The sequence below is a fragment of the Gallinula chloropus genome (genome assembly GCF_964237585.1).
Source record: "Gallinula chloropus genome assembly, chromosome: 7".
Taxonomy (NCBI): Eukaryota; Metazoa; Chordata; class Aves; order Gruiformes; family Rallidae; genus Gallinula; species Gallinula chloropus.
The window spans coordinates 18,905,639-19,049,817 of record NC_140092.1 but is presented as its reverse complement, the minus strand read 5'-3'; the positions used below and the strand labels follow the sequence as shown (position 1 = coordinate 19,049,817).

Below are 144,179 nucleotides of genomic sequence, written 5' to 3'. Positions count from 1 at the left end.
ATACCTCTTGGTGCATCGTTCACATGGCCATATGCTCCAAGATATAACTTCTGCTGCGTTGCTACCGAGGCTGCCTTCTTCAACCACGGCCCCTAGCCAGCACACCATGAAACATCACCACCGTATGGGGGGTGCAACTAACCCCCTGACGAGGAAGGTATGGCTGTACCACAGAGAGAAACATCCATGCCTATGGGAAGTGGGGAATCAATTCCCTGGTGAGCTCACCAGCATCCTGCCTGTGTTCAGGTAATGCCACATAAGAGGAGTCTGGGCTCAGACACAGTCAGAGGACCTGCATTTACAATACAGTATAAAAGCAGAACATGATTTATTTCCCTAATACGAAGATTTTCCCACTAAGGCAGCCCCAAATTAGATGACCTCACATATAACTGTTTGTCTTTGCCTGTCAGGTTCCCCAAACTCGCCTCTATTTGCAAAATTGCTACTCCTGGAAACAGATTAATCACTTGAGCACCAAATCTTTGGAAAGCCACATGCAGCCATTTAAAAGACAAGCTGCTCTAATTTTTTATTGGTAGTTAAAAGTGAATCTGGAGAGATGAACACTACAACCATCCATTACCTGCAGTTGTCAAGGTAACTGCTGCTTTAGGATTAATGCCCAAAAGATAGTTTGTCTTTCATTACAAACACTATAAACATTACATGTGTTAGTCAGCTGGCTACCCGCCAGTCCTTTCTTTCTTGGTGCTCTTCCCAGGATAGTTACTCTATTAGCTTTTCAAAAGCAATATAGTACTAGCCCCAAATCTGGGGGGTGTGTGTGTGTGTGTTATTTTTTTTTAATTGCATGTTTATGCATTATTTATTTATTTGTTTGTTTGTCCTTCAGCAGGCATATAACCATTGCAAATTCACCTCTCAATTTCCTCACCTAGAACAGTTCCTTCCTCTGAGAAACATAACACCTCTCTAATTTAGCTCTGTGAAAATACATTGCTTCTTTCTATCTTAAGGAATTTCAATGAACTTCTTTGTTCCCAAAACATCTGGGGTGTTTTGTTGCTGGGTTTTTTGTTGTTGGGTGGTTTTTTTACACTGTATACCCCTAAAAGACATCATCAGATTTTTTATGAAGCAGGATAGATTTGCCCCAAGAAAGAATTTCTGGCACTAAGAAATCAGACTTGCTCTTTGGATTTTCCAAGCACCATACAGGGCACAGCTCAGAAGCCTGAACAGAGATTTAAAGGAAATTGCCTTGGAAACAATGAACTCATTTCTGTATAAATATTAAAAGGACACCTCTGCTTCACAGACTTTGGTGTGTGTAATAGAAAATCATCCATCATGCATATTGGCAGTTGGTGTGAACTCTGCTGACAAAAAGAGCAGTCTCTAGGGAGTTAAGTGCGTTTGGCATCTGAAAATACACCACTTTTCTTCTCTTTATTTTACTCCTCTCCTGCAAGAATCTTCTAGTAGTCTTGAACAGCACTGTCATTTTGTACCTGAAAACCTGTCAGTGCTCATCAGTTATGCAATCCAGCATCCTCGTGACCTTGCTTCTTGTTAGGCTGCCTCAAAAGAACTCATGAGACTTGACCTATATTGTCCAATATCCATCCCAAACTAAGGGAACCCCACCATTTTTTCTAAAAGTACAGGCAGGTGAAATACAGTCACAAAAAAAGGTGCTAAAAGAGTACTTCTGACACGAAAATTCTGATCATGGGAACTATCAAACTTGGCACAGACAGCATTTTTTCCTCTTCCAGGAAAGTATCATGCAGTAATTGCTGTTTTCAACACCCAGCTGAGAAAAGTACAAGTTCAGAACATTCTGCATTTAGTTTCCTTGTCATTCCAGACTTAGACCATCCTGTGTCAGCTGAAACACTGCATTCACCTGGCAGTTACTGGCTCTCTGTTTCAATGTCAAAAATCCTACAACTAATACGAGTTCTCTAGCGCAAGACCTTCCATTGAATGCTTGGAAATATCTCATGGAACCCCCTTAAATAATCCCAGCAAAAGCTGAGCTGTCACTCCTGTCCTTAATATATGAAACAGTGCTCTGAAAGCTGCTTCTGTTTTCCTTCTCTTTGTGAATAAAACCAAAAGTTGAACCTGTGTGAATACTATTTTTTTTTAATCTAATTGCTCAGATACAATAGGTTGGACAGAGCTCATTTCACTTTTCTGCTACCATCACACTGACACAAATTTATGTAAAGAAGACAACAATTACAACATCCCTACTATGCATAAAATTAATTAATTCCTTTTATCATTAATCATATTAATTTGATGTTTAAAACATCAACTGGAAAGGGTGATGCTTATCTCTTGGGATATAACCTCCTTGTTTGTAAGCAATGCTGTGTAAATCTCAGTGACATACTGACAACTTTCTGAAAATCATTCCCGATTCTAATGAATTAAATCTGAGGACATGACACCAATACATCGAATGGGTAGAGCTATTTCTGAAGGTGAAGCAATTAGTGATACCCTCTTACTTTTCTTTAAATTTGATGTTAAAGTACAAATTTTGAAGAAGCTGATAAGATCAGAAAGGTCATTACATTAATTTCTGACTGCAGTAGAAAGGATGGGGAATGTTTCAGGTGTTCTAAAGGTCAATCTGCTTAAGTTAACCTCCATAGCCTAGTTTACCATTCCATTGTAACTCTTCTACCTTGAGTAGACCAAACAGCATAAACTTATTCATGCAATGGAATCTTTTGTTTATTCTGAGAGTTAACACTTCAAGTTATTTACTCTCAGAGTTAATATTGTTCCAACAGGAACGCAACCCCTGAATATAAAAGCAGTGCAACATCCCAGCTAGCCTGCTGTGCTGAGGTATGTGCAGGCTTACAATGCTGGGCTCTGATCTGAGCAAGAGACAACTCATTTACTACCTTACAAACCATGAGAAGAGGATCTTCCATTTTCAAGACAGCCTTCATTGTTAAACAGATATTTATTCAGATGCTGCAGTTATGACTCCTGCCTGAAAATCCAGTCATTCCTTTTATGTTGGCTTATCGTAAAGACAAAATTCTTCCTCATTTCCTGCATTAGAAATAACATCCCTCTGCTCATAGCTGTTTTATCTGGAGCACTGGGGGGAAAAAAAGAAGCCAATTTCTTATCACCAAATTTACATGGCTTCTAAATATGCTTCTAGGTGGTGCATTTAACTAAACAAGAAAAGGAAGTATGGTATCATTCTTCACAGGACATTCCTCATTGAGCTAGTACAAATAAATCAAGCACTGAGATAAGCTATATTGCACAAGAAAGTGCCCTTTTAAACCTGGGAAACAGGTGCTGAGCCATAAATTTGGTCATCATTATATCAGCTTGCTGCCACCGAACATGTCTGTCCAAGTCTGGGAGCTTCTTCTTTTGAATAAGTACAGTAACTTCACAAGCTATGACTGGTACAGTAACTTGACAAGCTACAACTGTCACAGACAAGCAGTTATACTGACAAGGGGCACAGTCACGTATTATCGAAAGTTAAATAGAGAGTAGAGGGGAGGAAATGAGAGCAGCACAATCGCGTGATGTCACATCAGTAGCTGATCTCTCATAAATCTAGGCCTACCTGTAGTACCACATAATTACATTGTATTCTGAGACTGATGACATTTTCTCCTTACAAAAGAGAATAGTCAAAGGTTGAGGGAAAAAAAAAAGGGAAAGCTTTAAAAAAGAAACAGAATACTAGTGACCAAAGAAGAGAGCTCAAAGTGAGTCCTCACAAGAAGACACGATGCCTGGACAATTGTGCTTCAAGGGGGATCTCAAAGCAAAGTCATGAATAAAACTTGGAAAGGAAGTTGGAGAAAATATCTTCTAAGGATTAAAGACAGCGTACCAAGAGATAAAAAACCCAAGATCACTCAAAAAGGAGATGGAATAAGCCCACCAACTATGAGGAAATCCAGCCCTTTGTGATTACCCTGATTAGAGTGGGGATTATGTCTACACCACAGAGCATACCCTCCTCTGAGCCTCAGATTCTGTTCAGCCTGGTAACAGATCCCCAGTTCTAAGACCCCACACAAAGCATTGTAACCTCACTGTTTCTGTGCTACAGGGACATCCCACAGTCTTTTGCCCCACAGCTCAAGTGACTTACCCGCTGAGTTCAGTCAGCAATACGAGAACTGTCAGCAATGACAAGAAGGTTGTTGGAGGATTCACGGATTTTTAGGTAAGGTGAGCATATTTTAGCCTGAGTTAACAAACTGCATTGTGTAGCCCAGCTGCAGTCTTTTAAACACTACCAGGAGTATTTTAATGTAGACATGACCTTAAAAAATGGGCACGGTCACAGAATCAACAGCTCGTGACAGTGAGGATGCAGAATGACAATATGCATATACAGCAATATTTGATTAACTGCTATTTACAGACAATCTTTTTAGCATTATTGCTTATTTATTATCATTAGCTTTTCATGAATATAGATTCGCTTCCTTTTCCTGATCTTTATGCATGCTGTGCTGCCCGTCTCAAATTGAATTTTCCATCACAGTGCCTATGATCTCGGAAATTTCCTGTAACTAAAGAACAAAGAAACAGAGCACACAGGGTGAGATATTAACAGTGCTGCATTGAGCTGCTCATTTCAATAGAAGGACAACGTTTGGCCTTTATCTGAAAGACAGTTCTTAAAACACTAGATATCCCTGTAAAGAGCAGAGGGTGGATGACGACTTTGACTCTACCTGCTGTCTAGCCTCCCCAGGTTGATTGACCCCATCATTGGCTGCAAGCTGAATGCTGGATCATGCTAACCTTACAGAATCTGTGAAAGTCAGTCTTGGTAAGCAATGTGAAAACTGCACAAATGTAGTATTTCATTCCACTCTGCTCTGGACATATAATACTAAAGTATGTGATGTAAAAACACATGGTAAAAACACCCAAGCAATTCCATTGTTCGGTTTCCTGCTATGTGCATCACCTTGGCCATTCTGAGCTTACCATTCTTCCTAGAAAAACTGTGATTAAATTTTGATATATTCAGATTGATTTTTCTATAAAGCCACATTAAATCCCCAAACTGGAAGAGGGGGTAGTAAGAAAAAATAATTATACTTGGTCACCGTTAAGGAAACCGAAGTTTACTGACTGTTATTTATAATAAGAACCAGGCAGACTACTACCATTCTCAACCCCATCAGAAATGTTGCCACTGTGACAGCGAGAGAATGCTGAAATGCCCGAGAAAGCAATATTGTGATTCCATACATCAAGAATCATTTCATTCTGAAATGTGAATCCCCTACAGGATTATATGTTTGGAATTTGCAGGTCACTGGTGATGGAAAGGATGAATAGAAGTGACATCAGACACCCACACACTTCTACCAAGTTACTGCCCAACATATTATCAGAAGAATCCAGACTGTAAAGTAGTAATTTGCTGTTATTAAAACCACAGCCCAGAAAAGCAAAGTAAATTTTATAAGCTTAAAAATAGCTTGCTAGTGCTGGTTTTAACTTCATAGTAATAATGGCCTTTCATGTGATACATGAACATTAACTGACATTAATGACATTTTTAAATGTCCTTGCTGAGACTCCTAACAGTGTTGTAGGCTATTGTTCCCTAATAGATTAGATTACCATAGAAGCCAAAGGGCCCAATTAAGATCAAGAGCCCTTTTGTGCTAGGCACAGAATGAACACATCCTGCTATGAAGAACGTGTAAGCTAAAAAATGAAAGATGCTTGATGAGCGTTGACAAAAGAAAGGTATAGTCCAATGTTTACAAATTAGGACCAGTACACTGAAAGATTGCTAAATATTCACATCTGCTCCTCCAGCTGCCATCATTCATTAAAATAGAAACATTTGGAAACCAAATTTGTTTTTTGTCCTAGGTAATATTGGTTCATTTGTTTTTCTCCAGTTTAATCAGAAAAGAGAAACAGTTTCATCTCGTTTTTGCTCTGACACAATGTTACTCTGTCTAAAGCATGCCAGCAGAAACAGTTTCACATTTAAATCAAAACATGGAGAGCACACCATGAAGATATTTACATACCTACATAAAAGGGCAGTGACACCAAAGTGACTGCTTTGTGACACTGGGGAAAAGTAAAATGTGCTTTAAGTGTTTTGCTGAATCAGGATTTCACACTGATAAATCAACAAATGAATCCACAAATCCCAGCTAATCCCATAGGCCCTTTCTAACCATCGCTGCAAACTTAAGGTGACCCCACACTGCCCAAATACTGGAAAAATTGTTTGTGGACTGAGGCAATAAATCAGATCACTGAACTAATCTAGGTTTGAAGCAGGTTTTCTTTGCTATTTGTAGAATTATTTTTCACTTTGGTCAGCCCAGGTTTTTTATGTAAAGTGTTATGATGAATTACATTCCTCAACTGATCTCCGAATCTGTATTATACACAGTATATAATTGCAGTGCCTAAATACTTCCTCAGCAGCAACTTTTGGTGCCTGCCAGATTAAGAATTTACTTCCATAATAGATTTCCAGTTTCTATATTATTTAAACATCACTTTCCATTTTCTAGGCACTTAAAAATGGTTGACGAGCAAGCATGTTTTCTGAGAAGGGTAGCACCATTTCTAAACCAACTTTATGATAGTTCTGAACCAGAGTAAACCAGACACTTGTGTTTTTCCTTGATTAGCAAACTCAGCAGCTGGCCCTGCAGGGCTCTGGAGGTTGACCTGGTCACTGGACTGTCCCACCTATTATGGCTGGTTCAAGCTCCAGCCTCATGCAGGCCACCCGTTTTCAATGCCATGGTACAGCGGTTCAGATGCCAAGTCTCCAGCACTCACAGAATCACAAGGTTGGAAGAGACCTTTAAGATCATCGAGTCCAACCATTCCTGTCCTATGGTAAATCATATCTCTAAGTACCTCATCTACCTGTCTTTTAAACACTCACTGGTCGGGGGGCATTATCATCTACCAGCTGAGGAATAACCACTACAGGGCCATTCATATCTGAAGGTACAAGGCCACCACATAGTCCCGAGTGATGGGCTGGCAATAGTTCTGCTGCTGCAGCAGGCTCATTTTCACATGTTCCTCCTGTCCCAGAAATGGGCCAGTTTGACGCCACTCAGTTGAATCCATGGCACAAACAGCTCTGTGTCGGTAAATATGCTGTCAGGATGATCACAGCAGAGCTGTGTGATGTACTACACTACCAGAGTACACCCTGTCTGGGGTCTCAAACATCAGAGCCTGCAGGCCAAATCACGTGCCTAAATATATGAAGATCATCAAAAAGACACATTTCCAATCTGGCTTTCCCTGGAAGGGGACTTCAGTTACTGCAATCACAAAGATTGATGCTCCCGTTATTTTCCATGGCCTCATTAACCACAGCAAGTAGAGTACAGGGTCTCTTTGTCCAAGTGCTTCCAAAGCTGTCTTCCCAGGGCTACAGTGGGCTTGCCTGCACCCCAACACTGGAGCACAGACTCAGAAGCTACAATCTAGCCCTAAAGCCCTGAGAGCTACCTAGGACTGCTTGTCTGTCACCTCCAAACTGTGGAACAGCAGTAAATTAAAAGTACCCTTCACCATTCCCTGACATAAAGGCCAACTGGCCCCAAATGCCCCTCTATTGTTCACATGCTCCCAAACTGTAGAAAATGGGAAAAGGGGCTGGGGGGGGAGAGGCAGTTTGGAAAGAGAAAGTGAGGAGAGAAGTCAATATGCTGGGAGTTATGGCTGCTTTTCAGAGGGTTCTTGACAGTTTGAATAAAGGGTCTGGCAGGACCTCATTGAGTTCAACAAAGACAAATGGAAAGTTCCTCACCTGGAGAGGAGTATCTCATGCAGTAATACAGCCTGGGGGCCAGCTGGCAAGGAATCAGCTTTGCAGAAAAAGACCTGGGGATCCTGGAGGACAAGATGCTGAATAGAAATGAGCAATGTGCCCTTGCAGTGAATGCTAATAACATAACTGTGCTGTAGCAGTGCAGCCAGCAAGCTAAGGGAAGTAATTATTCTCTGCTATCCGTCACTTGTGAGACTGCACCTGAAGTAATGCACAAAATTTGGGATTCCTGGTACAGCAAAGGCATTGACAGCCTAGAGTGAACCCAGCAACGGGTCCAGCAAAAACAGTTCAGAAGATAGAGTACATCACACACAAGCAGAGACAAAGAGACAAGTGTTTGTTCAGCCTCAAGAAGAGACAGCTACGAGGAGATCTCACTGCAGTCCTGAACTATGTAACAGAGGTTTTAGAGAAGACAGACAGGCTTTTCTCAGAGATGCATAGCAAAAGAGCAAAAGGCAGGAGGCACAAGTTGCAATAAGGGAAGTTCTGGCTAAATATACAGGAAAAATAATTCATGATGAGGGCAATGAAACACTTTCAATTCCTTTATTTTCCAGTCCCACTTTGGGGGAGAGAGGGGGAATGACGTGTAAGTGAGGGGCTGTGGGGGTGCTTGGCTGCTAGTCAGAGTGAACTCTGTAATATCCATTTATCCCACAAATAGCAGGTTCCAGGCTACTGGGTTTCTGGCAAGATCTCTGCACCCTGGTGAACCCAAGCTTGTTGCATACTCAGAATGTCAGCAAAATACAAGATGAAAACAACAAGGGGGTCTTGGGTACATATGAGGGAACGGAGAGTACCAAGCTGAGTCAGGCTTCCTTGAGCCAAGAAAGTTCTCAGTAAAATGCTGCTAATTATCACAGCAAAGTACATGAAACTGAGAAGTCAAGATGGGCTTTGATGTAATTTTACTACCCTGCACAAAAATATTTGGCATTGTGGCAAGACAAGGACTAACCAAATGGCTGGGCACAAGTGTGAGACCTCAGTATATCTACAAAACCATGGAGGAATTGCTGAACTAAAATAGATCAATTAAAGAAACTTGCAGAATTACATTAATGACATACAGGAAAGTAGTGCAGTAATGGTGCAGTTAAGACAGCTGTGGAATGAGGGCGAAAGGACAGCTTCAGGGAAATGGCACTGCAGGGAAACAGCTGCAGGATGAGGACACAGTGACCACAGGACATAATGAAGAGTTGCCTTTGGATTGAACTGACTCAACAGGAATAATGTGTATCTTTCTGAGAATGTATAGAAGTACATACTGACAAGTACAGAAGGTCAGCAGTCATGGCATCTTGAAGGGATAAAAAGACACCTCGAAGACTACCAAGGTGGGATCAGCAGAAGAGAATCAGTGATAAAGATCCCAGCATCGAAGAATGATTACAGTGATGAATAGCCCAGACCCTCTCAACATTCCTGGTGGGACATTCCTGGGATTCCTGTGCCAAGAGTGGATCTTAGTGGGTTGGAACAACTCAAGGATTTGCTATATAACTGTAGCACTACGCTGATGATGACTTAATGATTAATACTGCTAATGTTTCTTACAGCTGTCCACTGAACTTTTCATAGCTATTTCATGTTATAGTTATTTCACAGTTATCTCATTTGTTCTCCCTTAAGTATCACATAGTTAAATATTTCTAAGATATGGCTGCATCTGCTACTGCCATGCATCAGTTTTCATATGTACACATTGCAGTCTCCATAAGCTGTTAAAAAGCATCGCACATATATAGCACATAGTCACAGTTTCTTTTCTTGCTGGATATCACAGCTGCATGCTCCTGTTCTTCCCCAGAAACAAAGCAGCATCCAGCAGGCAACAGAATATGGACACTAGTGCATGTAATGATGTTTTCAGTTATGCTGTGTGGACCACTGAGATAGGTGCTACAAGACTTGGCATTCTAGGTGGAGGCATTTGTAAATACAGATCATTGGTATTGCAGGTACACGAACCTTGGAGAGAACATTAAGGACTAAATACATTGGAAGGAATACCGGGTGGGAGCTCTCATGGAAAAACTAGAGATGTTCGTGTGACTAATACATCTGGACAGCTGGGGAACCTTGCCTTAAAAGCACTGACAAGGCTACACACCTACAGAACCGGGTAGCTGCACACCTCATGTACCAGAAATTAATTCCATTCCAGTAAGTTTCTATCACAGCAAATAGTCATGAGAAGCATTTTGCTAAAAAGGAGTTGTGTTGTCATGCTGCTACTATTTCATGAAGGCCAGTCTACTACTTTTTTTTTTTCATGGATTTGCTTGTCCAGCATTCCTATTTTAGTGTCATTTAATTCCCATTTATTATCCTGCCAGTTATCTCAGACAGCTGCTCTTCCCCACACTCTGTGCAACACATGCCAACGCTGATAAAAAGGCAACACGTGTGTGGAAGGAGCAGCGATGGAAGACTTCCGACATCTGAGGCTGCTAATGAGCCTGACAAACAGCACAGTTTATGTAGGCAGCTCAGTGAAACAGACTTTTCTGAAAACATTTGGGTTGGATCCAACCCTGTCTAAGAGCAGCAAGAAGTTACCATCACCCGACGGCTCTTCTGAAATCCAGGTATGGCAAGGCACTGAGCTCAGGTGAGGTATTTCCAAAGTGCAGGGATGAGGCAGGACTCGTGCCAGATGCTGCCACGCTAGTCTGACTTGCCCCTTTCTCAGCAACTTAGAGATAAACTAAGAAAAGCATCAGGAATGTGTTCTACCAACTAAGTTGACTGACATGAGACATCCAAGACATTCCCCAAGAGCTCACAGCGCAAGGCCCTCCTTGCCTTACTATTTCATACAGCCTTACTATTTAATAACTATGGAATAGCTGCTCGTTTCTGTAACTTCCTAAAGAATGTTACATTGGTCTCAGGAAGATGGCAAGATGATACATGAAGTTAATCAGCAATTTCTGTTTGGAAAAATTATCCCATATTATCAAAAGTTAATTGTGTAGTTACAAAGAAATTCTGCCTCAGAAACTAGAAGAATTATTCAGTTTCATTTTGGGATAAATTTTAAAAATTTCTAGGTTTGTCTCACTTCACCATGGCAAAATTTTGCAAAGTTGCCACATCTGCCATAATACAGAGAATCTAAACTCTACCCAGAGCCACAAATAAACATAAAACCAACTTTGCTGAATTATTGTGTGTGTGTGTGTGTGTGTGTGTGTGTGTATGTGTTTTGTTGTTTGTCATTTTGGGTTCTTTTTAAGAAACAGCAGTCTCTGTGAGACAGCAATTCCAGAAATTGGGAATTGAGGGTGAGATTAAGTAAGCAGCAGATTCTTCTCATCATTTTCATTTGAGTAACTCAAATAGCTGATAAATCTTAATTTAGAGATTACTTTCAAAGACACAACTATGATAGAAAATTGATGGGTGACACCACAGTATCCAGTCAATAACCTGGATTCAAGTAGTACAAATTAAGTTCCCTTTCTACCACGGGTTTTCTTGCATGACTGTCTGCAAGCTGTGTTTCTCAGTATCTAATGTATAGCAAACAACACGAGCACTGGGATCAGGAAAATATATTTTGTTACTGTAAGAAATTGAGGAAAAAGCCATGCAGGAGCTGATGGCTCTATGACAGAACCACAGATTCACAAGGTTGGAAAAGACCTTTGAATATCATCAAGTCCAACCATTCCCATCATGAGCTAATCCATATCCTTAAGTACCTCATCTACCCTATTTTTGAACATATCCAGGGAAGGTGACTCAACCCCCTCCCTGGGCAGCCTGTTCCAGGCCCTGACAACTCTTTCAGTAAAAATTTTTTTTCTAATGTTCAATCTAAACCTGCCCTGGCACAGCTTCATGACATACACCTATAACTAATATCTTTAAAAAGCTCCTTTTGCAGATGAAATGTATGCTTTCACTAAAACTCATGTTATAAAAGAAATACACTAATTATCTACATACAGATAGTAATAAACTATGCACTCATACAAGCTTGAATGACTGACGTCAGATAAAAAATAAGTTTGTGACATTTAAACAAACTATAGAATGATAAGACATAAGTTCCCAATGAAAAGATAGGATTAGTCTCTTCCTGCTTACTTACAGAGCTGCTTCCCTGCCCAAATTAATTCTTGTGAACTAACACGAACAGACCTGTACAGCTTGTTGAACAATTAAACATGATGAAGTCAGCCCTGTTTCCTCCTCCTGTTGATCCAGTCCCTTGTTTATGGACTCCCCGAGCTCTGAAAAGGTGTGGATTGATTGCAGCAGTGTGTGTCTAAGGGAAAAAACACCCGCTCGGGTCTCAAAACCTGGGTGTATTTGGGGTCTGCTGCAAAGCGCCTTCTCTTTTCTTCAATTCCTGTTCCTGATACCAGAAAGAGATTGCAAAAATAGATGCAAATTTACATGAATCCTATTCAAGACAATGATATAAAAGTATGAAAGGGGGCTTCTGCCACTGAATGGCAACCAAATATAAATGATCCACTGAAAAGATGGTCTCTGGGTAAGTAGTTCTGAGCCTTTTTTAAGCCCGAGGAAACTGATCTATCGTGCAGCTTGTTAGAACACCAACGAATACTGATACGGGCATTTCTGTTCATTTAAACAGCATAAATGAATAAACATGTGAAGGGAATGAGCTGAGCTGAAGAAAATAATGCATTATTCATGCAGCTAACAACACTTACTCACGCCTAGCATATACTGAAGCCTAGAGTGCAAATCTAGGACACTGAGAAGATTTTCAGTCATGCTGAGTTATATTTAAAGGCAATCTATGCCAGAAATTCAGAGTTCATCTCATGTTTTCACATCAGCGCAGAAGTACTTCACGCTGCAAACCTTCCTTTTGCAGGCCACCCTTTGAGAAGCATAAATCATGAAGGTAGTGGGTTTTGCGAATGAATCGTAAAGGGATGCTAGGTGGGTTTAATTGGAGATGCAGTGGACACGAGCTGAAGTGAAATGCATAGTGCTGGTGACTAGCTTAATTCCATCTAATGTGCTCCCCAAGAAAAATATTCAAATCAAACCCAACTGAAAAATGGGCAAGCGTTCCAAGCGAGAAAAAGGTTGTATTTGCAATTCTATTTTCTTTAATGAGACACTGGCATAACACCATTTCTGATATGCTCTGCTAACTCAAAACTGTGGCAAGAAGACAATGATTTCCAGAACACGATAGCTGGGTTTCTGTAATCCACGTTGGTTCTAATCTCTCAGCAATTCTTATTTTCAAAATATGTAAATCACGCTGAACTCCTACATGGTGCCACTGAAACAGCTAATTCGCATTTGCAAAGTGGAGAAATCTTCTTTTCTGTTTCACATAATAAGGGCTCTGTAACAACACCTTTCCTAAAGACAGCTAAAGACTTCATCTCCAAACTTCACTTCATCTTAACTACCCATGGAACACATGGCTGGAAAAAATGAAAGAGAAGAGCCACTGTCTTGAAAGAAGATCTTCATTCAGGGAGAATCTTCATCTATAAATGGAGGAAAGCAACTTCACCTCTCCAATCTACTTCTTTCAGGCCCTGTTAAATTTTCTTACCTAGATTTTAAGACCATTTGGAGGTGAAGGTGAGCTATTACAGCACCTCCGACAGTACAGCTCTTGTTCCTTGCTGACAGTACAGCTCTTGAGTCTGCTGGCACCACCACAAAATACTTCTTATCAAATGCAAGCAGTTCAGCCATTTCCTCTCCTCTTTCAAGCTTATGAAACAACAGGGCCGTGTAAGCAAGAGATTCAAAAGAGCAATTCTTTTTCTTACTCTGTTACAGTTTGCAACCAACCTCACAGGCTTTTTGCCTTCCACTGTGCATTGCAGGACACGTGTGCGCTTAGCAGGCTGGAGCAGAGACACCCAGGAGACACCCAGCTACCTCAGACACAGCACAAGGTGCTTTTGCCTAACTGTACCCGGACTGTATGCCGTAAGATATATTATCACTACTCCTGTAAGAAGAGGGAGAATATGTATCTATGGTGCATTTTTTTCCACTGAACAAGCCAATTAAGCTTTATTTAATTGCCTCTAGGAAATGATTTTGACTACGGAAAATCCGCAGGCAGATCCAAAAGGACTATTATCAGACTGGAAATTTATATTTTATATTCAGATTTTCCATTGCATAGAGAGGAAAGCAGTTGTAGCTGAGAAGTTATTTAATACTACACTGTCCTCCTGAAGACTTAACAAGAACTCTGAAAGAGCATGAATGAGGCTGTGGGTCCTGAGGCTGAAAAGGATTCACACCTTTCTGCAGAGGACTTTGCACACAGAGCTGGTTACAGTTTGTCTCCCAAAAAAAACATGTTAGGTGAAAGGTCTGAGTCAGAAAATGCATTACAGCTCCAAACAGTGAGGTAGGCAATAGCCAGATTTAAACACCTTAAAGTGGTTTAGAGCCACTCACAGGTTGAGTGATTTGAACAGACAGCTCCAAATTTCTCTATGCCTACACAACTGAGATCCATTTCTGAGCCTATTTCAGATCTGAAAAGATGTGGTGAAAATATCACTCCACATTTTACTTTCTAAACAAGTCCTGCAACAAATTTAGTCTAGCCAAAAAACGTCTGTTTGCAACAGCTAGTACAATACCAGCTGATGCAAGGTTTTAAGGCTTTACAGCTTCCTCACCTCCAAAGAAAAGCACACACCATGGTAATATGATTACAAAACTTCCAGCAGCTCGCACAGCATTCAGACAAGCACATTATTGGCAGCAGCTGCTCAAACAAGCACTCACCTCACTGCGCTCACCATACCCCGGCAATTGAAGGAGTGAGAAATTATGTCAATGAAATCAGCTTTTTCTGAGCCCTTGCACAGCATGCTTCCGTATCAACCCAACTACTCGCTGAGCAATTAAAGTTGCCAGCTTGACAAACTATTTAAAGGTTACTTAAATCTATCAAGGTTATTTGATCACCGGGAAGAAAATATTTTACTAGGCTGGATATTACTAAGTTAGCACTTAAATCACTAACCTGCCACATTACTTACTAGGCATTTCACTGTGAAGATTACAGCTATAGAACACTAAGATAAGGCTTTTATGATAATTAGTCTGACACAATTTAATTATGCATATAAGTCTACTGTAGATACAGTCCAATAAACCAGAAGAGAACAAAGTCTAACAAAGCAGAGGCTTAGCAGCTTCTCTCAGGGAGTTCTCCCTAAGGCTGTTTCTCTTTCTTTTGCTGGATTGGGCATCTTTTTCATCTTCCTGCCGTGGAAAAGATTTGTACTTGTCAGTCTGCTGTCCTAGCATGTAAAGGATTACAACCTAAAGCATGATTATATACATAACTTACAGAATAAAAATGACACAGAATCACAGAACGTTAGGGGTCAGAAGGGACCTCTGAAGATCATCTAGTCCAACCCCCCCTGCAAGCGCAGGATCATCTAGATTAGGTCACACAAGTATATGTCTGGGTGGATTAAGAATGTCTCCAGAGAAGGAGACTCCACAGCCTCTCTGGGCAGCCTGTCCCAGTGCTCCATCACCCTCACAGTGAAAAAGTTTTTCCTAATGTTCACATGGAACTTCCTATGCTCCACTTTGCATCCGTTGCCCTTTGTCCTATTGCTGCCCATCACTGAGAAGAGCCTGTCTCCATCCTCCTGACTCTCACACTTTACATATTTATAGACATTGATGAGGTCACCTCTCAGTCTCCTCCAAGCTAAAGAGACCCAGGTCCCTCGACCTGTCCTCACAAGATGTTTCACTTCCTTAATCACCTTGGTGATGCTGCATTGGACTCCTTCAAGCAGTTCCCTGTCCTCCTTGAACAGAGGGGCCCAGAACTGGCCACATTATCCCAGATGCGGTTGCAATGTGTTCAAATGGATTGGAACTTCCAGTAATATTATCAAAACTCTTCTGATAGAGGACCACCAACAAGAAAAAAAGGTGGCAGTAAAAATGCATCACATCACCTGAAAGCCCACGGGTTAAGCTGGGAAGAAAACAGTTTGATTACCACAGCTTTTTCAAACAAAGGGCTATACGAAAATACTCGTTATGAATACAGATGTTATTACATGTCACTAAATTCTAGACACAGCACATTCATTTGCCGTTTATTATATCAGCTAAATCTAATTTACAGCAATTGACTTTTAGTCTGGGCTTCATGCATTCCCGCACAAGAGGGAGAATGAAAAACCCACCATTTGTGCTTTTGCTGGTATAGGTTTGCACCACAGACATACAGTAGAAAAACAAGCATCTGAAAACTCTCATCTTCTACTTTCACACCTTCCTTTTTTGTAATCACAATATAATATAGTTATATAATTTCTTAATCCTTATTTCTCACTCTATGCATGTAAGTATACTCACATATTCCACTATTATTTGAAATCCTGATCTCAGTCTTATTGCAGCTTCCTTGCTAAACTGATTTTAGATCAGAACAAAAGCTGCTTATGAGTTATTTCTCACGTCAGGGATGGAATTTTAAAATACCCTTATCCTCCCAGATCTTCATATAGTGCCAATACAGTTCTAAGTCAACCCAACTGCTCATTAATATCATCTGAAGCTCTGGCCCTTACATTAGTTGTGAAAATTCAGTAGATCTAAACTTACACCTCTTCAATGCTCACAGCCCCCACATATCCTAGTTGCCATGATTTTACTGGGAAAACACAACATGGTTTCATAAAGAACATTCATATGTGCTATTCCTCAAGCCAGTCATCCCTGTGGAGATGCAGGAATAATGGCCACCACACAATTATGGCAGAAACATAAAAGCAGATTTAGTGACAGTTTCAGTGGCCAGCAGACCACAAAGCTAGATCTGATGGAAACCTCAAGCCAGTGCTGAAGGTATTTTTGATGTCATGATGAACCTTCAACCTACAAGGGGATGAAAAATTCAAATGTAAAGAAAAAATAAGTAAGATTTAAAATCTCTCCCTCTTTTTCTAAGTCTTCAAGATAAGCAATTGGATTAGTTCAATCAAGATAATGATAATTTCATCAGTTCTGAGTCTTGACCATTTTTCCTTGTAATTACCACAAGAACACTTTTTGAAACAGTAATATTGTAAAAAAAATTGAAAATTAAACAAGCCTAGAAAACAGTTCAGTAGAACCATCCTCTTTCAGAAAAAAGCCTTTCGTTCTTATGCATGAATATTACCTGATGATACGGCATTTGCCATGGAATTCTATTTGACAGGAATTTTCTGTAACACAGCTTTGCCATTGTGGATAAAAACTGAGAATGATAGCAACAGAAACAGAAAAATTGTCAAAGATGCCTTGTAAGAGAGTATGGGGATCATTTTCTTTTTAATCACCAGGTGGTGACACCCTCTATGTGTATTTTTTTTAATGCAGGCACATGTGAATCACCTAAACATTTAGCTTTAAGATCCTCTGTTTACCTAGAAAAAGAACTATCTGCCAGTATTACATGCTGGTTAGTTATGCTGAGTACATCCAACATTATCAACATTCTTCTGCTTCAGCAAATTACTTTATTAAATTTCCCTGGCAAGAGTTTACTCTCCATGAAAAATGGATGTACTTGATGCACTTCCAAATCGTTAACTGATGCAGTCTTTATGTTTATGTTTCTCTGAAAGATTTCAAAGGACAAAGATACAGTGTGGATTTTGAGATCGAAAACTAGCAGAATTCCTCACTAAGCTGTCTTTGCTGAATAAAACACATTACCACAGATTACTTCAGAGCCTGAAATGAACACATTACTGGTTTGTCAGGTGAAGACACAGGACTGGTCTTTGTGGCATGGAGAAGTGGAAAAGTGTGATTCCTCTGTTGGCAATATATGACAGCTAACAAATCCTACGCTTGCTGACTTTTTCTTACAAAATACTGTGCAAGTACTCCCAAGTTCCATTTCCATCAGCTGTATTTCACTCAGAGACTCTTTGGAGGCTGTCATTGCTCCTTCAGTGTAATAGCAGTAACAGCATCAGCAGAGGTGTGCTGATGGACTAACACAAAAGCGCCCACAAGACATGCCTGTACTCCACTGGACTGAGGTGTTGTTATCTTCTCATGTTATAGGCAAAGATAAGTCATAACTTGAAAAGGTAGTCGGAAGTTTTGAGTTTTACATTTCATGTAATCAGAATCTGAAAGCACATGAACACAAATCTCCTAACCCATTCTGACATCAGCTATAAAAAGGAAACAGTGCAGTAACAGCTTTAACAATCTTTGTCAATGTAATTATCTAAGCTGCAGCTGAAAGGTCAAACCTTGAAGATCGTGTGCAGGCTAATCAGGTACATCAGTCAGAACAGAAGGTTTTAGCAGAACAATTTTCAGTTCTCCATGTATTCTCTTCCACGTCACGCAGACATCCAGCATAACTACAGCCTAGTAGATCTGAATTCCGACTTCCCTAGGAACTTCAGCTTTAGCACAGTTTGTTCTGTACAGATGACTGTAGGTAGGAAGGTAGTGAAGGAAGAAACGTTTGTTATATCTGTTATTTAGATAACCAGTAATCCACAAAGACAGATTTACATATGCATACAGATGATTGACTTAATATATTGACTACAAAGATGTACAAACTGCATCACACATACAGCCACTACTTTCAGGAATTCAAAGTGACAGCTTGCTTTTCTAAATTCTTTGATTAAAAAAAAAATCTACTGATTAGTCTGAGATCTAATCAGTTGCAAAGTTCTCCTAAAAATAGAGCTGATAGCACTTCAAATTTCTACTTCAAGGGAAACAGGCGTTTCAAAATCAGATCTCATTCCAATTCACAACAAATCTCAGAACTCTTGATCTTTCCTAAGAAATACAATTAAAACACTGAGTTAAAACTGACTTTTTTCATGTTTGTTTATTTTACTCTATTACAGGTACATACTACATATGTTACTGGATGTTGTCAATGTATAATACGATTTATATTATATAAAACCGCCATATTACAGAATGACATCCCAAATAGACAATTATTCTACTTTTATATTATTTTTGCATTATTTTCATTTAAAAGCAAAAGTTTCTTGTTTGGTTTCTAAATTAGTTTCTAAATTCTAAAGCAAATTGTTTAGTGTCTAAATCAGGGTGACCTAAAATTTAAGGAACTGTGGCTTGATATGAGTTTAGGGACTCCTAGAAATCAAGTTTATCATAAGCTCATCAGTAGTTGGCAGAACTTGCTGCCCAGCATCACTGCATCAAAATTATACAGGCCTGAGACAAATTCATCCTTCTGGCCAGACAGTTAACAGGCCAGCAGTTTGGTAACCTTGCTGTAAATCAGACTGGCTTTTATTCATGCTGCAATGAGGCAGTGTGGTACTTTGATGTAAAATTTATTGTTTTATTTTGGGTGTCTAATATCATTATGAAGAAAACAAGCTTTTGATCTTTCTGAATATTCCCTAGACACATTTTTCTTTGAATATCCTAGTCTTCATTAAATTATCTGTTAGCTTGTCAGATGTTCTTTATTAATCAGTCCTTGCACCCACAGACAGAGACTGAAGACATTTCTCACAGCTGAAATATGTGCATAACGGATAATCAGAAGCGTACATGGACTATTTGCATCACCAAATGACACAAGCTCTCAGCTCTTCCCAGATCTTGGTCCCTTGATTACTCGTACTGCATGCATCTGACTCCAGCTTCAGATCTCATTTGGAGCAAACTGACTAGCTCCTCAAAGACAAAGCTTGGGTGCAGTCTAGAGGTATTTTTTTCCAAGGACTTTAACCTAAATGTAGTACAGGGAAGATAACACCAGGGCTGGATTTTCCTCCCTACACAGTCCCACATCACTATTTCAGTAGACTCACCCTCGGTAGATGGTGCTCTCAAATGTCTCTACTAATCTTGCATATGATGCTCCATGCATGCAGTACATAACCCTGCTAGCATCTTATACAAGTGTCACTCTGGCATCCCTGACACAACCCTTACACAACTGCAGGCATCTGCAGCAGAAAAAGCACAAGCTAAAAATGTATGTCCCCAGAGGGGATGTAGCCAGTGAGATCCAGGGTGAATATTCTCCTGGAAGTATACAGTCCTGCCTAATGGAAACAGCCATTAACATAACAACACATTTCACTGATTTTGGCTTGGAGAACACGAGGTTGCTTCCAGAGATATTCACCTTTCCTCATGTGTCATCATGTTATCCACTGAAACCCTGAATTTTCCTCCTCTAATATGAATGAGTTTGATTTTGCAGGCACAGTTGGAAAGAAGAGATGCTTTGTTCTGTCACATCAAAGCGTCTGAACAGTAGCTACTGGAAGACTGTAGTCTCTACTGGAAAATAGGGCATTTTCTGCAAAAGGCAGTGGTAATTCTAACAGAGTGGGTATTTTACAGAAGAGTTATGTTACAGTAGGTTGTGTTGAATGTCATTAAAATGGGGCGGAGGGTGCGTCTGGCTATTGCATAAACGAAGGGAGGCAAAATAAAGAACAAAACTCTAGAAGTATAAAGGAAAGGGAACATCAAAACGCAGTTATAAAAGCATTCAGGCTGTGATCCCAGGCTGTGTTCCTACCTTGTTTCTGCTGCCCCCAGCTGTTCATTCCTATCCACATCTTTGTTCTAAGTCGTACTCTGTGTGGGTTTCAAACCAAAAGTTGAGAGGGAATTGTACAGAAAGGCAACAGCCCTTGAAATGGCTTTCCCAACACACAATGATCCTGCAAACTGTGATATCAGGATTAGCATAAGAAAATGGGTTTTTTAACATAGGTGTTGACTGGAATTCTAGAAATCCTAAAAAATTAGTTTATCTTCTTGTAAGTAAGTAGCTCTGTTTTGGTTTGCAGGGATTTTTTTTCCTCTCTTAAGAATTATGATTTTATCTTTTTCCAGACAAAGACAACCTGTAAAGACCTGAATTTTGCTTCATAGTAAGTTAATAGCTAATACTGTTTGATGCATCAACTTTTTATTTTCTTGCTTTTGCAAATCTGCACTTAGTTGCTTCACAGTAGAGTGAGCTTTATGAATTAGAGCCCATATCTAAAGGCACTTTATCTATAAGAAATGATCCTCAACATTTCATTAGTGCAAAGCAGTTCTGCATCATTTTTAATGGATAGTTTTGCTGATTAGAATTTTCAATATGTTCTGTAAAATAATTTAACACAGAGCATTATCAGTAAAGCTATACATAAAACCCAAATATAAAAATGTATTTTACAGTTAATTTCAAAGACAGTAAGAGAACTATCTCTGTTTTTTCTAGGTATTTCCATATTATATATATGCTCCTGAACTAATTCATGTACCAGTAAGCATCAGTGTTCCTGAAACAAGAGCTTTTGTATTTCAGTGGAAGATCAACACAATCTACAACAAGCAAATATTTTTGCTTTATCACTTACTATTTCCCATTGGAAATATTTGATTAGTTTAGTTGATTGGCTTAAACTCACCGTGTCCTGATCCAACATGTACTTCCAAATAGCCTTCAAGATGGAGAGCTACCTAGTGCCAAATGAGCTTGGGGACAACACAAGTAGTCGGTAAACAAATTAAGGTAATTACTGATGAAATATCATATCTAATGGGAAATACATTTGCAGAAAGGCAGAACGCCCTCGGAAGGCTGTAGTAGCAGTTCTAATCCAGCAGAGAAAACTTGATTTTGTTCTGCCCATTCCCATGAATTTTAACCAATGTTAAAAAGTTGCTGTTGATGTTTCTAGCTTTCATGATTCTGAAATAAAATGTTTGGGATGTGGTACATCCCCTGAATATGCATAAAAAGAAGAGCCACCCACAGTAATTTTTAAAACCTAAAAATGGCCTGCAGCACTGAATTGCTCGCAGTCATTGAAGCTCCAAAATCCTGGCTGGATTCCAAAGCAACTCAAGTGCCAAAAGACCAAGTGGAATTACTTTTAGATTATTATTAAACTCACAAAGCATTTACAGAATTTCCATTTTTTGATCAAGAGCAACTCTGCCTTCCCTGCTAATAAAAGTACAGATCCAATGCAGCACATGGCATTACTGTCTGAAAAATCTCATTTAATAAAATATTCACTTATTTAAAAAAAAAAATACCCAACAAACAAAAAACCCCCCACAAAATCCCATAGCAGGTTAGATATGTTTTGATTCACTACAAAAAAGCTGAAGAATGGCAAAGTGTGAAGCAAAACATTGTTCTCTGTGACCATCAAAGCAGCCTGAAAATTTGGAAACTTCCAAATTAAAGTCACTTACAGATATTGTAGCTGTAACCAGATCAGGAGTTAAACCATTCCTGTTACAGCAATTTTACTGTTCTACAGAACAAGAGAGAGCACAAACCAAACATTTAAAGGAGCTTTAAGAAAAACAGTAGAAAGCAATAAAAATTGGCAATTACTGCTGTGCAGTATTCTGGTGGTTTATGCTGAACACCAGATGTAGCTACAAGTGCAGGTTATTTTAGGCAGCAATGTATTTGTCTGTGATAGCATGGAGAAGAGTCAGTATTTTCATGCTATCTTAATGACTTGCATGTTTTCATAGCTTAAAAAAGGGTACAAATAAATCAGAAAGTCGGATAAATGAAAAAAATAAAAAAGCAAAGAAAAAATAAAGTCATTTTAGACAAAGAACTGTGGATAAACTACGCTTGCAATTTACAATGTACTTAGACTACATCGTAATGCTACCAATAAAACTGAAATGTATGCTAGCTGAAAGATAATCAATGAGATACCTCATAAATCAACTGAAGTTTTACCAGAAAGGCACTTCTGTTTTACAGGATCCAGTAATCATACTTGGATTGACCCCTAAATTAATTTTAATTTTCTCAGTAATTCTTCCTTGGATTCCCAGAGGCAATTTTCCAAGCCTACAATAAGCACACTCTCCAATGAAAAAGCTAATCTGGATAGGGACAGAGATTTCTAGAACCCCGTTCAGAATACTGGTGTAATGCCCTGAGACTTTAATGCAAACTGAGGCCAACATTTCAGATATCCATCTGTCAAAATGTGGAAAGCAGGAAGGAAGGACTCCAAACAAGTTATAAATTGTTATGTGGACTAGTGCTGCTACTATTTCCGAGAAAATTTATGAGGTTGGATACAGGATTAAATTAGACACGAGGGCAGGGCAGAGAAGAGGAAGAATATTGTACTACCCCATGCAACTGTTCTTGCTCTACTCTAGTTCTCCATGTCTTCTGCTAAGTTTATTTTCACTCACTAAAGCAGAGAAGCATGATTATGAAACACCAGCAGACAACTTCAAATTCTATTTGCTGCATGCGTGCACTGAAAAACATTACTCCTCACAAAGCTGCAAACAGTAGTCCCTGTCAGTGTGATTGAAAAAACATAGCAAAAGAGCAAACAGATGCATTTCAGAGTGAGGGAACTGCTTATTCCCTGATGTCAACAGATTGAGCTTTATAGGTACAGCATTGTATTTGATATATCCAAAGAAATTAGATATAAGGAAAAAATACTTCCCGCTGAGGGCAGTGAGGCCCTGGCACAGGGTGCCCAGAGAAGCTGTAGCTGCCCCCTCCCTGGCAGTGTTCAAGGCTGAGTTGGATGGGGCTTTGGCAGCCTGGGCTAGTGGAGGGTGTTCCTGCCCATGGCAGCGGGTTGGAACTAGATGGGGTTTGAGGTCCCTTCCAACCCAAACCATTCTATCATTCCATGAAATGTGAAGTTTGTTAAAATGTCAGGAATCACACGTATCTGAAATTTCAGTTTCAAGTTAATTTCACCTCTTCTTAAGCAATAATTTAACAAATGGAAACCCATAGTGCCCTACTTTCAGCATAAAGAAGTGTGAGCTTCAACACTTTTGTCTGGCATCTTAATCAATCAATATAAATTCACATACTTTCTTACTAATTCTGCTTAGAATACAAATTACTTAATTTTCAAAATAGCCAGACATTTTCCATCTTGTTCAGTTCTGTCAGCAGAACAACTCTAGTACACCGCCAAGCAATCAAAAAAAACCCACCTAAGAGTTCATGAAATGAACTTCAAAAGCTTATACACTTAGGGAAGAAAACAAAGCACAGAGAAAATATTATATAGAAATGACACTCCATGTTTTCATTTATCAGGAATGGAACTTGCTTATGCTAAAAAAAAAAAGACATTTAGGAAAGCAGCAAATCTATTTTAGGTCCACTGGGACTGAAAGAAGGAAAAATCCATAACATTTTGTATTTCAGAAATTTCTTTATTATTTTATGAGCCAACAGAAAATACATTATTCTGTAGTGAGAAATTCAGAGAAAATATACATAAACTCTATATGTTTTCATGGTCTTTTAATTTGGGGCTGAAGAAAACCCCTAGTTTTATGAAAAATTAATTATCAACAGCTCAACAACTCTCATCTGGAAGTGTCACAGGAGTATAAATAAATATTTGTGTCCTGAAATAAAAAATGACAATTCAGTTATCTGGAAAAAGCATAATCTGAAGTCTTGTTTCAGCTGTACTTTATGCTAACCCCAGTCAATGTTACTTGGGTCAAAACTGCAGGAGCACTTTGTTATTCATTGCCCCAGTAAGCATTTAATGCTGACACTACATGTATATATTTGTCATAAAGCTGATTTTATAGTGGTCTCTAACACAGAGTTTCAACCAGTGAAAGTTTGGATGACATCTCAGATGACAAAGGGAAATGGTCAACCCATTCTCAGTTGTCTTTGGGGACAGGACAAGGGGCAATGGCTGCAAGTTGGAGCACAGGAAGTTCCGCACCAACATGCAGAAGAACTTTTTCACAGTGAGGGTGACAGAGCCCTGGGACAGGCTGCCCAGGGGGTGTGGAATCTCCTTCTCTGGAGATATTCAAGACCCATCTGGATACCTATCTGTGCAACCTGTCCTAGGGAACCTGCTTTGGCAGGGGGGTTGGACTCGATCTCTGGAGGTCCCTTCCAACCCCTACAATTCTGTGAATCTCATTATTCCTGACAAAAAACACTAGTGTATGAGCACTGCCATGTGCTTAGAAAGGCCGTCTCCTGTCTGCAGACACAGAAATGATCCAAATATCTACCCCATGAGGCCAAAAAGACGGGGACACCACCACTGAGTGTCCCATGTGGCCAGCAGCTTCTGACAGTGAGAAAATTCCTGTAAAGAGCTGTAAGGCTCCTTTGTCAAAATTTGGCCTACAACTAAACTGTAATGCTGATATTGGTCAAAACCCCCCAGCTTTCATGTGTAGAGAATATATAGAAACATATAAGTAACAGAAGTGCCCATTTGTCTCTTATTACCAATTATCACATAATTAACCCTTCAGCTTGCTGCTGAAGTATCATTATCTCCCTTCTGCTCAAGTCTAATATTTCTTTGACCCCTCACTTAAAACAGACCTGTGAAATTATCCTAAATTTAACATCAGAAGAGTAGCATCATGTATGTAGGATAAAATCCCTGTCATAAAATGGATTTACAAATCCAATGGTTGCAAAACCTTAGCAGATAGAGCAATCAAGGTAACTGCTATTGTAGCTGAATCAACAGTTGGGATGGTATTTGCCTGCAAGGAGGTGACCGTGCTATCTGGAGCAGACACTAGTCCAACCATTTGCAAAGCTTCAGTCTCTGACAGAAACCAAACAAGCAAAGACCAGGCACTGAAAGCAGTAAGAGAAAACTAAAACAAAAAACCAAGATCACAGAGTGGCAAAGCTGTCAGAAATAAAGACAGTATCCCATAACTTTTAAAAGTCACTTTTGTGAGTCTAGATGTACTAATTTACCTTTTATGCTGGCATATACTATTAATAAGAAACAAACACCACACCCCTGTCTTGCCTCAGTTGCCATCAGTGCCTTTTTCCCATGGATGTGTAATGGAACAGAATAATCTGCTACCAAGAAGGAAAAGCTCAAGTGAAAGAATGATTGAAGAGTTAATCCACTGATCCTATTTATAGCAAATAATTTCCTTGGTGTCTGATAATTCAGACTATGAACAGACTTAGAAAAAGAGAAACAAAGAAGCTGCAAAGCCTCTTCCCTCCCTCCCTCTCCCAATATATCGGAGCAATAACATCAAACTGCTCTTTTGTCCGAGGGAGATGATGTCCCTGCTCTTGTAAGCCTGTTCGAGATTCAGAAGCCTGGCAGGGCCAGAAGGACACTGCAGCCATCCCCGGGCCTCAGCTGATTTGCAGCTTCCCTCAGCACCACACCGTGGGAGAAATGCAATACTGCATCTTTCCACGGGCAAACAAACGCACGTGATTCTTTCTTTCGCTCCTTTACGTCTCTCCTCATGTTTTGCCTGCGAGTGGCTTCTTCCACTGCTTTTTAACACGAATACATTCATTCAAAATATATTGATTCAAAACCCCTTCCTTACAAACCTCTGCCTTCCAACCACAGCATGTGTTACCTGCACCACGTGATTTGCAAGATCCACCATCCGCAGAAAAATACCCAAACATACGGGGGGCACCTTGATTGTCCTTTTCCCCTCCATCATCACATGACATGCGCTCCCATGGATGATGTGGTGAGGACCAGGACGCTGCCAAGCCCTCCTGTACCCCTTCCTACACCCTCTCTACGAGTCAAGAGCAGCACATGCTGTAAAAACTGTGTAAGAAGTCCTTCTCATGTCAGGATCATGCAGCGTGGGTATAAAAAATTTGATCTCATCACTGCCTACAATTACCTGCAAGGAGGTTGTAGAGAGGTGGGCAATGGTCTCTTCAGTCAGGTGACAGGTGATAGGACAAGGGGAAATGGCACAAAGCTGCACCCAAGCAGGATCAGATTAGATGTTTGGAAAAAATTTTTCACTGAAAGAGTTGTCGGGGCTGGAACAGGCTGTCCAGGGAGGGGGTTGAGTCACCATCTCTGGATGTGTTTAAAAAAAGGTTGGACTCTATGCTTAAAGGTCTTTTCCAACCTTGTAATTCTGTGATCTTTTATATTGAGATGTAACGGGTTACCACACCCAGAAGCTATCTATTTATTTTGGAGAGTCATCTCCCACCCCAGTTCAATCTTGAACTCTCCTACTCAAATGCTGAGAAAATGTTGAACTCTCACGGTCTATGACACACTGAAATGACACCAAAAAGATCCTTTCAGTGTGCTACTTTCATTAAATGAAAAATTCAATAATTTGCCTGCTACCCTTCACCTCTGCTTTAGTTAGCTTCCAGAAATGAAGATAAAGGAGAGTAACTTCAATCTTACAATGAGCTCCTTAAGCAAAAAAGGATTCGCTCACAGAGATATCTGTGCTGGATTCTATTGCCATTTTACTCTTTACTAGATCAAAGCCTCACAGAAAATTGAGTCACTCTGCCAGTAATTAGATTTTGAATCTTTACTTGTGTGGAAATACTCCTTCCTAGTTTCCAGAAAAATCTACTATTCATCTTCATACCTGTCTCCTCCCATAACAGGTCATCTAACAACAGTGTGTCCTGGATGCTCAGGGGAGAGGGTGTGACTGTGAAATTTGAAACCAAGAAATGTGAGAAATTTGAAACATTTCATGCAGTAAAGAAGAAGATGGCTTAAGGTTGCTAATCAAAACCTTGCTGCTAATAATTACTATATCTAATACTTCATAATTGCACAGTCTGCATCTTAGCTCAGAAAACCTTTTTATAAAAAGCAATACCTTAAAATGGTTTCAATAACAAGCAGTAAAGACCCACAAAGCTCCCATACCTGCTGAAGTTAAATAGATGTGTGTCTTTGTATTAAATTGTAGACATCCTAATAAAACATTCTAAAGAACAATTAAGGACTAAAACATTTCTAAGTGACAATGTGCTGCAACGAGACCAGTGCCCAACCAAATGTTACTCTACAAATAATGTGAGATGCTGGCAGAATGCTTGATACCAGTGTACCTTGATGTTGCAATACTTTCACTGGAGAGGTTCAAAACATATTGACCTTCAGAACATGCTTTCAAACTCATCTGTTTGTTCTTGAGTTTAGTGGTATTGAGGCATCTGGATAAATGGGAAGGGAGAAGAAGATCTCAGTAATAGCTGAAATAACCCTCTCGGGTCTGATTGGTATTTTTGCTACCCTCTAAACAGTTATTAACTGTTGGAGAGGGATCAGAGGAGTCCACGAAGATGATTAGAGAGCTGGAGCACCTCCCCTACGAAGAGAGGCTGAAGGAGCCGGGCTTGTTCAGCCTAGAGAAGAGAAGGCTGCAGGGTGACTTCATTGCAGCCTTCCAGTGCCTGAAGGGAGCATACAAATAGGAGGGGAGTCAACTTTTTAAAAGGGTAGACAATGGCAGGACAAGGGGGAATGGATTGAAGCTAAAGGAAGTAAGGTTGACATTGGATATTAGGGGCATGTTTTTTACAGGGAGAGTGGTGAGGTGCTGCAACAGGCTGCCCAGAGAGGTGGTGGATGCCCCGTCCCTGGAGGTGTTCAAGGCCACGTTGGATGGGGTCCTGGGCAACCTTGTGTAGATCCAGGCCTGGAGGTTGGTGTCTCTGCCTGTGGCAGGGGGGTTGGAACTCTGTGATCCTTGGGATCCCTTCCAACCCAGACCATTCTATGATTCTACGATTAACTGACAGTCGTCTTATGCAGAGAGGTGGTATTTTGTATTTATACACAACTAAAATGGACAGATTCTGGTAAAAGCCTTTTTTCAAATGAAACATCACTAACCCGGTGATGAGCGGTGCCCAGTGACAGGACAAGAGGCAGTGGGCACAAACTTGAATATAGGAAGTTCCACCTATAACTTGAGGAGGAACTCCTTTACTGTGAAGGTGACAGCACATTGGGACAGGCTGCCCAGAGAGGCTGTGGGGTCTCGCTCTCTGGAGATACTCAAATCCTGCCTGGATACTGTCCTGTGCATCCTGCTTGAGGTGATCCTGTCTGTCAGGGGGGTTGGACTAGATGATCTCCAGAGGTCCCTTCCAACGCGTACTGCTCTGTAAGTCTGTAACCCAGATATACAACACACTCAGAAACACAGTCACTGTAACAACAAAAGGAACAAAACAATTACAAAGCTAAAGAGAAGCGATCAATCCAAGTGCTTGCTAGAGCAGTACTAGCGCGGCAGCTGTCAGCCAGGCCCTGAGGTGCCAAGCAGCCCCAGACGCATTCCCCGCACGGCTCCAGGCAATACAATACCCCCTGCGCGTCAGCCATCGCCCTCCCTCACACTAATCAAAAGCCCAAGCCGGACCTTCCCCCTTGCCCCACCGCGGGCCTAGCCGCCGAGACCCTGCGGGGCCGGTGCGGGAGGAGCGGCGGGCAGCCGCGGCCCAGCGCCAGGGGGTGGCAGCACCTCCCCGGCCACCGGCACGACCAGCGCTACTCCCGTTCCTTCCGTCACGCTCATAAGGAACGCGTATTAAGGTTCATTACAAGCCTCCCTCCTTCCCGCTGATCCTTGTGTTTTGAGGTGCCGGTTGGAAGGCGTGACAGGCGGGAGGGCGCAGGCGGATCCACTGAACGCTGTCGGGATTTTTCTCCTCGCCTTGACAAAGCCAACAGGCACAACCGTGACGCATCGATGCGTCCGGCACCGCTACCGAAGTCACGTTTTCAATTAGAAGGCAACATCTCCCGAGGGAAAGGCCGCCGCGGCTCTGCAGAATGTCAGTGCATGGCACGGAACCTCTCACGTCTGTGTTCGCTCTGCAAACACAGCGCACAAGTCAGGCCTTCCCCTCGAGAAACGGAGGTGGAGCTGCTGACAGGGCTGGCTCCAGGGAAGCTGGAGCAACATACAGGATTCTTAGGCGGTCCAGTAGATTCACTAGTCATTATTTTTAAATGTCAGTGTATTAGTTAAATACACGGTGTATCTCACTGCAGCACAGATAGGCAAAAAGCACAAAATCCAGCATTCTGTTGCAAATGCCAGGATGCACCTCTATACGTATATATATACACACACACTTTACATTTAGAATGATTTTGAAACAGAGAGGGGCTGTATGTCACTTGTACACATCTATGAATCTGTAATCCTTTAATCACTTTCAAGCTAAACCACCTTAGGAGGAACTTTTGCACTGCAAATCTGCCTTGGCCCTTCTAGAAAATATCTGGATTAATCTAAAACTAATTTACTTTCAATGTGTGATGAAAGCTATTTTCTTATACAGAAACTATAACATCACTGCATCAGGCTGAAAGTTGAGCGATTATATAGAAAAGTGGACTTGTAAGTTCGTATCTGCATGTACACTGAAGACTCAGCAAGACTCCTACTGACAAGTTCAGCAAAACAAAAAAGCGCCCAGAGGCCAAGCTCCCTCACTCGCATGTGGCACGTTTATGGACTCACTGAATCACAGAATGTGTAAGGTTGGAAGGGACCTTTAGAGGTCATCTAGTCCAATTCCCCTGCAGTAAGCAGGGACATCTTCACTAGATCAGGTTGCTCAGAGAGACCCATCAAGCCTGACTTCTAAAATCTCCAGGAATGGGGTCTCCACCGCATCTCTGGGCAACCTGTTCCAGTGATCTACCACCCTCATATTGAAGAACCTTTTCCTAATATCCAACCTAAATCTCCCCTTTTCTAGTTTAAAACCGTTATCCCCTGTCTTACTGCTACATGCTCTTGTGAACAGTTCATCCCCAGCTTTCTTATAGGCACACTTCAGGTACTGAAAGGCCGTGAATACCGAAGGTCCCCCGGGGCCTTATACTCTCCAAGCTGAACAAGCCCGTCTCATCCCAAGTCTCTGAGCCATAGGAGAGATGCTCCAGCCCTTTGATAATTTTTGCAGCCCTCCTCTGGACATGCTCCAACAGGTCCATGTCCTTCTCATGTTGAGGGGTCCAAAGCTGGACACAGTACTCCAGATTAGGTCTCACCAGAGCAGAGGGGTAGAATCACCTGTCTCGATCTGTTGGCCACAGTTCTTTTGATGCAGGCCAAGACGTGGATGGCCTCCTGGCCTTCAGATGCACATTGGTAGTTCATGTCCAGCTCATTCATCCCCCTGTGTCTTAGCTATTGAACCTCAAACCCTGTGTTGACTCCTTCCCCTAATTCTTAGCCAAGCTTCCCCAGTCAAAATAGGCTACAGCAGCTCCAGACAGCAGATCTTAATCAAAGTCCTCAAAACAGAAACGGGGCTCACCCACAAGTACAAAAGCCACCATCCTTTCCAGGCTTACCCTGACCACAGGGCTAACAAACAGGCATAACAATTAGATGCAGGGTTTTGGCTTTAAATACAGCAAGCTTCCTAAATTCCAGTTGCAAAACACAGTGGGACTACTGGGAAGGACATGAAGACTTGACTAGATACAGCAGAGTTAGCCGACCAGGCAGGAATACGAGAGCACATGTAGGTGAATGCAGGAGACACAACATGAATGAGTAGAATAGAAAAGCTGAGCCCAGTATGCTTCTGGGTCTCAGCATTTGAAGGAAGAGACTGAGAAGAGAGAGCTAGCTGCTTTGGCTATCCTTTGGACACAACATCTCCTGGGAGATGTTCAGAGCCAAGATATACTCCTCCACCTAACTGCTGTGTGCATCCCAAAGTAGGTAGGTTTGGTTCCACAGGATGCCACACTGGGATTGCACACTTTCACCCCACAGATCCCAACATCAGAGGCTGCAAAGAGGGGACAGACCTGTGGCATAAGGAAAGCTACTGTTTACAACTGCAGGCTTTCCTGTGTAAGACCTGTATGCCCCACTTTTTTCTCAGCTACCAGTTCTGTAGGGATGTTAAATTAGCTTCTGCTTCATCTGCAGGCCTCCCTTTGCCACCTTTATCTTTAGTCCAAACTCTTGAGACAATAATGACCTCCTGTCCACTTCTTGATGCTCACTGATGACTGGCTTAGCCTCCAACACCATGAACAGTCTGAACAGAAGTTCAGCTGCTACAAAAAGATTTGTTCTCTTCAGTTTCCCGTAGGATTTTCATGGTGTCTTCAGCTGAGGATGACTCACCACAAACATAGTAATCAAATGTTTACTGCTTGTAGAGGTGGTCAACCCTTCTTCCTGCAGTAAAGTTGTCTCCCTCAGCCCTGGCAGCAATGCTAGTTGGCTGGCAGACATTCCTGAGGAGGAGACATTCCACCAGAGCATCAGCTGTGAATCAAAAACCTTCAGTGGTCCTACTTTTCCCTGTGCCTTGGGTAAGCTCAAGCAAAAGCTCTGAGCCAGCAAGGGCTGACTGCACAGGGAATGCTCAGAGGTAGCAGTTACAAGACCCTCTCCAGTTGAGGCATTGGGCTTTCTCTCCCACAGAAGGAGGATGTCTTCAAGCGACTGACATGGACCTTGGCCTGATCCTTAGCACAATGCTACGAAGTCACAACGAGCTGGAGCACAGAGGCCACCAGGGAACAGACACTGGTTACAGAAGAGCTGTCAGCCACTACAGTGAGACTTTTGTTAGCTCAGAGATAAATTAAATAAAGAAAACGGTCACAGAGAAGGTAACGGAAGAAGTGTTTTTTTAGAGAGCAAGAGCAAAACTGTAATGAAGTGCCAAAGGATTTCCAGCAGACAGAACTGTGGGTTCTTTCTCCTCCACAGTGATTCATTCACCCTCAAACCTGGCACTGCTGGACGCTGGCAACCAGGTTCTGCTGGTGGATAACTCATCCACAGCTTCCAGAGCACCTATGCCTGTGGCAGAGGGCATGGAAGGAGGGAAACCCAGGTCATACAGAACATACATTTAAACATCTTTAAAAGAGAGAGGAGACTGGAATCATGATAAATACTGACAACAATCACTGATACAGCTTTTAATTCTGAGAAGAAATAAAGAGCTTAATGTTTCATCAGCCTCACTAGACTAATTCAATAAGATTTAGGTTTGAAGATGGACGTTTCTGTTGCATGCAGTGGGAAGTGTGTACACATTGTTATAAGCATCATTAAAATAACTTGGAATTTCTAAATATTTCATTGCTAATTGCTATGAAAAATGTAATTACTTCAATGTTTATTCTGGCACTGATGTAATTCTTTGTTTTCATTCAACCACACACATAACAAGGAGCCATCCTCTGTGTTTACACCAATTTCACCAAATCTTCTGCGGACTATTTCTCCAAATCACAAACTTGTTTAGCATGCACTGTTAATCATTTTCTCACTCCCCACCATATTCATTCCATAGTAAGGAAACAGGCAAATGTTCCAGATATCACACATTAACAGTTCTGACTTGTGAACAGAGCATCAGTAATGGAAAAAAACCCTGAGACTCATTTTCCTGCTACACCCTGAAAATAAATTGTTCCATCTTCTCCATATTTGTCACTATATTTATAATGTACTGGTGACTCTACAAATTATCTGTTAACTAAGTTAAACCATAAATATGTGTTAAACTGAAAATCAATTCAACTATTTACATGAGAAAAGTAATCCACTCTATTTGATCCTTCACTTGATTTCCAGACCAAATCTGCACAGGGCCCCACATGTCTACAAACATCTAATTGAACAGACAGTAAACTAATTAAACACTAACAACTGAAAGAGAAGCAGGAAAAGAACCAGAAATTCCTAACTGATAGTAACAAATTCCTCTTAAATGTAGGCACGATTAAAAGGATTTGGCTGGAAGTTGATCACTTCTTTTACCCTCAAGCTTTTGACACAGAAAGAAATGAAAATGCACGTGCAGTGGAACGGACACTGCTGGTCCAAATACCCTGCCCTTGAGCAACCATTTTTTACTATTCTTTCACAACCACAACTGGTTGAGAGATGTGACAATCTGTGCAAAGTACATCACTGGAATTCAAACTCATTTTAATCAAAAGGACTAAAAGTGACTCCAGCCTGGGTGAACCGCAGCCTTGTTAGTGAACAAAGCAGACTATTGGTAAAAGGTAGTTTTGAGTACTAAGTTCTAATTCTTGCTGCTCTGGCTTCTAAGGGTAAAAACATTACTAAAAAATTGTTAATCCACAAATCCCTGTGCATGCTGGCACTGGCAGATGCATTATCTTCTCAAGAAGGAATTATCAACGATGTAGGGAAAAAGGACACAGCTGTGTAATTGAATGATATTTAAGGATACACGGAAAATCATCACTTTGGCCCTTCCTATCTCACTCACCACAAATCTGATGATGGCTATCCCTGGCAAAATCTGGGACTAGATTTTGAACCCTCCATGAGACTGGGTCACTACCCATTTCGTGTACTCATCCTGTGGTTTTGAGCCAAATTTTCTAGGAGGAATGGGAGGATGTGGAGGAAGTGCAAGAGCAAAAGTAAGCCCCCTTTTTATCATGGGACAATTTCAAGGACTGAGTATCAAGCAAAGTGTTCATGGGTTTCTATCCCAAGTCTGATGGCAGCTTATTACAGTGATTCATTCAATCAATAGCTACTGGCAAACCTTAATTCAAAGAAAACATTTTTAACTGGTTAAGTAAGCATTTTGATTGTAAAATATGTACTTTTTAAGAGGGAGAACATCTTTTCATAAGATCTAACATAACTTTAAATTTCTACTGCTTTCTATCTGTGGTGTGTAGGACTTTGCTTGAAGTTCTTCACTGGGATTGAACAAAGAATCTCAAGCAAATCTCTGTCACAAACAGATATATATATATATATATAAAATAAGTATTCTTATTCCCACTCTTAGTGTTTCTGTCTTCTCTTTTTCAAGTCTCTAAAAGATTGCATGGATGAGAATCCTTTTCTTCAGGGCACAGACACTAAACAAAGGAGAGCTCAGCTTTTTGATTTTGACTTCCACCCAAACAAATGTCTGTAAATGACAATGGTATGATAATGTAGGATCAAAAATCAGAAAGCTTGTCAGCCTAGCCTGTACCACGTGACAGCAGCACAGAAGTCTGCATCATAAACTTGCAAGCTTATTTTGATTTTCTGCTAGCAATGATTTAAATGGAAACTTTAAATATAATTTATTTTAACAATTTTTCTTGTTAAATACTACCCCATGCATTCTTGAAAGCGTATCTGCCAAACTATGATAAATAGAGATTAGCTATGGCAGTATGAGAGGATGTGAAACCTTCCAAAAAGATTTGGCAGTCCAAAAAAGTTTCTGTCAGTTTTGAAGGATCTTCACAATGCTTGGCAGAAGACATGCTTGTAAAATCCATCTGACCTCTTCCTTATGACAAGCATTACAAAAGATGAAATGTGTTTTAGGATCAATCCTGTTTGCAATATATTGTGCAGTAGTATCAGATTAAGCACTGCAGGGCCATAAAGCAAGCCTCATGATTCACTTTTGCACTGTAAGAGAGTATTTAACCTCACCATACTGTTGGCTATAAATGACTGCATAATGGTGGATCATTTCTAGGAAGCTTTTCAGTTGCAAATACATAAAGCTCTGAATTCTGCAGACAGCTTTGTCCTGACAATTTGCAGAAAACTGAACCTATCAAGAAGCCCCTTCCACATCTACCAGCAAATCTGAACTCCTCATCATCCAAGTGTCTGTCTCTTAAGCACTCTGCCACAGTGACAAACTTTGTCACATCCAGAAAGTGACCTGAACCTTTGGCAGGCTTATGAACTGTGCTTGGAATCACTGCTGGAAACTGCTATACAGGGATGAGATTTGGACACTGCCCAGAAAAGCCCATCCAACACTGGAAACGTTCTACTGGAGACACATTTATATCCCTCTCTGAGAACATACTCCTTCCCACAGGATTGGCTGCTGGGTTGGCTTAGAAAGAGCACAGTGGAGGGAGGTCCCCCTCCTGCTAGCAACCTGGCTCACCTTCCACTGCACTACAGCTAGCCCTTACTGCTCTCTGACACTTTTGATAATTAAGCTGACAAACTCATCACAAAGTTATGTGGGATGCAAAGTTTCTGTAAAGACCTAAATCCAGCTATGTGGTTTGGGTTTATAGTTAGGTGGACAATATGTAAAAGGTCCAAGTTGCTCTTACATAGCAAAACAAAATACAAAAATAGGATGTGTGGTTTCTTGAGTGAAGTGAAATCCAATAGGCAACTTTTCTGAGACCTGAGCTGCAAATAAATATGGGTGAAGTAAGGTATTTGTACAAAACCAGTGATTTCGCATTTTGTACTTTGGAACATGTTTCCATCTCCACAGATGCATGCTCTTCTGAGGCTGTAACACTCTGCAGAAAAATTACAGTAACAGTCCATGATGAATCCAAACTGCTTTTTCCAAGCAATCTTCAAACCCTTTCCATTCCCAGAAAGCCCACTTTGGCCAGCCATTTCAAGGACAGAGGTTTGGGGTGGTTGGTTGTTTTTTTTTGAAGCCTGACAATTTCTGACCTCTTTGGCAGCCCCAGTGCCCTTCCCTGTGCTTGCAGACACCAGCCTTGTCACTCCCATCTGAGGAATACCTCCACCCTGAGTCACGGGACAGGGGAACAGCCTCAGCAATACAGCACAGTCAGAGGAGTGCTGTTAAGGTCAGCACCATTTCCAGTCACCATCTCATTCTGTGGGAAAGAAGGTAGCTACAGCTGCATTTTGAGAAAGAATGGAAGCTCTTATAGACTGGTTTGTTCCATGCCAGTACCAGGAGGAGACCCTACAAGCCGCCATTCTTTTCTGTCTCAGAGACTCAGCATGCTTGGGGAGAAGCAATACCTCCAGCTGCTTTGATACATGTTTCTGGGGCTATAGGGGACCAAACAGGTTTAGAGGAACAGGCAAACAATAAGACATTTAATTCTTACCACGTAACAGTCAGAATCAGCCTGAGAATGCCCAGGAGATGCAGTTCTGTCAGAGTTATACTGGCTATCTTGGGAAGCAGTTACGTAAATTGCCTATGAGGAAAAGACAATGAAGTCCAGTGAACAGAGGAGGTTCACTGGCACAGGGCAAAGCTTTTGCAGAATGCAAATGTACCCGGTCACGCTGCAACAGGAAACTACATCTTTTCCTTGATCAGGTCATGTTTTCATAATTCAATCTATTTTCTGGGCTACTCTCTTGAAGTTTAATATGAGCCAAGTGAAGCCATGCCCCTGATACCCTACATAAATCTTTTCAATTGCACTTTGGTGCAATCTTCTGCATTTTAAGTATTATTATTAAAGAAGAAAGACCATCAAAAGTCTTCAGGGAAATTATTTTCTCTTCTGCATGTGGCAAGGAGCTGCTTAAACTCTGGTAGGAGATTAAGGCTTCAGTTAATATTTATTCTCAAACTGGTTCTTAAACTAAAACTATATTATTTGCTAGGCTCATACGTAAAATAGATTTCTGAACATGTAATAGTTATGGGAATAGCAAGCTAAAAGATGTACATTTAGATGCAAAATATCTATAAAACATCTTAGAATCTCAAGGCATTATGCTGTTTTAAGAAACTTTTAGAATAAATGAAGTGGAACATGAAGTAGACGTTACCAACAGCTTTCAAATCCCAGTTTTCCTCAGTATTGAAGGGTTAACACTTTAGAGCAAGAATTTCCAAAGTTGTATTCATGGCAGGCCTCTTGGCAAGTCAGGTAAAGGGCTGCATAACAAAATTTGAAGCAGAGTATGACCACAGACCTGGTTAACTCTAGAAAAGGCACTGCTGCATTTCTTGTAGTCATAAAGATTAGTAAGAGATACTGGAGAAGAAGCTGAGGCCTGGAATGTGTATGTCCAATCTCAGGATGACATTTCTCGTCAGACATGGTGCTTCTGCCTCCACCATTCACAGCTCCTGCCTTGTGAGGAACCAGACAACTAGCAAAGGCCCAGCACTGTCCTGGCTCCATCCTGACAATGACCACAGTTAAAGGCATTTCAAGAGTCCCTACTCTGTAGGGCCACTAAAAGTATCATCTTGATATTATTATTTTTTTCAGTTAAAAAACCTTACAAGGTCATCTACTATGCTATAAAAGAGGCTACACAGCATAATTTCTGAATGACTCTGAACAGAACGTTGTGATGGTATCTCCAAATATGCTTTCATAGAATCATAGAATGGTCTGGGTTGGAAGGGACCCCAAGGATCACAGAGCTCCAACTCCCGTGCCACAGGCAGGGACACCAACCTCCAGGCCTGGATCTACACAAGGTTGCCCAGGATCCCATCCAACGTGGCCTTGAACACCTCCAGGGACGGGGCATCCACCACCTCTATGGGCAGCCTGTTGCAGCACCTCACCACTCTTCCTGTAAAAAACTTTCCCCTAATATCCAATTCAAACCTTCCTTCCTTTAGCTTCAATCCATTCCCCCTTGTCCTGCCATAGTGTACCCTTTTAAAAAGCTGATTTCCCTCCTATTTGTATGCTCCCTTCAGGCACTGGAAGGCTGCAATGAGGTCCCCCCACAGTCTCTTCAGACAATAGCATTTCTCTTTTACCAGATTTATAATCTAAGTTCTCTAAAGTGTACATCCTCCTCTTGACAACCGATAACAAGTAACAGCTAAAGCCTATTTGCATCCTTTAAACACATTATAAAGAAACAATGTAGAACTTTTTCACCACAAAGCTGGTCTGTGTGACAGCAACTGTGTATTGCAAAAAAAAAAAAAAACCAAACATTTTTATCCCTTAGGTGATACAGACTTCCCACCAATATTAAGATTTACCCATTGTCTCAAGTAACCAAAAATAACCGAAGGGATAACAAATGGTGCTATTACTGTAACAGCTGTCCATAAAGCTTGAGTTTGGATCTTTATCTTTTTACCCCTCCCGCTTTATTCTCTGATTCTATTAGCTAGTCAACTTTTGCACTTGTTGGTGTGTGGAAAAGATTATATACATAAACCAATTAGAGGATTGGAAGTGCTTTCCTCCTATTAGCTTGAAAACTAGTTTACTCGTGGTGAATGAGCTAATTGAGTACTAGCAAGGTGGCAAGCTTTTTATATACCACCAGAGACAACTAGAACAGCCAGGCAGAGAATCTAATCTATTACATAAGCATTACACAAGGACATTAACTGGCTCTTTCCTGCAACAATGCCAAATCTAATTCAGATACGCTCTGCGTTTCATTGTATCACCTCCTGTGTGAGCAGTTCAAGTCGTAAGTGACACAGGTTATGTGTTCAGTGTTTATGCAATAAAAGCATATTTCTGAGCAGGCTGTCAAGGTACTAAAAGCTGCTATTGTAGTTCGACTACACTTTGCCTGAGGTCAAGGAAAAGACTATGAATGCTGGACTTCCTCCATTAAGTCTTTTATCAGTGTCAGCATTTACTCAAACATTTCAAAAGCAATAAATGCTGTTCTAGAAATTGATGAATCTCCAAAGATTGAGATCAAGTTTAGATTGGAGCTTACCGTCAGAGATCAGCTGATGTATCAAGCCCACACTTAGCTCCTGCCTGAAGTGAATCTTCCTGTGATACGTCACTACTATATTAATGAGTAGCTCGTGTACGAATGTTCCCCCCTTAACCTCTGCTAAATCCTGCTTATCCCTGCAGCATGTCCCTGATGACAAGGTTGAGCAACTGGACAAATTATGCATCTGTTTTTCCATTTAAATGGAAAGGTTTTCAAATAAATAATGAAACTTTAAGGCAAACCGCACTTGCTGGGCACATTTTTCTGATATATGGGATAAAACTGTAACTAATGATGTCAAAGGCAGGGCTCCCTTGACAAAAAATAATATCAGTGGCCATGGCAGACTCAAACGCAGATTAAAAGGAGAAAGGAGAGGATGCAGCTGCCAAACATGGGTGCAATGTCAATGAAACAGACACATTTTCCACCTTCTGCATGTTGGACTTGCAAAGTCCTGGTTCCTTCAGAGTTCTACTGAATCAGTTATGTGTTGACACTTTAAGAGAGACAGAAAATCCAGTCTGAGAGCAGCAATGGCAATTGGGCTCTACATTCACCTTTTGTCTTTGTCACGTGTCTTCAATGTAAGTTGTTTACCAATCAGGCTTCCAAATCAAAAATAAATACATTAATTTTGAACAGTGCACTGTCCAGGGTGATCATTAAGAGAGCATTAATGAAGGAAAAATGCTCTTATGTTAATTCTAACTCTAGTAAATTGAGTCTCTAATCTTTATTTGGTGTAAGAAATCGGATCTGATGAAGATCCAAGATCCACGATGCCTTCTATCTCTTGAACTTAAAACAGGGATAGAAGCACAAGCCTAAAATCACAGAAAGCTTAAAGAAGCAGCACTGTGGCGAGTCAAGGATGCAACAAGCAGTGAGAGTAGGCATGTTGTTGAAGCCAGACTCAGCAGTAAGCATCAGTCTGATTCCTTAAAGAGCACCACCACTTTGGCCAAAGGCAGTGACAACAGAAATGGCCCCATGTTAGCTAACCTTTCCTTTCAGTGACGATCATGCTGGATAAGCAGATCCTAGGGATTACATCTGCTTTAGATCAACAGCAAGAGACAAAGGAATACCCTGGTGTAACTAATGGGGTGTGCATGAGAGGACATAATCTATTCCAGAAGGCTTACAGCTGCTTACACAGAACTATTCAATAAAAAATTAAGTTTCATGCCACACTGCAGTGTGATTTTTGAGAAGGCACAATCTCACTCACACAGCAAAATAAAGGTGAATCAGCAAATAATTTCAGAACAGCCCTGTACTCTCTAATCCTGCACTGTGACTATGGGAAGACAAAAAAAGCATTAACAGAAACAAGACAGCACATGGGGCTGAGAGATACACAATTATTAGAAAAAGCCAAATTATCTAGTACACTAGAGATAATTAGTAACATGGTTCTCCAAAGAAATCCCATCTTCTGAGGATGCCCAGGCACAAGAGAAAAAATACTGCAGAATGTCTAGAAACAGTATCTCCCTAAACCTGTGTGAACAGAGATAGATCCAGAAAGGAGACAGTAACATGTAATGAAGAAGCAGGAGGAGAAAAAAAAGAACAACAAAATAATCCCCAAGTATTACACACAGTGACAGCTAATGGTTTGGCCCAGCAAATGACACGCTGTACCAGAAATGCCTTTAAAAAAAGGGTACATCACAGTTTGCTTATATAAGCGTCCCACAGAAGCTGCTTTTCAGGAACAAGTCTCAAAACATCCACTGCATTTTCCTTCAGCCATGAGGGGTGATCAGCAAGAACTATGTCTTCTGGGAAAATATGAACTAGATGCCGGAAAAAAATTGATTGTAGAACTGAGAGTTCAGAATCTTTCCACAGGCAAATAAAAGCACCAATGCTTCCAAGACAAAGCAGATAATGAAACTGCTGACTGTATCCATTAACTTGGAAATTACAAATCTGGATGTTCTACACATAGAAGATAACATTCCATCCCAAGAGATCCATATATACTGTGCTTTACCTGGATGTTGAGCAATCAAAATGCTAAGCAGAATTACAAGGAAAGAATCAGTGGAGATAACCCTTTAATCAGGAGAAGATTTCCAAAATTAGGTCTAAAGACAACAGGCAAAGAATTTAAAGCAACATCTTTTGTCCTGTCATTACAAAACTGATTCTTTCCTTTCTTCTGCTGCTAGAATGAAAACAGAAACTACCACATGAACCAGACATGCTCAGTTTCTTAAGAGGTAAATTAAATCAGTGATATGTAAACATGATAGTAGTCACAACAGCGAACTCTAAGATTCATGACACTACTGAATCAAAGCTAGCTGGCTTTCAGAAACATCAAGCAATGCCTGCATATTATGCCAGTTTTGAGCTTATAAAACAACCCCAAAAAAACCCTACAGTGCAATTTCAGCCAACTCCTCACACTAGAAACACATTTTCCAGTTGGAGAATGTTTGTTAGCATATGTGTTAACAACAGTCTTCAAGCATTGAGCACAAATGGAAAAAGGAGTTAAACCAGACTTGCACGTTTCAGGCATTTTCTGGTGCACAGTGAATTTCAAACAGGGACTGACCTTAAACTACCACTCTTCCATATTCAAAATCCTAGGTGACTCATACCACAAGATAAACCATTTTCATAACAGATGAGCTTTCAGCTCTTGGTTGTTTATTTGTCTCAAAAGAAACCCATCATGGCTGATAAACTCTCCACTTCCACAACTGCAGTCACTTTGCAAGAGGTGGAATAGAAAAGAGCTGTTCACAGAAGACATGATAAATGCATTACGCCTGTGTTATTTTTGTAAAAAAAAGAAAGAAGCTTTAAAAAAAATTAAAAGCAAAAGCAGATGGAATACTGAGCTAAATCATTAAACTATAGCAAAAAAGGCAAGACAAAGATAACAATCAGAATAGGATAAAGAAGTTTCAGAACCAGTTCTGTAAATATATGGTCCAGTTCCCTGACCAAATTCTAGACTACAAGAAGGGACCTAAAAACTAAAAACCAGTAAGAAGCAATTCAGAGGTTTGATATTTTTCCCCTTACAAGAGTCAGGGTAGTTAACTTTTACGAGCATTCTCTCAGACAGGCCATGGTAAGAAGTAAGAATTTATTTTCTATCTGGTTAGCAAGCTAATTTTCCTAATTAATATTTCTTAATTGCTGCAGTAATCAGACTATTCAACATTTGATGATGAGGCACTGATAATGAAATCTTTTTTTTCTAGACTTCAATAGCAAGAGCAAAAAACTTTCAAAAGTCTTCTTGAGATTTTCTCTTACAAGACCTCTGATTTTCCATATGCCACATCCAGTCACACTCCTCAGAGTAGATAAATACAATACACACTTCTCAGTAGATAAATACAAGCCATGATTATTTATAAAGCTTCATATTGCCTGTTTGCCTTTCCACCTGAATTCTTGTCTGATTTCCCCACATCAAAAAAGAAGGAATACTGCCATTTCCAGGAAGTCCAAACCCAACAATGTCTGGGTAGCAGGAATGACTTTATCCTCCTTGGTTAGTAAGGAAATGAAAATTAGCTATCAGAATGCACACTGCTTTGAGGCATCCTCAGACAGATTTCAAATGTCTCTCTGTCATGATTAGCTTGGTAGGCAACATCTCACCTGCCCACACAAAACCACCAGTATGTCTTCCAGATCCACTCCTGGTAAGGCGATATCCAACCGACGGGAACTTGTCTCATGCCTTCCTGTTGGTCTGTCCAGGATCCTGAAAAGACCAAAGAGAAATAAATAATTTTGAAGTAGGAAGTTTTACACAATCTGCCCAAACCTTTGTAAGGCCACTGGCTTTGTGCCAGGGTTTCATTAGGCTTTCACCAAAAAAAAAACCAAAGCTCATTAACTGGGAATGTTTTTGGTTTTTTTTAAATCAAGTAAGTTATGATGTAGCACTGTTCTAACATGACAAGACTCCATGAAAACAGAAAAACAGACAGCCTTGCATTCTTTGCAAAGACAATGCGTTGTCTACACACCCCAAACCAACTCTCACCAGTCCTTCCCAGCCTCACTATCTGCAGTGCTCCACAGGATTTCTACTCACTTCTCTTCTATGTCTCCTCCCATTCACTGGCTACAACAAAAATCTTCACTTTAATCTCTGTGAGATGATTCAGAGACATTCTGGAAAAATCCAGGATCTAGAGGTTTCAGAATTTAGGTGTCTCTAAAATAAAATGAATGGAACAGTTTTCCTATCAAATCTATTATCTGAGCTCTGCTAGCAGCAATTTATATCCGTGGGAGGGTGATGGAGAAAATCATCCTGGAAAACATTTTGAAACACGTGAAGGGAAAGAAGGTGATTGGGAGAGTCATCAAGGGGAAATCATACTTTACCGATCTGATAACCTTCTATGACAGGTGACTAGCCTGTTGGATTACAGGAGAGCAGCTGATGCTTCCTACATCAACTTTAGTGAGGCTGGCCCTATAACATCCTCATAAACAAGCAGGCTAATTAAAGGCTAATTACACCGTGAGATAGATTGAAAAGTGACTGAATGGCCAGGCTTGAAGGGTGGTGATCAGCATCATAAAGTCCAATTAGAGTCAAGTCACAAGTGAAGCAACCCAGGGATTATTGCTGAGGCTAATAGTGTTTAACAGCTTCATTAATAACCTGGATGTGACAGGGTGCACCTCAGCCAGTTCACAGATGATGCAAAACTGTGAGGAGTGGCTGAAACACCACATGGTTGTGCTACCATCCACTGGGGCCTTGACAAACTGGAGAATGGGTCAAGAAGAGCCTCATGAAGTTTAATAAGAGGAAATGCAAAGTCCTGAGGAGGGCTTTGAAGAGGAATAAACTCAGGCAACATATAGTCTGGGGTTCAACTTGCTAGAAAGCAGCTCTGCAGAGAAAACCCTTTGGCTTCTGAAAAGCTGACCATGAACCAACAATGCACCTTCTCCAAGAAAATAAGGCCAACACTATCCTGGGCTGTATTATGAAAAGGATTACCCACAAGTCAAAGGTCTACTCAGCCCTGGTGGGGCCCCAGGTGAGGGCTGGGATCACTGTGTGATCAGATCTGGACTCCCCTGTACATGAGAGACATGGACTTAATAGACTTAGTTCAGCGCAAAGATGATTAAGGGACTGGAGCATCTCTCATCTGAAGAGAGGCTGAGAGAGCTGGGACTCTTCAGCCTGGATTGGGTTCAGGGAGAATCTCACTGTCCTGGTTCTGGCCAGGCAATGGGTATAATGGGTCAGGTGGGTGTATAGTGCAGTGACAGAGCATCGTCCATGCTCACTGCAGGGTGGGGGGTTGGACTAGATGACCTTTAAAGTCTTTTGCAACACAAACTATTCTATGATCCTATAAATAAATGAAGGAAGGGAACAAGGATGAGGGACAGACTTTCCAGTAGTGTTCACCAACAGATCAAGAAGCAGTGGGCACAAATTAAAACACATGAAAGTTCATCTGAGCACAAGATTACACTTTTTTTACTGTGAGGGTGGCCAAACACTGGCACAGATTGTCCAGAGAAGAGATGGAATCTCCATTTGTAGAGATGTTGGAAATCTCATGGCCATGGGCCCAGGTCACTAGTTCTAGTGACATTGCTTGAACATGGAAATTGGTCTATATGATCTCAAGAGCTCCCTTCCAAAAGAACTGATTCTGTAATTCTCCTGATACCCAGTAAGACTAGTAACACTTCTTTTTGACAGTGCAAGTCAATGCAGTCCCTAGCATGAGGGGATCAGTTGCCAGAATAGAGACTTTTCAATTTGCATATTTGACATAGAGATGTGAATGAATAAGCAAAGTTGATGAGCCAAGGATAACCTAAAAGCAGGCTTTGTTCTTCAGATGTATTCAGATCAACCCCAGGGCTATTGTCCCTGCTTATATGAAAAGGGGATCGGTAAGGACATGCTTTGGAGAGCTCTATTACTGCTCTTGTAAAGGATGGTTATGTAAGTTGTATACTGTACTACTGCATTTTTAATAGGGAACAGACTGTCACCACCATCTTTTTAGGCAGCAGACTACAATCCCCAGGCAAGACAAAATCTACTGTTTCCACCAAGTTTCTGCAGGCACCATGGAGCAAGCTGACTTAGAAACTGCTGCCTAGTGCCTAAAGGAAGATAATTCTTACAGCTTGCTTCACAGATCTGGTAGGAAGATAGCTGAAATCTGGGAGGAGCCAGAAGCTGCTGATTTGCTGATTGGAGTTCTCCTGTCTCTGCTTTATGCTTATGCCTTGTCAGCAAGGCAGCAGGGTTTAAAATCATACCCGACTTCTTTTCCAAGTCTTTGAGAACTATGACTTTGATACTGTGGATTTTGGCAAGACTGAAAAAAACAAATGTTTGATAGTTGAACTCCAAAATGTTATCTCTGCATAATCTAAAGTATGAATTTATAAAAGGCCAGCTGTTTTGTGTTATGCAACTCTTACCCTGTATTCAACAGAATGTAAGGAATTTTGCACCCAGCAAGTAGATAAAAACTAAGACTTACCCATACATACAGGCTTTAGGGCAGAACCCATACCATAGATAAGGCCATACCCTAGATTATCACTTATAATTTAAGTAAACAAATAATTACTGCCAGAATATTGCAATACCTGTCTGATCATTCACCATCTGCTTTTTTATCAACAATGGTGAAAAAAATTTTAATTAGCCAACAACTGTCATTACTTGGGGATGTTTAGGATGAAGTTAATTTCAACCAGCCAAAAGGGATTTCATAATTAATATATTAAGAGATGTGAAGGAATCCTGACACTTTGAAAATTCTGACATGATATCTATGGGACAGGGTAAGAGATTGTATGTACAAGTGATGAGGTGCTCTCTCCCTACACAAAAATGGAGCTGAAAAGCTGAAGATTATGTAAGTGGATTAGGAAAGATGTAGATTCATCTCCCATCTGCTTTGTTTGCAGATTTTACAGTGCCTTGATGTTACAGCAATAAATCAGGACGACTGTGTTTAGCCTACTTACCTTCTCTTGCAAGGACAAATCTTTGTTAACCATCTCTACGCAGGATATAACAGAGGACAACTGCAGCACAGTATCAACATAAGGGTTGGATGATTTAATGCAAACTGTGTAGTCTGGCAGGAACTTCCAGTATCTGGAGATGCATTTTTCACTTTCAGCGTGGCAGAGAACATACTGCCCTGTTCCCAAACACTCGTTTAACTTTTTTATGGAATGCCAATATCAGAACAAGCTGTCAACCACAATTTTAAAACCACACCATTTACAAAGTGATGTAACATGAATTCCACTTTGACTTAAGATTCATAATATACAAGAAGTTTTCCTGTATCTTCTGCTTTTAAGGCAACAAAATATTCTCTATGTACACGGCAGAAAAGACTGTATGGAATTTAACATACACTGAGTGCTCTGTAACATGCTACTTATTAAGAAATAGGCTGTAGTGGCAAAAGCCATGTTATAAAACAGTGACAGCAAGAAGATTACAAGAAACATGGAGAGTGAGACAGGTTTTCTTTGTAATTCCTTCATTTTAAAAGGTGCAAAGATATCAACAAAGCAATACTTATTGCAGTATCTCTAACTCCCCCATGGTTTTTACTCCTGAGTCCATTTATGTTTTATTGCCCACCCAATCAAAAGGTGATGAAAAAAACCCTAAAACATGAGGAGATCAACCGCTCCTAAGCCCACATTACTTAAGGGAAGGAGCACAGGACTAGGTGCTAGGGAAGGGACATAGTGGCACAAGCCAGACAATGGCAGCTCAATGGGCTTTAATGTTGTCTATTTGGAAAAATATGCAATGATTTTGAGTTCTGGTGATTTATTTACCCTTAACTTTGTTTAAAACTAATTTGTTTAGCATCATATTTCAGAAACTCTGTTCAGCATAAAATTTCACAATCATAAAACCTCTGGCCTTCCACACATAGGTAAAAACACCATCATTGAGCAATCTTTCACCTTATATAACTGCCACTACACTAGGTGCTATATATGTAATGTGCAAAGGAATGTTTATGAGGCAAATAGAAACACTTCAGCAGAGCTAGACACCAGGGAGAAGATGAGACATCTAAGTAATGCTTTGAAGAAAACACAAATTCACCTACCCATTACTGCATCACCAACTAAAAGGCATGTCTACCGTGCACAGAAGTGAGAGAAGCTGGGGGCATTACAGCCTACACAGCCACTGTAGCTTATTTGTACTTCTTTCAAGAAAGTTAAATTATAATGCCCAAGGATGTCTCTATACATACTGCAGGGTATTTTTGGCAGGGGCAATTAAACTTCATGAGCATCTTTGCTGCCATAGCTGAAGCACTTCAGATCACAAACTGGTTTATTTCAAGGTAATTTAGGTACTACATACTACATTGCCTTCTGGTGTAAGTTACAAAGCAGATAGTAACAACTGCTATACACGCTCAGCCTATGCCCAGCACTTTGTGCAAATGTGAGCAGTTAGTTACTACAGATACAGAAAGCAAACCATTTCCACAGGTGAAAGCGCTCCTGTCACAGCCCACAGCAGGTACAACAGGGCATGATTAAAATTGTGAACATCACACTGAGCATTGGTGCAGGCTGATCCAGCAGAACAATATCCTCACAGCAGAACCACTGCATTCCATTCCTTCAGAGCATCTGATGGGTGTTAGGGTTGCGTGAACACTAATAACTTATCACAACTAAACACATGCTCCACATTCCTTCCTCCTCTTCTGCTAGTGACTGGTTCAAACTAAGGCCATGCACTGGAACCGAATGTTACGTGATGACATAGCACTACCTCAGATTATTTCTTCCCAAAAGGTGTCTACGTCCTTACCCACTACACAACGAGGTGCTAGAACACTGCCCTGCCAGTTATGGTTCTGTACAGTCCCGGCTTCTTTTGCAATGTGATTTTACATCATGTCCACTCTGTGTCAGCTGAGGAATGATCACACAGACCTTAAAAGCTGCAAAGCTAATTTTATAGCTTTTTTTACCTCTTGTGGTCTTGCACCTAATTTTCCTACAAAGCTCTTCTAGAGAGAGAGCCCTACACAGTTGTTCTAGCGAGGGAAGCACGCCTTTTAGAAACCAAGCCAAGGAACCTTTCTTTAGAAAGACTCCAAAGCAATTCACAGTGTATGCAAACTGTGCTCAGTGCTTCCTATGCCAGGGCAAGACAGCTATATTTAAATAATGTGGCAATGGCTTAACTTTGCAAGTATCAGTACAGACCAACCTTGACTGGAAAGCAAAGACATTCTACATTTGTAATACTTAACTCTCTAGGTATGGCTTTTGTCAGCAGGCCCAGGTTCAAAGATTTTAACTTTAAAAAAAAAAAAAAGTGGAAAATTTCACTACTGAGAAGTCAGCAGATTAAACATTTCAGCGCAGCAGGAAAATGAAAGCTATTATTACTCTACTAATTATTAAGTTCCAAGCGGTCCCAGTATTTCACTGCAAAAGACAGGAATAATGAATTCTCTCAAGCTGAATTATAAAATAAATGGGAGTTTGTTGAGTATACTGTAATTTAGAAAAATTTTTTCTACACTACACAGTGACTCCTGATTTGTCATTCATCTTTCCCTCTTTAGAGTTTTATAAAGCCTCTTCAGAAATAGTTTTGTGACTGTGTTTGTTCTGTCTGTTGAAGAAATTGCAGTCATTGGCAGATGGGTTTGTTGAGGTAACACTGACAAGATGACATCTGACATTAGACAGTAACACACTGTCAAAGAAATGGGGGTTGCAGATATAGTAAGTATGGAAAGGGCGGACAAATAATTAATAATGACTTTAGATAATAAAATTCTAAGTGACCCAGACCATTTAATCATCAATTAAATTAATGGTATTTATTCTCTTAACAGAGGAGTCACTATCAATAAAATTAGCCAATTATTTTTGATAAACCAGGCACATCATCAATGAACTACAGAAATAATGTTCAAATGGTTTTAACATTTGTATTTAAAAGTTTTTCTGGATAAAATATATCAGTGCTATACCACTGAAATAATCTGTAAACAGTTGTTAAAATTTTAATATAAATTCATGCCAATGCTATGCCTGCCACAGCATTCTAAGTATCCTCTGCAATAAGAAAAGATTTCATGGTTTAATTGAATACTGTAGGATGCTCTGAGGGGAGAAAAATTATTTTCAACAAATAGAAAACAGCTGCAAAGATACTTATTTACAGAGGCATGTGATAAACAGACTCATGCAAGTTAATAAAGAATTACCATTCTTTTCTGATGAATTAACAAAGCTAGTATGTATCATAACTTAATTGATCTGACTTTCAAGATTTCTCATTTATAGATTTGTTCTGCTTTGGTTTCCTTTGTGTATCAACCTTCTCAGTGCTGTAAACACAATTCAGTATTCTGGTCTGAAAGTCTCAGCTGTGTTTTTAATTTCCAGCACAAATAAACTAAGCTTTGTCAACAGGTAAACTCTCTTCTGCGTACTGCTTCTTAATGAAAGGCTACAAAGGTTATCAAGAAGGTAATCTAGGCAGTCACAGGACTGAAGATCAACAAATCATTTTATTGGGTTTTTTTTTAAACTGTTTTTATTTGTTATGTAAGTATGATGACTGAGATCCAGTTCTACTCTGAAAGCTACTCTGAGTCAACAAGGCTGTAGACATTTTGGAGAAGTTACAGCAAACTGAAGATAGGAATTCCTATTGCTGCCTTCATGCCTCACAAACAGTTTCTGTTCGGAAAAACCTTTGACTTGCAAAAACAGAATAACTAATGAAAGATGCTTTGTCCTTTGACTTTTTTGGACAGCAAATGTGCTGTCAGAAGACAACTGGCTAAGCAACAACTAGCAGGGTTATACATGTTTGGAGAGATGACATTTAGAATTGTCAGCTGGAAAAATGACCAAAGAATTCAATAAAAATAAGGTAGATAATTCTTAGTCTGAAAACAAAGTGTTTCTTACGTGTTTGAACTTCTGCTAAAGGACAGTTTCTCAAAGAAAGAGATCGCAGCTCTCGTCCTGGGACATTAAAAGCTCAAACCCAGAACTCAAACTGATCACAGAGAGCAGCCTTGCACAGCAGAGAAGACTGTAGGACCCGAAGAAAACCCTTCTGTGACTGTACAGCACCCAGTGACTCATTGTGAGCTCCTGCTCATCTCCCAGGTCTAACAAAGAGTCAGAACCAATGGCTACAGAATCACTAGTTCTTTTAGACACATTCCTCCTTCAGACATATTTTAATCACACCATAGCCTTGGTGCATGCAAATTGCTTGACAGGAAAGTCCGGTAAGGTTTGTGGAACAAGTATTACCTTCTACAAGAGCACTTGATGTAGTTGGGGAAAAAAAAAAAAAGACAAGTTTAGGGTACACAGTTATTTGTTCACGTTGGAAAAGATAAATAAAGGTTTGAACAAATTGATCCCAGGTTATCCGAGTGATAGGTGATAGGACAAGGGGGAACGGACTCAAGCTGCGCCAGGGCAGGTTCAGATTAGACATTAGGAAAAAACTTCACCAAAAGGGTTATCAGGCACTGGAACAGGCTGCATAGGGAGGGGGTTGAGTCACCAACCCTGGATGTATTTAAAAGACGGGTAGATGAAGTACTTAGGGACATGGTTTAGTAAAGGACAGATACGGTTGGACTTGATGATATCAAAGGTCTTTTCCAACCTTGTGATTCTGTGATCTTACTGATTTTTAAAAAATTGGACAATGTGAAAGAAAAAACACAATTCCTCTGTGACAAGGCAGAGCCAATGAGGTAATTAATAGGGCAAAGAACACCACAGAGAAAGTAGTGCTACTGCTATTAGGCATTCTTGTGAAAGACAGAGAAGTTATGCTGAAATTATTCAAGATCTTGAAAAATTAAACACATTTAAAAAGTCATCATGGAGTTTGAATGTCATGAGACAAAAAATGATTACTGCTTCCAAGAAAATATCATGAGAAATAATCTTGGTAAATCCGTTCCAGATGAAAGAGTGATATATTAACACTGAAGAACTGCACAATAACTGTGCCCTGACACCATTCAGTAAATCATTTAACAGAGTTTGGCAGATAGTATCAGGAAATGTTTAGAAAACTCTCACCCCTCTCAAGACACAAATCACTGTATCACGAGTCTCAGATAAGAAACACGTATTTGTGTTAGCTTTGTTATAAAGGTGAAATATTCCAAACTGGATTAAATATCAAGTTGTCCAAAATTTTCGTGCATTTTAAGTATATATCTTGTGATCTTCTTGTTTTCTTACTTATTCTTCCCTGAGTTAAACAGTCAGTCCTGTACCAAACTAAAGGAGGTGGCATGTAAATCCACAGTGCGGCAGGAAGTGACATAAATATTCATGAAGTAATCTCTGATCCTTTACTCAATCAGTGTCAGGGAGTGATATTTCTACTAAAATAGCATTTCAGAAAGCAGCAGTCTTCAGATAGGACTGATATTCTTGTTCTAGCAACTTTTGTAAGCTAAATGAGTTTTTGGAGAGATACCTATTCCAATGGAAATAGGTGAATCCCAAGTAAAGGTGTGGTTTTTGCCTCTCAAATCTTCGCACTGTAATATCAACCAGTCATTGAGCTTTACATCTTGTCCTAACAAGTCATGTTGCTGGCATACAACATATTACACCCAAAAGTGGGGGCAAAAAACCTTCAGTGCTTCATAAATTACTAAACATACCTTGAGATGAAAGGAACACACAGAATGCAAGATAAACACACATCTTAAAGGAAAAGTAGCTTTTCTAAAAAGTTTGCAGTATGTACTGTTACATGCATAACCAGAATCCTAGCTGTGCCTTCAAAGACTGAGGCTGTACCAAGACAACACCAGAAAGTCCTTTTGCACCACTGCTGAAAGTAAATATAAAACTATGGCTTTGCACAGAGGCTTTGGGAAATCTGTGAGCAGTATTTATTATATGGGAAGACAGACTGCACAAAGCAACACCACTCAATGGGCCAAAAATGTAAGATCTTGAAAGCTGCTACACCTGAGCTAGTGCATGGGTTTTGAGAATATGGATCTAAGTTTGCTAATATGAAAACCTTTTTTCAGGGATAGTTTAGCCATGATAACTACTTTAATATGGAAAAATGTTTTCTAAAGATTAGGTATTGACTAAAAAGGGTTCTTGCTACAATACATATACATATTGCTTAAACAGACTGCAAACCCATGTTATTTTCCTTAGGTTAGATGTACAGTAAGGTTCCTGCAAAGCACTAGAGAATACCTCAACATCTTCATTCTTTTTATTCTTTTCCAAATCTTCACTGAAATGCTCCTGCATACCACCCTCCTATTTGGCATCAACCTTTTCTTTGTTATACACTTTCAGCTTGTACATCTCTCTGTAATTGAGTCAACTGGTTGCTAATATGTACTTACTGACTAATTTGGCAGTGATGGATGCAGTTGTATGCTACAAGCTCCTGGAAAGCTGTGGGGTTTTGATGACCCAATCATTCATCACAGGCCTACACTTCTTTTGGCATTAGTTTTCTAACCAGAACTCGTTGGATTGGTTTCCAACTGGCAAAGTGAATTCATACTGCAAAGATCACCCTGAAATTTGTGCTTGGTAGTTTACATGTAGTATGTGCTGCAGTAGACAATATTTGTGTGGTAAAACAGTTTATTCATTTGGCACAAAAAGATATGATAATGCCATTCATCAGAAAAACATACAGATGGCAGTTGGATTGTCTCTGTAAGGGTTCATATTCTGTATTCTCTCTCAAGTACAGTTGTCTTGTTGGGTTTTCATGATGATTCATTCATCTGATGTTGCCTGGTAGGCAATTACAGTGCTGAGAGCCTACAGGGGAGAGAGAATACAGCCTGGCAGGCATTTTGGGACTTCTCTGATGCCCAAATTTGCACTTTCAGCAAAAGCTAAGACATTTCCAAATACATTCTTGCCTATTCTGACTTCCTGTCCCAAGATGTCTGTGACATCTTTCAGTCTGTTGTCATCTGGAAACATTTTGTGCTTCTCTTTGAACATCAGTTCAAAAATCTCTTTTGAAAGAAGGATCATTCAAAAAGGCAGTTCTTGAGTTCACTGTATCTACTCTTGCTTTGTACATGTTCAGTATGTGACCAGGAAAAATCTATAAGACTGACAAATTCTACTTAATTAGTATACACCAGGTTTAGCCAGTCATCTTCAGCATTTCAAGCAATGTTCTACCAGTGTAGGATCTTGTTTTGTTAATTCTAAAAACCCTAAAGTTTTGCATGAGTCAAAGAGAATTTTTCAATGGTACTATGTCTCTCACCAAGTTTAAGGTTATTTCAAGCCTGAAGTGGAAAAGTAAAGTGATATAAACTGCACAAAAACTGAGTGTCAGATGAAAAAGAATGGATGTGCAAGAAAAAAATAACATTATGGAACACAATTTGAATGGTGGGGGGGAAGAACCTTTTAAAGATTATTACACATTTTAAAAGTTTACCAAGCAACAAAAATTACTTCTCTACAATGGGTTCAATTTAGAAGCAGTTTATCACCACCAGCACTACTAAATTGGATTAAAAAAATTTTAAAACCCCAAAAAGCACATTTTTCTTCCAGTTAGTTCCAACTACAGTTTTTTCCTCCATGCAACAAGAACAGTAACAAGGTTATTTTAATACACTGCCATACAACAAATACATAATATACCTCCCAACCACCCTCACACATGCACTACATTGTTTAAAGATCAGAGATGCACAAACACAATACATTTGCTGCAGTTAAGACAGAAATTAAGCCACAGTGTACCCCATACAGCACAGGAGATCTACAAGACAGACAGGAATAAAATTCAGTTCTTGCAAGTTTCTGTTTTAGCCACATCATTCCCTTTAGGAATTACCAGTAGTAAAAACATTTCTTTTGATACCGACTTTTTCTTAGGAAAAAAAAAACCCAAGCTCTAATATAAGAACAAACACTATGCTCGGACTTTTTTGAAGTCCTTTCAGAATTATGCTGGCCTAAGTGTGAACTAAAGTTACTATATAAGTTTTAGAAATACTTGGCTAGACACCAAATACTGCACTTACATAAAGCCATATAATCACCTGACACTTGCAGCTGCCTCACTGATTTTCCAAGAATTTTAATCCTCTTTTCCTAAAACTATCCCTTTAGTGAGAAAATGTTTATTCTATTACTTACACACTTGCTTTGGAGACAGGAGAATGGTATTTTCCACTTTCACACATCAGAAACCAGGAGATTTCTTTGTACAGCACAGTGCTAAGTGTGGTTTGTCATGTGGAAGGGCCATTCCTCACCTGTGCAGTCCCAGGCTGTTTCTACACATCCAAAAGCCTTTCTACAGAGCCATGAAGCTTCCCAGCTCTTCCTTCCTGCCAAACAGACAGATCATCATGTCAGCAAGTAATGCACGTAGCTGGTGCACAGCAATTTCAAGACTGTGCAAAGAGCAGAGCAGAGATAGCTGCTTGATGGCTGGAAGGCAGAAGGAACTTGAACTTCCCATTACTGTACGTTTTATTTTTCTAGAATGTCTAAACATATAACTAATGTTATGAACTTTGCTTTAGTTCACATATTATGTCAGATTTAAATGTAACGGGTTAAATCCCACATGAAGTCAATGGAGTTTTACCTACAGACCAAAGAAACCAAAATCTATCTCATTATTACCCAAAAGATTTCTTGCTAGTGACTATATAACTGGAGCTACTCATTACCAACGGGTGTGCTGTCTGTTTTGTTGCATGTGTAATTTACACTTAAATCCTTTGTAATAATTAAAGGTTGCTAAAGTGAGAACAGACTGTATTAAGACATCTCTGAACCACAAATTGTGGGAAGCCAGAACAATACTCCAGGGAATTGCTGTTTCCCTTTAAAAAGGACTACAGCATGCTTTGCTTACAACTACAGAGTAGCAGAATGGTCCATACTGGACGGGCCCGCTGGAGGTCTTTGGTCCACTCTCTGCCCAAAGGAGGGTGAACTACAGCAGGTTGTTCACACCACACCTAGTCAGGTTTTTAGTGTTTTCAAGGACAGAGATTCCATAAGCTCTCAGCACAACCAGTTCTGGGGTCTGACCACCCTCACAGTGAAAAATCTCTCCCTTATTTTGAAGTATTTCAGTTCACACCCATTGCCTCCTGTCCTGTTACTTCTTTGCAGTGGTACCAGCTTGTAATTTTATGTATATTGGGGGAATATTTGGAAACCTCCACTGTTGCAAAACCACCAGCATAGCTCTACTTCAGCTGTACAAAAGATCACTCAAAACATCAATCACTGTCAATCACTAGCATGTCAAAGCAAATTTAAATTCTCACCATACTCCTACGTAAGCACTTCCTACTATTACTCCTGCAAGCAGTTTTTCCTCTAAAAAACCACATCTATCTTATAACAATTCTGAACTGTTTGAGGTTCATGAAACCAGAAAGGACTTTTCATACAAAAGGGGCGGAGGGTGGGTGAAGAAATGAGCTGTGCCTGGAGAGTCAGAGTGAATCCTTGGAAAACAAGTTTTACTTCTGCAGCAGCATGATCCATAAAGTGGGAGGAAAAAGGAGGAGAGCATGGAATTAATGGCTGTGAAGATCCACTGACGACTCTGCAGCAACTCCTGTTCTGTGCTTTCCAACACTTTCCACCCTTTACATCAGCAAAGCAGCAAAAGGAAGGGGCTACAGGCTGCAGAGTGCTGCAGCTCTGGCACAGATGGACAGACAGCGACTGCTCCCAGCAGCCTACTACCTTTGGCATCTGCTTCCTTTGCCTACACCCAAAGAGAATCTTAAGTGGAAATTTCTCTAGTGAAAAACCAACTAGTAGCTTGTGGCCACACCAGGCACTGAACACACACTGTACAGAGACTCCTATTGCTACCTCATCCCACCCCACTCTGACACATCACAACTGGAAACCACCAAAGGACAAATGTCAGTCCCAGTACAACCCTAGGAATACTTCTCTATATGAACACATATGATTCCAACACTCTGGCCTGATGTGCTCACAACCTCTAACATGAATAAAGCTTTGGTGTGCCAGAAACTCAGCTGTCTGCTCCGGGGATTGTACAGATCAAGTATGGAAAACGCCCTGTGATGTTCATGAAATTCAAACTCTTGATGACCAACCAAAAGGAATTAAAGTTGCAGTTCTTAATTAAAATTCAAACAGGTATGTATAATGGAATGAAAACAATGAAATGAATCTGTTATTCCCTGTTAATAAAAAACAGTTTATTATTTTAATTGTTTTAAATAACTACAGTGTTCCACTGAAAACTGAGTCTCCTCAATACAAAAATGCAACTCCTAAAACCTCAGCACTGAACTTATAGTAAGTAATTATTTGAAAGATGGGCTACAATTGCTATTTTTGCCTTTATCTTCACTTTTTGGAAAGTGCACTTCTACATCCAAACATGTACTGCTTCTGGGATGCATTATATATGACAGGAAGTAATTAGAAAATTGCTTAAAATCTTAGACCATCAGTCTCATGCAAATGGAGCTGACTGCAGTTTCTTGCTTGAAAGATTTTTTGACAAATAACACAGTTGTTAACTGCCAATTTTCTAGTGGGAATACTAAACATAATTTCAAACTACAATTATTTTGTTTTCTCTATCTCATCTGAAGCACTGCTTCCAACTGGTTCATTAAAAACTGAATGCATCTCCAACTCAGCACATTTACCAAGTTAAGCAAGAATTCAGACTTTCACTCCTTGTAAGGGCCAAGGCTGCAGGAAAATAACAGCTGCCTGGAAATCTGTGAATTTTCTTCTGCATCATGAGAAGTACATTCCAGTCAAAGAATCTAGCTCGTACAGCAGAACAGACACATCAAGACCCTCTAAGTCTCCCATGTGGTACTGACCTAAAATGGAAAATGCTGAGTTGAATTTACATGAAATAAAGCATGTAAAGTCAGTTGTTTAAATAAATAAATTCAATTTTAAGGATGCATGTTTGTGTTTGAATCTTGAGTGAGCAAAAATTAAATAATTAACTTTTGTTCTACCTAGAATCAAAGAAAAAAATTAGACATGCCTCTAGAAGAAAGGAAAACACTTCCTAATTTCATTCTAACCACTATGTAACACCTCCCCTAAATAACAATGCAATTTGATAAGTACCATGAATTTGCTTCACAATTTTTGTCTCTTCAGAGACTTTTTTCAATGGGCCTGCTCCTCTCAACAAACAGTGGAACTACAAGATAGTGTCTCCCATGTGGTACCAGTGATTCCAACGCCAGCACCTTCTTCCCTTTACCCAAAAGTGCAGCAAGGAGTTCTGGTGCGAACATCCTTTCTGTTTGACAGCAGAAATGATGACTCGAGCTCTTTACTTGTAAGAAAAGCCTGTAATAGCTCAAATAACCAAAAGGGGGTAAGACATCCAAGATAGGACCTGCTGATCACAGGGAAGACAAATTACCTAAATTTTTGGAATGCAGAAAAGCACACTGGACCACTTTTACAGACAGAAGCACAATCAGGGAAACAAATAGCAATTTTCTGCATTTGTTTGTGGATTATGGGGGTTTTTTTAGGGAGGATAAAGGTTGGGGTTTTGGGTTTTTTTACAATTTATAGTACTTACAACTCTGTTCATTTAAAACTCTACTTAATTTTTGTTTCAGAAAACACTAAGCCTTGCAGAAGCTAGTGCAAACTGCTTTTAAAAAAGGTTGCAAATATTTTGTTCACAGGTATATACATATATTTTAACACATGTATTTTACTTTTAATAGGATATTGACACAAGAATTGTAGGAACAATTTATGTAGTGGAAAGAACAGTGGAATTTAAGGTAGAGCCCCATATTCTGAAAACCAAAATTTAAAAAAACCCAACCTGACCACAATGTCTAAGACACTGACATTATGCAAGTGCTTATTTAAAAACAACAATCCATCATTCAATAGCATTATTATTTCTCATATAAACCACCTTAAAAATGATGATTTAATAGCAAGATTTCTTAAAGAAGTCACTGCAGGGAGAAACTTGTTCTTTGCAGCAAGAATTGATAAAAGCATTATGGCTTTCTATCGAGATCTACCAAAAGGTAGCCATTGTCTCAAAAATGAAGCAGTACCAAGACTGAAGACTTGTTTCAGGTTCACTGGTTCATGACATCAGTCATATTCTGTCTGGGGCAGGAAATGAAAGACCCATGGTCCTCAGTTATCATTGTGCCCCCAAAATGCTGTGGACGCATGGAAATCTGAGCTATAGTACAATGCAAACACAACCTGGATTTTGCTTTAGGTGACAACAGAAAGTAGCCACATCCAGGACTTTCCAGCTTTATGCCATCTGGAAATAGGTAATTTCAGTGAGAAGAGGGTCAGCTCAGCCCCACTACTGTAAATAAACAAAGAGATTTGCAGTATGTCTTTGGAAAACACACATGAACTACCTTCTCTCTTGGTTCTACCTCCTTCCCAACAATTAATTACTCTTCCTAAAATTCCCTTTCAAACACCCCATTTTCTCTTACATTGTAAGCCTTTCCCAATGAAAAAGCCAGCTGGCTATCTGGATAAAAATAAACTACAGGCTGTCACCTTCTTTGCTCCAGTTTCACCACTCTGAAGTGCCAACTCTGATACACTGTAATCTATCAGCACAGAGCTTACTGGGAAACCTTTCATTCCGATGCACTGTTTAACTTAACCGTAACAGTTTACTTAGCTACTCTGCCTGAGAGATGAATCAGCTCTACAATCATTATAACCTGCTTTTAGGCCTGGACTCAATTACTGGCCTGACTATTAATTTTGTTGATGCTGTTGCAGAACTCAAGGATTCTGAGAGCCTGTTAGCCCCCAGGTGTTAGTACATCAGTCATACACTCACCATTTTTATCAAGGTACTCCAGTTACCAGAAAGAACCACCTCATAGAGCAATTAAAAAACATTTACATAAAGAAAAACACATCAAGACATCTATTTCTACAATTAGTAATAAATATTTACATCTAGTCTACATAGGTAACGTTTGGCTTAGATTTATGGCCAGAAATTGGGGTGTTAAAGCAGTACCAGCATGAGGATGAAGCATTATGGAAGTGAAGAAGCTAGACACAGCAAGCCAAACATCAAATCTCCACAGCTGAGAGCCCCAGGACACACACCAAGTAGTCTGCAGGAATAAGGCTCTGCAGTGTGTCACAATGACAACAGCTTGTAAGGTGTTTGGCTCTTCTGTGCAGGACAGGCATGCACTGGGTGTGGGGTGGGACTCTCACATCATCCACCAACACCCCTCCAGCAAAATGCAAGCGTGAAAAAGACCCAGCCTGACCACAAATCCCTGAAAAACAGCAGGATAAACTGGTCACTTAAAGCATCAGCATTTTTTGATTAGAGACAGAAATATAGATAGAATATATGATTTTAAAAATACTCCCATATGCATGGGCTTATCACAGTCTTTCAGCTCTTGTGACACCCTTCCTGGACAAGCGGGAGTTGAGGGATACAAATAATTTTAAAAGATCCTTAAATTGTAATGCTTATACAGCATGACAAGGGAAGAATGCACAGGCAAACAGAATCCTTCTGGGATGGACTACTTACCACAGAGCCACCTGTGAGAAAGTGGGATCAGTCTAGACTCATATGACTGAAGTGTTGTATCACTGTGTGGGCAAATTGTGTTCATGTGGTAGGGAAAAAAAGGTTTCTTTCTGTTTTTTACAGGAATGGAAATGAAATTAAATGAAGTGTTCTGCCTCTACATAGATCGTTTGTGGACAACAGTCAAAGGCTAGGTGCTCACTAATCTTGTATAAATATGGTGAATGAGGAAGGTAGGAGAAAGACTGAAACAGTAAGTGTTCTTTATACAGTCATGCTGAAATGAAGAATTTGAGAGTGCTCACTTCTCTCCTGCATGACCTTGTGCTCTGCTAAAACAAGCAATGGTCTCTAAATTCAATCCTCTCATCTGCTGTCCTTGGCAGAAGTGATATACAGATGTGTATTTCCTGCCCTGTGCTTGTAGGAAAGGTTGGGACATCCCAGCCTCTTGTACTCAGTGTGTTGTGTGATGCTGCTAATAACATCCAAAAAGCAAACAGGACATATGTAATAGTCAATAGGTACAAGTCAAAGTAGAAAGGAGATATTGAACAGTCAGAATAAACTGTCACATCCATCTTGTTGCTAACAGGTAAAGTATTGCCAATTAGGCCATTTGTTTAAATAAATGTTTTCTGCCACATTGATAAAGTTTAAAGCAATCACTTTTTTCCCAACTTAGATTTTCTTCATGTACCATTACATTTAGTAAAGGGTACTATTCATAGTCTTTGAAGAAAATTAACATATATTCTGTTCTCCTTGACAGGAAATAGTTGCCCGATGCTCCAAAATCTCAGAAGGAAGGATGCTCATTAGAGAAGAAAAACGCAGATATATATGCAAACTCTGTGGAACTCTGTGAATGAGAAACACCTAAGACAAGGAGCAGTTGCCTCTAAGACCCTAAAGTTAATCTTAGGAGAATATGTAAATGTGAATTTTATAACTGTAACAGCTCCTTTTAAATATTTAAAGAGTGGTAACATTAATAACTATCTGGAAACTCAGTACGAGCAGCAGTGACGTACACTGCCCAGTTGTAGGCAAACATACTTGACTATCATGGTCAATAGTATTACACTCACCTCTACCTGAAGACCAGTCCAGTAGTAACAAATATTTTTTTCCTCACCACTGTAAGTAGACCACAAGGCCTTTTCTGATTGCTGTGCCTCTTAAAACGTATTTTAATTGACTGAAAATCTGAATTCCACATTTATTTACTACCCAGAAAATAGGGGGTTTTCCCCCCAAGAGGCTAGATGTCAGAAAACAAGCTTTTTCCTTCCTTTTTCCCTTGACTTAAGATTTGGGTTTATAAATACAGGCATGCTCATAATGCAAAGATGATGTAATGACTATAATTCTTCCCCCTTTTTAACTGAAGAAAAACAAACAGCAATCATTATTGAAAATTAAGAGGGAACTCTATTAGGCAAAATATATGCAACCTAAATATGTATCTCAATATAACTTATCTCAGAGTACAATCTTAAGTAGATACACAATATCCAACTTGATAGCAAGGGATATATTAGGGAACATACATCAGGGCACATATTAGTGAATACACAGATACCAAAGTGAATAGTTGCTTAAGTAGTAAATTATCAGACAGAATGCATATCCCAATCATTATCTTTCGCTATACATTCTGTTAAAAATATCCAGCTTGTAGTTTTTCTTTAAAGTGAACCAACACCCAGAAAAAATATTTTAGTATATGCAACACAACCATCATCTAGCAACTTCCAGCTGAAGGAAAACATCCAGATAAACTGAATATACATTGACTTATTTGCTTTTTGCTGAGTAATTTTTACTAAAATAAATCCTTAATATGTTTTTCATATCTCTTTAGCTATTATTCTGCTTTTTATTCATTATCCAGTTACAGTCCTGCACTAAAAGCTTTAGCTTCAAAAACAACAGATTATTCAGAGCTCTGTTTAAATATAGTATTTCACACTCTAAGTGTATTACTATTTGAATTAAAACATGTTATTCAGAGTAAAAATTCCACTGAGTGTTTAGCTATTTTATAAATCTGTTGATTATATGCAACTCTCCTACCAGGCAACAATGGCAGAAGGAAGAAGTCCAATCAGTCCAAGAGTTCTCTTCCTAAAGAAAAAACAAATATGATTCATGTGACATCTGGAGCTAAATTACTTTTTTTTTTTTAATTGAAGAAATCTCAGTAATGCTTTTAAGTTTGTGTCCTGCACATGCAGAAACATTCAGCTAATTTTTGGAATGCACAACCATATATCATCACACAGGGGAAAATTAAAAAATATACAATGAACTGGGAAACAGGGAAATGTTTCCTGCTCTACTTTCTGGTGTTTCCAGGATAGTCAATGGAATCCCACAATTTCAAAGTATAATTGTCAGATTTACTGAGCCCCATTCATTAAAGGCATATTAATGCCCAAGCATATTCATATACGTACAAACATGTTAATATTGGGACAACTGTGTTGCATTTTAGAGGGGGATACATTCAGTCCTGGTACAAGCAAAGGAATGAGTTAACTTGGTCCTTAAAAGTTACATGACTGCAATCTCTTTTTAAGTTTTCTGTTTTTCCTTTCCTGACAAAGAACCCAGAATCACACACCACACAGTATGATGAGGTTTATTGCTGTCCTGAGGCATCGCAGCAGCCTAACGCTAGTCTGCAAGAAACACAGCACTGTTATCACAACCCCTTTAGAAACATAACCCAGGCCAAGACACAGTCAGGTCAGTGTGCTCACAATTCACTGCCTAGAGGCCTCTCTTAACTGTAGATCCAATTACCATTCTGTTGAAAAAAATGGAGCAGAGCTTGCTGTATTCTGTTACATCACAACCAGGATAACAGAAGGAGGTGAGAAAACAAATGCTTCCCATATAGCAACCTATTGTTGCTGTGTATCCCTGTTAAACAAGAAAGATACAAGCCAATACACAGCAGAAAAGTGATTCCAGCCAGCAAGAGACAGGGTTACTGAAAAGAAAGACAATTCTGCTCCATTCCTGTTAAAAGCTGTGCCACTGAAGCAGAGAATTCTGCAGGAATAGAAATGATGGGTGAAATTTATCCCAAGGAAAAGAGTGTTTAGCAGGGAGTGACCCATCCTCATCTCTAATTCATGCTCCCAAGACAATCTGAGCTCATGCAGTCAGTCACTCATTTAGGATTACTTGGATGAGATGGGTTTGAACAATTTCAGAATCAAACTGCACCTTCCAACTCCAGTCTCAGTAATCTAACAGGTTACTAAATAAAAGGGTATTCAATCTCCTCATCCTTCGTGTTTAAAGCAAGCAGCTACACCAAACTAAGCAGCTAGCAATACGAATGCATGGTTGGTGTGGCCTGAGAGCAGACAAAATTGAACCCCTTGGGCAAAGCTGATTGTAAATGGCTAAATGGGAAACAGACACTAAATTGCTCTACCTGCTGCACACCAAATGGGCACAGAAGTAAAATCCAAGACACTCTAGAGATGTAAATTAAAATCAAAGAAGAGCCTTCTGATTTCAGGCATCTCCTGAGTTAGGAAGCAGCTGTGTGAGATCTCTCAGGTCGCATTTTTGGACTTATGCACCTGAATTCTCCCTAAATCCTGCTTTAGGTACTTAAGTCCTTTATTGGATCTAGCCAATAAACTCTCTCTGTCTTTACCTGGTTAAGTATTTTAGATCCTATTATGCTTTGCCTCCCTTTTTATTTTTAATGAGATCCTTATCTTTCTGACATGTAGTTAACTGTTTATCCTACATGTAGTTAAGGGGTTTTTTTATAATCACTAGTGCCTACATAATTATTACGTATAAGTAAACAACTTACTAAGGGTCTTATTTCAGGGGTGCTGAGAACTCCCAGCTCCAATTATCTCAAAGACAATTAAGATCCCTTGGAAAACTCATCCTGTACAGAAATACCAGCACCTCACAGACTAACCCTATTCAACATACTTCGAGAACAAGCTGCAAATGCAGCTTTGTGGACTCTGATACTTGAGAGTCCTGCCCAATGCTGCTACACAAAGAAAGGTTAGCATTTGTTTCACTGCAGTGATGCTGAGCATTTTTCCATTTCAAAGTCTGCCTGCTGGAACTACCTCTCTAAAGTCCTGAAAGTCTACTAAGCAACAGAGAACAAACTTCAACAGAAAAAAACCCAAGTTGGTTCTGAGGATTCATTATTTCTTAGCCAGGGCTGAACAGACTTCAAAAGTTACGCCATTCAAGAATTATTTAATATGTCTGAGACTTCCTTTCTTACATTTATTTTTTCTAGAATAAAAGGTATTAGTAGTTTCCCAGCAGAACAATTAGTTCCCAGGAACATGATTTTTTTTTTTTTAAAGAGTATGACTTCTATTTTCCTAATCTAATCTTTCTCAAATACATTTTATTTTGCCTTTGTTACACATCTTGGAAAAAAAAAAATTACAGCTGCTGGACAGCTAGCTACCTTTAAAGAAATAGAAGGAAAACAGCCAGAAAGTCATTACCAGGTTTCTCTTAGAACAGAACTACTTTCTTCAGGTTAAGTACCTTTTCTTGGGATATATGCCAAGAGTGACTGTAAAAACGGGGCTTGGCTCCACACTTCCAGTACACAGGTATTTTTTAGGTACACTGCCTGCCACTGCCTGTTTCCTTAGCCTGGCTTAGTTTTGCTTCATTTTGTTTTGACTGCAGTCAATTTCTCAAGATTTAAATCAGAGTAGTCTCTAATTTATCTAAAACAAGGTCAAAAACTATTTAAAACACTTAATCATCTCATGTTTAATCAGGCTGCACATGCTATTTGTACAATGAATTGCTTATGGAAACATCCAATCAGTGAATTTAAAAGCAGGAGAAAGGAATGCACTCCTACCTCACTGTAGTGAAGGCGTAGCAACCTGCAAGTGCCTTTCTGAACAAGAACCACCAAGACTTACATAAGCAGTTGTAAAATACCACTCTGTGGTACAAAGGGGAAGGACAATTCCTGAAATCTTTCTTAGAATGACCCCATGTGAACTCTGCAACAGCTTTTCTTTTTTTTTTTTAAAGTATAGTTTATCTGGCTCTACCACAGGGGAAAAAAACCCCAACCAAACCCCACCAGACTTCTGCGTGCCTGCTATTTTTAATGGAGTGGTGGTAGAGCTGTGCATGTTATCTAATCTGGTAAGAAGTTGCATGACTTGTCTTCCCTCCCCCTTACATAACTGCCACATCCTGATGACAACACAGTGGAAGATTTCATTGAAAACTTAAGATTATTTCTTGTTTAGTTAAATATGCCAAAAGTGAAAGAATGCACCAAACCCCAAACTTGAAAAATCAACTGCAGCTCAAAATGTGTCAGAATGAAGACACTGGGTCTGGACTAAGGTCCAGCTGAGCCCAGTATCCTGTTTCCCAGTGATCAAAAAGAACATCTAGAGAATAAGGATGAGGTGAACACACAGTCAGATTTCTCCCCTAAAAATCTTCCAGACTCCAGAGATCTGTCTCTCAAGGATTTCCTGACACAAACAAGATTATTTTTATGCAATGGATTATATCCTACAAACTTCTACACACTCTTACTGAACCCAGTCACAGCATGCCAGGCTCCAAAATTACTTTATATCCAGGGGTAGTATCCCTCTATTTTTGCAGCACACTGCTGATATGCATTTAGGAACAAATCTGCAGCCTGTATCTTTAACGAATTTCAACGACTTCCTGCAACACAGAACACACTTCAGCAAAAACCAATCTTTTGTCTATCTGAACCTAGATGACTTTTTTTTTTCCCTTCATGCATGGAAGCCCCAAGTTTCCAAGGGAGACCTAAGACAATAGGGGCAACTGCAGAGAACAGCATGTATCTCAAACATTAAGAGACAGTGAGGGGTTACAGCAACAGCAGGTACTGTCAGCAGAGAGAGCCAACTCCAAATAAAAATACTAAATAAAGCTATATTTCTATAACTGGAAGAAGTGGTGTAAAATAGCAGGCTCCCTATCCCAGCTACGTACCCATCCTACCCCAACTCCCATCTTTTACTGTTTTTATTTTCCAGTGAAGGACAATGGGAAAAGCCTCAAGTCTTCTGTTCCAAGATGTCACAAGTATTTTGTTCTGGCATAGTTGGAATCAGGAAAAAATGCTGATTGCAGCTGACAATACTGCTCAAATCATCTGTATGAACGCTAACATACAATTTTTTCTAAGAGCCATTAGAAATGGCAATGGGTTTTCATTTCTACCTTACTATCTGACTCCAGCTTTTTAAGGAAGTCCCAAAAATTGAACTTTGTCCTGCTTTATTTTTGTCCACAATTTCCATAGGTAATCTTATTTGAAATGCAAAATAAACTACTCTTCTCCTTAATAATGGCACCCACTCTCAGTTTTGCTAGCCTAAAATCTATGCTTATCCCCCTGACACTTTGTGAAGGGTCAGCTCACACTTGATTAATCTAAAAGAGACTCCACAACCCATTCAAACCATTCATAATTCAAAGCACTTTAGCTCATCTCAGCACCACTCAAGTTCACACTACAAGCATCTTTACTTCAATCCTTCCTTAGACTGTCACTTCCTAATTTTTCATGAATAAGAAACTATTTTACCTACCTCTTCATACCTAAAATACAGCCACGTTCTCTCTCATGTTTCAATACCATAACATCTTTTCTCTTTGACTTTGGGAACTTGAAAGACAGAGCAAAGGCAAAGGTTGTGTTTTAAAGCGGGTGAAGTCAGACAAAACATCTGGATATAAACCCAAGTGTTTCTAATTATTTCTAATCACGACATCTTTACCTGCAGCCTTCTTAATAGCCTTCTGCATCATCCTCTAACCTGCCACACACGAAATACAGCTGAAGACAAACACAGCTTGGTTCCTTTCACACGGCCATAAATTAATTCTCCTGCACTGTTCAGTCTTGCCTGGAAGGTTTTAGAGGGACTGTTACATTTATCTGAGACTTCTGGATTTCTCACAGCCCTCTAAGTTTTAAAAAAATAAAGCACCATAGCAACTGTAAATACATTGCGCTTATGCAACAGATTTTAAGCTTTCATTAGAGGCTGGCGTACAGCTGGAAACCCTAAATATTTCCCCATAAAACCGCCCTGCGACCACTACTTCGCACAGGTGAAGTAGAACGAGGTATTTCCCCCAAAGCTCCCGACTTGCTGTTGCACATTCGCCTAAGACAAAGCTGAGGGCAGCCCCGGGCTGCTCCGGCTCAGCGCCCAGCGGGACCGCGCGGTGACAGCCCCCGGGGCGGGCTGCACCAGCGGCTGGAAGCGCTCGGGAAACGAGGGAGAAACACATACATCCCGAGCACAAAGAGCTTTTTCTTAACCTTGTGGCTTTTATCGTGTCCTGAGGTAAAAACAAACTAGCGGAGAAGGAAACCGGGCGAGCTGAAGGGAGCGGAGACGCCTGCGGCCGCCGGGAGGGCACCCGCCGGGCGAAGCCTTCGGGACGCCCTCGAAGCGGTCGGAAACCGTCCAGAGACCCCTCTGCCCGCCCTCCGCGCCGGGCCGCTTCCCCCACCTCCCACCCAGCCCCAAGGGCGCTGCCAACGCCCGACCCCGGCGGCCGCTCCCAGGAGCTGCTCCGGAGCCCTCGGGCTCGCCCCTCTTGCCGGCCGAGCCGCGCCTCTCCCCCCGGCCCCGCTAAGGCGCTCCCTCAGCCCTGGGGCGGGAAGGGCTGTGCCCAGACCCCCGCTCCGGGGAGGCGACGCGGGGCTGCGAGGGGCGGCAGCGATGCAGCGCCGCCCGACCGTGCCTGCCCGGGCCCGCCCCCTCCCCTGCCCTCCTCTCCCCCCGCGTGACTCACGCCCTGGCCGCCCGGCGCCAGCCCCGCCCTCCCGTTACGGGGCGCGCATGGCGCGGCGTTTTGTAACCTCCTTCCTGGCTTACGCCCTCCTCCCGCCCCACCTCTCCGTGGCGTCGCCCACCGCCAATGGCTGGGCCGCCCGGCGGTCAGCTGACGTAGAGCTTTATGTAAACCGGCGGGGTGAGGGCGCGCAGCGGAGCGGTTTGAAAGGGGGGCGGCGCTGGGCGCGCGGCTCTGCCACCGCCGCCGCCTCCTCCTCGCAGGGCGGGCGACCGCCCGCGGCCTCGGGTCGCGCGCGCAGGAGCGCGCACGTGACCCGCCCGCCCGGGTGCCTTGCTTCCTCCTCCGCCCCGCGCCGCCAGTGCCTCAGCGCCGCGCGCCGAGCCGAGCCCGGCGGCAGCAGCGGGAGCGCCACACCCCCCCCCCCACCTTGCCGGAGCCGGGCAGCCGATGGCGTTCTCTCCCGTCACCGCGGGCTCGGAGGTGTCGCCGGAGCCGGGCAGTAGCGGGAGCCCGGGCGAAGAGGCGGATGGAGAGCGGGAGCCGCTACCGCGGCTGGGCGAGAGGCTGGTGCCCGGGAGCCGCCTGAAGGAGGTGGCGGGCGCGTCCTTGGCGTCGCTGTGCCTCGGCCCCCTCGCCGGACCCCAGCGGCTCGGGACCCTGGTGGACTGCCTGGTGCTGAACTACCGCCTGCGGCAGGGGCTGGGCCGGGGCCGGGGCCGCGGGGCCGCGGCGGAGAGCGGGGGCGCGGCCGCCGGGCCGCTGCGCTGCTGTGGCTGCGGCAGGTTCCTGAGCGAGCCGGTCACCGTCCCGTGCGGGCACACCTACTGCCGCCGCTGTCTCCGGAGGGAGCTACGGGCCCGCTGCCGCCGCTGTCGGGACTGGCTGCTGCCGGCGGGGGGCACCGGCACGGCCGCTGCCCCGCTGCGGACCAGCGTCGTCCTCAACCAGCTGGCGGAGAAGTGGTTCCCGGGAGAGTGCGAGAGGGCGAGGACGGGGAGCCGGCTGGAAGAGCTGCTGGCCCAGGGTCGCTTCCGAGAGGCTCTGGGCGCCGCCAGCCAGGCTCTGAGAGCAGGTAAGGCTGGAGGAGAGCAGTTGGGCTTTTCCCCCGCCCGGTCCCGCCGGCCCGAGCCGCAGACTCCCCGCCCCGGTCCCGCCGGGACCTGCCGAGCTGGTAGCAAAGCGCGGCGGGCTCGGGGAGCACAGCGGGGTAAGGTGGGAGCGCGTTTCCTTCCCGGCCTTTAGCACCTCTTCACTGCTGAGGCCGGCAGCGGCCGGTATGGCCCGATAAAGAGCATCCAAAGTTTTCTCGAGTTTGCGGAGAGGATTCAAGGAACCTCCCGGCCGTCTGGTGGAGCGAGGGGACGGCTTGCGGGACGCGCAGCTGTGCAGACCTCAGCTGAGCATCGAGCCTGGTAGTGGGGTGCGACTTGAGAGGCGTGGAGGAGCGTCCAACGTGGGCTGCTCCTTGTCTTCCCCCCACATGGCGCTTGTTTACAGAAGAGTTTGCGGTCTTTTGTTTTGTTTTGTGCTTAGTTATCGCAGTGCACTGACAAGAGAAGCTCGGCTGCTGTATTTAACCTTGTTTCCCGAGACAGACCTATTTTCACAGTCTTAAGTGTCACCAAGACAATTCCCAGCAGGCCGGGCCCAGTTGCATAAGCAGACAGGCATGGAGGGGGACAGGTTGTGTAATGGCAGTGACATCATAGGTGGGTGTGGTTGAAGTTTTATAATATACTGTTGAGAGAGGGTGCAAAGAGGGGAGGTAGAGGCACAGTTTTAGACTATCCTATGTTGGTCACGCACAGCATGTCTGGTACCATGAACGCTTGAGATACAGTCAGTGTTTCGGAGTTCAGTCTTTGTAGAGGGAGTCAAATTTGTGTGGTTGATATACCTAGTTGGATCCAGTGACAGATTCCTTTGCTGCTTTTATTCGACTGTGGATATTAACACCTGGTGACCACAGGGCTCTGTTTTTGTTTTGTACCCTTTTATTAACGTTTAGAAATTTAGGAATTAGTGTTTTTACAGATTAAGTGTATTACGTTTGCACAGTTGTCTGCAGCGGAGTAGAAAAAAAAAAAACAAACCCAAAGAGCTTGCATAAGTCTAATCCTTCCAATCTGTTCGGGGGAGATACGTTAGATCTACTTCCAGAATAAACTGTTTTCCATGTGGGTGGGATTAGAGCTCAGATACATTTTGTATACCTTTTGGCAACTTAATTTAAAGAGGTTTACTTGTGGTCTTTAGTAATTCTATGTTATTTGCCCAGGTGTTTCCAAAATGTGGGATATGGGATAGATGAGACCTGAGAAAGTGGCTGATCTATTTTAAATCTTGCAACTGTAAGAAGCAGACTTCTTGTCCGTATGTGTTCTGAGTGATGGCATTGGGTCATGTGAGTGACAGAAAATGGAATCAAAACTCAGTGGCCTTCAGGGTACAAACTGATGGATCTGTTATTGATCACAGATGTTTACAGGGGTTCTGTTTCATGTTTTGCAATTGTTTTGAAAGAAAGAGTTAATTCTATAGATTCTAGTTATTTTTTAATGAGTTTAGCAATACCATGTACCTATCAATGGAAGGAAATATTTATTCCTTTTATTGTGAAGCTACATCTTAAATTTTGGCTTTAAAATTTGAGAGTAGTTATCAGATGTGGTGCTTATCCACGATTTCATTATTAAAACTTAGTGCATGTGCTAGAATTAAGTGATAGATGTTAAGTTTGAGATCCTTTGTACAATTGTTCCCTGTGTCTCCAGTCCTGAGAGCTATTAATATTCCAAGTATGTTCCAAGCACTCTGGTGAAGGTACTAAAGAACTTCATGAATCAGAATGCAGACATATATTAAATGTCAATTTAGACCTGTGGGCTCACAACTAAGAATTGAGGGTGATTTCAGGCTAATAGAGAACTAATTAGGAGCTTCTGGTACGCTTCCTATCTTCCTCCAGAACATGAGTTCTTGAAAACACTTAGAAGTGGAAAAAATAGCATGAGAAATGTATTCATGTTTAAAATCATTCATGTTTCAGTGTTTCCTGACTTGCTAGTTCATATCTGCTTAGGGGTTTTTTAATGCAGATAGAGATGTAAGAAATTATAAACCTAAATCTTGCATCTTAATAAAGGTATTGACACAACCTTTAGTCAAATGGCATCTTTTCGTTACTTTCTTATGTAGCTTGAAATATCTGAAAGACAAATATTTTCCATGGTGCTAGAGTTATTTTTGAAAAACATGGGGAATGTTAACGTTCATATGGTTAATGCATTTCTTGTGGGGGATTGAAATGAAATAGTTTAGTTAAAGGAAGACTGTTGGATTGAAATCCACACGCATCTTGTCTTTAATCAAGTATCGTGAAACACCCAGCTAATAGACTCGAGTTTGGTCTGTGTCACAGGCTGTCCCTGCTGGAGTGGGCCTCAGGGGGTCTGCTGACCAATTGATCTCCCATTCAAAGCAGAATAAACACTGAGTTCAGAGCAGTTTGCTTAAGGTTTTGTCCAGCTGGATCATGAAAACCTACAAGGAGAAAGATTCCACAACCTCTCTGGACAATCTGTTCAAAGGTTAATTATCCTCTTAGTGCCAAATTTTCATATTATTTCAAGTCAGAGCTGCTCCTGTTCCAGTTTATAACCATCGCCTCTTGTTTTTCCCCCATGCACGCCAGTGAAGCGCCTTCTGTATAGTCTCTTGGGTCCTCAAAGGCTGTTATATTCTATGAAGACCTTTGGGAACTGTTTTCCACTAAACAAGCCCAATTCTCTTGGTCTCTTCTCATGGGTTGTGTGTTCCAACCCCTGATCACTGGTGTGACCTTATAGTACTGTATTAATAAATACTGTGTCCTGAAGTTTTTCTGCATAGTGGTTGTAATTTGCATGTCTTCTATTTTGAAGAATTTGGGATAATTTTAAGAACCATTCACTAAGTATGCATGATCAGACCAGAGACAATCCATTTATTGGTACACTTATGCTGACAGTAGCCAGGAACAGATGCTTTGGAAGTAGTATAAAAACCCCCGGACTCACATGAGTGGGGTTTGTGTGCACACCTTTGTATATCTTCCTGTTAACGTAATAACTGGTGTACACGGCTCTGTGCTGAGGTGTCTCATATTTAAATTATTTGACTTTGGGTATGCAGTGAGTGATTGCTGCATGTGCAATATACAGGGTTACTGAAACTCAAAATTCAAGCATAAGTCGTGTCTCTGCTCTGTTTAGTCTTTGGTCTAAGGATTTGAAATAAGATTGGCATCTTCCCTTTAGGTGGCAAACATTAAAATATATGCAGAAACATCACAGAGCAATGTTTTCACCATTCCAAAGACTGGAAATTAAATTATTGTTGCAAAATTTGGCATATAAATTTAGATCTATTGGTCTTGCAAATGTTTAGACCAAATTTGTTTTCTGTGTTGGTTGTTCATTGGCAGTGGTTGTGTGTGTGTTCAGCAGCAGAGTTGGAGTCCAAATTCCTTGGTTTAGCCTTTGTGTTTTGTACCAGTTCAGTTGGACCCATGCTTTCCTCTTTGAAAAAGAAATGGAAAAAAAGTCCTCCTGCTGTACACTTAAACACACATTTTTATCTTCAAACTACCCCGCACCCTGCCTCTAGAAAGGAAGGCTTGGGAATTCTTCAGGTCATCTTCTATGCCTGAAAGCCTGGAAAAGATGAGCTCTTCCAATCATGTGTAAATAGGTAGCTTATCAGAGAAAAAAGGAGAAAAAAGGCCTGCGCTTATTGCTGCCTCTGAAGAAAGGAGCTTGGTTTAATACTGACTCTGCTGGATGCCGAAGAGTCAAATACATCAGAATAAATGGTCTGAAGAGTTTGATCTGAGCTCTAACGGCCACCAAGCCACAGGAAAGCAGGCTTTAGAATTCTTCTGCTTGTAGAATTACCTGTTTAAGTTAGACAATTTCCCAGACTTGTGTTAATACAAACATTTTACTATGTCTGAAATGAAATAAATCCAAACAAACAAGGGATGGGAACATTTGTATTTGAAGGGAAACAGTTTCAGCCTGAAGTCTTCTGGTAGTTCTGATTTTTTCTTAACCCTTTCTTTTTCATTAAGGTCTTTTTACATGTAACGTGTATCCAAATATAAAGCAGTGTGTTGGAATTACATGGGGGCGTTGACCATACTGACTTTTAAATGCAAAACAAGCCAGCATTAGAAATTATGAAAATTTAAACCAGACATTTCAAATTGAATAAGATGAAATATAAAACTGAAATTATTCCCCCCACCCACCCTGGAGAAAATCTTGTTGAAACAAACTTGAAGAATTATTTAATTATAGTACTATTTACAGTACAACAGTGTTTGATTTCCTTCATTCAATGGAAAACAGAGGTGTATTTATAAAAAAAATCAAGAACAAAACAGTGTGGTGGCACTTTTTCCAAGCAGCATCTGCAGTTGGTTGTGTTATGGAAAGCACGGTTTTAGTGGTGTGGAGGTGGGTGTGCTTCCCATTTAGTGGTTGCTTTGCCAAAAGTGCAAAATGCTTTTTGCTGGACATGAGAACTCGTCTTTACTGAGCACATACCAGTGCCTTTGCATTGCAGAACTTCCATTAGCACACCTCCTTACAGCAGGGTGGCCAGCTGGTGGTAAAGGCTTTCTGTATTGCCTATCTTTCCAGACCACATAGTAGTGAAGCCTGCTTCTGGTACTAACCAGATGGGAGCCATTGTGTAGGTGGGATCTGTATGCCCTATGAGGAAAGGCTGAGTGAGCTGAGACTGTTCAGCCTAGAGAAAAGAAGACTAAGGGGGGGGACCTTATTAATGTTTATAAATATCTTAAGCATGGGATGCAGGGGGAATCAGCCAGCCCCTTTTCAGTGGCCTGTGGAGACAGGACAAGGGGCAATGGCCTCAAGTTGGAGCACAGGAAGTTCCGCACCAACATGTGGAAGAACTTTTTCACAGTGAGGGTGAGGGAGCCCTGGGACAGGCTGCCCAGGGGGGTGTGGAGTCTCCTTATCTGGAGACATTCAAGCCCATCTGGATGCCGACCTGTGTGACCTCTTTTAGGGACCCTGCTTTGGCAGGGGGGTTGGATCCGATGATCTCTGGAGGCCCCTTCCAACCCCTACAATTTTGTGTTTCTGTGATTCTGTGTATCTCCAGCCATAGCTGGAAGGGGTCAGACACTATAGGAACAAATGACAGTTGAAAAGCAGACTTCATAATACTTACACTTTTTGATACAAGTGTGGTGAATTCCCTGATTTCTGTTGGTTTGAACAGGTATGCTCGAAGTCTGAAGTCTACTTGGACCTCAATTTCTTCCTGCCACAGCAGTACTGAATAATACTTTATTCTGTCAGCCTCAGTGTTATATCTTTTAAATATTTTTTTCTTGTTGCTGCAGAATATGTTAAAGGGTAGCTTGAAAGCCACAAGCTTGGAATTACTGATGCTTTCATGACCCAGACACGAGGGGGTGGGGGAGAATTTACTCTGCTAATTTTGAAAGTATGGTGGGAAAAAGTGTAGTTATGATCTATCACTATGAAAACATATGTAATTTTACAAGTAAAAATTTCTGAATTATAAAAAATGTTATTTAATTTTTGTCTTCAGATTCCAGTGACTTGATGCTGAGAATGTACAGAGCTGAGTCATACATTGGCCTCCAAGAACATAAAACAGCCATAGAAGATCTAAATTTTGTTATGTCTAAAATGCCAAATTGGCCAGAGGTAAGTTGATACCAACTCTTATTTTTTCAAAATCTGTGTTTATCAATAAAATCAATGAATTAGAAATTATACTTGTGTCAATTTAAGTACCTAGGTCACCTACCTTAAATGTTATAAGGCATGCAGAATGCTAAAAGGTATCTAATGCTAAAAGATAGTTACTTACATGAGACAGGCTTCTTATGAGTGTAGCAGGTTGGAGTTAATTGATGAATCTACTTGGAATTGTTAATTTAGCCTTCATCAAAAACTTTTGCTTCATTTCACAGCAAGAGATGCTGTCTTTGATGAAGGGTTAAGTGCAGTAGAACTGATGACTTAGGAAGTATTATGAAGTACTTTGTGCTGTCTGTAGTTATTTGTTATTGATTGTTTCTTTATAAGAACACTTTTATGTCCTCACTTAGGAAAGTTATTAAATATTTACAAACTTCAGCTTAATGTCATTTGGGTGGATGGGTGGCTGAAAATGTACAGCCAGCTTTAATCGCTTGAAAGCAGAACTTCTGAGGCCCGTGCTTTTGGTGGGTTGATGCAGTAGAGTTTTAAAATTTCTTGTGCTATGTACAAGTTGGTCCTTATAAAGCTGTGCACTTCCCTGAAGTGTTTATACTTTGATTGCAGTTCCCAAAATCAGAGCATTTTAAGCATTGTCTGTTTCTTGAGAATATCACAAGATGAATGAGTGCTGTTGCCAGTCATGACTAGAATTCTTTGCTCTATGTTAAATCAACATTTCTCTCAGTTTTTTGAGGTTTATTGGTAGACAGTTTTCTATATAAATTATTTAATTTACAACACAGTTTTCTTTTTTCCAAATACTACCCAACAGTCAAAAAATATTTAGCAGAAGCAATAGTTTTGCAATAGTATTGGCTAAATAATGTAGAGCACGTGTTTGGGGCCTTTTTTTAGTGTCTCCAGTACTTGGAGTTGGGATAATTTATGGTGATGTAACCTATAACAGCTGGGGTTTGGGGCTTGTTTTGTTTATTTGTTAATTTTTATTAAGATAAGGACACTTTGCTGTTTAGTTTGGAAAGCTTCTCTTTGAAAAGCCTGAAGAAACTCAGTGGGAAGTGAGCTTTGCAAACAGTGCAGGCAGATGGGGAATCGCTGGCCTTCAGAGCTGTAAGATACTGCATATTCCAGCACTGCCTAAACTCTGAGCACAGCAAGATCCTGCCACACAAGGGGAGATAACTGCTGCTGTCTTGGTCTCTTCTGTGTTCAGCAGTTCCATGGCTACTACAAATTCAGAGAGCATCTTACTTTTCTCTGTATTGGTAGTACTGCCTACTTTTTTCTCTATGTTTGGAAAGAAACCTCACTTAGCTGAGCTTGATTTGATGGATTCCTCTCACAGTTCTTATCTCTGTAGGAAAATAAACTGCCTGTAAGAACGAGATTAGCATACATTCCTTCTTCAAGATACATTGTAATGAAATTGCCAAAATCTATCAAAGATGAGGTATGCCCTCATCTGACAGCCTTTAACAGACTCTACTGTTACTGGCAGTCATTGCATAGAAACTGCACTCTTTTATCTTTTTTTTTTTTTTTTTAATTCAACTTTCTGTTCTGTTATCCATAATCTCATATACAACTTGCTGTATCTAACTTTTGTTAGATAACTTGTATTTATGTTACTGCAGCCTCTTAAAATTGAGGTAAGTCAGATAAGGAACTTGTTAGTTCTGTATCACATGGTTATAGGTAGGTCCAACAAAATTCAGTAGTCTTTTTCCCCCTTTTTTTATAGTAGGCAAATACTTTATCTTTTTAGCTACTGTTTAGTGTTCAAAAATAAAATACAGTTGCAGGAAGCAGAACAAGAGCACATTGGTTTGTGTTAAGAATAAAGACTCAAATGTATATGGGGGATGCATGGTTGTGTAGATTGTTTTCTTCAGTGTTACCCTTCTCCTGCAGGCTGGAACTATAAAGCTTTTAATGAAACAGGAGGCAAGAAGGGTTTCCTGTAAGCTGTTGTATGAGGTTATGCAATAATTTACATTGCATGTTGCCCTTCTTCCCCTCCAAAGGCTCACAGAAAGGGGAATTTAAAGCCTTTTGTGAATTCAGCAGTGGTCACATTTTTAACCCTCCATGTAAGCCAGAACAGTTTATCTGGAAGGAGACTAATGGCAGCCTATCCCATGACTTGTCAAATGCTGTAGGGAATTTATGTTAGACAAGGCATATAGATATCTACACTGTGCTCAGCTGAAGTTTCATGAAGAGTTACATTCTTTTTTGTCACTGTGAGTTCCAATTCCAACTCTTGTAATGTCTCTATGCGGAATACTGCAGTTCTACATCCACTCTAGAAATGCCTTCATGGTATCTGTTTTTCAGGTCTACTTCCAGAAAGGAAAAGTGCTGCAAGACTCTGGCTTTGTAGGAGATGCCTTACAACTGTTTCTACAGTGCTTAGCCCTTGATGAAGACTTCCTTCCAGCCAAGCTAGAAGTAGAAAGGGTAAGTTTCTTTATGAAACTGGATGACTATCTCTCTGACTTAGTTCTTTTATAAAGCTTCCATTATGATAGACCTTCATTAAATACATAGCAGGTTCAGTTAGTTCCTTCCAAGATACATCATACTATGTTGAAGAGGTAATCCTAATATACAGGTTTTAAGTACATGTTCCATAGTACATATGTTTTTGAGGTTAATGAAAATCTGGACAGCTGGAAAACAGGCAACAAGTTAAATATTCTAAGCTGAACTCTTTCATGCCCAGAGCACAACATTTTTATTCCTTTGGTAATAAACATTTATATTGAAAAGCTGCATGAGGATGATTTGGTAATGTCTAATTGTTCAAAGAGCTCACTCACTTGCAGTACAAAAGATTTCTAGATACATTTATTTTTAATAATACAGGTATGTAAGCTTCTGCTTGTTCTTAACTGTTCTTTCTGATACTGCTTAAATAAAGCTCGATTTATGAGGATAACTGTGTATAGATTGAATTCTTATTTTTAGTATGTACTTCTATGAAAAAGGAGCTAGACATAATTTCATTATTGTTGTGAACACTTAACTGTGTGTTTTCTAGACATTGTGTGATGTGCTGTCACCAGAGAAGTTAGGAGAGAGTCTGAAGGAATCTGCTTGGAATTCACCAATTATAAGAAATAAACCTTTTATACTTGGTTCTGAGGTGACTGAATCTTACTGCAACTTACAGCTTTGTCCTGAGCAGGTAACAAAAAATATAGGATAACTTTTCTCTTTGGCTGATATGCAAACATCAGATGTTCTGCTATCTTTATTTCTCATGCTTTCCAGCCTAAATACTGACTTTCTGTAATTGGCTAAGTTAGAAGAAAAGATCTGTGATTTGGGAGTAATGATTTTTAGTTTGGGGAGTTAGGCTCCTCGTTCCAGTGAACAAATTATTAGAAGGTGCTGAGATTTGATATTGGTGACTTCAAAATAGTGAGAAAGACAGTTTTTCTCCTCTTTGAAGCAGATGAGGATTTTTAAATTGCTAATGCAAATTTGAATACTGTCTTGATTTATCAAATTCCTCTAGTTAATTAACGAACTAACTGTGGGTATGTCCTAGTTTCAGCAGGGATAGAATTAATTTTCTTCCTAGCAGCTGGTATAGAGCTGTATTTTGGATTTAGGATGAGAATAATGCTGATAACATGCTGATGTCTTCAGTTGCTGCCAAGTAGTCAATGACTTGTCAGCTTCTCATGCTAACAAGAAGGCAGGGGGGTATGCAAGAAGCTGGGAGGGGACACAGCCAGGATAGCTGACCCAAACTGGCCAGAGGGATATCCCATACCATATGGTTTCATGCTCTGGACAAAACTGGGGGGTGGCTGGGAGGCGGTGGTTCAGCTTGAGAACTTGGTTTCAGGTGTTGAGCAATTGTGCTGTACATCACTTGCTTTGTATGTATTTTTATTATCATTAATGGGATTGAGTCTCTACTTTTCTGTCCTATTAAACTGTATTTAACTTAACCCACAACTTTACCTTTTATGTAAAAATAACATTTTTTATTCTCTCCCCATCCCACTGGGGGGTGCGTGTGGTTGTTGTAGCTGTCAGCTGGGTTTTACCGTGATAGTGTATCAGTTTGTCTTAGGTATCTTTGCATGTTCATGTCTTATATGGTTAGATTTGTGTTATTCTTAAGTACAGTTCAGTTCCTCCTCTTATTATAGAGTTTAGGAGGATCAGAGGTACTGGAACCTGTCAGTGGAAGCTTAAATCGTGCACAGTCTGCCCATGCTCTTAATTCAACAAAAGACCTTGCCAAGGAAGATGGCTTAAAGAGAGTGTCTTCTGAACCCCTTCTCTCTGGCCAAGAAAAAGGTGCTTTATTGAAAAGAAAGCTTTCCTTTTCAGAACAGGATATGGTTGTATGTGAAGATGGAAGAAACAAACACAAAAAGCAAGGAGGTAAACAGTCACTTACTTTGAAATTTAAAGTATTTACTGTCTTGTGCTCTTTTTTGAAGGAGTATTTTATCTTGCTTCTCCTTAGAAAGTACAAAAAGGGACATGACACTGGCTTTTGGAATGATTCCAGGAGATTTGATTGATGTATCAGATTTTGAGTGCGCTCTATGTATGAGGTAAGATTTCCTCCTTGATTCGTTATTTCCATTATAGATGCTTGGCCACATACCTGTTATTCACGTAAACTGAGGGAGGTGCAGGTTGTGATGAGTTTTGCTATCAGTCAGTGATTTTCAGCCTCCTGCTATCCCTCCAGTTAAATGCTTATTTAAATGTCACTCTAGTACTATATAACAATGTAACATTGTAATCAGGCTGCCTTTTAAATTAAAGCTGGCTTTGTTAACTAGTAACTTAAGAAAAAACCCAGGATCTTAAGAGGTAAACTGTTAGGGTTTTCGGGGTGTGTTTTAGTCAATAGAACCATTTAACCTTTTTGAGCATTAGCCTTCCCAAAATAAGTATTGCCTGTGAACCTCATATTTATCTGGGAGATGTAGATACTTTGGAATGTTAGTCTACTTAAATGTAGGTGATATATTTAAAATATCTAATTGAGTCATCTTAGGTTTCAAAATAAATACCTTAAAATACATGGTGTATACTAAACTGTCCATAGTCCTGTTTCTAGTATGTAATAATGTTATTAAACCAACTTAGCTTCTCAAAGAATCACTTAATTTTCTGAACTCTGAATCTCTATATAGTGAGAACAAAATCTTCATGCTTTGGGATAAATGTTTATAGCCTTGAAATGTGCCCAGATTCATCAGAAATCTCAGAAAATGAGTGGTGTGGTGGTAAATGGAAACACACCCTAGTGTAAGGGAGAAAGTAGAATAAGAAGTCTGGGATTAATTTTCTCTGCCTTGTTATGCGAAACACGTGCTTGCCATGGTATCTGACTTTAAATAACTTGGTTTCAGGCTGTTCTTTGAGCCAGTGACAACCCCTTGTGGACATACTTTTTGCAAAGGTTGCTTGGAACGGTGTTTAGACCACGCGCCTCAGTGTCCGCTCTGCAAGGAGAGCCTGAAAGAGGTACTGTTTCTCTGTGGGGCTCCCAAGCACCAGCACCCTGTCCTTTCACTGAAACGCAGCCACTCACTTTCACTGGGGTGGGGGATCGCTGCTGGAAGGGAGGAACTTTTGAGACAAACTTTGTACAAGTTGATTAGGTTTCCCTTGAGGTGTTAGAGGGGTTGTTATGCTTCTGTGATCATCTACTTTGTTGGTATAATTAAATCCTGAGTGTTTGTAAACTTCGGTGACTGCTCAGTGAAACTTTTCTGATCTTGGCATGCCTTCCTTATTTGTATGGCTGTGTAAACTGGGGAATGAATTCTGCCTCTGGTAAGTGTAGAAATACAGTTAGACTCTCAAGCTGTCAGACATTAAGAATTATAATAGAGAATTGTATTTTCAAATATTAGAGTAGCATTAGGTGTTAAGTGCTGAAACACAATCAGCCTTCAGAGCTGTAAGTTTCCATGGATTTAAATTGAAATTATGACACACTTCATATATTCTGGCTTTAAATAAAAGCTGTATTTTCTCAAGTCTTTTCTTAATATATATATGAAAATAACTTTTTAAAAAATTGATTACAGTACCTTGCGAGCAGAAAATACAGCATCACGGAGCTACTGGAGGAATTAATAATGAAATATTTGGCTGATGAATTACATGAGAGAAAAAGAATGCATGCTGAAGAAACAGCTGAACACTCAAAGTAAGTGTGCTGTCTACTATCTAGAAAACTTGAGAGATTCATATGGAAATCCATTTTAGAAATGTTTCATCATTTTTTGGTTAATAATGGCACGTTATGGATGAAGGAGGAGTGTAAAGACATATTAATTTGGTGTCTTAAATGGATATTCCAGAAAATTATCAGGGTTGCTGTCTACTAGGTATTCAGTCACTGTTATTAGTGTGTGTGTTTATTATTGATGAAAGTTGCTATGATATGCTTAACATTAAACTTTGAAAAGAGCACTTTATGACCTCAAGTATAGCAGATGTACTGAAACAAGTGTATTGGGTAGTTCAGTGATTAGATTTTTATGCTAAGTATTTCTTTTGAATTTCTCTTGAAGCTTGACCAAGAATGTTCCCATGTTTGTTTGCACTATGGCATATCCTACTGTGCCTTGCCCACTACATGTGTTTGAGCCAAGATACAGACTAATGATTCGCAGAAGTATGGAAACTGGGACTAAACAGTTTGGCATGTGTATAAGTGATTCTCAAAATGGGTAGGTTTAATCCTAATTCCAAGCTTCTCATGTCCTTTTTTTAAATTATAAAAAGTCTCCTATAAAAAGGGTGTAGTTGCATTACTGACAAGGTCTCTTTTCTAGTTTTGCAGATTATGGATGCATGCTGCAAATTAGGAATGTTCATTTTCTGCCTGATGGACGCTCTGTTGTTGATACAGTTGGTGGAAAGAGATTCAGAGTGTTACGAAGAGGGATGAAAGATGGTTATTGCACTGCAGACATAGAATATTTGGAAGATGTTAAGGTATCCAGAATGCTGTATAAATACTTACTAGTATTAATAGCTCAAGACTTTTGCTTGATTTATTCTTGAGTGCCAGCACATAGATAAGAAATGGAAGCTAACTTATTTTTTATTATTGTTATTGTTATTATTATACAAAGAAAAACTGGGTTTTGTTCAAACAATAGATTGAAGCTGTAACATTTTAAAAGGATCACAGGATTTCTTTGCTACTCAGTCAGCAATCAAGGGTTAGGAGAACGTAAAAAGTGTATCTAAATATAGTTGAAGTCCAGTTTATTTTTTTTTTAGCTTGCACACCTTCACTGTTTCTCTAATGGTATTTTCATAATGTTCCTCCTATAGATTGCTGATGAAGAAGAACTAAAGAAACTGAGGGAACTACACAATTTTGTTTACAGTCAGGCCTGCAGTTGGTTCCAGAACTTAAGAAACAAATTTCGCACTCAAATTCTTCAACACTTTGGGCCAATGCCTGGCAGGGAGGAAAATATACAGGTGAGACATCATTTAATATCAGTTATTAGGTGCTTAGTTCTAAAAGTAAACACCCTCCCCCATTAACAACTCCTAAACATTTAAAGAAAAAAAAATAAAGAGAGGGGTATTCCCATCTTTTAATGTGTAAGGCTTGCATCTTGCTTCTCCTGTGATGAGCAAGAAAAGGCAACCATTGTCATGCAGGAAAGGATGAGATGGTGCTGTGGAGATAAAGCTAATACACTGATTTAAAAATAATAAACTGAGAACACAAGTTCTGGGTTCCAGTAGCATTTTAAACTCTTGGTTTGTGTAAAGGTGTCAGAAGTCAAATAGGAAAAAGGTGGTAATCTTTGCCAAAGAGCCAATCCCAAGTAACACTCTACTCCTTTCTGACCTAGTGCTCAGAAACTGCTGCAGCTGCCAGGATTTAACAAATGCTTCTTAAGAAACTAGCTGCAGCAATATATTTTAATGGTTATTAAACAATTAATGAAGACTGGTGAGATCCTGAAAGAGCAAAGGCTGGGGAAAAGTAACATTTCAAAATGTGCAAAAATTTGGCTTTCAAAGTGGAATCGTATATGAAGGGGTATCTGATGAGAGCCTGGCTCTCACCCATGTGCTACGGCTTATGGGGCTGTGTTAACAGATCTGGGAGGATTGCATGCTGTGGAGGCCAGTGCATCAATTCAGAACTGGACTTAGAGAAAATTAATTTAAAAAACAGCCCAGATTTAAAGCAACATACTAAGGAAGAGGAGTAAATGTGCAAAACCAGGGCAACTAGCAGGGCAGTGAAAACTGTGGGTATGTACCTGAGATTTGTAATAGAACACAGATGTGTCAGCTGTGTGATACAGAGGTGAGGGAGGAAGTGTCATCCTGGAGTGTACTGCCACCGGTAATATTTTTGCAAGTCCTTTTCTGTAATTAATTTTCTCTGCAGTGATAGGACCTCTTTTCAGGGTATGACATCTGGGGCTTGGGGTAGAGAGCAGAGTAAGGTACAGGGAAAAGTTACATGATAAGTTTTATCAACTTAAAAGAAACAGATGAAGTAGTCCTGCTCTGTCTAGGAGGTAGTGAGACAGGCGAGGGACTGGGAGGTGATAGAACACTCCTTCAAATATAATAAAGAGAAAGAAAGGGAAACATTGGGCTTCAAGAATATTCAAGCCTCAGGAATAGCAGGACAGACAGTGGATCTAGTTTTTATCAGGGAGGTATGTTATTAGGTGACTGTCATACACTTCACCACCTTTTCCCAAGGAAGCTTGGTGTCTTCAAAATAATTGCTTTATTGAGCTTAGATTAAGAATACCTTATTTGACTTCTCAGTTGGGGAGGAATCAGAAAAGAACTCTTCTGATGTCAGAGGTCTACAATTTTGGAATGATTCCAGGAGATAGAATTAGTATCAAATTTTAGTCTTTGACAACTTTGTCTTTTGATGTCTTCATGTTTGTCAACTGTACTACCCTGGTTATGGGTAACCAACTTATCTTTTATTTTTAGGCAATGCCCAACGGTCCTGCTTGGTGTTGGTGGCTTCTAGCTGTTCTCCCAGTAGACCCCAGATATCAGCTGTCAGTTCTCTCCATGATGTCTTTAAAAGACCGTCTGATAAAGATCCAACATATACTCACATATTTTTCTAGAGACCAGTCCAAGTGACTGACCGCCCGGGTCTTCCTGAAAAGTTACTCTGTTCTGGTTGTAGTCGCAGCTGGAATCTTTGCTGCCTTTGCACATCTGGCGCTGGTTTGAGAAGTGTGATGGAACTGCTTTTCCTCTCTCCTCCCCGCCCTCCCGACTTCCTGAACCACCTGGTTCTGTGAGTGCACACCCTCTCCAGCTACGAGAGAAGACCACTGACGATTGCACAGAGTCAATCCAGCTAGATATGTTCTTCACATGATCTACGTTACGATTTGCACTATGTAGAAGAGAACCTTTGTTTGAGACTTGATCATTTTAGCCACTGACTTTTTAAAGCTGTGGGAAGCGCAGGACTTAAGGCTGACAGTCCAAGTTTACAATACTGAGGAGGTATTAAAGGTTTTGCAAATGTTTGCCTCATACAACTGTTCTTTTGCTGTTTGCACAAATATTTGAAATATAGTATTGAATGTCACTGTTGGATATTGCTCCTCTTGTTGAATTCCCTTGACCATGAACATGGCAGAGATTTTTAAGTTATCTTGTAAATGTATACATCACAGAACAGGTGACATTATGAACTGTATGCTGATCTGAGAGCCAATTTTAAGGAACAAATGCAAAAAAAAAAAGGTACTTCTGTCTAAAACTACTTAAAACTGTGAATATGGTTTACATACCTAGGCCTGTACATGTTAGAGAGGAAGCTGAAAGCTAAATGCTAGTACTGGGCTTTTCAGGCTGGCTGTTCTTCCAGAGCACACACCTAGTTCCTATAGCTTAGAAGAAACCTTAGAGTGTGCGTGTGTGTATTGGGGATTGTGCATCCAGGATTTAAAAGCTTAAAGTTTTCTTTGAACTATTTAAGTTGGTGCAAATGTGAGTTCTATGCCTTACTCATACCAGTAGTAGAGCACACTGCAGAGGCGAGGTTAGCGTCATGCTGCCCATAGGTACTTTTTGTAACTAAAGGTTTGCATATTTGTGAATATGTGGGATACTGGCTTTCTTGTATGTAAATCATTTGTAAAATATTTCTTAAATCTTGCTTTTGCTAATATATTTAATTTTCAATAAAAGCTAAAAGTTTGTAATATTTTTAACTTTATCAAAACGTAGACATCACTTTTTGTTTTCCATATGCTTTGTTTTGGGATCTTAATCCAGAAGCAGCTGTTTAACCTACAGCAAGGTTGTGGGCACTTCATGATGCAAGCAGTATGTACATAATCTGTTTCTGATCATAGTGCCCATCTCGGACTGATTGTTGGTCAGAAGAGTGTTTGCTGGGGTCCTGCTTTTGTATCTACTTCACTTAAGGTGGTTTCAGGTATGAAGTTTGCCCTTTACAAAGCTGGGGAAGCTGTTTCTGCAGACCAGTTGGGTGTTTCAGGCTTGCTAATCAAATGCTCTGGCTGGCTCCTCTTCTGGAGTTTAAGGCTTGAGATACTACAGGCAACCCAAAATCTGCAGGATTGTTTTTCAATGTGGGCTTCTATCTAGGGTGAATTTCCCCTTGCTTGTATCAGTATAGTCCTGCACTAATATTTGGAAAGCTTTATGTGCCACCTCAGTATGTTAGAACCTGAGAAACTTAATCTTTGTATCACCATGATCACCTTAAACACAGGTGACAGTATTGTATTTTCTTGACAGCAAAAAGTCCCTATAGCCAGGCTTGAAGTACCCAAATAATCTAGTGGTAATTTTTTTTCTTGCCAAGAGCTTCTATACTGAAATTGAGTATTCCCGAGCCTGCTGCAAGATGTGGTTTCTGGGTGTGGTTTTATACATTACCATGTCTTTATCCAAATTTTTATTTAATTAAAAAGTGCCAGCTGGCTTGCACTGTCTGCAAGAGGAAACTTAAATAAACAGTAACGATAGAAAAAGCAGCGTTACTGCGATTGACAGGTGCTGTGTTAAGACTGATCGTAAGCATCACTCTTCAGTAACCCACACACATCATCATTGCAGGTGCTGTTGGCAGTGCTCCGGCCCTGAGAATGGGGAGGGAAGATTTTCAAGAGAATTTTTAAGTTGGAATTTTTCCCTTTGTCTGGTTAGAATGGGGCAGAACAACATGCTCACCTGAACGATGTCACAGACCTTTCAGTAAGTACCTTAAAGAACGATACCGTGCTGAATGATACCGTGCTGTACTTTGTACTTAGGGGGTTGAATTTGGGAAGTGGTTCCTTACTCTTTTGTTTCCCCCTGTATCACACATAAAGGGTTCTTTGGCTATCAAATGATAGAACAGCAAGAGACTAAGGACGGTGTTTGATCAGCATAAAGTTGTCCACTTTATCATCATAATATAATTTAGCCTGAGCAGGATGTGAGTGGTCTAGGCTGAGTGGAAGGGAAAAGGGGAAAGCCCGCTTGCTGTGCAGGCATGGTGTGATACCATTGATGGTTTGTCTTACCTGATGATGAGTAACAGGGAAGCTGTCACCTCTCATGTACTCTGTTGTGACAAAAGGATGTCTCTTGCTGGGCAGCACTCGTGGGCCAACCAACAGGAGGTACCCCAAGTTAAGGTTGGGGCACCTTATTTATGGGATTGGGTCTTCCCTGCAGAAGCCTGGCTATCCACAACTGGATTTCTAATGGGAAGAAGGTTGTTCAGTTAGTGAGTGGATGTGGAACTGTTTGAGGATTACTGTATCCGTGACACCCGGTGTCACACTGAAACCTATCCATGGGTCCCTCATTTATGGACTTTTCTACAATTTAAAAAAAACAAAGCTGTAAAATGTTTAATGCCAGGGTGGAAGTCATTCTAAAGTGATTCTATTTATTTACCAAAACAAACCAAAACGGAGAGGCCACTGAGTACTGAGCCTTGATTTCTGTGAAGTTACGTTTTCCTGGATGCTCATGGCTGCAGCTGCTTATACAAGCAAAAGCTAATAGCAGGATTTCACCATGGGTTTAAAACCACAACTGCACCAGTGATGGTACACAAGAGTGGTGCAGTTTCAAGGCAGTGAGGATGTGGCAGGCTCTCTAGGACAGAAACTTTTGAATATCAGAGAGAAGAAGCGGTAAAGAAGTCTTTGTCCTTCCAATTTGAGAGGGTTTGTTCTTTTAGGCAGATTGTCCTGTATTGGAAATACCTTCTAAAGCAGACCAATGCTGAACCTACCGGCTGGAAAGCTGGCCTGTTACTAGGTGCTTAAGTGTGTTAGAAAAGGGCAGTGATGTAATGGGAAACTGGGGGCGGGGAGCTGTGCTGTATTTGGACAAATACAGACACTTTCCAACCCAAACAGAAATTCTCTGGAGCTTGGCATCTCAAACTGCTTCATTGTATCATCTGTTGTGCGAGTGCTGGTTCCTGTGTTGCAGAGCTGTGTGTGGTCTGTCAGCTAGGAGTGTTTTTCTCAGCGTGAAGAGCTAAGGTGCTTGGCAGAGCAGGTGAGCTTCTCCCTGACATGGCTCTGAGGTGGTGGTTGGTTGGGGAGGTTCTTTTTCATCTTTTGTTACTTGGGGTTGTTTTTTTTTTTAATTTTTTCCCCCTTTTGGGAAAGTTTCTGCCTTACTTGGCTCTGACTGCGCTACTTGTGGAGGCTGCCACAGCCCATCCTCTTCCCGTGCTGGTTTACTGGTCTCTTTACCTGGTGTTTCAGCCCACTGCTGGATAAAATCCTGGTATGGCAGAAACCTCAGGTTCCCCTAAGGTGACCTGTTCTCCCCAGAAACCTATAGTCCTTGAAAAGTCTTATGCAACTTGATGCTTGACATTCTCAAGCATCTGTTGAGCTTTGGGCAACTTGTTTGCTGTATGGTACTTCTATCAAGATATCCTCTTCCTGGTGATGACATCTGTCATCAGGAGGGGAGGGAGACACAAAAGCTGTTACAGTTAATTCTTCTACCAAGTGCCATGCAAATACATCTTGTTTCCTTCATCAATAAGTTTTGAATGTTACCTCCTCTGAGGAACAACTTTCCTGTCCTCTCCAAGGCTAAGATCTTGGTTACACTCAGGGCATACTCACTCCTTCAGAGATCTCCCTGTCTCGTTGAACTAATACTTCATAGTAATTGTTTCTGCACAGAGGCAAGGCAGCAGGATCTGCCTCAGGGCCCCTCCAAGCCTCCTGTGGTAGAACCCCCCAGCTGCAGCTGTGGTCAGCCCCTCTCACAGTTACATAAGGGAACAAATTTAAACAGTGCAGGGCAAGAGCTTCCTCCAGCTCCCTGCAGGCAGGGTTAAAGCACTCTTCTAAGTTTTATCCCTTTGCCCTCATAGGGACTAAACTGCTTAGAGCCATGGGTGGGTGTTGGAGCCTGCAGAGTGCAGATTGGGTTTTGAATGGAGAGGTCTGTGTGGAGATCCTGCTGGAACGCTGACTTGTGTATCCTTGTGAGGCTTCCATGAGTTAGAGGCTGTTCTGCCCTGTGAAGATCTAAAATGCTTCTTCAAAAGCACAATAGCAGATGCACAAGTAGCTCAAATACCCATTGTACAGAGATGCTGAGGAGGTGTGAACAAGAGCAAATGCCCAGGGTGGTGATGGGGGAGAAGGAAGGAATAGGAAATGATACCTTCACCCTCTGGTTACCGTACAGCTGTGTTGCCATACAGCTGAGCTAGCAGGCTGCTGCCACCAGGAGAACACAGCACCATGCTTTCTTCTTGTCCAATTACAAACTAAGATAATCCACTTCAGAGCACATGCTCATCTCTTTTCACCCAGAAAGTTTTGTGCTTGTTGAAGCCATGCCTTCAGATATGCTAGTGGAGGTACACAGGTGAGTACAGCTGTGGTAAATAGTGTGGAGGGTTAAAGTTTTGAAAAATCTTCACTTTTAAGTTGGTGCTTCTGCAGAGATGGTACGTCACCATGGAATTTCAACCTTTGTCCTCACTATTACTGATGTTTCATTTAAAAAAGTGATCCCCAAAGCTTAGATCCATTTAACCCCCTGCCTGAGAGCACTGGTTAGAGCTCTTCTCTACAACCACATGTAAGATGCAGTCCATTCCTACCAAGGCCAGCAGCAGCATTTAACCCAATTACCCACACTAAAGTAAGTCTGACCTACCACCCAATCCTAGAGCAGTACATTAGGAACAAAGCAACATGGGCTCCTCTTGTAACAGCCAGGCACTCAAGCAGAGTACCTTCAGAATGTCACCAAGTACCATTCAATGCAGGTTTCAGCACATGAGCTTTTTACAGAATTATTACCTAACATAAGGCCCTGAAGTTCCCACAGCTGATGACCAGCTTTTCAGGGTACTTACACAACAAATGTCCATGAGGAAACTGAATTTAATACTTTATTTGTAATTGTAAAAGCATTAAATGTTACATACATTGAGTAATTGCATATCTGTTAGACTCGTACCTACTCAGAAGATTGGTGTGTGCACAGACAAGACCGTCATGCTTAGATTCCACCCCACACCCCCCCCCAGTAGTTTGTTGCTTCCCAATTTATCCCCCCCTCAGGTCAGTAACATTTCCACAGAGACAGGGTGAGGAAGTATTGAAACATGGAACAGATACTGAAGCATATGAGGACAGTTTGATTACAGCACATAGGCCCTTCAGGGCTAGGGAAGGTACAGACCTGCCAAGTATTTAAAGGGCAAAAACTGACAGGGCAAAGGTTCCAGCACAGGCAGTGAGCCTGATGACAGCTCACTCACAGCACCTGTAGTTACAGCTTGTTAGGGACAAGAGAACCAGAGTCGGCTTTATCACATCTCTCCAGAAGTTATCAATGGGGTATGTATACACACACACACACTAACACACAACCCAGGTGTATGTATATACATCTTTTAAATAAGGCAAGTATTTATTTCAGGCTCCTAGAACATTTTTCCAGCCCCTTATCCCATGAATACAGCATGTTGCCCTTTTATTGCTAAAGAAAGCATACCATCATCACAAGCAGAACAGCATCAGCACTGGCTTGAGTTAGCAGTCCAGTGGAGTTAACAAGGTTCAGGACAGACATTGTTACTATGGAAGAGTATTACTGTTACAGAAATAAAGACTAATTGAGTTCTATTTAGATCGCACCAAATCATTCTCTTGACATGGTCTGTAGGTAACGGTTTACACTAAAAAGCAGAACAGCACCATTTTGGAGCAACAGAAAGATACCCAAATTACTACTTCCCCATCTTTCACCAAGTTGTTATATATATATAAAAAAATACACAAGGGGAGGATGAGGACACGACATCCATCACCTGCTGCTCTAACAGTGCTTTCTTCCGTAAGAAAGGATGCAGGACTCCGAGCTTGTCCGAACGAAGCAGCACGCCGTTACCTCTGCGGCACTACGAATTGTTACTTGTTGGCACGACTTACAAGGTGCACTCCCGCAGCTTTTTGTCAGCCTGCTTCAAGGAGATCCAGGTGTTTAACATGTTGGATCGCAGTTTGGCCCACACCAAGTGGTTGGTTAACCCAAATATCTGCGCAGCAAACTGGGCAGCTCCTTCAGGGGACAGAGTAGTAGGACAGCCAAGCCCTGCAGAGAAAAGAGCACTGCTGACCACAGCACAGCCTACAGTCACACCCATTTACAATGATGGAACCACAGGATCCAATTTAAAAGCTTCTGAAGTGCTGCATGTTCCATTACTTCTACCATCACTGCGGCATTTTAAACAAGAAGCTGGTGTACCAAACAGGTCCCTCTCCTTATGCAGAGAGAACAGGTTTTAGGCCTCCTAGTTACCAAGCTTTAGTTTAAGTCACAAGCAAAAATTAAAAGAAAAATAAAATAAAAATCATACAGGTAGCAACGCTCTGAAATAAGAGTTAAACTCAGAACTACCCTGATTGTGGAGAACCAGGAATTATCAAACTTTTTGATCACATGTAAAAATGCAACTCTACAACTGTGAGCAGAATTCAGTTGTTTCCATCCCCATCAATACTAATTCCCATTTCAAACTGGAGTGTTTGGCAAGGATAAGCCAAGGTTTATATCTTTCTAAAGATTCTTTGCTCTGTTTATCAGGCTCTTTGCCATCAATGAATCAAAGACAGTACATATGATACTTCTAAGACTTTGCTCAGTATTAACCCAGCTACTTTAGGCAGTACAAGAGCAGAAGATGAAGATCATCTTACCACTGGGTAGTCTGAGAGAGGACCACACATCCTGAGTTCCCCACTCAGCTGAAAGGGGAGGACAGTTGACAACAGGGTATGCAGTATTACCGGACATCACTGGCCCCAAACCGTTGCTTCTGCCAGCCACAGCAACAAACACTGTTGGGATTCCATCTCCTGTGGGCAGGGGAGGTGAACAGTCAGAATTAAGAAGCCCACTTTGTTCTCTACCACTTGCTTTTGTGGGAACTTTCTCCAAGTCCACGGTCGTGTCTGTAGCTATTCTGTCAACTCCATTACTAGAATTTTGTGTTTAACTCCTCCCTCTACAGAAAGAGCTTCTACATCTTGCAGCCTTAAATCCCGGGTACTGCTGAGCACAACTGAAGTCAGCATTCTGAGACTTCCCCTCAGAGGAACAGGTGCTGCTGAGCTTTGTGGAGAGCACAGCCATTGAGCCTCTGGCACCTTTATGCATGCCTCTCCTTAAATCTTTCCCTCTCTAGAAAGCATACTCCCACAAAAAAAAGTTCTTATCTCTCCTCTGCTAGGCTATAAACACTTTCAAAGAGTTGTCAAGTTCTCTTGCCCAGGTGGACCAGGGGGGTGATCATTCCCCTGTACTCAGCTCTGGTGAGGCTGCACCTCAAGTACTGTGTTCAGTTTTGGGCCCTTCGCTACAGGAGACAGAGATCCCAGACATCTGAGTGCCCAGAGAAGGGCAACAAAGTTAATGAAGGGTCTGGAACACAAGTCCTACAAGGAGCAGCTGAAGGAACTGGGACTGTTTAGTCTGGAGGAGGCTCAGGGGAGACCTTATAGCTCTCTACAACTACTTGAAAGGAGGTTGTGGTGAGCTGGGGGTCAGCCTCTTCTCACAGATAAGTGGTGACAGGACAAGCAGGAGTGGCTGCAAGTTGCACCAGGGGAGGTTCAGGTTAGAAATTAGGGGAAGTTTCTTCTCAGAAGGAGTGGTTGGGCATTGGAACAGTTTGCCCAGGGAGGTGGAGGAGTCACCATCCCTTGGGGAAAGGTTGGATGAGGCACTTGGGGACATGGTTTAGAAAGTAATATAGATGATGGGGGAAATAACACACAAGAATAGTCAGAGTCAGCTGGAGAAACTATCCCTGCCCCCCAGCATCAGAAGGGCCAGCATCCCCAGCAAGATGCTACAGTAAGTGTGTTAACATGATCACAGCTTGAGCACAGTAACTCTGGTACTGGGATAAAAGCAAAGGTCAGACTTCAAGCAGTGGAAGCTGTGGCTGGGCAGCAGGACCATAAATTACTGTGTGGCAGCTAAGTGCAGTCTATGCCCTGTCATTCTGTGACCAGCAAGGGTAAAACAGCACTGTAACAGCTCGGTGTTCTGTTTAACACAAATGGAAAAACCCCACACAAATCCTTAGGTTGCCAAGTCATTCTTGAACTCAATACTGTTTCAATCTGCAACAGTAGTTAGATCTGAGACTCACCTTCGTATTCTGCTTTGATTCTCAGGGTTTCATCGGGCCCTTTGTGAGCAGAGGTCACTCTTAACTCACAGGGAATTCCAAAGGTTGCACACGCCTTTTTAATTTTCTCACAGTGGCTGAGGTCAGAAGGAGAGCCCATCAACACCACAACTCTACCTTGGCTCTTTGTTTTCAGAAGCAACTAGGGAGAAGAGCGAAGAGGAGGGTGCAAGGGAAAGTGAAGCAGTCAGTGGGATTGGAGACATGCAGTTACTGGAGTCTAGGTACATATTGACAAAAGCCAGGTACCTCCACTCTTTCTGCAACCCACTCGAAGTTTCTCTTCACCATCTGCAGTGCTTCAGGGGTCACTTCTTTCAGGTCCCGGTAGGACTGGAAAGAGGAAGAAAAATAAATACCATGTGCCCAGAACACGTTAACTCCTAAGCATTCCTTTTGCTACCATAACTGACAGGAGTACTCCCAACAGAGATATTCATGCAGTTTCTAGCCGTTCCACAGGAAGGAGAACAGAGGCTGGGTACAGACACAGAGAGAGTGGATAGGGAAGCAAGGAAGAGCTATTTCACCAGAAAACATCATGGCAGGTGTAAACAGCCTTCCACACTGCGATTCATGGCCATCTGCAACATCAAAGGCTTTTAGGCAGGAGGCTATGAGGGTTTTGGAAGCTTCCCACAGAGCAAGTTTAAGGAAAGATACATAACTTTAAAACCTGGATTTGTAACAAGATGACTGCCTGTGGTAGCACTGCCCTAGCCAGCTAGGTTCTGCGTGGTGTTACTGTGTACTCTTATTTTAGGAACACACGCAAAAGCACCAATTTAGAAGTAATATCCCTCCTCCCAAACACATTTTGAAGCCTTCCCCTGTGTTTACAGACACTGTCACAGGGTCTCTGGTACTGGTCTCAATGACCATCACAGAAGCTCCACAGCAGCAGCATTCCCAAACCGGCTCTTTAATAACTACTTATCTGGTAATTCAGAGATATGACAAGTGTAATTGCTGCAAGTTTAAAGACAGGACAAGATTTATTTCAAACTGGTGCTTGCAGCCCTCGTGTGGACACAGTCTGTTAGTACCACTTCAGAGACAGACAAATGCCGACTTCAAGCTTAGCCAAAATCATGAAGAAAAGCATCCTCCCTGCAGAGCTCCCTTGGGTATCCCAGGATTTCTACTAGTGGAGGATATAACTCTGAACAACCGGAGAAACTTGGAGGCAGACTGGGGATCCAAAGCTTCCATTCTTCCTACTGATTTGTTGTTCAACTACATTATGTGCACACCCAAGTCAGAAACTCTTATTACCCCTGGAAGCTCCACACATCACTGTGATAGCTCCAGTCAACAGTGCTGCTGGGTGCTCCTACACAGGATTTGATTTTTTCCTACTAAAAACCAGATAAACAACTATTTAATAAGAACAGGATTGGACAATGGGTACCCTGTGAGCTACTCCAAGACAAGGCTATCTAGAACAAGCCATTCTGAAAGCATATGTTTATCCATAGGGTTTACTTTTTTGTTCTCCTTCCCAACCAACTTAGAAGGCAAAGATTAAAACCCACCTGCTTGTCCTTCTGCTGGCTTCTGTCTCCTGATGGCCACAGCCTCCATGAATCATTATCAATAACATCAGCAAGAACAATTTCTTTTGTCAGAACATTCACACCAAATTCAATCTGAAAAGACAGTAAGAATCCCACTTTTGGAACTATGCAGCAATATATTTCCTGTTGGAACCAGGATCATGAGAAATCAGATTCTTATACCTTCAGGTCTACTAGAGTGCAGTTCTGGGGCTGCCACGATTTCTCCAGGATCTCAAAAATAGCTTGAGTGGAACGAGCCATAATATCCACTTCAGTCTGGCCAATAGTAAGTCCAGCAAAACAGAACTTGGCTTCAATTAGCTGCTCCTCAGACCACTGTGGATCATTATTGGCATCATCCTGTAAAGAAGAGTTACAGGATATATATGTTTTGATTAAGCTTAGTACAAAAGGAAAATAACCATGAGAAGATAATAGTAGGTTTTGTTTGTTTTAAAGAAAAAAGGGAAATACAGGCTACAAATGAGTTTTATATGATGAGCACTAAAAAAAAAGTGACAGTAACATTGAAAACACTTGCTGTAACATCATCTTTAAAAGCACTTCAATTTTGGACAGTGCCCCAGGAGTGATACAGAAACCCTTTAGGTCTTAGTTCACAAGACACTGCTCCTTGCATGCATTCCCAAAGAAATTCAGCATCCTAAGTGAGTAGCTTAGCTACTTCCCTCAGTTTACAAGTACTGTTTATTTAAAATTCTTCAAACACATCAACACATCTGTTTAAACTGATGCATTAAGCTTATGCCTAAGAAGTCCTTAAATGAGGACGACTGTTTCTATGTAATGTACCATTTGGCTTGTTGTTCTTTGATGGCCCTGTAAGCCAGTGTCACACTATACACACTTCAGACAAAACAGCTGTTGGGCAAGAACGCAAGAAAACACGAGGATGGCAAAACTGGCCATATGAAGAGGACTGCTCAGCCACCCAGTGGCACTTGCTTTATTTGTCAGCAGTTTTAAGGAGAAAAGCTGAGCTAGACCTCTGCATTAAGTCTGGGAAAGGAAACTTACCTTGTAGAACATCTCAATTTTAGGTGGGTAAAACTTATACCCTTCTTTGACACCGGGGTTTCTTTTGAGGAAGGAGCCAGTAGCAATTCTTCTGCACACCCACTCAATCGGGATCATTTCACAGTGAGCTGCTATGAACGCTGTGTCGCTCTGTTTCCTGACAAAAGCTGTTTTGATCCCTAAAGAGAAAGATGGCAGTTTAGTTCTATTACTAGGCACACTTCACAGTTGAAACAAGTCACAAACATCTTTAAGTACAATTAAATCTTGTTCCCTGCATTTAAGGGACACACTGAATCCCTCTGAAGTATTTGAAGCCTCCTTTTGCCTTGCAAAAGGCCATCACTGCAGTTCTCTCCCACAAGCCACCAGCCTTGCTCGTGGTACCATACAATACTTGCCTGTAGCTTAGAGCTTTATGCTCTGATCAGAAATCCCATCTGTGCAAATCATTTTGTTGGCAGACCTTTAAAAACAAACCATTACCAGGAACAGGTTTTTTTCCAAACAAGTTAGCAGCAGCCCAGCTGTGCTCTCTGGTGAAGGATTCCTCACACATGGATCAACAGTAACAAGGAGGCTCTCAAAGGAGTTGGGTGAAGGCAGTAAAATACAAGAGCATGGTGGTTTTTGCTACTTTGTTTAATAAAGGGGAAAGGAGCAGGGAAAAGAATGACTTAGTAGCCCTCCCTTCCTTACAAACTAACATTTCTTTTGGGCCCTGCAGCATCCTGATTTGTTGGACCAAGGACATTTGGCTCAGAAACACATGCTCACACACAAACCTGCTTGCAGCAAGCCAACCTTCTTACGTAGTTCCAAGATGAACTGGGACAGTCAACAACACATGCAGACAGCCACTGCAAGAGCATTGTTCATTTTGCTCTTGAGGGAAGTACCACCTTTCTCCCCCCAGGGCCAGACAACCTGCCTAGCTGCATCCACTTAAACCAAGAAGCAGCTCTATTCCATTCCACTTCCAGAACTGTACAGGAAAGAATTAAATTCTTAAAATCTAGTATTAACATTGGCTCTTCAGATTTTACTGCATTGCCCTTAAGGGCAGAATGATTTAACTTGCATATTAAGTCACTTCTAGATCCAAGCATTAAGGCCCCTGTATGGTTTACTACTACATTTTCCATCTGTGTGGACAAGTGCTTTAGAAGGACTGACATGAGCTCTAGCCTAAGAGAGAAAACTTTAACAGAACTTTGTAAATCATCACCTTTGGAAGAGCAGGTTAAGGGGAGTTGTGTAATGCAAGCAAACTACTTCTGCAATAAAGCATTCACCTTATCTGCAATCTATGCCAGTCAACACAAGTGGAGAAGAATCCTGAAAGTTCTTTTGTTGCTTTAAAATGCAACTGCAGTTAAGTTTCCAGGCTTTTCCAGAGCACCTGAGTACAGGCCATTTAAGGATCTCAGAGGTCCACAGCTTGGCGTCTTCACATTTAAGATTCACATTTGAAGGATATTACATATTTTGAGGATTGGTTTAACTATTGCCTGCTTAATAAATAAGCAAAACATGTCATCAGCTGTTTTTAAATGAAAGCTGGTGGGTTGAAAATCAACTGCAAACATAATCAGACAGACCTTGGAGGCTTCTTAGTACTGTATGCACAACAGGCTTCCCAAGAAAGCCAGTGACTGAGGATTATATGGAATGACTTGATCACATCAAGCAATAAAAAAAAGATAAAGTGTCTTTATCATGTCAGCCCATATTTTAAGAACTACCTGCACAGAAAGATAGATAGAATTCTATTAGATAGAATAGTAGATAGATAGAATTCTAGAGGAACCATCTTTCTCTTCTCCACAGATGAAACACTTACTTTTGAAGACTTAAATGTTTCACTAAGATCTATTGCTAAAGATGTTATTATCTGTTGTAGAGTAGCTGGTACTCAGCTGTGATTTGAAGAAGTCTCTGTGAGTGGTTCAAAGTGGACTGCACATGCAGCCATGAGCAGTCACAATCCAGTTTACTGGTGCCTGTATCCTAGTACTGTCAGCAGACCCAGGTTAGAAACCCACCAGCTCAAATCCCTGTTTGCAACTTGCCAACTCCTCAGCCACAGAGCTTCAATGTCCTTTCCTCAAAGCAAAGGTACTGGCTCCATTTTTGGAAGCGTGATGCAAAACTTACAGGAGCAACTCAAATTTTTAGTCTCTTAGAGTAAACATTAAGTTGCCAACAGGTTCAATACAGACAGATGCATTTGTGATCAAGTCCTCTTAAGTGATGAAGTACAAAGGATACAGAAGCTTTATACTGATGTAGTACTCACAACTGAGAGGGGGAGATAAGTAATTTTAAAAAGAATATCCTGAAGTGTGCTATCTTTTAACATTCATACAGCAATTTCGCACAGCGACTTCTATGCAGGCAGACGAGTAAGAGGCGAGATGCATCCAGTCGGGTATTACAGGCAAGGGGGCGCGGGGTAGGGAAGAGCCGACAGGAGCAGAGGGGAGGGTTAGGGGGTGTGTCCAAACAAGCAGGAAAACCTATCGCAGTTACCTGAGATACTTTAGATCGTCTCACGTTTCAAATGCAACAAGTCACCCACCCAGCGCCGCAGCACCAGAGGGAAACGTGCAACTAAAAACTAATAGAAGAGATAATAAAGAAGAAATTCCAGCCCATCCGGGCCTCAAGGCAGGATAAAGAGATGCCCAGAAACCACACCGTTACAAAACGCAACCCCTAGCACACAGGCACGTATTTCACTTCTGAAACACTTACCAGCTTCTTGAAGCAGCTGAAACACGCAGCTCGTTGTGGTGTTGGAAATGGCAGCCTTCCCTTCCATTCGGTCCTTCCTGGCTGCGTTTCCCGCTGTTATTTGGTCTTTCGACTGCATGAGAACACATCCCGGGATATCCGGCAGCTCGTACACTTCTTTCGTTTTACCTTCGTTAACTTTCTTACCGAGTTTCAGGTCTAGAAAAAAGAGGGGGGGGGTGGGAGGAGGGGGATGGAAAAAATCAGTTTCAGTTTGCACGAAGCCTTTTCTCCTTCTGCACGAGGCTCCCCGAGCTCGCCCGCTGCCGCCGCCGCGGGCCCGGCCCAGCGAGACCCCGCGGCACCCCCCGCCGCGGCCCGCGAAGCCCCAGCTACAACCGGGCAGCGCGGCCACGTCCCCCCGCCCCGAGCGCCGAGGCCGAAGCGGCCCCGCGGGGGGCCGCCGACCACCACGGTGCCGGCAGCAGCCGCGCCGTTCTCACCGGCTGCGTTTAAGCGCCGGGACAGACGCGATGCTGGCGGGACCCAATGGCGCGGGTCGGGCAGCGGCAGCCGCCCGCATGGCCCCTCGCCCGCGGCGCGGGAGGCTCGGAGCTTCGGCTCGGAGCATCTACCCGCCCCTCCAGCCCTGTCCCCCCCCCACCGGGGCCGGGGCGCGGCCACCCACCAAAAAAAGTTATTAAAAAACCCCCAAACAACCCCAAACTTATAACTTCGCGAGGCAGAAGTTCGCTTCCAAGCGCCTACGCCCCGAGCCGGCACCAGCCCCCTCGGGAGCGGCGCCCCCGATCCAAACCCCGCCAACCGCCATCACGGGCCCCGGGGCGCTGCGCGGGGGCGAACGCGGCCGTTACCTGAGGCTGCGGGGGCCATGGCTATGGCGGCGGGAGCGGGCGCGGGCACCTAGGGCACAGAAGAGAAGCTCAGCACGCGGCCGAGCCCCGCCGCCGGGGTAAGAAGGGGCGGGCAGGCGGGGCAGCGGCACCGCGCGCCAATCGCCGCCCAACGCGGCGGGACGCCCCGTCAACCCCCCCCCCCACCTCGGGCGAACCCCGGCCGCCCCCCACCCCCCCCCTTGCAAACACGGCCCCTGCCCACTTCCCCGCCAATGCCGGCGCCGCGCCGCGCCCGGCCCCCGGCTCCCCGCGCCCCCCGCCCCGCTGGCAAACACCCCCCCTTCCTCCGCCCCCCCCGGCCTGTTGCACCCCGCGGGGGCAGCGGGTCCGGGGTCGTGAGCCCGGCTGGAAGCGGAAGGGGGGGGGACGGACAGGCGAGGCGGCGGTGTGAGGCCGGGGGCGCCCCCCCCCTCCCCGTATGTAAATGAGGGAGGCCGCGCCGGCAGGCTACCGGCGGCCCCGCGCGGCGCGGCGCTGTTGGTTGCGCGCGGCGCCGGCAGGAGCGCGCGGGAGCCGCCACAGCGGGGCCGAGACCGGGGCCGGGCCGCCCGCCGGGGCCGCGCCGCCCGCCGCCACGTGCCGCCCGCGCCATGGAGCTGGAGGAGCTGGGCATCCGGGAGGAGTGCGGCGTGTTCGGCTGCATCGCCTCCGGCGTGTGGCCCACCGAGCTGGACGTGCCCCATGTGATCACTCTGGGGCTGGTGGGGCTGCAGCACAGGTAAGGGGGACGTGGGGATTGGGCTCGGGATCGGGATGGATCGGCCGCCGTCCGAAAGCGGCGTCTCGGGGCCGGGCCGGGCCGCGGCGGTTTGCCCGGGGATGGTCGGGACACCACGCCACCACGTGCAGTCGGGAGGGCCCCGGGTCGCCGGCAGCGGCGGCGGAAGGAGCGGGGCTTGCGGGGGAGCGGCGGAGCCGGGGGCCTGCCCGCTGCGGAGCGTCCCGTCCCTTCCTCCCGCTCGGCGCCGGCAGCGAGCCCCGCTAGCATCCCGGTGGCGAAGCGCAAGGAACGCTCCGCCGCCTCCCGCCCGCCCGTCCTGGCCCCGCACAAGCGGCAGCAGCTCTCGAACGTGCTTTGGGATTGGGCTGCGATCGCGCTGAAGTCGCCATCCGCCCCTGCTGCCGCCGGCCACCGGGACGCCGCTCAGCGCCGCCGGCCCGGGAGTGCGCACGTCCCGGGCTGCCCGGGGCCCTCCGCAACCGGGCGGCGTGGCTGCGCCCCGCGGCTGCGGGGCTCCCGCGCCCCGTCCCAGCCGCGCCGCGCCGCGGCGGTGTCACGCGGCCGCTGACCGCCTGCCGGCGTCGCGGCGAGGCCCGGCCGCCGCTCCCGGCGTTACTCGAGATGCTGCTGTCAGGGGGCTCCTCAGGCCGGGCGGTTCTTGGGGGCATTTTTAGGCTCCTTCGAGCCACGGTTATTTAGAGTCATCACCGTGATGTAATAAAACTTGATTTTCTACCTGACACGTCTGTGGCAGCATAAACCTGACAGGGCTTCACTGTGGACACGGAGCTGCGAGCTGGGCTGTGGGCGCTGCTGCCGGGTGGCACTCTGGGCAGTGGCGCCACACGCCGACATGGGTGCTAATCGTGTTATTTTCAGTGAAAGGGATATATCCTTGTGGGAACTGCCACACCTGCGGTACATGCCAGGTGCAAGTACAGACACCTAGACACTGCACTCAGCTTCCCCTTTGCGAAAGGTGGGCTACACCACCCCATGCCTGACAGCCCCGGCAGGTGGGCTTCCCTAAGAACTCGTGCGCTGAATAGATCAAATGGTAAGTTCTGGGTATTTTTGAGGTCACAGGCATGGAAAGTTTGCTCTGATTGGTTTGGACCAACGATAGAAAATGGTTTTGCATTGAGGTTTTCTGTTTATTACAACTGAGCTTCATATACTGCTGGGAAAGCGCTGCACTCCTGCGTGACTCCTACACTAACAATTTTCTTTGGATTGCAGGTATATCATTCATAAACCTATATATATATATATATATATATTTGCCAGTGCCCATCACAAACGTGTTTGTTGGGAGCGACAGAGCTGCAGAATCCAAGGAATAAAGCCTTGTAATCAATAGTCTCAATTTAGGTTGCGCAGTTTTTCAGTGAAGAGGCTGGAAAAAATCTTACCTCATTACTGCTTACACAGTTATACCAGTGGACCTGGAGTTTCCTAGTTGGAAATAAAATGATTCCCCTATTTCCCTCACTTTGTAGTTTACTATCTCAATTTTCACCTGATTTTGTGATTTTTTCAATACGCTTTTTTCTGATGGGCACATGACAAGTATATTTGATTTCCATAAGCTGTTTAATATCAGATATTCCCCCATGAAGGATGCAACTGTAAACAGTATTACTAATGCTGTGATTGAACCTGTAAACAATTCACAACTTCTATGGAGTTACGGGAAGGTAATATGCACCCCCAGGCACGTATGCACTACCTCTGACTCTGCTCTTCTAGCAATAATTGTCAGTAAATTTAAGGGATGCTTTAGAGGCATGGTTACTGCATCCATCAAGTGAAACTGGTTTCCTCTCACTGCAAAGTGAAAGTCTGTTCAATTAGCTGTGCTTTCGCATGGGCTCAGTGCAGTTCTGTTCGATAGCTGAGATGTTTTCCTTCTTTAAAGGTGCTCCCTAACCCCTTTGCATTTCTCTGCCATGAGCTGCAGAAGAGGTGGCATCCCTCTCAGGAGGTAACACGACAGCAGCTGCATTTCTTCCTTCTTTTTGGATTTGAAATCAAAATTAAGATGTAGCATTAATTGCATCAGTCAATTTCATTAAGCCCGTCCTTTTAAACTTAAAAACTAAGAAGTGTCTTAACCATATTCCTTTGAAAATAAGTAAATATGAGAGAGGTGTTGTAAATATTAATGGGCAGACCCAATCAGACCTCAGCAATGAACAGAAATCTGATTTCCCATTAGAAAATACAGTCCTTAGACGTCGCCTTCAAATTAATAGTGATGTTTAGGTAATGATTACTGGCCTTAGGTACTCGCAGACGTAATCTTTTATAAGCAAATTAGTCCTGTGCAATACATCAAATCACAAAATTTGACCCTTAATTCATTTTAGGTGTTAAAAAACAGAATATTCAGGTATGGCAGTGTATCAAACTGCATTTTTGAGTGATCCACAAAGAAGAGGCAGCTGTTGGGAACATATCTTTGAAATAATATCTGTGTACATAAAGATCCAGAGTATTTGTTACATGCCAAAAAGAAAAAAGATGTGGCATGAACTCTTTGTGCTTCATGTTTCGATATAGCTGGTTGCAGCAATGTGAAGGACTTTTCTGATAAAGGCCTTAAAATGAGTTGATAGTTTGTATTCCACCACTTTTAAAAAGACATCACTGGAGAGATGGACTTCAGTGAGGATGTTTGTAACCGCAACCTTGAAACTTGGTTATCTGAGTTGGGCCACCAAAATATTTAAGCATGTATTCAACAGCGTGTCTGTGGTGCTCATTGTTACACTGAAACTATTCTGCATGAAAAGCCTCTGTGTGTTTATTTCTAAGGGAGGTTCTGGAGTGGGCTCATAAACAGGCACATTGAGAAAAAGAAAGAATTTCACTGCCTAGACATAAGCAACAACTTTGAAAGCTGCTTTTTAAAATTTTTTCTTTTTCTTTTAATTAAAAAGCAGCTGCTAGATTGTTGAGCCTTAAATTTGCACTCCTTTGTAGCAGAAGTTAGAACATGGCTTTTTATTGGCTTTTACTTTAGAAGGGTGAACTGTGAATTGAAATGAATGTAAGTATATTCCTACTCACAGGCCAATCACGCACTAAGAACATTGTACCAATTTAACTTGAGACCATTTTAGAGCGATTTTCATGTTTGTAACGCGTTTTACAGCTACATTCACAGTGAATTCTCACTGAAATGTTAAAGCTGCTAAAGCTAATGCTGTTACTCTGGCTTCAACATTAACAAGGCTTCAAAGTGGCTGTGCTAAATCATCTTTACTATTTCTAAGCCAGGGAACAAAGTCACTGTAAAATCTACTGACAGCATGCCAAAATAAAGCCAGAGGACTTTCTTGGGGGTGGGGAGGGAGGGAGGAGGAGTACTTTGAGTTAGAAATCTATTAAACGTCACTTGAGTCCTTGACCAGGACAAATTTGCAAAGTTAATCTTGGAACAAGAGTGATTTCAGTTAACTTTTTGCAAAATTCCCTGGAAAATATTTTTGGCAGAAAAACCATGTACTGAAACCTGAGTGTATCCAGCTTTGTACTGCTTTTTAGAAAGGTCTTTAAATGGCCTTTTCTGTGCAGGTGGAAGTTCTCTTAAGACAGGGAATACTCCTTGTCTCATCTCAGCTGGGTCTGTTGTATGGAATTCGTTGTGTAAATCAAAGTAAATGGAGAGTGGAGGCCAGGCCAGCTGGCTTTTTTGATATCTTCCATGCTACTGTCCACTATTCACTCCCACACCACAGAACCCAAACAATCTCCAGTGCAAGCTAAGAAGTTTTCCTTCTCTTTCAGTCAACTGGCTGCTTCCTGTTAGCCATCGTTCCAAATATCTATGTTCAATACAGCATAATAAAAGTGTTTATCTGGGTTTTATATACCACCTCTTGGGTACAAGATAGATTTTATTTTTTTTTAAATTTAAAAGGCTATTTAGCTAGCTGTTGGTATCCTGTCTTGCACTGTGGATCTTTCAGGCAAAAAGCTTGAAATTGCAATAGTATCTGCATGGGAATTTGCTGAAGGAACACGGAAATGCTACAGGTAACAATCCTGATAATTTGGTAGTTAACATTTATCTCTATTTCATCTCAAGAACCCATTGTGTGTTCAGCAGATCCCCCATCCCCAGATGCAGTAACTGTTTTAGTTGCCTAAATACAGAGATGTTCAGCTAGTGGTTGAGTCTGTGTGCCTGTTCAGTGTATCCCATTCAGCTGGTACGTGCTGGTAAAACATTCCCGAGTACTTTCAGAGGCACCTACTGAATGTGGATATACTAACACTTTATCTTTTCCTTCTATCTGGGTTGATGCTTGTAGGCTAGTCTGAGCTAGGTGCTGAGAGGCCTGTTTAATAACAAGCCACGAAGTGTACTCCTGCAGGAAGAGAGGAGGAGCGAGACCTTTTTCCTGTGGCGGGCTGTTACTTCCGCTCCGTTGTTAAACGCTTCCTGCAGGGCTGGCTTCCTGCACGCTCGATTTTGGAAAGTGAAGATAAGCCAGTTTTTCCATTCTAGCCAAGTTCACATCTCTTAGACGTACACCTCGGCTCTTACCTCTGGTCAAAGAGATTTGTGGTGTCAAAATGTGTGTATATATATATATATATATGAGGTTTCAGACACCCATTATGTTTATTGCAGCCAACAGACTTTCCATTACGTTAACCTAGCCTTACTTGGAGAGAGACCATTCATATTTCTTCACACTGACTGTAGTTAAGTAATCTAAAAAATCATCATACAGCTCTCCAGTAATTTTCACAGGATTTTTCCATTGGCTTGTCTGCCCATATCTTAAATTTTAGCCTAATGCACAGAGGGGGGGTTGTACACAGCATGGGAGGTTCATACTTGGCACTCCAGGTAATCTGTCCTGGCTGCTCTTTCTGCCATGTCTTACACTATTTTCCTTGAACTTAGGGGAAAAACAAAAGCAGGGTTCTTTGCAGGGCTTTTTATTAGGTTAGTTTTAATTTAAATCAGTTCTGTCAGTTGGTTAACCACTTGGCCACATGAGCGCTTGTGCCAACACCAAGGAGACTTGGCTGCAGAAGGAACAAGGGGCTACAGTCTGGATGGAGAGTCAGTGATGGTGATAAAGCTTATGAATCCACCGACAATGCAAGCATTTCTGCTCCCTGAAGCTCATTCTCCAGGCATTTGTCACAAATATAGTTTGGTTCACCAGGACACCAAATGGGGCAGTCAGGACTTTCCAGGGTAGCAAGCCCTATTAAAGACAGGTAAAGTGACCATTTATCTTGGTGCATGAGTGTGCTTTAGAGAAGAATGGAATTTATTAACCTAGATCAGAGTGGTGATTGCTCCATTTATCTGCCACAACTCAAAAATTTCAGTATTGCCAGGTGCAAACTGGGGAGATTTGGCCTCGGGGTAATCTGAATGCCCCCCTGCTAATAGTGTGGGCATTTGAGGAGGGAGAAGAGCAGAGTTCTCTTGTTTTTTATAGGATTGCTGCTTTTGCCATCATTACTTGGTGTTGGTTTTGATTTTTAAGCTGGATTGTTTTCATTATGTAATTTATATTAGTATTCCCAGGAGTGGTTCCATGGAAAGAATGATGTGAACTTTCTGTGGAAAAGGAACTGTGTTGTGGATCTCTGATTCAGGCAGCCTCTCTTCCCAAACCCTTTCAGTCCTACAGCAGTGTTCTCACATAAGCATTTACCATGTGTCAGGTGGTGTCCCAAATTCCCTTTAACTTGCCCGTAAGTGTGCCTAGATTAACTGCTCTGTGACTGCAGTAAGTGTAAAGCTGTCAGCAGAGCAGAGCTGCAGCACAAGCTTAAGTGGATAGAAAAGCACACTGGAGGGATGAGTTGGATTGATTTAACACTATTTTTGAAGGGGCATTTTTAAGAAATCCTTCACTTCAGCCACATTCTATTTGGCCCATTGTCACTGCCCTGGGAGATGCTGTCGAAAGGAGACAGACCATACCTCTACACAGCTGGGATTCTAAATGTGCAACATTCAGGTTATTTTGTCTTTAAGCAAAGAGTGATGTGTAATCACATCAACTGCAGAGAAGAAAGGTGTTGATGGCACTGCTTTTTCTATCTCAGTGTCCTAGACATTCAAGTAAATTGATTATCTGTATAAATGTGAGTAGCACGTAAATATTGAACTATGCCAAATGCCCCATGCATTTGACATCTCTTACCACCTTTGACCCAAAATAAATGTGAACAGTAGGAAAGAAGGAGATAGCTTTTTGACAAGACAATTACAAAAAGCAAGCTATGCTTGGCAGCCACGGAGCAGAATAGAAGTAGAATCCCACCCAAAGGGAGCTCCACCTTCTTCTGACATTTGTTCGACAGGTAAATCCCACTCTCTGGAAAGTTTTTTGACTAAAGAAACCCCAACCAACGCACACTTTTACTTGGAAAATCCCTTGTGTTCTTTTTTCTTTGTTGTTCTGTCAGTTTTTGCTCCATGCCTACCCTCTAGCATTGATGTGAATGGTAGACAGTGCAAGTGTGCTCTGCAATGCTCTACCTACTAAAAATTTACAGTTGTTTGTGCTTTTGTGCAGTTCTCACCTGACCAACAGCATTTAAAAACAGATCCATGTTTCCTGAAATATTTACTTATTTTAATGAACATGGGTTTTTTGTTTGTTTGTTTGTTTGGGTTTTTATGTGGGTTTTTTTTTTTCTTTTTTGAAAAGGAGAAAGATTTTTTGGGGGACATTATACTGCATGACAGCAAAAATTTGTAAAGATTTGGATCCTTGTACATCACTGAATTTTAAGTGCAGTTTAACTGCTCCCTCAGGTAGCCTTTCTTCTGTGAGGGAAGTCACACTGCAACAAAAAAACCCTTTGAGCTATTCACAGCTGGGGCTAGCACAGCTGAGAACTTGCTGGGCTGCTTTTCCAACACACAGAAAACCATTTGCTTTTTTTTTTTTTCCCAACTGGGCTAGCCTTGTATCAGGTTAGCAAGCTGAACTGGTTTATAGGGGATCCAGCTAGCATCAGGTTGCTTGCAGCAGCATGGAGACAAGGGGATCTTCTTGTTGCAGAGTTACCAAATCAGCTTCAGCTGCTTCATGCAACATCAGCCTTGTACTCATGGAACAGAGCAGGTAGAGCAGAACAAGTAAGTCACTGGTGTTAAAATTTTCAGTGCAGTTATTGTAAAAAAACCTTAATTTAAATTTGGATTAAACTGCTTAAATGCAGTAGAGTGAATTAGGGTTGGTTCGCACTGTTTTTTTCCTGCTTCATGTGTGGAAGGAGTAGCCTGTGATAGGAATAGTGGGGTCTTCAGCTGGCTCAGCATGTTCTCCTGTGATGGCAGGGACAGACCCCTTGTTTTCCTGCCAAAGTTGCCAGATCTGGCTGAGTCAAATTCAAGGATATGTCTTTGGACTATCTCATTGCAAAGGGAGAAGACAGGGTTTTTTTAAAAACCAAAGACAGTGGTAGTATTACAAGCCAAAGAAGGTTTATGTGGAGAAAACAATGTGAAATGTGAACAGTGGTATGTAAGCATACACTGTCCCTGTCACTGTATGGGTGAATATGATCAAAAAGCTGTGATTTACTAGGGTCTTTCTCTGACTTCCAAGAATTGTTTTGAAAATACTAGTCAAATGGCAGACAAAATCTACCTTGGTGGAAATTACTACCTGTGAATTAACAAGAAATTAACTAATTATCCATAGAGCAGGAAACGAAGCACTATATCCAGTAATACTTTTGTGTAAGATTTTGCAGAGAGGGACTTGGGTGGAATTTAGGCCTCTGTATATACATAAAAAAACCTGGTGGCTGTTGTTGCTGTGGTAAGGATTTGACTGTTTGACTACAGTTGTGCCCTTGTGCGTGCCCAGGCCTAACCTAACTTTGGCAGGGCTGTGTTGGTCTGTGCCCAAACATGACTCAGATCCAGAAATTAGTTGTTCTGCCTGAATGCACTGAAAGGAAAACCTTGGAAATACATGTCTTGCAGGCAGTTCGGGCTGTAGAGTATTTACACAATCACAAAATGAATTAGTGGCTGCTAGGATTTTACAGAGTAACAGCTAATTATGGCATGGCATTTGTCACTTACCATGTCATTGTTCCCTGCACTGTTTATATGTTTTCTGTGCTTCATTTGGCTACTGGACAGAACAGAGACCACAAACCATGCCTGCCCCTTCTGGGTGTGCATCAACTTTGTGTACTTTCTTTCTGGCTCACTGAACCCCTCAGTTCGTTGCTGCACAGCACCATCCCTTCAGGGGGCAGATGGGGATGCTCCACCACCCCGGCATAGCAGGTGGCAAGGCTGGGGGAGGGTAAATGAGAATTCAGTGGTGCCTTTTCGTCTCCAGCCTTGCTTAATCAAAAAGTTCTCATATGATTACAACGTTTTGGTTGATTGCAGAGGACTAACTTGCTAAGAAGGTCATAGAGATGGTAATTGGAAATGACAGGATGAAGTTTTAACTGTACATGTTTTCTTTGATCAGTTTTAAGTCTTATTTTCTTTTAATTAAGCCTGTGAATTGTGGCACGTAGGTGAGCCAAGGAATGTAGGCAGAGGTTATATCCTTTGTTGGACTGACACATTGCTAAAAGCTCACAGTTGAGGATTATGATGGGAACTCATACCGTGTTTTAGTTTAAATGATGGAAGGTGAATATATTAAAAGGGGAGCAAAGGTACTCGTGTGGGTGACCTACACTTATTAATTAGTCTATTTAATTTCTCGCTGAGAGAATCTCTTTGCATGCTAATTTCGTAAAAGTTCATTAAACCAACCTGTTGTATGGCTGATGGATCAGCATACAGCTGTGTTCTGCTGAGGTCTTGCATTTCTTCCTGCTTACAAAGCCTTTCTAACAGTAACTTTTTGCCTTCTGTTACTGTGTGCACTCTCTCTGTTAATAGTTTTTGGAAGTGGAGTATGGTGTTTTCAGAAGCACTTTTCTTAAGTGGAACAGGTGACACCTCTGTGGACAAAAGCAAAGTATGTAGTTAGAGTGGACAAGTCAATGAACTGCTGACACTGAAGTTTAGCACATGCCAGATTTTCCTAATGCTGTCCTGTTACGCTCCTTTGGCAGCTGTGCCCTGGTGTTGTGTAAGGGGTTATTGTATAACAGTGAGTAGGAATGAAGCTGGCCTTGTAAATATCACTCATGTGAAACGTCCAGCTTTGCCTAGCTACTGCCTTCTGCAAGATCTACTAGTCTAGAACTCAATAAATGAAAGTATATTTAATCACACAGAGTCAGTCCTGTTAGTCAAGTCTGTGATGGTGAAGTGAGCAGGTTGCATTCAGAAATGTGTTTTCTGGATCTGTCTGTATTTGTCTGTCTGTAGACAAGACATCATTTTAGTATTAAAAATAGGGGTGAGCCTCCTAAACATGAAATTTTTCATCCCTCATTGTGGAACTTTTTGATTATTTAGGACCTGCCAATTCTGCCAAGAAGATAAATAAGCTTCTGGCCTTTCCTGTATCAGATTGCATGCTGCATATTCATATCCTTCCCTTCATTTTCCTTTCTCAGTGATTCTATACCATACCTTCCCTTTTGATTAGCTGCCTTAACCTGTTCTCTACAACATGTTAGACATTGTACGTCTAAATATGTAATTTCTCCTCTCATTTACTGGCACATGGTATAATATGAGGAAACTGCAACCATGACTGTGATATTGTCCCTGTTTTCCTCTAAGCAACACAAGTAATTAAGATATATTCTTTTAAAAATATTTTTCTCTTTTCCTTGCACTTGATTCTTACAAATCAAAGAAGTACTTCCTGATAACTACCTCATTTATGACAGGAATGAGGATTGAAAGAGAGAAATTACCATTTTCCTTAGGCACCTATTCTTATCAGGACTTTTCTTTTGCAGATTGTGGAGGCTGAGAGAAGAATGTTGGTTTGCAGCTGGTGTTAAGTTCTAGGATTTATTTTTTTTAAACTGAGTGCTGGGAACTAGAATCTGGCATCTAATTCAACAGCAGTGTATAGAAGCTTTAAAAAGTCAGGAGCTCTTACCATCATTCCATGCTTTTCTCTTGATACTCAAGGATCCTGTGTTTGCTGTAACATCTCCCACTGAAACTTAGAAGAGAAAAACAAGATGACTAAGTATTAAAAACAAGATGACTAAGTATTTTGCAGAGATTCTCAACGCACAATCAGTCACACACCTAAAAGCTTTATACTACAGAAACAAATGCACTGGGACAAGTGACCTGGAACAATGAGAATCTTCAAGAAAAGATAGGTGCTGGGTTGGCACACGGAGCCAGGCTACAGGTGTTTGTAGCTTTTTTTGCTCTACTGTCTCCTGCGTCATAACACAAACTACACAGACCTTCTGCAGCACGCTAAAATGTAAACCAGCCAGGTTGGCTGAAATATTCATGGAGAACAAAAATGAATGGTAGTACCTTCAGTTTCTGGATTTGGAAGAAATTGGCTGTCTTTAAGAATGTGATAGAGTGCAAAAATGAGGCAGTTGAGCAGCAGTGGTGTCATTCCATGGCTGTGAGGATGTCATTTCAGCCCCCACTTAAAGGCAGTACTGTATGGTGCCCTTGAACCCTGATTATGGCTCCGATTCGTGACTGAGGATGGCTGGCTTAAGGATGGCTCTAGCGGTTTCTCCTCAAGCTGTCCATCTGGCCTCTGCTGCAGAAATGGTTCCAAGTCCTCAACTAACATTTGTGACATTGCAAATTATTATCTAATGTATTGAGAAAAGTCAGAATTAGCTCTGGTTTACCATAACTCACTGAGCTGTAAGCTGCAGCGGTTAAGTTGCTTCTACAAGAGCATGTGGTCTGCCTGGAGCAGAGGCAGGTACCCTTGAGAGCTGGAGCAGTTGGCCAGTGGTGAGAGCCCTTACAGCAGTCACAAGGTTATCTGTATGGTTCCTACATCAGAGGCCTTTTGATAGTAAAGTAGAAGCAAGCTCTATTTAGAAAACTGATTCTGCTTTGGCAAAATTAGTATAATTACAAGTGCTCAAACAGACATCACTGCCCTGGATTTTTCTGTCTTGACTGTGGTGTGAATTGAATTAATCAAGCCTGCTTTTTCAGACTCCTTGCACTTGGTTTGGTTGTGCAGATTTCTGCAGTTACAGCTTCTCCAGTTATTTTCCCTCCCCGTACATATTTCATCCCTACAGTATGGGTCAATAGGCAACTTTTAAGTTTCTTTTTGAAAGCTTTATCTCATCACCAGAGTTTTTAGTACCTGATAGGAGACTTGAACTTTCGCATCCCCAGCTTGAGGGACCCAGAGGCTGTCTTCTTAAGATACAGTCAACTTCATCATAAAATCTCATTTTCCTCCTGGGATTCCCAAGATGCTCGTTCTCCTTCTGCAGTGCCCGGTATTCGTATTTCAGGTTCTTGTACTTTGTGCGACATTGTTTCCAGTCTCTGTCTATGCCACGTTTCATTAGCCTTCTGGCAATTTCCTCAAATATTTCTTTATTTCTTGTGGCCCCTTCAAGCATTTGTTGTATCTTTTCATCTGACCATATGTTTATCAGAGCTCTAACTTCGTTATCACTCCAGTGCTTTCCTGCTCCAGTATCATTAACTGTAATAACTTTAAAGTGATTTTGTGCTTCTTCCAAGGGAATGTGATTATCTGAAAATATAAATGAAACAACAACTGAGTATTGCTGCATATACACACATTAAAGTGTAATTGCAGCTAATGGTTTGGTAAGAAGCTGAAGGATTAATTAATGTTTATAATGATATCTTGTTAAGAAAATCTTTTAACTTTACAACGTTAATACCCATACGTGATTAAATTTAAGTATGCAAAATATGTAGCGAGTGAAATCTCTTGTTTCTCCAAGGCATCTAAAATTCTGTATTTTGTCAGTGTAATTTTGTTGCTGTTGTCAAATTAAAGACAGAGGTAACCAAGTGCTACATGCAGGAAAGCAGTAAGCCTTAAACTTTAAAGCTACATGATACCAGCATTGAGAAGAAAATGGCTATCCAGTATTGTTTCAAATTAGAACAGCAAGTACTGATGCAAGTATTGATGCAAGTTTTGCTCATGACAGTGAATGGAGCTATGAAACTAACTTTTAAGTTTAGTGATAAAGCTGAAGACTGGAGTCAGGAAAGCAGAGTTGTGTTTCCAGTAAAGAACTGGTTGCTCCAGCTTTGGTACTGACATGACAATGTGATTTTGTTTCCGAATAAACACATGGAAATTAATACTTGCCTGTCCCAACTATCCGTTTTGCTACTGGCGTACAGGATCTATCTTCTGAGGTAGTGCTTATAGAATCATCATCTGTAGAAACACGCAGTTTGAAATAAAAAAAGACTTGGATTTAGACAAATAAATTGCTGATATTACTGTAATCCTCTGCAGGTAACACCTATCTCAAAAATATAGCCCATTAGTCTAACCCATTAGTTAAAGCAAGGCTTCTGATACACCCTCCCCAAAATCAAATGGCCTAGAGGCATTTCTCCTAAACCCTCTTCCTTTCAGCCCCCACATTCCCCCCAAAGCAGCTGTGGATGCAACACGGATTTAATATCCTTGATTAAACATGTAGGCATATGTGGATGGTTTGTATCTCACATTAAACTGATTTGCGTAACATGTTTGTACACACTGACTGGAGTTGAACTCGATGATCCTTATGGGTCCCTTCCAACTCTGGATATTCTATGATTCTGTGATCAGCTCAGGTTTTTTCTTAGGTGATGTGGGCAGGCAGGCTTGGCGAGGCTTTGGTGCCATTTGTAAGGGCATGAGTCTGCAGATTCACGCCTCAGAGGGCTTGGACCGCAGCCTTTGTGTACGCTCCCGCACTGCTATCGTCAAACCAGCAGGACTTGGCCCCTAGAAAATCACTGTCCCCTTGCCGAGTTTGGAAGCTGTGCCCCTGATTTGAGTGCAGTGAGGAGGAGCGGGAGGCACCTCTGGGCAGACCTGCCTGCAGTGTGATTTTGTGTAAGCCGCATTTCATACTGCTGATGGGGCTTTCCTCAGATCTTTGTGAGAGACCTTTGCTCCTTATTCCTCCTTGTTCTTCTCTATTCAGGACTCTTTTTTACTACAAAAGAAAAGTTGTTTAGAGCCCATTTTAGTAAGCTGCCTTGGTGGGTGTCAGAGCTGGGCTTTGAGGCGTGCCTTGCCCTGATTCTGGGAGGGAGGCCAGGGAGGGATGTTAAGGTTTGAGGAGAAGGTTGCATGCCTTTGCCTTCCTTGAGGAGACAGCCGTGTTTCTTTGCTTTTGGGTGAAAGGCTAGTCTGTGATTCAGAGCTTTTGTGATGGGGATAACAGAAGCAGAAGAAAGATTGGAAAACAAAACAATTAATGGATGCTTTTGTGGAAATCTTCAGCCTCAGCTTAAATTGCACTTTCTGTGTGTAAGGATGGCTCTATCTGAAACTATTCCATGTGCCTTAAATGACAAAACAGGGAAGACAGAAGAATTATTCTACCAACATCTGAGTGAGCACTCTTCAAAATTCAATCTTTTAACTGGATAGAAACATCATTATATTATTTCTCTGCATGTCTACATGCCAGGGTTTTTTTTCCCCTCTGCAGAGCTGAAGCTACTAGCTCTGCTTTCTCTGGGTTCATTCCTCATGCTTGAACTTCTCTAAGGCTGAAAGTTTGCTTTTGTGTGGAATTACTTTCTGGGTTGTGGCGGAGAGAAGAGTTAGTTCTCTCTAGTTTCGGTAGGGGATGTCATAGACCAGTTCTCTTCAATGCAGTTTTTAGTAAAGGGTAGAAGTAAATATTCCTGAATATGTTTTGAAAAACTGAGTACGTGGTTTAGACTCTGTTAGAAAGAAGGTTGTTGGTAAATAAGAGGTGGTTCATTTGATGAGCTGTCTACACTTGTTAACAGGCCCAGGGTAGTACTCAGAATTTGTATTTGCTTTATAACTTGCTTTCTCTGAAGTGATTTGGCAAATGCTTGGGTTTGTGAGCCATATGCTGGAATAAATATTATACCTACGGAAACTTACAAATTATACTCTCATAAGCTTGTGTGTGTGATTTCCCTGGGGCACTAGAAAAAAAGCAGTTTTTCATAGAATAGCCCATAACTCTTAGGAAAATCCTTGCATCTTCCTTTAACACTTACAGCTATTGGAAATACAACCTTGGGCCAAAATGGAGCAGTGGGTCTACTCCTGGTTTCTGGAGCAGGTTCTTTTGGGGGTTTTTTTGTTGGGTTTTTGTTGTTGTTGTTGTTGTTATTAAAAACTATTTAATAGTTAAAAAAACCCCAACCCATGGCTTCCATTTGTGTGCTCAGTCTGTCAGCCATACTGGCTTTCTAATCTCCCCCTGCCTTTGGCAATGGCACTTCTGACTTGCATGACTGCTATCCTCCATTGGAAATTACATGAGAGGAACAGGGAATTTTGTGTGCATGTAAGGCACATGACATTTTATTCTGTGTCATTGTGTATGAACTCTTTGCGTTGTGGTGACCTTGCTATGTGTCTGAACTTTCAGGGACACAGCTTTACTTTATCCTCAGTGTAACCTGTGTTTCTGTGTGTCACTGCTGTGATAGCATTGCTCTGATGTTGTCCTTACAGTTGTCTTTCATAATCAAGATCAGCCTATGCAAACAGTTGTAGAAGCTGTGCTGGATAGGGTGTCTCAACACCCAGATACCATAATTGCTGAGAAGGAAGCTCTTGCCTGGATGGCAGAAATAATGACACATACAGTGGATATATTATGATAGAAACTTTCAGTGTAAAAGCACAAAGAATTGTTGTTCACAGAAACATTATAAATAGTATTTTTATTCTTTTCATTAACTTCTGGGTGTAAGCAGCACTACTGTAAAGCGTATTTTGATCCAGGGTGCCAGGTCAATAGATTTCAATGTCATGGTTATTTCCTCTGCTTTTTTTCTTTTTAATGACCTTCCATGTTTTTTATGCTTATTTATTCCAGAAGGTTAATATCCCTACTGTATTCTAATGTTAAATTTTAACATACTAAATAAAACAAATCTCCTCCTGAATACTTGTCATTGAATGTATGACATACATATTGCTGATTTCAGTTTACTTATAAAATAATTCAGAATATTTATGGCAATTGTTTGATAGTGAATAGTCTCAAATTAAATGCACTCTCATGAAGTATCTTGGAAAGACAGACAAGGCATGAAATGCTTAGTGTTTCTGAGACAACTATTTAGCTCTCTAGTCTATCCTGTAGCAACTGTGTATGAAAAAGAACAATGGAATTTGTCACGATCACATGCAGACTTATCACATCTAGCATAATGAGTATGTTGTCTGGGAAAATAAGATCTTATTTATCAGGGGAAGGAGTAGTAAGTGTTTATGTATTTTTGCACTACAAAATCAAACAAAAATCACATTTTATCATGACCTAGAAATAGAATTAATATAATGGGATCAAATAACACATAAACTTTAGGAAATCTGCAGTTCCCAGTAAAGTAGACTGTCCTGTTACAACCATCAAGACCTACCTATGTCAATCGTCTCCTTCTTTACTTGTGTAGCTTCCAGGGCTACTGGGGTGTTGTTGGCAAAGTCATCCTCTTCTTCAATGATGTCTGGAAAAAAAAAAAAAAAAATTACAGAGTACTTTTTAACTGAGCAGGTCTTGAGTTACATCTTGAGGGTTAATGACTTTAGAATGCCATTAATGACAACTGTTGTTAAAGATTTCATCCCTTAATATATTAAAGTTGCCATTTCTCTGCAGTAGTGGTCTTATGAGTAGAGTGTGTGCACTTACATATAAAACCAAATCCAGAACACTATGTAACAACTACATAATTTAAATTTATGGATTAGATGTATAAATACTTAAGCTATTTAAACTGGGATTAGAATTTTGTTGAATGGTTCGCTGATTGTGGTTCTAAGACATGTAGTAACTGGTGAACCTCTACGGAGCAGAACACGCAAGCTGGTGATTTTCACAAGGGGCGCTTCAATGTGTACCAAAATTATTGAAAGACTCCCAAGTGACCAATGCCAAGAGCCACTGAATTAGCCCTGAGAAGGGTGCTGACATTGCGTCAAGGTGCTGTGCCTAGATCATTGATCTGCAAGGCTGCCTGCCTTCATGATAAAACCCAAAGTACTAAGTGCCTGTCCAGAGAGTACACATACACACACACCCCTCACCACCACCCTCCCCCCCAGCCCCCTTCAGCACTGTGTCTTCTGGAGGGATTTACATCACACAGCTGGGCAGGAGGACAGAGGTGTCCCTGGGCTGCCCTCTGCGGGGAGGAGATCTTTGCTCCTCTGCCATTGGCCTTCTGATAGTAAGGGACAACTCCACCCCTCTGCCCCAGGATGGTCGGATGGACAGGCGGATGATGCAAGTGGTCTTTCCGATCCTCATTTCCAGGTGAGGACACTGCTGTACAGAGATTAAATGGTGAAGGCCACGCTGCAGATCGATGACAGCTGGTTTTGGCCCCCAGCCTGTTCTCAGTCCATTCAAGAATATGTTCCTAAACATTGAGCAATAAAGCATAATCTAGAGCCATTTTATTAAAAATTACCCCCCAAATCAATAAGGCCTTGTTTGCATCAGACATTCTTTATGATGTGACCAGCATCATGTGCCTTTTTTTCTTTTTTTTTTTTTTTTCCCCTTTTTTTTTCTCATGGCAAGCCAAGAATGTGGGGAGGGAGACTGGCTTTTTTTTGAAGCCACTGTTCAGAGTTTTTGGAGGGAAGGCACAAGGACAGCAAGACTGAGCCAAACAGAACAAGCCATCAACGGTTTCTGGCATGGGTAAAACACAGTGGCTCTGTCCACATTATTCTGTGAAGCTATAGACAGTTGCCAGTGAATATACTTAATCTCCACTTTGTGTTTGAAGCACTGCTCACACGGCCACCAGAGCAATGCTGTCACAGTCTTTTTTACCCGCTCAGGCTGATACAAGCTCTGTTCTCTTTTGGCACTCTGTCCCTGTCACTATTTATCTTGTTTTCTGGCTCATGAGGCAAGATTAGTAATTTGTCTTCTAATCCTTACTCTCATGCGTCTCCTGTAAAGTGATGTCTAATATATTGTATAGAGAAATGTTAAAGGTAGGGAAAATGTTCAGTGTGTGGCCTATTGTTTACTCTCCAACAGCTTGCAAAGTTGCTGTGGTCTCTGCCATGCAGATGGATGAGACTGGATGCAACCTGGATGTGCAGTTAGGAGTTCGTGTCCGCAGCCAAGTATGCCTTGAGCTAAGCCAGCAAATAATCAAGAACTTTTGGATTTGTGCTTCTCTGAAACACTCTTCTTCACACCAGCCTCAGGCACATGTATTGAAACATTATCTTTTCACTCTGTGTCTGTACATTTTAAAACCCCAACCACACAGCGGTAAAAGGTCAGAAGAAGCCAACAGTAGAGTCTGAGTATGTGCCAAATTAAGCACTTGACTTTAAACAACCAATTTTTACTAAGCCCTTGCTTCGGAATCTGTCTTGGCACTGCCATGGCTTACTTCAAGTCTGTCATGAGAGGAACATCTGGTGAAGTACACGGGGCTCCAAAAATCCTAATTATGGCAAGGGAAGTAATTTGTTGGAAGCAGAACACTCGCTGTAGACACTCCTAAAGAACACCTGGCTATCGGCACCTCAGTTTTGTCTCTGCTGTTGTTTCCTGTGGCACTCAGCTTTAATCAGAGCCTGTCTGCCACGAAGCCTGGCACCCGTGGAGTGCACACAGAGGCCGGACCGCCTCTGCAAACTCTGAAGCAGTTGGCTCTATCTGAAAGGGTTCCTGCAACTAACTGACTGTCCTTAAACGCGGTCCCGTGAGGCGGAAGGCGCCGGTATGAATTGGTTAAACCAGGACTCGTTGCCAGGCTGATGCGATGCTGTAACCTGCCTCACGCAGGGGGCCGCCCCGAGCCCGCCCAGCGCCGCGCCTGGCCTGGCGGTGGCCCTCCCGCGCCCTCTGCTGGCTCGGCAGCGCGGCACGCTGCTCGGGGCGATGCGGCCACGGGCCGGTGACGGAAATCCGCCCCAGGGCCTGCATGGCCGTGCGCTCCCTCAGGCCGGCGCCTGCGGCCCTGTGGGTGGGAAGTGCCCTCGGGCGGGGGAGAAACGCGATGCGGGGAACATCGGATAACCAGGTGTCTTCCTGAACGTGGGGTGCTTGTCTTGTGACTAATCCTATCAGCAGTTTCTTTGGCAAACCAGACTGGCAGTGCAGGTGATGGTTAGTAGCTCAGGTTCACCTATGAGACCAGGAGAAGCACACGGGCTTCTGGATGAGGGGCAGGCGAATGCCGAGGCTACCTGACCTGTACCTCGGCAAGCGCCCCTACAACTCTGACTGCTATGTCCATTCGGGAAGAAGCCCTTATACAAGGTTGGCCGATTCTCTCAAGCCTTTTCTACCTCAAACTTTTGTTTTTAAGCTTTTTTTTTTTAAAGGCACATGAGTATATATGAATTGTAATTGCCTGCTTGCTGAGAAAGTGGTCTGTGAAAGTTCTGCTGAATGTGGAGTAGTCCTTAAGGAGACACATCCTAAAAGCATCTCGTCAGACAGCTCCTGACATCAAAGAACCAAGGCGATGCCGTATCCCTGCCTGACTGTCTCTTCCGCTGTTTATCTGCAAGTATGAGTTACAGGGATACATACAATCTCTTTACTTACCAGGTTTTCACTTTGAATTTATTTGAACTGTCTAGGAATGGCACGTAGCACAATTAGAGAACAAAGGGCCTTCGTGATACTGTAATGGGAAAAGTGCTCATCTTTTCTCACTTTATATAATACTTAATTGTGTCACCATAAATAACGTTAAAAGTCTGTATTTTTTCCCCCTCAGTGATAAAATGTTTTGAGCCTGTATTCATTTGGAAGAGAGAGAATTTCAGAAATTGAAAGATGGAGCGCTGTGGTTTTACGTGTTTTTGCCACAGAATTTTGATTTCTGTTCTTCAGAGCAGATAGGCTGAACCACAAACACTTCTGAAACATTTGCTATTTTAATCTGCACCAGCCAAATGAGATTGCAATTACAATTACCCAGAAACAAAATATGCAATTAAAGTACATATATTTGAGAAAGAAAATATGTCCATAGATGTCTAACACTTGCACATATCCAAAGGAAAGTTCAAGTGTCAAAAATGAGTTTTCAGAAGTTTACTTTTAGTATTCATTTAACTTTATCTTAAGTAACTGGCTTGGAAGACTGCAATCCAAAGTTACAGTATTACATAGCTGCAAGCAGCTGAAAACTGTCTGATGACAGTTTAATGTCACTACTAAATCTGTATAATTACAGTGTCTTACTACTGCTTATATATATGTAGAAATTTTACTTGATGAGGAAAATTGGAGTTTGATGCATTTTACAAGTAGTCTTAACTGGATCTCAGAAAGTACTATTTATAATTTCTTACATATTTTTGTCTGTCTCAAAATGATGTCTCTATAGGCAATGCACTCCCACGACAACCTATTTTCCCCCAGTGAATGTCTCAACTGCCGATGGGGATGTGATAAAAGGCCAACTATACATTTATTTGTTAATAAACTTAAATCAATAAATATAATTGCTTTTGAATGCTAAAACAAGACTACTACTGTCCAATATACATCAAATTGCCTCTCATGATCAGTCGTGTCTTTACTTACTTGTCGTAGCTGTTTCTTTCGTTATATGCAGAGCTGCCAGATTCTCTGGAGCCGTATTTACAGTAACATCATCTGTCAGAAGATTTTTGGTGTTAAAATTGTTCAAGTTCCCATTGGGCCATTTAAAATTCTGTAAGACTACTCCTTAATGTCTAACTTAGACCGTATTCTACCTCATGCTACTGAAAGAGATCATGAGGTCCTCTGCTGGGGAGAGTAAGGTCTGTCAGCCTTCGAGGCTTTTGTGTGTGTCTCTAGCTGAATGTTAAACTTCCACTTCCCCTGAAGTTACGCTTTCAGCTGTAAACCATAATGTTTCTTTGCAAAAAGCATATGATCTTCATATTGAGTGCTAGTAGTAATACTCTCAAATGATGTTTTCATGCCCTGACATGAGCATTTATAGTATTATATTAAATATCGATCACATTATGTTGTGATATAGAGAATGCCACATTAGCTTATGCACAGGAGACTGAACAACTCTAATCCTTGGGAAGAAGTAAATGCAGTAATACATTGCACTCAACTTAAGCCAATAGTTTGCTCTTTATGTCTTGAATAATGAATCCTTGAAAAGATTACTTATTAGACTGTTTTTGTCAGATTTAGCAGAGGACTGTGAATGTGCACATACACCTGTATTAATTGCAAGTATGGTTATAACTATGAACTTATCTCCTGCTTAAAATTTTTTTAAGCCTCTGCATTTTTTAGCTGTCATTGCAATGTGGACTTAATTTAGAAATCCACCTTAAATTACTAAATTTATGGGTCAATGTAAAATAGAAGACTTTGCAGTTTACCTGAGTCAGAAACTTTCTTTATATCTGCAACCCGTAGGTCTTCTGACATATTACTAACAGAGTCCTCTTCACCTGTGTCTCCAGGCATTTCTGTGTAAATAATGCTATGTTAATTAGGGCACTGCATTTGTGTATTACATAAGAACAGCTGTGCTGGGTCAAATCAAAAGATCCGTCCATCCTAGGATGCTCTTTATGCCAGCAGGCAGTAGTAGGCGCATTAGCAATGAGCCTAGAAGCAACAACTGAAGAGTGAATCAGCCCCCAAAATGCTCTTGTAGTTTTCAGCAGAGACTGTGTTACAATTTTTTTCCACTACTTGACTAACTTCTAGTCTTTGGCCACTGTAATACCATCCCCTGTATAGGATTTTTACTGTGTAATGAAGATTTTTATGTTGTATTCTGTTCTTAAACATCACGCCTTTACCAATAAAGAATGTTTTAACTCCCAGGTATTGCAGGTTCATCAGTCCAATTTGGCAGTAAATCATCCGTTACCAGGTTACTCATCAATAACTGCACAAAAACATAGGCAAGCTCTGCTAGCATTCCTGGTGCTCTTTTCACAATAGTTTTCTCACTAGTTTGGGAGTCTTACTCCAAGGGCCAGTAAAACTGGGCTACTAGGGGCTTGGACTAGATGACCTTTAGAGGTCTCTTCCAACCCAGTAATACATTCCATGATTCTAAGACAAAGACAGTTTAAAAGTTATTTTTTAAACCAATGTCTGTATCTACAGACTTGCTTTGTTCAATGTCTTCGGTTTTCTACTAACACAATCTGGCCATCTCTCTCACCTGCTTTTTTTATCTAAGGCGAAAACAGTCTGTTCTGCCATGACACTGACTGGAATGATCTCTGCATCACTTTATCTTATCTTACATCTTCATAAAAAAAGAATAATTCTGAAACACTACTGGGACAAAATAGAAAATTTCCATTCACACACCCCACACCCCCATTAAAATTGTTAATCTGGCTGGTTGCTTTTTTGTTGTTGTTCTTCTAAGGTCTCTCTAGTGCTGGAAAACTAAAAAAAAATTAAATTATAGATGGGTATGAAGTACTTACCTTTGCAGTGCTTTTGTGATTTTGCTTCTGTCCATTCTGGAGGCCTCTCACTTTCATCATTATCTGATTTACTTGCATGTTCCATGGTGCTGTGCCCCAGAATAGCATCCAGTTCATAAAAAAATTTCATACTCTTACTTGTATTCCCTGAGTCTTGGGCACTTTTTACACTCTTGTATTCATGTTTCAGATTTTTATATTTTGTCCTGCACTGCTTCCAGTCCCTGTCAATTCCAAACTTTTGAAGTCTAGCAGCAACCTGCTCAAATATTCTTTTATTTCTCACTGTCCCCTCCAGTTGTTGCTGGATATTTCTGTCTGACCATATGCGTATCAGAGCTCTCACTTCATTAACAGTCCAGTGTTTTCCTCCTTCGTTTGCTACTGTTGGAATAAAAGCCGGTGTTTTGGAAGCCTCTATTGCTGACGTTGGATTACCTGCATCGTGTGGGGTAGGGGAGAGACACAGATACAGGTTACCTGCATTGGGTGGTTGGGGTGGGGGAAGGACAGAGAGAATGAGAATGAAGTATGCTAGTTCCCTAGGACTGGTCTCTCCAAAGAAAGATGGAGCAGAGGTGCCATTAAAACCAAGCTACTGATTATTCATTTGTCAGCATATTTTGTTAATGTAGACATAATTTTTGCCATCTCTTGAAAACCATTATCAAGACAGCAGATGTACATTTAACTCATCTGAGAGGAACGTTTCTTTATTCTGTTCCCTAATATATTGAACTACTGGTTGTAACAGCTTGGAGAGTAACCAGTGAGCTTCGTTGTTCAAACATTATAGAGAAGAGAACTGTTATGGAAGATCCAAAGTGCTGTATCAGCACAGTAATAAATTGGGCCCTGAGTCAGTGCACTAGCATCAAGACTTAACTTTCTGCATTCATATGATACTTCTGGTCTTGCACACATGCAGAGATTTAAACTGGGCAGGAATCTGAAGAAGCCAGTCCTTAACTCTTAACAAAGCTCCCTTTTGTGGGGAACTGAGGAATGGAGTCTTACGCCTTAAGTCACACGAGAATATCTGTGTGATAATAAACCCAGTTCTCATCATACAGAACCTCCCCCTTTCTCAGTGAAGGTCAATTAAAAATATTTGGGATGTCATAGTAACAATTCACATTTGTTTTGTCTTACTCTGTAGAATTTAATGTATGTTCTGATTTTCTCCAGTCTTCAACTTTTATTTTTAGTACTAGGAGGTGAAGGGTGCCATGCAATTACTTAAAACACAGAAATACAATATCTTGCCATCTTTTAATGCTTCCTTGTTTCTAATTATGAATTTGCTTTAAGACTCTAAAAAAATAGGTTTATCAAATTACTTTGGATGGTGGTTTCTCATGCATTTTCTAAGTCTTTGCAAATACCACCTCCCCCCTCCCTCCCAATTTAAAAAAAACCCCACAATTCCAGTGCTTCATCAAAGAGAGCAAACATGAAAGTGCACAGTAAGCAACACAGCCTTTAGCAATCATACTGAAGTGATAAATGCCTTTGCAACTGTCTTACTCTAAAAGGGCAAGCCAGGTTACGGGGGTTGGATACTTCATAGTCACCGAGTTTTGTGTGATGGCAAAAATATCTGACCTTTGCTTGTACATACAGCTTCAGTGGAGCATACTTGTGTATCATAACCTGTCTGGGGACAAGTCTGTCCTAGATAGAGGCAATCTGTGCTAGTCTGTAATTCATTCTAGATGTGAAAAAGCTGTACTAACAGATACCAATTTCTTCCCTGTTAGTCCTGTGTTAATCTGACCCTCAGCAGCAGCCAGATCACTGATCTGTTGTTGAGGAGGGTTTCAGGTGACATATCAATTATGCTTTCCTCATCTCTTCCTGAGGGAGTGAAAGTAAATGTTTCTTTATAGGTGAATGCAGCCATAGGAACTGCTGCAGTTGACAGCTGCCGACATTGGATAGGCTTGATGCAAACTCTGCTCAGTCTTACTTGGAGTACTTCAATTATCTGTATTTCCAAAGCAGTTCATTCTTCACTACTAGAGAGCACCAGGGAGAAAAGGCCCTAAGACGGCTTCCAGAAGAGTAGTTATATGTCTGATGGGACTAAAGCATTGCTCCCCACCCCCTTGCTCGGAGAGGGGATACAGCTGCTTTGAGGAGCACTGCACATCTGGATTGCTCAGTGGGACTGGCCTCACCTCTGCCTATCCTGGCTCAGGCATTCACTCACGCTGCTTTAAGCAGAAATTACATGAGCTGGAGAAGATCCACAAGTTGGCGTGGGTATCTCACACTACTGCTTGGCATACTTCCCACTAGCATTTAACAAAATCAATGTGGTTAATATGATTAAGCCATAGCATGGGATGTGTTTTGAATGCGAATGGTGGTCATGCAGCAGTTAGCTCATACACAGTGGGCAGCATCTAGCAATGCAGGAGACTGCAGAGCGCTACAGCTGGGAGGGACATGGTGTAAAAGTGGTTATTTTAAAGCCAGGTTGATCAGAAACAGAATGACGGCGTATCCAAGCTATCAGAAAAGCGCTCTGACGGCGATGCTGCTTTATTAGATTTGATCTCTGCGCCATCATACTATACCTAGTTGAACTGGTCTGACATGTGACATAAAAAGTAGTGGATCTCCTGAAGCATCCTCCTCATCTTCTAAAGAAACTGATACTTCACCTAGGAAGGAAAGAGTTTTTAGATGAAAAATAGGTATGGACTAAATGAGCTTCAATTACTTTAAGTGCGAATGTCCATACACTATGAGGAGATCATTAACTTTGTAATCCCCTCACTTAAATTTGTATTTATACTGAATTTAAAATTCCTTTGTCTGGTCCGCATAAGGGGATAGGAGTTATAAGAGGTAAATTAAGTTATTTTATATCCTGCATATGAAGCCTGTTTGAAACTTATTTTAAAATTCTTGTAGAAACCTTACTTTATTCTAGTGACTTGCATGCTTTTCTGACTCTGTATTTGGGGTGGGTAGCACATTAAAAGCACAGTTTGAAGGTAGATCATGAGAAGTAAGAGACATACAAATAAAACTGGACTTTGCACATGGATTCAGATATCCATAGATCCATTTACATTACACACACAAAAGCCACTAAAAAGATTTAGAGAAGAGTGTGAAGACAACAAGAGTGTTCTGCCAAGAGCTCTGGGTACCTATGGAATTGATTAATGGTGCCAAGAAAGCGGGGAAATACTGTGTCTAGGGAACAGACAAGCTAGTAGCCAACATGATTCGGGCTAGCTGTTTATCGTGTGGTGGTCCTAGTTTTGTTTAAAAAGCAGCCTTACTGCTATTTCTATGTGAGTTTGGAAAGTAGCGTATACAAGTCAGGTTCTGAATCAGCTTTGTCTTCACAAAGGACAGACTTCTAAGTTGTTCCACAGCTATACGCTGCATTCAATGTACCATGTTGACAGGAGGTTTGAAATGTTGATTGACTGTAGGTGGAGTGAGGTAGTGCCATCTCCAGCCAAGCAGGACACACAGACAAAAGCTACCCGCTCAAAGGTTCTGCCATGGTTCCTCACAAGGAACAGCAGTGCAGTGCGGCCAGGATGCAACCCGGCATCTTTGACGTAGGTGAAACTGAAAACTGCCTTGGAAAACAATTATCCTAAATCCTCCTGGCTTCCAGCAAGACTGGGAATGACTCATAGATGCAGTGGCACGGTCTCTGACTGCTCTTGTTTCTCGCCTGGGAGCTGACAGAGGGAAAGGTGTGCTCGTGCCTCTGCCTCCAGAGCCAGGACTGGCACTAGGGCTGTGCAAGAGCTGCAAAGCAGACTATGGAGAGGGGAGATACACTGGAAGACTGCCCCAAGTGTCCTGGGTACTGGGATGAGCAAGTTTAATTACATTAAAAAAGAACATTTTCTTATTTGACGTTAAGTAAGAGTGAACACAAAAATAAAATACTTGGGGGGGGAGTGAAGAAGTATCTGATAAACAAAAAAGTTACTTGATGAAGAAGAATGATATTGCATACTTATTAAAAAACAACAGGCATATAGAATACTTGTCGATGACATATTTAATGTTAAAATCCAGACATGGAAAAGTATGCGTGAGTGGCATTTTCAAGTCGGCATGTCTGAAGGATCTGTTTGTGTCTAGCAGCTGTCTGAGTTTTATAGGTATGACAATATTCTGACGGCTGATGCATTTCTGCTCAGGCTTGGTAATTTTTCTGCATTTGCTGTGGCAAAGTGAAGGGCAAGGAAAGTGGTCAGTGCATTAATATTTAAACATAGCAATACAAAAAAGTAAGGAACTTAACATGAGTTACTAGGTGAGCTTTACTTCAGTAAATCAAGTATTTAATTTGTTATTGCTTGATTTAAATTGAAAAAACAAAACTAGTTAACAAAATGGGAAGGTCATTCATTTAAACTAATGAATGATACCATTTGTCATTGATGTGCACTGTCAATCACTACATGGATTTTCATGTTTGTTGATTGCTGGGATAATAAACTAGATTTTAAGAGGAGTGAACAATTTGAGTTTTATCTTTTTAAATTACTATTTAAACTATGGCTCTGTGTTTATTTCTGGAAATGTGTATTTGGGGAGGCTTGAGTTGCTGTATGTGCTTATGCAAAAAGTATCATTTTTCCACAAACAAACTGGGAATTGACATGTGTGTGTTGCTACCAAGTTTGTCCCAAGACACCTCTCTCTTAGATTTCATTGTGATTTTCAGTATTCATTTCTTCAATTACACTTTCAAGAGAAAACTGATTTTACAAGATATGAAAGAAACCTCAGGGAAACATTATAGAAATACCACCCAGTCCCATAAACCCAGTCTTTTTTTCCCTTTCTTTCCCGCCCCAGCAATCCCCTGGTAGTTGAGACAATCAAACAAGTCAAACACAAAGACGTGCTTTGTAGCCCTGCATTAAGGGTGGGCATGAATATTTAGACAGAGACTAAGCAGAACGGTAAAAATACAATAGTTTCTTTGGGAGGATGTTGGGAGCAAGCCCTGTCCCTGGTCATACTTTTTAAACAAAAGAAACTGATGGAGCTACTAGGTTCTTAAAATAAGGACATGTGAGGTGGACAGTATTATTTGGCATAGGTTTGAGTTTGTTGTTGGCATTTTATTCTTGCTGCCCAAGTGAGGAGCCTAGACAGGCATCCTTGGTTCCTCCAGCTCAGCCAAAATGACGCTTCTCAGCCTCTTTAGAGGAGGGGGGCTGCCATTTTCCCCTCCTCTCCCACAACGTACTGTGGTTGAGAAAGAGAAACCCAGGAGGGGACCTGCAGGGCCGCAGCTGTACTTTAGAGGACGATACCTATGTTAAAGCAGTCCCCTTCCTCCCGCAGGCCGGGGGACCAGCCAGACCACGGCAGGGGCAGTGAGCTCCCTCCACCTCTGCGGGGAATTGCGGTTCCTTCTGTGGGAGAGACACCTTCAGACCTGCCCCCACAAAACAACTCCTGAGCATCACCTATGGAGCCATAAATGTCCTCTTAGCCTGACAAGCCCTTCGAAGTACTGAACTGGGCAGACATTGTAACTCTGCCTACAGCCCAGAAAGGACTGGGCCTCAAGCGTGGCATCACTTGCTTGGCTTGTAGTCTTAGAGGAAGACAGTTGATGTTCTCACAGCTGTTCCCCCTGCCCTTTGCTACACATGTGTGTATTCTGTGTGTATTCTGTATAGCTGCAGGACGCGTTTCTATCTTTGTGGCCGAATCATGATGGTTGTGGGAATCTTTGCCTTTAAAGTCTTACCATTAGTGCTACATTAGTACAGTTAGTTGCATTTACTTTCTGTGTACCCATAAAAATTGTCTGTGGTTTTTTTTCTTTAAGGGAGTCACAGAAATGCTTGCACATTTGAGAGACATGTTTTAATTTCATCACCTTTTAAACCAGACTGTCCTAACGCTTCCAAACAAGGTGTGTCTCACCCAGGGGTAATTTTTTTAAGATATATTCTAGTTTGGGACTCACAACTGAAATTAACGTTTTCTGATTTAAACTTGCTGGAGGGCTAAAGCAGATGAGAATTAGGATTAGCAGTTGGTGCAAACTACATCAAAACACAGAGGGTAAGATAAGGGCAGATCCTCCGATGAAGGACACTGTCTTAGTTTCATGTATTCCTCAGAAGCGTAACAGCTTGTATTAGCCTCAGTTCTGCAAGTTTAAAAATAAAAATGAATTGCAATACACAGTGCAGAGAGCACATGTGAAAACAGTACAAAATTGCCATTTTAATTTAAAGTGACTTTGACAGATTGGAGGCTTTCTGCTAGCGGTGACAAATTAAGGTCAAGTTTTTTGTTAAGGTAAACACTGGCAAGAAAAATGGCAATTTCTTTTCCTCAGCATAGTAGAGTGAGACGTGGAAAGGTACAAGGGCAAGTTAGATGCCCAGGTCCTTTTGGTGCCTTTGGCAATCTCCCCTGACACAGATGTTGACGTTTTTTTGGTTTCTTAAAAAAGATCCACAATCTTAATTAATGTAAATTGCCACATACCGGGGGAACAAACGGCTAAGCTTTGCGTTTCTCTTCTTAGCCATCTTATTTTGGTACTTATAACTACTACTGGGGCTTATGCTTCGGTGACATTTAGGATGTGACAAGGAGATTTGAGTGATGTCAAATAGCAGATTGACCCTAATGAAATGTTAAGCACAGCTTAAATGCATATGTAGAGAGGCTTGAATAAAAACATGAGAGATGCAAATAATTTGATGAAAGCTCCTTCAGAATAAAAGCAGTTGCATTCATTTGGCTTTCCTCAAAATAGTCTGATAAACATGATGATTTTTACTGTCCTTCACTATGTTATAATTTTAAAAAAGCTATTAAACACCCCTCTGTTTCTCAGATATTTAAGTTGAATTGGTTACAAATTCATTTAATATACACCTTTAGTCATCACACCTAAAGTTTCACTTACAAACAAGTCAGAATAAAAATCCTAAATTTCACTTGTATCACAATCAACGATTTCTTTTCCCCCCTAAAAATCACGACAGTTCCAGTCTTTACTTTCACCTTTCATAAGTTCACATCTGAATTGGAGCCCTGCAAAACCTGCTTCCCAGAGCACTGCAAACAAATGCCAAAGGGAAAGAAAACAGCTTTCCTTAATTTAACGTTCCAAGCCAGAGCCAGGAGCCTTTACACCCACGAGTACTCACCGAGGCGGCAACACAAGCAGTGAGCATAATTTTGCTAGAATTACGCTGTATTTACAGGCTTCGACACTGGTGGGTGCTAACATTTTATTCCCCTGCGCGAAGAGTGCATCAAGTCAGTTCTAACAGCGCTGCTGGGGCTGCGCAACCTCAGCTCCGGCTCGAGCAAACTCAGGCTTCGGTTTTGTTCCCTTTGGTTTTTAAGCAAAGAGAGAGAAAAATAGAAGGAAAAACAGGTATTTTTTTTTTTACCTTGCGTGCTGTCTGTTGTGGGGCTTGTGTTCGGCTGCGCCTCAGTCGCACAACACCTGCCGTTTTCTTCTGCTGCTAATTGTGTGACAGGTTCGTATCGCAATATGGCATCCAGATCATGGAAAAACTTCATGGTTTTAGTGACATCCCCAGAGTTGTGGGCATATTTAACCGTCCTGTATTCATACTTGAGGTTTTTATACTTTGCACGGCACTGTTTCCAATCCCTGCAAACTCCTAACTCCTGCAACCTTTTAGCAATGTAGATAAATATTCCTTTATTCCTCAGGGTGCCGTGGAGTTGCTTCCTGATATTTTTTTCTGACCAGACGCTTAACAAGGCTTTAACCTCCTCCTCAGTCCAATGCTTCCCTGCTCCACTCTCCATGTTGAAAGTGACCTGGAAATGATTCACTATTTCTAGCCAAGATTTTGTTTCCTAGGAAACCAGACGGCTGGTTGTCAGTAAGCTCCGCCGAGATGAAAGGATCTGGTTTTACTGGCTCAAGCTGCCTGAGGGGAGTAACTTGAGAAACTGCCAAATAAGCAGGCTCCGTGTTAGCGGCGGGCGAATAAAGCAGCTCGGGCGGGAGCGGTGCCGGGGAGGGGGGCGGAGGGCTCCGCGGGGCCGCAGCCGGGCAAGGCAGCGCCTGGATGCGGCTGCTTTAACCCTTCCCGGGGGAAAAGAAAAGGGCGGGGGGAGCATCGGAATGAGCTCTCCGGTGGAAGGAGAAAGAAGAAATAATTAAAGAAAAAAGCAGTCACACTGTCTTGCTCCTTTAAAAGCAAAATACACCCGGCACGGAACACCCCCGTGCTTGTGCTTGCCCTTGGCTGGGTGGGCATTGCGGCAGCTCACCTCTCCCTGGGGGGTAACAGTTGGGGACCGTGGGGCTGAGCCTTCCAAACGGCTTGCAAGTTCGCAGTGGCTGGCCTGTGATAGTAACGTGGGTGGGATCGTCCTGCTTTACGTTTGCTCCTCTGTGTAGTAGTCGGGTTTGAATCGATGGTCATGTATGCGCGTTTTGAACCCCGGTTCGTTGGTGATTAGGGATGCTTCAAAATCTCACTGAATTGCGCATATTTGCGAGCTTTGCGGCAATGAAATCGAGCTTCCTTTTATTCCCCAAGTGCCACCAAGGACTTGCAAAGGCCTTTCTTTCCTTCAGGATGTTTGCTTCCCTCTCTATTGATTTCGTGGATGTTTAAAGGGACAGTGCCGGTATTTTAATGGGAAGTCTCTGTAACCTTAACACTCGCACTTCAGCTACTGAAAGCAGTGCATCAACCCATAAGCTTTGCTACCGGCCCTTGTGTTTATAGACGGGACCTCTTCCCGAGTTAAAACAAATGCATCTAAGAATGTCCTTCTCTCTGATTTTTCTCTTTGAGAACTGTGTCAGTAACAGGGTGCATTCGTTCAGATATGTATGAAGTCGGGTTGGTTTTCTGTAAGCAAATGTTCTTGAAGATTCTGGTTTACTTGCAACTGGGGCTGGTCACTAATAAAGGGATTTCAGAAGATGAAGAAAATCTGTAATGAGCACAGTCAGTTGTAGATTATAATCCATTCTGAAGAGGGTTTTTTTTGTGCCCAGTTTTATTGTTGCTTATACGAAATAATTCCAGGGAGTTAAACCAGTCTAATCATCTTAGCATCTGCATCTAATATTCTAAAAATATTCCAATATTCCCTTTTCAGGGAATACATTTTTGCTTCATCGTACATGAGAGCGGGCTGGGCGCTTGCCAGTCCACCAAAGTGCCTGTGAGGGTTACAGAAGAGGTGGGCATATGGCAGCAGTTCTGTTAGAGGTAACGCGCTGCCTTATTCCAGGAAGACTTTTATAGGAAAATCTAACACCCTGCACTGTTACCCACAAAAAATCCAGCCTGAAAAACATACCTGTTCAGTAGATAAGAACTGAAACATCCACCTCTGGCATGGCAGTGTCAGGGTATCTGTGCTGCCTGCCCCTGTGCTGGGTGTACACCTGGACACTGAGTGAGGAGAAAGGGCTGGGGAGAACAGGGACCAGGCTGGGGAAAACTCTGTCATTTCAGCTGAGAACAGCTCTTCTGCACAACGCAACACAACTGCCAGCCTGAGGCCAAGCTGCTGTAAGAGAAGCATTTCCATTTGCAGCCACACTGTACACCAGAGTTGTTTTGCTTGAGTTCAGAAGCTGTGATGCTTGATACTAGTTTTACATTTATCAGAGGGTCCATATATACCTTTTAGAGGTGTAATGCTAGCATGACTGCTTAACTGCAAGTATGTGGAAGCTTCTGCGTAGATGAGCAGTGGAAGAGCATTCCTTTAGGCAGAAACATCAGTTTCTTAACACCCCTCCCCAAACCAGAGCAGAAGTAGAGGAGTGCTGTAGAGCCTACTACTAGAGCCTAGACTATCACCGCAAAGTGGCTTTTCAGATTAAACATCTGCTGTTATTTTATGCCCACACTGAAATAGGACTGCAGTAAGAGCCTGAGCCAGTGCCTATTAGTGGAAAGATTCCCAGTGAATTCAGTGGGCTTAGGCACAAACCTTATGTGACTGTTTTGAAATAAAGCATAACATGGGCAAGAAACCAGTTTTGATTACAAGCCTGTAAAATAAAACAACAAATAATCTTACATTAAAATGTCATGTTTCAGAGAACAGATGAAAAACGCCAATCCATTGTACATTAAAGCATTTAATTCTAAGCATTTTAGTGCTTTGAGTTAATTATATTTTGTCCACAGGGGCCAGGAGAGTGCTGGAATTGTGACAAGTGATGGCGAGTCATCCCAGGCATTCAAAGTGCACAAGGTAAAATGGAAATGAATGTTTTGTAGACACCTGACTGAGATGCATGGAAGTTTGTTTCATCTAGGAAATGGAATAACTAGAGGGAAAGTAACATGTTTAGGTTTTGTCAGTGATAGCTTCTGTTATTTGTGCAATTTCTGACTTAAGTGCATGTTTAAAACAAATATGTCGACATTATCCTGCTGGGTGTATCCGTGCACACAGAAATATCCAGATCAGGCTATTAAAGTCACCAAAACTACTTAAAATTCACCCCGCATCTAAGGTGTTAACTGCAGAGCACGGGTGCAACTTGAGATCCAGAGGAAAGAAATACACATACAGGCTATGCACAACCAAATGGATGACTAATTCTTGCGTTAGTGAAACTCAAGGAAGTGGCAGCTACTTTACCCATAGGTAAAAATAAACAGAATAAAAGATTGAATGGAGACCTGAGAAGGTCACACAGTCTTTCTCGAGCTAAGAGAATCCCAGGGGATGTTAAAAGACATAAAATGGCTATAGCCTTGAAAGTATTACACCAGGAGAATACCTGCATGCTCTGGGGATATATCTGCTTGTTCTGTACTGAATAGTGATCATCAGCCTAGTCCATCCTGGCAGAGCAGAGAAAGAAGAGCAGGAAGTCAGACCACATCAGCAAAATAACCATGGGGCAATTCTTGATGTGTGTTCTCCAACCACAGTCAGAAAGCAGTTTGTCTTCATGTTCAGAGGTCTCCAAGGAAGCTGTTCAGATGAGTTCAGGACTAAGAACTGCTTTGCTGCAGCAGCATGTATATCTATGCATGACTGCTCAATGCCTCATGCAGAATCTTGTCTCATCAGGCATCATGTCTGTCGCCTGTTCAGGCATTTCCCCCCTCCTGTCTGTTACTTACAGCCTGATACACACAGACACAGAGGCACACAGACACACACACACAGACACATGTAAATGCAGCTTTTCCCAACTTCAGCGATGTTTTATCTGTTCTTCATTCCTGTTTCTGCTTGGGTTTCAGTTTTTCTTCAGATGTACAGGAGTACCCACTTCCTTTAAGGTGGGCAGCTGTACATACGCTGCAGTAAAAAGAACTTCTCAGAATGAACTTCCAGCAGGTGATATCATAATTTGTAGTGTTTCTGTGTTACTGAGCTGCAAAACTCAGCTGTCATGCTAAGAATTTAATTGACTATCTCATCATATCAGCTTTGGTATTTTAAGGGTGGCAGAGCATTTGATGGTTTCTTTTATCCTTGAAATATGTTTCTCAGCTGCAGCACTTTTAAAATCTGTAATAACCATAGTGTAATAAAGAGCCTGCAGAGTACAATTTATATGGCTTGTTTAATCCTGGAAGTGGTGCTAATGTATCGGGCATTTGGGTCTGTTACACTAGTGAAAATATATTTAGGACGCTTGACGTGTAAACCACTGCATAAAAATGTCAGCAGCTAAGATGCTGCTGTATCCATTTGTCCTCCAAACTCCAGTTGACTCTTCTTCAGAGCAGGGACAGCAGCATGGAAAAATTGCCTGCTTCTCACTGCACTGATTTACTTCCCACTGCTTCCATGAAAACTCACCTTTGCCAACAGTTTACAGTAATTCATATATTAGAGTACAGATGGGAACACCTAAGGCACGGGTATGTGCTCCCTTCTGATTGTTGCTGGCCTTTGACCACAGACTAATAGCCCCTGACAAAGGCAATTAATATTTTGTTTTAAACTCCCCCAGAAAGACTAGTCCACATTTGCCTGTCAGAGCCTTCCAGCTAGATTTGTATAACCAGACATTACTGTCGTAATTCTGTTAGTTCAGGATGTGGAAAACCCTAAAATCTCTTGTACAGACAGCGATGCCTGTAGGAGAAAGACTTTGATTGTTTCACACTTGGATATGCAGAACAATGTATTAAAGTAGCTGTTCCTCAGACCATTATGTGCTGGCATGTACCAAGCCTTGTATAATACAGACATAAGATTGTCCTCACTGGGAACATTTTATACTGGTATAATTCACATTTGCCATCCCACACCACCGCAACTTAAGTCAGAGGAGTATTTCAAAGTGTGATTAAAAGATTATGTACTTCTGTAACCAAAACTGGTTTAAAACAGCACTGCTTGTTTAAGCTATCACAATGCTTAACGCAGCCACAGCCATTAATACTGGACCTGTGGACTGCCGGATCCCCTGTTAGGATAAAGTTGCCCTAAGTAAAATAAGAGTGCATGGTTGTGTTTCTGTACATATATGAGCACGTGGTGCAGAGCCTAGACCACCTTTACATAATCTGTGAGACAAGAGATGGCATGCACTCTGGCATAAATTTTGCTGAACAATTAAAGCAAACACAACAGTTTGAGAGTCTGAAGCAGTAACTTTTTAATGTGACAGGGAGTATCGTAAAACCACATGTGCAGCCACAGCCTCTGGTACTCTGATTCCATAGCAGTCACAGCAGAAAACACACTAATGCCGAGCTTTCTTCAAGCTCTTTGGGCTGAGCTCTGACAACAGTTTCCAGAAACCAATTTCCATCCTTCCTGCCCCATCCCACTCTACTGTTGTACCTACAGTGCAGGTTATGAGCCCTTCACAGCTTCAGGCCTCTCCTGTGTATCTCTGAGGGTCCCAGAGGAGTGTTGTTATCATGTGCTATCATGTGTATCACAATCACTACGCACGATAGGGGAACCAACCGTAGAAGCACGGAAAGATTTTCCACAGGCAGCAGCAGAAGCAGTTTGTAGGAGAACCTGGAGTCTTAATTTCTATTTCTCAGTGCAGTTTTTTCCAGGCTATTCTTGCTGCTGAACTGTTTCCACAGAGAGCTGGGTATCAAAAGAAGCTCCTGATGGCTGACTAAAAGGTTTTGATGAATATCTGCGTTAGATAGACGATAACTTGGCTCTATGAAAAGTTTAAATAAACAATGCAACCTCTCAAAAAACCCTTTGTTTCTTCTGACACTGGCAAGAATGACAGTAAAGTCTAAGAAACACTTTCATGGATGCAATATAAAAGTAAATCCAATATACTGCTAACATGCAAAAGGTATTCTGCACACAGGATTTGCCCTTGCAACAGCTCGCTGCTTTGCCTGCGTTCTGGCAGTATTTTTTCTGATGTTTTTTAAACAATGCAACAGTGTGCTGGTCTTTTTTAGAAGATGTATTTTTAGCCAGGGAATAGATTGTTCCATGAAAACACAAAAATGTATATTGCTTTATTTAAAAACAGGAGTAATGGGATCTGATAAATCACTGTGACACCTACTCAGCTTTTTTCTTTCCCTTGTCTTTCAGGTTATTTACCTTTCTCTTAGTTTCTTGTATTAATGCTGTGCCAAAAGCAAACGCAAGGAGAAGTGAGGAAGTTGCCAAGAAAATCAAAACCAAACAGAACTTTTTTTCTCTTTTTATCTTTCTCCCAAAGGGAATGGGACTTATAAATCACGTCTTCAATGCAGACAGCCTAAAAAAGCTGTATGTTTCAAACCTTGGTATTGGGCACACAAGATATTCCACCTCAGGAATTTCTGAGCTGCAGAACTGCCAGCCTTTTGTCGTAGAGACTCTGCATGGGAAGATTGCCGTGGCACACAATGGGGAGCTAACAAATGCTGTACGACTCAGGAGGAAGGTTAGTATCTCTTCTGGGAGGCTCTGGTGTCATTTCTTTCCGAGTATGAAGCAGCACTAAGTTTGCTAGGAGTTTTCCATAACACCGTACTGCTTGGAGTAGTGAAAGAGCCCCATAATCAAAATAGTTTGTTTTGGAGGAAAAAAATCCTGGGGAGGGGAGGCATTTGTACTGTCACGAGCAGTAAATCCCCAGTCCTCTGGGCTGATGGTCACATTCCTATGGACTGTAAGAAAACTAACTCAGCAATAACGAAGGGTAGCATGGCTTGAAGCTCTGCTCCTTGGTGGTGTCTGATAGAAGGAGCAAATCAGATGGAGGCATAATAAGGTGAGGTTTGGCTAGATCGATATGTGTTAAAGAACCAAATTAAAATGTAGCAGGTGTTTCAGTCTCTTCTATGACGTTCCAAAAGGCGAGAGGACGTGCTCTTGGCATTGAAGTGAGGCAAAAGTATGGCATGCCCAAAGGAACCTAGCTCGTCTTTAATCAGAGCCACACGTGTCTGAATGGATTGGAAAATGAAACAGTGGTGAGGAAATGTGGATGGAGAGTGAAGAATCATTGTTACATGAGATGTAAATTGATTGCTAAAGAAAAAAGTTGACCTGTAATGCACATAGCATTGAACGGGTTGTAATAGTTGGTGAGATACACTGCAGATTCTCTTCTCCCTTAGAAGCATAAGCATGCCAGGACAGAACAGTTTGACTGACCAGGTCTAGAAAACTAGGTTGTGGGATTTCAGTTCTTCAGTTGCAGTCTGCTTCCCTTCACACCTCTTGTTTTGTTGTTGTTGCTTTGTACCGAAACCACCACGCTGCCCTGATATCTCTTTCTGTATCTGCTATAGGTAATTTTGTGTTTTCCCCTGGTATATTTTCCCACTCTTCCCAGAGCAAGCAGAAGCACAAAGCTGATTAAGTGGCCCAATGATAAATTTATGCCCTGAATATTAGTGGTATTAATTTTGTTTGAACATGGAGCAGAGGAATGAGGTGCAAAGGGAGAAATGTAGTACTCAGGCATAGATAATTTTACCACCTGTTTTTACATATTCAGTTTATTTGAAGAAATTTGACATTATTACAATCTGATCTGATACACTTTACATTTTAAAACATTTGTTCATTGCACAAAGGTGGTTTTAGATTAAAATCTGAGCAGTGTTCCATGGGGTTTTGTGTTTTTTTCTTTAAAGCTGGTAACACTTTTGTTTTGTGTCTCAAAAGCTTATGCGGCACGGTGTAGGGCTGTCGACCAGCTCTGACAGCGAACTGATCACCCAGCTGCTGGCCTTCACACCCCCTCTAGAAAATGACGACACAGCCGACTGGGTAGCCAGGTGAGGAGGGTGGGTTTCAGGACCAAGAGCAGCCATCTCGGCGTGGTGCGCCGCTGGGTGTGTGACACACGTTTATGTTCACTTATGTCTCATTTCAGAATAAAAAACTTAATGAATGAAACTCCAACTTCATATTCATTACTAATTATGCATAAAGACATAATCTATGCGGTACGGGATCCGTATGGGAATCGCCCGCTCTGCATTGGTCGCCTAATTCCAGTAGGAGACATGAATGGAAAAGGTAAACCATACATATATATCCATATGCATATACATACGGGTGTGTGAGTGGGTGTGTGTTTTATGCCTGAAACTGCTGATACAAGTAATTAAAGCTAGAGTTACTGAGGTATAAGTAGGAATATGTGACGTGAAATTAAAATATAATGTTGGTAAGGAAATAATAATTTGCAGGAAATCTGCAAACATTTTTACCATTCCCAGCAAAAGGGAATCCTGGTCACCTGATGAGGGTGTCAGAATTAGGCAGCCCAATGGTAATAGAATATTTGGGAAAATTTAATTAACACTTAAACAGGAAAGCAAGGATGAACAGAATCACAGAAGGGCTGAGGTTGGCAGGGACCTCTGGAGTTCATCAAGGACCTCTGGAGATTCTCTGCCCCAATTCCCCTGCTCCAGCAGAGCTACCTAGAGCCAGTTACTCCAGGACTATGTCCAGTCCATAGACAAGCCTGGTTTCTATCTTTCTCCTGTAGTAAGGTGGCTGAAAAGTGCTGAATTACTGACAATGGATTTCTAAATTCCAGGCACTTCCAGCCACATATAGCGTGGTAACAACACCATAGAATCAATCAATGGAGAAAATTCCTGTTCCTGTTTAGCCTGCAAATCAACATTTTTTATGTAGTGAGATTAAAATCTCATTTATATAAAAATAAAATAATTCAAAGGCAGCATAGTGAATACCTTTGTTATCTTCCCAAAACTTGATAGTTCTAACCACAAGAAAAACTATCAGTATTATTTTGAAGTATATAGACATTCCCACCTTATGTTGCCCAGTTCAATCTTTCCTGTGTCTGAGAACTTATTGCAGTTCAATCCAACGTCCATTGTAATCAAAAGAATCTACCTATCAACACTTAGCATAGGAGTAAGGAGCTCCTTGTGTGAACAAAGTAATGACGTATACCTAACGTCACTGAACTAGAACTGAAAAAGTTGAAACAGTGCAGAGATAGATAAGGTAGTTATCTGAATTGTTTCTCTTCATGAGCTGTGAGTCAATATGATGCTGTTAGTTCTACTTCTGCCTAGAAGAGGTTTTTGATGTTTACATTGTTTGTTGGGGTTTTTTGTGGGTTTGTGGGGTTTTTTTAATAGCATTACAGAAACTTGGAATGCTATACCTCTTGGTTGGGAATCACAACAGTTTTTACTAGTGCACTTGGCAACCTTAACCATAACAAGCCAGATACTGCAGTAGAAATGCGATGATGGGGGGGTAACAGTAACAAGAATTGTGGACTCTTAACTGAAATCTTTCATTTCAGGGAAAGATAACAGTGAAACAGAAGGATGGGTGGTCTCTTCTGAATCCTGTAGCTTTCTGTCCATTGGTGCAGAGTAAGTGCCCGACTCACTTTTTCTGAAAGCTCATGCAGTGATTAAACATTAAACCTCAAATTGCCAAATATCATCTGTAGCAATGTGAAAGACATGAAGGATTAGTGTGTTGGGCTGTTTGGAGGGGGCCTTTTTACTCGTTTATTTAATTGAACAGATTAATGTAAAATAATGTGTTCAGAAAGTAACAGTAAAGATGACTTCACTGTGAAGTAAATACTTCTTGTTGCATTCAACCTTGTTATTCATACAACTTTTTAAATGTAGCCTTGTTTGCAGTAGAGTGGTATTACAAAATAATTGAAACTCCTTCTGTGTGTGCAAACACCCATCAGAACCCAAACACGAGGTGACATTGATGTTACCTCTCTAGCTCAGATACTCTGAAAAGAAAGGTGTCATAACTTTCCCTGGACAGAAAGAAATGCTCTTTGGGAGACCGCAAATTAATCTTTGGATGTTTGGAGTGGAAGGCAGTTAGGAACTAGAACATAAATGACATAAGAAAGATTGTGAGGAAGTAAATTTAATTTCCTAATCAGACATTGTAAAAATGTGCATTTGGGGACTAGACTAATAAGTAAAGTTGGATCTCCTTCAAGTAAAATAACTGTGAAAAGATGCATTCAGAACACAACTGAATAAACAGAAATGTAAAGCAAAATTGGGGAGCAAGGTGACTGCAATTCAGAGATCTTTTGTTCCATTCTGCGGTGTTCTATTGTAGGTGTGCTGTTCCATATTTTGTTGCTGTAACTTCTACCCTTTCTGTAGGAACTGTTACCTGTTGGTAACGGGCTTTCTTGAGACAATCTTTTCTAATTGTGTATAAGAATAACTGTTTTCTGAAACTTCTTCAAAATCTCTGTTGAGAGAAACTTACCATGTAGGATCACATGGGATTTAAAATAAGTCAATTTTATGTCAACTTCTGCTGTAGCCAGTGCTGCTGTCTGCTAATGTTAGTATTTGACCAGCAAATAAACATAGATTTCCTCACCTTTGGTTTATAACTTCATTATATTTCAGTATTTGGGGAAAATTGTGGATTGAAATTTTTAGAATAGCCAGGACTCACTAAAGGATCCAGAAAAGTGTTTAATAAGGTTAAACATATTAACATATTAAACCTAATACTATTCCACATTTCTGTAGATAGGAGAATTGGAATGTACATTTCCAGGCAGCTTTCTGGCATTCAGGGGTAGCTGTCTGTTAGCATGAGACGGGTATTTCTCTAGACATCCTGTGGGGCAGGATGTTTTTGGCTACCGTCTTTATTCTTGATTATGGTTTTTATATTGCATTATAATATTTATTAGATTGCATGAAAAAGTCCTCTAGTATTGATGTAGCAATAAATTATTAAAATATATTCAATCTCAATTATGCCTGTGCTAGACTGAGTACTGTGCATCTCACATATAGGAAGAAAATACCATAATTCTCTGGTACTAAGCTTTAATTTACTGCTTTGGGATATTAATTCTGACTATATTAGTAAGAGTCACTTGTCTCAGCGTGTCTGAATCTATTTTATATTTCAGAAGGATCTCCAGGCTCAGGACATTGCTAAATGCTATGTATTTCTCTTTTCAGGTACTACCGTGAGGTCCTTCCTGGAGAGATTGTGAAAATATCCAGATACGATGTCCAGACACTGGATGTTGTACCAAGACCTGAAGGAGATCCGTCAGCATTCTGCATCTTTGAATATGTTTATTTTGCAAGGCCAGACAGTATTTTTGAGGGTAAGGAGGTGTAAAGTACAAAGCTCCTCCCTAAACAACAGGGAAGTGTTATCCTGCAGAACTCTAGGAAGGATCTGGGATCACTGAACTTGAGCTTGCAGACCAGGGCTGGGACAGTTGTAGAGATAAAACTCATCAAGAGAAGCATGTAGCATCACCCTATTGCTCCTGGCTATGCAGACAGCCTCAGTCAGGCTACCTGCATAGTCCCATGGAAGGGAAGAAAAGAGCTGCTAATCTGATTGAGGCAGAGGAAGTATCTCTTGAGAGTGAGAGTCTTAGGAAAGGAACTTTACTAGTTCTTGGAAAACTTTTTAAAAGTTAGACTTACGAAATAGGATCTGCAAAACAACTTCACCTTGGTGCTTTCTCTACAAGGAAGGGTTATTTCAAGAAGATGCTTCCAATATAACTTGTAAATCTATGCCTTATTGAAGTACTTGGGGTTGTCAGCCTAATGGTTGTATTATTTCAGTGAAACCCTTCAAAAATTGGACTCTCACAACTAACAAACAAGTTGTGCTTTGCTTTCTAGGTCTACGGCAGCTGTTGATCCTATACAGTTCCCCACCCTCCCAGACCCAGTTTCATCCCACATCCCTTTTTTTTCCTGATCCTCTTAGCCTTCAATATCCTCACTACTTACATTCCTTAGTACTGCTGCTGTACCCTTTTCTGTGCCTCATCTCATCACAGTATCATCCCCAGTTCCCTCCCATGTTGCCAGTTTTTTAGGACCATACAAGCTTTTGAATTTTTCCAATTGATTGAAAGTTAATAAGCAGGCAGACGTCAGGAATGTACTAACTTTGTCTACTGGAGACACTGGCCTATAAGTAGCGCACGTGCCTTATGAACAGGCAGGAATAATTTCTGCCTCTTTCCTCCTGCAAACAGATTTTGTAACATCCACAGGACCTTTGGTTACCCAATTAGGGCAAACTGTAATTTTAATCCTATAAATGTGAATGTAAGAATATGACATGGGAGTAAATAAAGAATGACCTTATGTGTGACTGCTTATTAGTTCTGGAGCTTTTCTCACTGACTTCTACACCTGCAACCTGCCACAGGAGCTTGTACAGCAGACAGAGAAGAAAACTGAATTATGCATACAAGGAAAAACACTTCTTGCTGTTCTTAGGTCAGATGGTGTATTCAGTCAGGAGAAGGTGTGGGCAGCAGCTTGCTATTGAAGCACCTGTGGAAGCAGATCTGGTCAGCACTGTTCCAGAGTCCGCAACCCCAGCAGCTCTTGGTTATGCACAGAAGGTATACATTAACTTGCCTTTTTGTTTTATTCATACCCCTTTTTGTAATGAGGTATTATGGTACAGGCCATTTGTATGGATAAAGCCTTGTATCCTGAGTACGCCAGGTACTCATACTGAGTCATCTGCACTTGGTTTTTTCCCCCTGTATTCCACTACATTAAGTTCTTTGGTTACTATGAACACACACCAAATTCTAAGGTTGCTTTTAAAAGAAAACACCAAACAGTGAGAGTAACAAGTTTTAAAGATACTAACTCTGTGTAATTGTCTCCTGTTTACAGTGTGGGCTGCCCTATGTTGAAGTGCTCTGTAAAAACCGGTATGTAGGAAGAACGTTTATCCAGCCAAACATGAGGCTACGGCAACTCGGAGTTGCAAAGAAGTTCGGCGTCCTGTCCGATAACTTCAAAGGCAAGCGAGTTGTTATCATTGACGATTCGATTGTGAGGGGCAATACCATTTCACCCATCATAAAGCTACTGAGAGAATCAGGAGCCAAAGAGGTGAGTTAATTTTCGGTCAGTACAATACAGTTGCAAATAGGAGATAAACGGGAGGGAAGAGTGCTGTCTCTGTTCATACCATACTTTGTTTCCTTATTTAAAAAGAATGGCTAGCACGTGTTTGTTGTGAAGCTAGTTTGAGAAGTTAATTTTGGATGACTGTGATTATTGGGAGATTAAAGGGGAGAGGAACAGGCCCCGTTTTTAAAGCACGATCTGGCAAATAGAGAATGGAAAGCAGGTTAGGTAAGACCAGGAAATTGAGTACTGATGGGATATTCCTGATGTGTGTGTGACTCGTGGTGCTGCAGGAAGTACAACCTCACTGCAGTAAACAGGCAGTTGCCTTAAGTCACCCAAGAACAAATTTTTTAATTAAGATTTTTAATTGAAACTAGAGTGTGCAAGTCTCATCACTGGAATAAACATGCTCTGTATAAAGTCTGACTTTGTAAACAGAAACGTGCATCAAGGATTGAACGCCACGGAAGAAAAGCAAACTCAGGATGGAACCTTTTAGGTTATTTCCATTAGGAAATACTGTAAAATAAATTCTAGAACTGTCTTTCTGCTGCTGTGTTGGCATCTCAGAAAAGAAGCACTTTTAAGTGTAATGACTTCTGTAGTGCTGTGTTCTGCTCCTCATGATTATTTTGCAGAACTGGGACTTTGGGATTTTGTTATGCTCTGCAGACCTGCACCTCACAGTGCTCTGTTTTGAAACTGTTTTTATTCAGGTGCACATCCGAGTGGCTTCACCGCCCATAAGATTTCCTTGTTACATGGGAATAAACATTCCAACTAAAGAAGAACTCATCGCCAACAGACCTGAATTTCATGATCTTGCAAACTATATAGGTAAATACTACTTTTTCTTCCTCCCCCTCCACCCCCTGCCCTCTTTTTTTTTTTAGTTTGTGAGATTGTACCTGTAGGTATTTTTTTGTCTACATCAAAATAAAGAGCATTACATCAAGGCAACAGTGGCAAATCTCGGGGTTGATACAGTATATTTCTTCATTGTGAGCACCAAACAGATCAAACCCATTTAGTTACACTTATTTTTTTAACACACAGTGAATTATATTTCTCCAAGCAATAGAAGGCATTAGAATAATTTCATAATCAGAAGTTAGAAAAAAGGTATGACAACACAGCTTTGCAATACTTAGCTCCTTCTGGGAAACTCTTTATAACAAGGAACTACTGTAGGCAAAATACCAAGAAGAAAATCTGTCCTACAGTGGAAACTTAATGCAGTTTCACTTTCATGAGATATTAATAATAAATATGTTTGGAATTTGTAAACACCCACTGATTTTTTCTACAAATTTATGTAAATAATTTTAACAACAGTTTTTGAAAGAAACTACATTTGAAACTAGAATCATAGAATCACTGAATCTCCTGAGTTGGAAGGGACCCATAAGGATCAAGTCCAACTCCTGGCTTCACACAGGATGAGCCAAGTCAGAGCATGAGACTGAGCGCATCGTCCAGATGCTTCTTTAACTGAGCCAAGCTCACTGTTGTGACCACTTCCCTGGGCAGCCTGTTCCAGTGCCCAACCACCCTCTCAGTAAAGAACCTCTTTTTAATATCCAGCCTAAACCTCCCCATCTCTAATCCAAGAACATTAAATACATTCTGAAACCTCTAGAATGAGTCGCGTTTGTGGCAGAACAAAAGAAGAACCAACAGTTTATGTTGTTTGTGATGCAGCAAATAATGTGCTCTTTATCAGGGTATCAGCAACACAAGTCATGTGAAGGCTTGTGAGTGAGGAGATTTTTGGCTTGTTGTACTGCCAAATATGTTTTTAAATGGTTTAAGAACATATCTGTGGTTATAGTTAGGAAATTGTAAACTTAGATTTCCTGTGTTAAATATTTACTTGCACTTGCTTTGTAAAGAATTCTTTTCCCCAAAATTATACTGAAAGTACGTTGAAGTATTTCAGTTTTTAGGATCTCATTTCTAAGTATTATTCACAAAAGAATGGGTGTAAATGATAGAAAACTACCGATGTGAGAAGGCTAGCAAACTTTCCTACTGCTGGAACGTCTGCAGAAACCACATACTGAATTAATGTGATGGTCTTCCCTTCCTACCCAGTCTCAGTAAGGGTGTGTAGTCCTAGGTAGGCAATTTGGGAAGCACCAGCTACGCACGCTTCTGCTTCCAGCCCTGAAGTACAGGAAGCTGAGAGAGTCTTGGTACACACTTGGGACCTTGTTTCTGTTTTTGCAGTATGTGTGCCATACTTGCTCCCAGCTCAGACCCTTCTGTCTAGACTGCAGTGAGCCTGCTCCCTGCACAAAGAATTTGAGGAAGGCAAGGCAGGATCGTTTTTCCTATCCATTCACTTTAGGGAAGGTGATCCACCTGGCATCAGAATCCACGTAATAATGTGACCGCAATTCCAAAGAGCATTGCATTTGGTACAATAGCGCAGCTTTAACTGATGAATGCTTGATTCCCTCTAGGAGCAGACAGCGTTGTGTACCTTTCCGTGGAAGGGCTGGTATCATCCGTGCAAGAAAGCATCAGAGCACGACAGGAGAATGAGAACAGCCTCAAAACCCACAAGTCGCGCGTTGGAAAGATCGGTCACTGCACAGCGTGTCTCACTGGAGAGTATCCCGTGGAGCTGGAATGGTGAAGTTTCCCTGGATGGACGCCAGTTCATCTCTTGTTGAATGTATCTTTTTCAAAGATGCCTCCTTGCTAGTAGCCATCTTACCTTTAGGTAATACGGAAAGCTTATCACAGCTAACTAATGAGCGTCACTAAATTACATCTTTACCGTAAAGACTTACAGGAAGCCGGATGTGCTGATGAGAATCAATGTAAGCAGATTAAAGTACAAAATCATATTGTTTTCATAGTTTGGACGCACAGTTGTGCCTTCTATTTTCTCATTAAATTTTATAAAAGCCAAAGGATTTTTTTTTTTTTTAATTATGTAGCAGTCCCAGAGTTTTTTGTTTCGGTCTTGCCCCAAAAGATATCCTCCCTGTTTGACCTGCTCTGAAATTGTGAGTCATGTGGTGTAATTTCAAATTATCATTATCAAAGTCTTGATGCAAAAGTATGTGAACTTTGTGCTTCTTCTTAGGGAAAATACCAGATTCTGAAGAATCAAATTGCTCCCTCAGCATCTTAAGAAGTACCTAACTTTTGCAATGTATAGCTAAACAGCCTTAATTA

The 144,179-nt window shown here is 41.5% G+C and overlaps 4 protein-coding genes across 5 annotated transcripts; 2 read left to right on the top strand and 2 right to left on the bottom strand.

Moving 5' to 3' along the window:
* Positions 1 to 68,033: 68,033 nt before the first annotated feature.
* Positions 68,034 to 84,318, top strand: LONRF1 (LON peptidase N-terminal domain and ring finger 1; the record flags this gene model as incomplete). Its single annotated transcript, XM_084267003.1, has 12 exons — positions 68,034 to 68,658; positions 74,217 to 74,335; positions 76,694 to 76,816; positions 77,400 to 77,546; positions 78,526 to 78,763; positions 78,849 to 78,939; positions 79,750 to 79,864; positions 80,434 to 80,555; positions 80,923 to 81,081; positions 81,187 to 81,349; positions 81,695 to 81,847; positions 83,348 to 84,318. The coding sequence occupies 12 exons, from the start codon at positions 68,034 to 68,036 to the stop codon at positions 83,504 to 83,506; spliced, it is 2,214 nt and encodes a 737-aa protein (XP_084123129.1). The 3' UTR covers positions 83,507 to 84,318.
* A 4,447-nt stretch (positions 84,319 to 88,765) lies between these two features.
* On the bottom strand, positions 88,766 to 98,399 carry LOC311193873 (multifunctional protein ADE2). The gene is made up of 9 exons (XM_084266842.1): positions 98,311 to 98,399; positions 97,457 to 97,654; positions 94,700 to 94,878; positions 93,842 to 94,021; positions 93,638 to 93,751; positions 92,352 to 92,435; positions 92,064 to 92,244; positions 90,604 to 90,762; positions 88,766 to 89,995 (listed from the first exon to the last, which is right to left on the bottom strand). Exons 1-9 carry the CDS (start codon positions 98,327 to 98,329, stop codon positions 89,829 to 89,831), a joined length of 1,281 nt encoding a protein of 426 aa, XP_084122968.1. The 5' UTR covers positions 98,330 to 98,399; the 3' UTR covers positions 88,766 to 89,828.
* A 543-nt stretch (positions 98,400 to 98,942) lies between these two features.
* PPAT (phosphoribosyl pyrophosphate amidotransferase) lies at positions 98,943 to 143,902 on the top strand (the record flags this gene model as incomplete). Of its 2 annotated transcripts, none has more annotated exons than XM_084266841.1 (11): positions 98,943 to 99,070; positions 130,800 to 130,866; positions 134,297 to 134,503; positions 135,736 to 135,848; positions 135,947 to 136,092; positions 137,369 to 137,441; positions 139,041 to 139,192; positions 140,337 to 140,464; positions 140,748 to 140,969; positions 141,707 to 141,827; positions 143,456 to 143,902. In XM_084266841.1, 11 exons carry the CDS (start codon positions 98,943 to 98,945, stop codon positions 143,629 to 143,631), a joined length of 1,533 nt encoding a protein of 510 aa, XP_084122967.1. In that variant the 3' UTR covers positions 143,632 to 143,902. The 2 variants fall into 2 exon arrangements, with proteins under 2 accessions (XP_084122967.1, XP_084122966.1); XM_084266840.1 differs by having other exon boundaries at positions 134,264 to 134,503.
* LOC311193804 (uncharacterized protein) lies at positions 99,846 to 128,439 on the bottom strand (the record flags this gene model as incomplete). The annotated part of the gene is made up of 10 exons (XM_084266745.1): positions 99,846 to 99,986; positions 107,856 to 108,046; positions 109,108 to 109,173; positions 110,317 to 110,718; positions 111,313 to 111,384; positions 114,588 to 114,674; positions 119,551 to 119,640; positions 120,625 to 121,062; positions 123,207 to 123,293; positions 128,052 to 128,439. The coding sequence occupies 10 exons, from the start codon at positions 128,437 to 128,439 to the stop codon at positions 99,846 to 99,848; spliced, it is 1,962 nt and encodes a 653-aa protein (XP_084122871.1).
* Positions 143,903 to 144,179: the final 277 nt, after the last annotated feature.

Excerpts from the sequence above, each read along its gene's own strand:
- LOC311193873 (XM_084266842.1), bottom strand. Across the intron at positions 92,436-93,637 it reads GCCAGCAGAAGGACAAGCAG|TCCTACCGGGACCTGAAAGA; the intron begins GTGGGTTTTAAT and ends TCCTCTTTCCAG. Across the intron at positions 90,763-92,063 it reads AATCAAAGCAGAATACGAAG|GAGATGGAATCCCAACAGTG; the intron begins GTGAGTCTCAGA and ends CCCTGCCCACAG.